Here is a 121,020-nt window from a genome sequence, read left to right as displayed (position 1 = left end):
GTGTGCAGCAGCTTGGTTTGTTCAGAGACTGATGAGTCATTTCATGTTGTATAATAGGTGGGAGAAGACAAACAGATCAGGAAGGGCTGTGCATGCCAAGAAGTGAAATCTACCTGGGGGATGGGAGGATAGAAGCAGCACTGGGGTTGCGGTCACTGAGTAACGGTGAAGTCATTCTTCAGGTTCAGGGTCTGCGTTGGACCAGCCAGCGTTCCGGGTCCTGGGGTTAGAGCAGGGCCCCAGGTAGGGTCCTCTTCTCATGGGGCGTATATCCTAAGGTGGGAGTCAGGTGATTAGCTCTCAGGGAGTGGTGTTGGTGATGAACAGGCGTGCACAGTCCAGGGGCAGGTGGTGGCCGAGGTCGCCAAGCCCACGTTTCGTGCCGGGCACTTGTTGAAGCCTGCATCTGTCAACTTGTTTCCATCAGTGCCAGAAAGACCGAAAAACATCATGTCCTGTTGCTATAGCACAATTTTTCCCTTCGAAATGCCTCTTCTTTGGAGCGCGAGGAGCGAAGGAGCCAAATCTACAAATACTGGTTCGGGGCAATCTCACTAAACTGGAGTTTGGGAGTTCGGCGGGGGTAGGTCTCACGCTCTACCACTTGCCCCCCCCCCCGACTTTTTAAAGATTTCTTTCTTTCTTTCTTTCTTTCTTTCTTTCTTTCTTTCTTTCTTTCTTTCTTTCTTTCTTTCTTTCTTTCCTTTCTTTCTTCTTTCTTTCTTTCTTTCTTTCTTTCTTTCTTTCTTTCTTTCATTCATTCATTCATTCATTCATTCATTCATTCATTCGACAGAGAGACACAGGCAGAGGGAGAAGCAGGCTCCCGGCAGGGAGTCCGGGATCGTGACCTGGGCCCTCAGGTGCGTCCCTACCCCTTGCCGTCAATCCACAGAGGGTGGGCGGACCCGTGGGCGGGCGCCGCGGCGTCTGCCCCGCAGGAGGAAAGGCTCCTTCCCACCCGAGGAGGAGCCCGTCCACCTCTAACCCCGGTTTACTCCAGTGGCCCCGGTTTGGCAGCGCGCCCTTCGGAAGGGCGGCCCAGTCAGTCCCTCGTTTGCCTGTGGTGCTGCCAACAGCTTCCTTGCCTGGGATGGCGACTATTTTTTCGAAATCCCCCCGTTTTTGCTGGTAAAATAGCAGGTAGTCTTACTTTTTTAAGGTTAACAAGACCGGGTGGTGCGGCCCCTGGGGGGCTCAGGTCGTGACCCCGAGGTCCCGGGATCGAGTCCCGCGTCGGGCTCCCTGCATGGAGCCCGCTCCTCCCTCTGCCTGTGTCTCTACCTTTCCCTGTCCCGCATGAATAAACAGATAAAAATCTTGAAAACCACAAGGAACAAGAGCACGTGGCTCCCGGAGCTAGGTCACCGGTTTCTGGGTCACTGGGCCGCACCGCGTAGGCCCGCCCGTCAGCGTCCCCGTGGAGGCGGCCTCGCGGTGGCCCTTCCCTTCCGGGAAGCGAGCCCCATCCCGACCCGGGCGTCTGGCCCGCCAGGACGGGAGGAGCCGGAGGCTCCCCGCGCGGGGAAACCACCCAGGGGAGGGGGCGAAACACGCCCCTGCGCTCCTTAGGCCACGCTCGTCCCCGCTCTGCGCATGCGCACACGCCTCCGCCGCCGCGGCCGGCTCCGCATCCGCAGGGGGCGACGCGACGCAACCCACGTCGCTTGCTTTACACGTCACGCGGCGCTTGCGCGTTGCTTCCGGGTCAGAGGCTAGACGGTCGGGCGCAGCGCGGGCCATGGTGCAGCTCCGACCGCGCGCGTCCCGCACCCCGGCGTCGGCGATGGTGGACGAGGGCCAGCCCGCCTCCGAGGAGGAGGAGGAGGAGGAGGGGGCGGAGCACGGCCTGCTGCTCGGGCAGCCCAGCAGCGGCGCGGCGGCCGAGCCGCTGGAGGAGGACGACGATGAGGACGGGGACGACGAGCTCGACGACGAGGCCCCGGAGGAGCTGACTTTCGCCAGCGCCCAGGCGGAAGCTCGAGAGGAGGAGCGGCGGGTCCGGGAGTCGGTGCGCAGGTGCAGAGCCCGCTGCGGCCGGGAGGACCGCCCCGCCCCGCCCCGCGCGCGCGCGCCGCCCCGCTCACGTGTCGCCCTTTCAGGGATAAGACGCTGCTGAAGGAGAAGAGGAAGCGACGCGAGGAGCTGTTCATCGAACAGAAGGTGGGTGGAGGGCGGGGGGCGTCTCGCTCTCAGAGCCCCGGGCCGGGGCCGAGTCCCGGGGGCCTGGGGCGCTGCCGCCGTGCGCCGGCTGAGGGCGGGGGTGGGTGGGGCCGACTGGCGGAGGCCGGGCGTCCTTCCCGTCCGTGCCCGCCCACCGCGACAGCCCGGCCACCGCGCGTCGCCGAGGCGGCGTCCGTATCCGGCCCGGCTGCCGCGAGGGGTAAGTGAGGTACTTCGGGAGCCGATGGCCGCGCGCGCTGACGCGTGGTGGGCGGGGCCCGGGGGTGGGTGCGCGGAGGGGGCGGGGCCCGGGGGCGGGAGCGCGGAGGGGCGGGCAGGGCGGGCTCCAGGGGCGGGAGCGCGGAGGGGCGGGGCCAGGGTGGAGCGCGGAGGGGCGGGGCCGGGGGCGGGAGGGCTGGGGGGTGAGGGTCTCAGGGGTGGGAGCGCCGAGGGGCGGGGCCCGGCTGGGGAGTCCAGCGGAAGGCTGTCCTGGGAATCGGAATCTTGAGCAGCAGGGCGGGCGTGCTGTCGCGTCCTTCCCTGCTCATTAATTTTTAAATGTTTTTTTAATCAAAGAAAAGAAAACTCCTTCCAGAGGACGTTCTAGAGAAGTTAACTGCAGCCGGACAGACTGAGTGAGTAGCGGGTCTTGCCCCACACACCTGCCTTGAGGTACGCACGTGTATTTGAATCCAGTGTAGTAGGAGCGGGAACACAGTGTTCTTGTGCAGACGACTTTGAGGGCAGCCCGGGTGGCTCAGCGGTTTAGCGCCGCCTTCAGCCCCGGGCGTGGTCCTGGAGACCCGGGATCGAGTCCCACTTCGGGCTCCTGGCTCGGAGCCTGCTTCTCTTACTGCCTGTCTCCGCCTCTCTCTCCCCCCCCTTCCCCTTTGTCTCTCATGAATAGATAAATAAAATCTTTAAAAAAAAAAAAAAAAGACGGGATCCCTTGGTGGCGCAGCGGTTTAGCGCCTGCCTTTGGCTCAGGGCGCGATCCTGGGGACCCCGGAACGAATCCCACGTCGGGCTCCCGGTGCATGGAGCCTGCTTCTCCCTCTGCCTGTGTCTCTGCCTCTCTCTCTCTGTGATGACTATGATAAATAAATAAAAATTAAAAAAAAAAAAAAGATCTCTCTGAAGTCGGTGGGAAAGGTGGAGGGCGTTGGGCCCACTGGCGGCGTGTCCGTTCCCGTGGCTGACTTCGGCTCCTCCGCCGCGGACCCCAGGGTGTTGGGTCAGTGGATGCGTGTGCCCCTGCCCGTGTGCTGAGCACAGGGTGGGTGGTGGGGAATAAAGTAGCGTGTGGACACAGCACTGAGTGGAGCGGCCACGTGCGTCCACCACTCCCGAGGGTCGCCCGGTCCCGCCCTTGCCTGGGCTACGACCGCTTCCTTTCTCGGGTCATTCCGCAGCTTTGCCCTCTGGTGAGTGGTTAAAGGCGAATGCTGCCGTCGTCCTCTTTCTCGTCCGTGAAGTCAAACCTTAATGCATTTAGACTTCCAGATATTTGGTGGTGGTTTTTAATGCTCTTGTTTTTCTTTTTTTTTTAAGATTTTATTTATTCGTAAGAGAGAGAGAGGCAGAGACACAGGCAGGAGGAGAAGCAAGCTTCATGCGGGGAGCCCAACAAGGGACTTGATCCCAGGACCCCGGGATCACTCCCTGGGCTGCTGAAGGCTGCGCTAAACTCTTGAGCCACCCGGGCTGGCTGCCCCTTGCTCTTTCTAAATACTTTAAGTTCAGAAGTTTAATAGTCCTGTATTTTTTACCTAGGCTGCTGTTACCAAATTTTCAGTAGAAGAACGTTTCCAAAGTTACGCAGCTCCAGAACATACTAAACCTACAAATGCACTTGGTGGCATACTGCCCTTTTCTCTTCAGAAACCGAGCTCAAATGTCACCTCTTCCTTCTCTTGCTCCGCCCACCCCATCAGCTCCTCCTCTGTATAGCTTTTCTACTGTGCAAGTGCTTCTGTATGGGACACTCCTGTCTTGTCAGCTTGGTTTCGCCCTTTGACCAGTATCCCTCGAGTCTCATCCTTGTCTCCATTTTGCATTTGTGCAACTGTTGAATCAATCCTTTGATTTCTCCCAGTAGAACGAAGCTGTCCTACCACCTTTCACTTTGTTTGAATATTGTTATATAGCTCATTTTTTCCTTAAGTCTTTACCTGTTAACCACAGCAGTCTGCTTCTGTTGAGTCTGCTAATAAGCTTTCACAGCTTACGCTCTGAGGTGCTCCCATGCTCGTATGTACTAGCCTGGGAATTGGGAGCAGTGCATCAAGAGGGACTTTTGCTTTCCAAAACTGATTAAAGAGCCGAAAAATTGAAGATGCTGGTAATGAAAGGGGGGAGATCTTATTTGTAAAGCCAGATGAAATTGTGTAATCTGTGATCTTTACTATGTGCCACACCAATCAGTATTTTTGTTTTTCCTTAGCATAAAGAAAGCATCAGGAAAGTTGAAAGAAGGTATGAACTATTTTAATTCAAGTAACTTATGTAAGTATCAAGTGCATTTGCACGTATTTGCAGCCAGATGTTCCTGGCCCTGGGAGAGAGTGGCATAGGCCTGGCCCCAAGGATAGCTTGGGTCTGTTCTCAGTTTCTTATAAATAAAAATTGCATCCAAATTGGTAGAGTGGATGTTTAAAGTAAACTCCAGTAAATGTTCCTGCCTTATTTTTACATAAGTACTAACTAGAAATAAAACTCGACTTTTTAGCTAATTTGAAGAAGAAAAGTGATGAAGACTATGAAAAAGGAGGGGATTCCAAGAACACTAAAGAAAAAGTACAAAAAATACAGTCTGTTGGGTAAGGAGAGTCTTTTCACATAGGATGTAAAGGTAGCGGGAGAGGGTGAAAATATGAGCTTAAATGGAGAAAGATTTTAGTTAGGAATAGTTTCCAATTAGGTCTTCTCTGGGAAATCCAGTTCTGATACTTATATAAAAATATTTACCTATGAAAAAAATGGTGGTCTGTTTCTAGTCAAATAGCCCTGTGATTTATTCATTATCTGTGCATATACAAAATTAGGACCTGGAGTTTTTTCAGTTTTTGAAGTAACAAAAATGCCTTTTATTTTCAAAGTAAGCACATTTTCAGACTTGCTCATTCTGACCTTTTGTGTTGGTCACCAGCCAGAATAAAAGCTACTTGGCTGTAAGGCTGAAAGATCAAGATCTGCGAGATTCAAGGCAACAAGCAGCAAAGGCCTTTATACAAAAATCTTTGTATGGTCCGGGAACCAACAGAACTACTGGTAATTTCTTTAACACAGTTTCTTTTATTTTATTGCAAATTAAACAAAGAAATGATAAATAATTCTCTTTTCTTCCAGTAAATAAATTCCTGTCTCTTGATAATAAGAGGTTACCAGTGAAAAAGGCTGCGGTCCAGTTTCTTAATAATGCTTGGGGTAAGATCCCGCTTTATTCTTAGTTTTTTATATATCGAAAAATATTCTTTTTTAAGGAGACCGTAAATAATCTTGACGCATCAGTTTTTTTTCCTTATAATGGCTCCCATATTTATATGCTAAAGTTTCTGAAAAATAGATCGGTGTGGTCTGTACGTATATCTACTATGAAATCTGATTTAGTAGACCTAATTTTAGTATTTATATTCATAGAAACTTGAAAACTTTTAAATTATTTCTTGAGAATTTTGTATTTAATATCCTTATTGCATAACATTTTCTGTTTTAGGAACCCAGAGAAAACAAAATGCCAAGAGGTTTAAAAGACGGTGGATGGTCAGAAAGATGAAAACTCCTAAGTAGTAAAGCTAAATGAAGAGTGAGAACTTGTACGTATAGAACTTAGTTATGTGGTTTAAAGAATTCATTTTTCTGAAAGTCTAATAAATCGTTTGTAAATCACTGCAAAAATCCTCGGTCTTTTGGGGGAAGCCCACCATCACATCACATGTCATCCTTCCAGACTACAGTTGTGTCTTGTCATCTTTGAAGGCTACACTGGAAGAAGAAACCGTTTAAAAGGAATTATATTCCTTTCTATATAACTGAAAGCCCATCTCCCACCCCGCGGTGTTGGGTGCGCGGCAGGAGGTGCAGGGCCAGGGAAGTGGACGGTGACCGTTCTTTCAAGGGCAGCTCTCAGATGCCTTCATCTTGCAGATGCTTGATGACAATCTGTTTCATACAACACAGAGGAGGGAAGAAGCAATTGAAAGTGCAATATTGGAGTATAATAAAGCTTCCTTAAAACTCAAGCCTTATGTACAGTTAATAGTCAACTGCAGGATATGGTTATCTTAAGTGTTGTTTAACCGCTCTGGAGGATTTGCTTTAGGGGAAGGCCACGTGCCAGATTTTAATTTTTACCAAAACAGGAGATAATTTCCTGTTTTCTGTCTGCAGCACCCACAGCATCAGGCTTGACCCTAACGCAGAGAGGCCAACACACTGAAGGGAGTCTTAGGTTGTAGAACTCTGATCTAGAGTAGGAACCGTTCATTGTATTTGCTCTAATCTCATGTTAATCAGAAGTAAGTGGGCACCTTATATATAAACTCAGCTGACACTCTAGTATCTGTAATAGTAAATTTTTAATGGCTGGTTAATTATATCACTACATTTTTATTGCAATATAGTACTCATTTAAGCACTTAAAAATGGAAGGTGTACAAAGATTAAATTAAGACACGGTAAATTGACTAAATATTTGGTTTTTATATAAATAAAGGTCATAACCACACTGTTGACATGTAATACTGTTATAATACAACAGCTGAACTTGTGAGTCTACGACAGAAGTCGTCTGTAGTTAAACAGGAAACAAAGCTGAAAAGGACCATGTTAAAACGAAACTACTGGGACTAACAGGTCGGGATTGTAAGTAGCAACAGACATATTCACTCAGCTCCTGAGTATTTCAAGTTTTACAGTACACATTAAAAATGATTTCTTCCATCAACACTATAAATTCAAACTGTCAGATGTTGATGCGTTTTGCAAGTTACACTGATTGAATGCTGAGATGGGAGCGGGGGTTGGAGCATCTCCCGATTTGAAGTTTACATCACCCACATGCTAACACAAACACAACTTGTTCTGTTTCCTTCCCCCCTCTCCCCCAAACAAAGGCGGCAGGATTTTTTGGTTTCTTTTAGGTCATTGTTTTAAAGGATTTGTGATGATCAATTTGAACGTCTGAAATTCAGTAATATTTAACTCTTAGACAACTAAGAGGTCAAAGATGGAAAATAATTTCTCCTAACACCAAGTTAGAAAATCATTTGCATCATGCTGTAAACTAGGAAGCAATGTAAAGCGACAAAAACCTGTCCCCAGTACATAATTAAAAAAATCTAAATTTCAAATCAGCAGAGCTGGTCTACTTCCATGTTGACTATATGCCACAATAGACGTGTGAGCTCCTTAAATGCATAGCTAATGTAGGTAGTCTTCCACTGTGGCAAATGCACAGGATCCGATTCCCGATCGAGCCATCAGACCTAGACACTGTGTGGCCTGTCCCATTGCGAGGGCAAGTGGAGGTTGCTTTGGCAGATTGTGGGTTTCTGAGGAAAAAGGATTCAAAATGAAACGGCAGTTAGCAAGACATTTTCTAAACACTTAACGGGGAAAATACTGCCTTACCTTAAAGATTACCGATACCTACGCTGTTCTTCATGACCTAACTAGCGATGGTAATTTCTAAGCAAATGAGGATCGTGTTGGACATGCTACTCTGGATGATGCGGGTATTGGGGTATTCAACTGTCAAGAATTCTTGCAGACTTAGACTTAAAGCTTTAGATACTTAAAGATGTGATTTCTTACCTGCTAATTCAGTGAGGAGTAAGGAATATTTAGTGTTCCTCAACTTGACTAAAGTCAGTTGACTTAACCAGAAAAAGACACCAGGTTTTCAGTAAAGTTCACTGTTGGATTCTTCCCCCTTTTGGGGAGAGGACCCAGCTGAGGCTGTCTCCAAGGCACTTTGGTGAGTGTTACTTAGGTTTCTGGGGACAAATGGTGTTGGCGGCCATAAGAGGCAACAAGAGCAAAGCCACCCTCTAATCTCGGAGGGAGTTAAACTTATAATTGGTAGATAAAATATTTTAAAAATTGCCAATAAATTAGTTTTCAGGGTCATACATACCAGAAATTTGTCAGACAACTCTAGTACAAATGTAGTTAATCACCAAAATCTGTTGTTTGCCACAGATGAAAAAATGAATTACTGGTGAAAGTGGCCAACCACTTAGCAGCTGGTGATCCCTTCTTGGGTAGAGATGTCCACATTTTAAGTTTATGCAGATTCCCAATTAATAACGATTACTAATCAGTGTTGTAGACACAGTTGACAACAAAGGGCAAAAGCCATGACACTGGCTGGTAATGCTCCATATGACTAGTTCTACTCTGGATTCCAAGTTTGCAATGTGGTGAGAGAAAGAAAAGTTCCAGAAGGAATGGAGCCCCCACCTCCAAATAAAAAGCAAATTCAGGATTTAAAGGCACAAGAGAAAATAGGATCAAGAATATAAGAATGACTTAAAGAAAAAAAAATAAGAATGAAATAATGCAAAAAAACAAAAAACACAGATTAGTCAGGAAGTATGGTTTGGAAAATGGTCCGTGGGTTAGGATTAAGTCCTGGCTATTCTTTGTCAAGATACTTGTTAAAACTTTGATAGTGGTAAGCATTTTTTGCCAAGTCTAATATAAGCAGGACTGACTTTTACAGTTCTGCCTTGAGTCAGGAACAATTTTTACACAAAACCAACATAACAATAAAAACTGCAAAGGAAACATCTTTTCAAAAATGTTGCTTGATGCTTTATAGGGAAGTAACCTAGCTCGAAGGTAAGCATCTAGAGGTACTTTATTATAATTTTCTTGCGGGGAGGGGGAGGAGCGGCAGCATGTGGTTTAAGCTAAATCTTTATAATTTTTTTTGGATATAGAACTTGTAGGAATTAATGTGACAACTTTAAGCATTAATTAAAGTTGTAAAATATCACGATATCTATAAATGCACATTCACCCACAGCAATTAATCTTGTCATTGATTTTGTAGGAATTATATGATTATAAATTTAAGTACTATTTATAGCTGAACCTACATACTACAAAATACGTAGCACAGTAAGAATACACATATCTTGCATGAGGGTCCTAAAAAATTTAATACCTAATAACTGAATTCCTTTAAAGAACCCAAGATATAAAAAACTGTCCTAAGAAAACTAGTTCCTCCAGAAATTCTTTCCAGAAGATGTGGTATATATACACAATGGAATATTACTTGGCCACAAAGAAGAAGAATGGAATCTTGCCATTTGCAAAAATGTGGATGGAGCTAGATAGGAGGTATGGTGCGAAGCAAAATCAGTCATAGAAAGACAAATACCATATGATCTCACTCTGGAATTTAAGGAAACAGATGAACATATGGGAAGGGGGAAAAGAAAGGGAAGCAAACCATTAAGACTCTTAAAGATCGAGAACTGAGGGTGGATTGAGGGTGGATTGAGGGATGGGCATTAAGGAGGGCACTTTCATGATGAGCCCTGGGTGATAAATCACTGAATTCTACTCCTGAAACCAGTATACACCATATGTTAACTAAAATGTAAATGAAAATTTGGAGGAAAATGAGAATAAAAAAGAAATGAAAATTCTTTCCAAGTCAGAGGGACACCTAAATATGAAGCAATTAAGCCTTCATGATTACCTATCACAGTAATTTCAAAAACACTGTAAGCCAGAATTTGCCCTACAATCCCAGCACTGCTAGTACATTCTATTTTTACCAATCAAGTTAAATGAATTTCATATGACCTAAGAGAATACAACACCTTATCCAAAGAAAATTCATTTTTATTTACAAATTCTAAATTTAAGAAAATACCACAAAAGATGCCTTAAAAAAAAAAAAAAACTGTTCTCATTCCAAAACCTCCGTTATGTATACCTTAATACACAATGAACTAACAGTTGGCCCTTGAGAAGCAGGGGTTTGAACTGCATGGGTCCGCTTCCATGTGGGTTTTTAATATCGTTACAGTATCATAGATGTATTTTCCCTTATGGTCGTCTTCCTATCTTTAGGTTTACTATAAGAATAAGGTGTAAAATGCAGGTGACATACAAGATACGTGTTCATCAAGTGCTCATGTTATTGGCAGGGCTTCCAGCCAAGAGCGGGCTATTAAGTTTTCAGGGAGTCAAAAGTTATATGCAAATTCTTCCAAGGTCAACTGCACTTAACTCTGTAAGAGCAAATAAACGGACTAATAAGGCTCAAATATGAATAGCTGCTTCCTTTACATTCTGGCCCTGAGCCCTGCCCTCTACAGTCTCCCGCTCCCATATCTACAACAGTCTGAAACATGTTCCTAAAAGCCCCCAAACCCGACAGGCTCAAGTCGCAAGAAAAGACTATTTATGTGGAGTCTCATTTTAGAATCAGATTCTAAAGTCAGGTGAAAAAATCATTCTTCTTTATAAATTATCTTTGAAAAGAAATTACAAGATAGTTTTACCTAGACAACCCTGTAGAGTGTGTATGTAAATGCACAGAATGCTGCAGGCTTCATATGTGAAGTGTGTTTGTTTGGTAGGTAAGTACGATCATCACAGTCTGTGGCGATCGAGTTGCTGGCGGGAACGGCAACTTCCCGTTCCTCACGCAGGCTCACCTCTGGCCAAGCCTCACTACTAGAAACCCTTTCCTTTCTCCTCCATCCTTTTTATTTGCTAAGGGCATCTCGTTGAATATGCTGAACTTTATCACAAATACACTGCTCCTCTGGGGGCTGGTGCCGACAGCGTGGCACGCTCACGTCACCTGGAAGTCCTTCTGTCTGCATTTTAAGCACAGTGGGAGCTGCGGGAAGTGTGGTTCAGTCCAGAAATGCTCATATATAACACGCACACAAAAGCCTCTATTCTCCCAACTTCCCAAGGTGGATCCCAAAGTCCTGGGTTTTTTTTTTTTTGTTTTTTTTTTTTTTGTTTTTGTTTTATTCCATGTGAATCCATTTCATCTGGAACTGAGATCATGGAGGGGAAGGTTTCTATATTTCAAAGTAATTTTAACTTTTAAAATGCTGAAAGCATTATCCCTTAAGATTTTACCAAAATACAGCTCCCAGCGCAAATACCATCTCAAGTATTCAGAGAATCTAGCTGAAGCTGTGCTTTACTCACCTAATATTGCACTGTTAAGAGCTGAGCACACAGGTTCTCTCTGAATTGGGTCAAGCTGATTTCCAACTGGGCTGTTCCAAGGATCCGAATAAGCGAGTAAACTGAATGCATCCTGTTGAAAACATAGTTTGGTTTTTAATTCTAACATTTAAACTACTGTGGTGCCCCGCGGTTACCAAGTTGAGAGACAAGTAAAATACACAGCTTGGTGGCGTGAGGCTGCTGTAACATTTAAACCCACTTACCCCCTAGGACTCTGAGGCTACATATTCTTTACCAATTAGATGATGCAACAAGGCCAATGCTGCTTTCATTTGTCTTTACTGTAAACAGCCATTCTCATTAATCATCTCCTACCCCTACAACACATATACATCAGCAGAATGAAAAGGAATTCAGGAATGGGCTAAAGAGGAAGACAGAAATATCCAGATGCTAATTTATTACCACTGATCCAAATTTAACACTAAAAGGACAGGGCCTCCCTGTAGATTTTTTTAAAAACAGATGTGGGAACTCGATACATCTCACTGGACGTCCTTTTCTCACTCAGGTATCAAAAAATTCAACTGGTCCCCTTCACAAACATGCAGTAGTCCCCACCATCCTCAAGCCACCCTTCCTAAAGTGACAGATGATCTTTCCAATCAAGGACTCTTTGTCTTCTTTCCACTGAGGTGCCTGTTACAGTTTCAGACGCTGGTTTCCAGTTGAAGCTGCACTGTCAGCTGCGGTGTGGCCTCTGTGAGCAATGGCCTAAGTGTCCGTTTCCTCACATGTCTACAGAAAAGGCTACACGAGAACGTCATAAGGACGAACAGTTCAATGAAGTTAGCAATGTCAGTTGTCAGTTCACTCTAATCTTTCAACATGTCTTTTTTTTTTTTTTTTTTTTTAAGATTTTATTACAGAGAAAGAGAAAGGGCACGGGGAGGGTCAGAGGAAGAGGGAGGAGGAGGCTCCCCGCTGAGCAGGGTGCCCAACGTGGGGCTCGATCCCAGTACCCTGGGATCAGGACCTGAACCGAAGGCAGACACTTCACCCACTGAGCCACCAAGGCGCACCCCCCCTCCCCCCAGGTGTGTTCTTATTTTGCCAAAAGTCAGAGCCCTAACCTGGAGCAGCAGTCTAGACCCAGAGAGGCAAATCACAGATGCCTTCCCAATTCCAAAGGCACACGTGGAAAAGTGCTGAGGCAGCTGTAGGTCGGTGAGGTCAGTAACACTTTCAAAATGCTGATTAGGGACCCATGAAAGGCTGAAATTCCTAGAGGAAAGTATTCCCAGGTGCAGCTGCGTGGACATTCCTCTAACCTATTTCCTACCGTGTGAAAGCAGAGGTGGGGGTAAGGTCTCCAGGCCCAGGGGACTCTGGCCCTTCTCACCCAACCAGCCTCTGTCTTGGAGAGACGGGGGTGGGGGTTAGAGGCCCCTAAGGCGCCAGCTGTGCAGTCTGAGGCCACCAGAAGGGAATACACGTCCCCTACACACGCGCGCGTGCACACACACAGGCAGTTTCCCCGCGTTGAAGGTCTCCTCCATGTCAGACAGCTTGGCCCCGTTTTTAGAATGAAAGGTCTCCGAAGAGGAAAATTTACTGCCCTATTTTGAGGGCCCTGCAGCTACTTGTACGTGCCGGGAACAGGGAAGAAGCTTCGCACACCTGCTCGTCACAAGATCTGCTTCTTACAGGCACCCTGCGGAGCGACTCGGTTCTGTTTCTGTTTCCGGGTGCCCCCACCCCCGAATTTACTGATGGAGGGAATATTCATGTCCTACCGCCCGGAAGCCGACTCCAATCAGTGGCATGCTTCCTGAGGGACTGATCTCTGCTCAAGACTTAACACCCACAGCCCCGCCCGGGGGCCACTCCCACAGAACAGATCTAGTTCTCAGGCATCCTGACCGGCACATAAAAACCTTTAAGCACAAAACTATCCCCCTGGGTCTGTAGATGCAGGCACGCTACCAAAAGGAGAAATGCTGCAGTCCCAAACCTCAACTCCAGACCATTCTTCTGTTTACACCTTCTAGTATTTTAAAGAAAAGCTCATGGAAAAAGGTGATGAAGGTAGTCATTTACCCGCACGGACACCGGTGACACTAGTAATTTGTTCTCATACTTCAATACAATCGAATGTTCGTTGCACGCAGCCGCAGTCACCAGGACCCAGGTGCTCTCAAGGACGCAGACACACTGGGCCTCCGGAGAGTCCGAGCGGTCACGGCGGGCGAGCGGGGCCACCTGACACCGCAGAGCAAGATCTGGGGCGGCAAGGCCGGGAAGGGAAGGCATGGATGGAGGCAGAGGTAAGGGGGGGGTCCTAACGGGCCCCTACATCACACTAAACAGCTTGGACCTGTTTTCCGACGTGGCAGTGGACCGATGTGGATAAAACCGGACTTCAGGAGGACGGCGGCGGCGCCGCGGAACCACGCCCCGAGTCAGGTGAGGCTGACCGCAAGAACACCGCCACCACCTAAAAAGGAGAAAAGGGGGGGGGCCTGGGGGGCTCAGTTGGTTAAGCGGCTGCTGCCTTCAGCTCAGGTCCTGATCCCAGGGTCCTGGGATCGAGTCCTGCATCGGGCTCTCTGTCCCTCCCCCTGCTTGTGCTCGCGCTCTCTCACAAACAGAGAAAATCTTAAAAAAAAAAGGTTTATACCTCCAGGTTCTTCACAAAGGGAATGAAATCGAGGCAGCGACATTAATGCTTTAAATCCCACAGTAAAACTTAACTGAGGTGGTGACCAAAGAAATGCAAACAAGCAATTTTAAGGTCTGATGTGGAAGCCACTAGTACATCAATGCAGTACAGCCTCTGGCACTTTCCTTTTCTACTGCTGGTGAGCTGCTAGAGTTTCTGGAAAGCAGTGCAGCAGTATACAGCAAAAGCCACAATAATCCTATCCTTTGACTCGATCATTCTCTTTCTAGGACTCTCTCCCAATGCTGTAATTTTTTTTTTTAAAGATTTGATTTATTTATTCATAAGAGACAGAGACAGAGGCGCAGAGACACAGGCAGAGGGAGAAGCAGGCTCCATGTGGGGAGCCCGACGTGGGACTGGATCCCAGGTCTCCAGGACCACGCGCTGGGCTGAAGGCGGCGCTAAAACCGCTGAGCCACCTGGGCTGCCCCCCCAGTGTTGTAATTCTAAGGAAGAAACAGAGATTCATGTATAAAGGCGTTCACTAAAGCATTTCAATAAAAGCAAAAAACCTCATAGAGCAATGCTTAGATGAACTGACCCAGGGGCACAAGAGAGTATCATGTTGCCATCTAAAAACAACTAAATGCACAGAAACTGGAAAGAAGTTTTTCTGACAATAAACAAAAACAATACAAAATAATCTAATTACTAGGTAAGATACACATGGGATGTAAGGCACAAAACTGAACATGTCTGTGAACTATCACGGGATTATGGGTTCCTTTTTGCTTCAGAAAAAAAGGTCTCCGTGGGAATCGTTTCTGAGGCCAACATGACGTCGCTTAGGTAGTAGGGTCCTCCACTGTGCTCAGTTGGCTTAAAACCTGTCACAGTTCTCGACCAGGATGGGCTTCGACTGCCAGCTGGGGCCACCTGTGCCTACCTGAACCTCCACAGGTCCGCGAAAGGCAAGGGACCAATTCAGGTGGCCCTCCTGAGCCATTGGCCGGCACAGGCCGGTAGGAAACAGAGCAGAGAGAGGGGAGCCGAGGACGAGGACTGGGGCCCCCCTGCAGAGCCCCCCTTGTTCCTCAGGCCTCAGGGCAGGTGGAATGCACGGTGCTTCACAGTAATGCCTTTAGGGAACACTTCCCTTTGCATTTAAACAAATCTCTCTATATATGCATGTGTGATTCAGATATTTATGCAGATCCGCACAAAATTAAAGACAAAAAATACCCACTGCAATCACACATGCCCTGAAGTGAAAAATAAAAGGAAAAGGAGCATTTTCTAAACCTTCTCAACTATCGCAAAAAACACCTGTTGTCCCGGAACCTTCCAGCTGTTTGAGCTTATCCCTATGTGCTTGGAAGGTTGTTGCGGGGAAAAGGAAGGAAAGAGTTCAGGATATTAAGAAAGTCTCTTAAAGCAGTTGGCATTTGCTTAGAAGTCAGAAGTGCAAAATCAGAGCCATCCACGTGCTTCAGATAAAGAAGATGAATTACATCTTTGCATAATCGAGTGTATCATCAAGGACTCCCTTTGAGAAGAGGCCACATAATCCCATTTTTGGAGTTTCATGCACATTAGAATCTAAGCCAGTGAGCTGATTAAGTGAAATCTTAACATTTTCAAAGACACTACACACGTCACATTCCTTCATCACATGCCATCGGCATAAAGTTTTAACAAGAAAACAGATGACCTAGTGTAAAAAAGGGTGAAATCTTAAAAATGCTTTTTTTTTTTTTTTAAGATTTATTTATTCATGAGAAACACAGAGAGCGTGAGGCAGAGACACAGGCAGAGGGAGAAGCAGCCTCCCTGGGGGGAGCCCGATATGGGACTTGATCCCAGGACCCCAGGATCCACGACCTGAGCTGAGGGCAGATGCTCAACTGAGTCACCCAGGCACCCCTACAATCTTAAAAATGTTTTGCGTCCCCAAATATTCCCTAAAACAGCAGTTTTCCAAGTACAGTCTAGAGACACCTGAGTCCAACATAAAACCCCTTCAGGAGGAGCTCCAAACTGTTTTTGTAATGAAACTAAGCTACTACTTCCTCTCTGGTCTCACTCCCATGCTCTCACAACCACATAGCGGGGCCCTCCGGAGGCTACAGGGTGTGTGACGACACAACAGACCGAATGCACCAAGAGGTAGGAGAATGCAGCTTATTAAACCCAGCATTTAGAGAGAATTACAAAAGTGTAAAGCAATGCCATTTTTCTAATCTTTTAGAAGTTATTTTTCATAAAAACAGTCAATGGATTTATGATTATTTGTAAATAAACTGATTACAGTTTCTAGTATGATAAATATAACTCATATGAACAAACCTCTTAATAAACATTCATTAAATAGCTGGATGCTATGTATATTAGATATTATTATAGGGGGAGGAGTTAAGACCCAGTCTGATCTCAAGGACTTCCTCACCTTAAGGGGCAAATGTGCACAGCGCTTTTCCTAATACACAAATGTCTGATTTTTATTTTACTTTTTAAAAAAATTCCAGTATAATTACACACAGTTACATTAATTTCCGTTGTATAATAATATAGTGATTCAACAATTCTACGTGTGCATCATAATAAACGTGCTCTTCACCCAGTCACTTGTTTCACCTACCACCACCTCTCCTCGGCTCTCTGTAGTTAACAGCCTGCTTTTCTGTCTTTTCTCTGTTCCTTTGTTTCTTAAATTCCACATATGAGTGAAATCGTGTGGTATTTGTCTTTCTCTGATTTATTTCATTTAGCATAATACCCTTTAAGTCCATTCAGGTTGTCACAGATCGCAAGATTTCATTCTTTTTTATGGCTGTGTAACGTTCCAGTGTGTTTGTGTGTATAAATAAATAAATCTTTATCCAATCGTCTACTGAGGGACACTTGGGCTGCTCCCATAATCTGGCTATTGTACATAATGCTCCAATAAACACAAGGGTGCATATATCTTTTTGAATTACTGTTTTCATCTTCTTTGGGTAAATACCCAGTAGTGGAATTACTGAATCATATGGTGGGTCTATTTTTAATTTTTTGGGATCTCTCCAAACTGTTTTCCACAGTAACTGCCTCAGTTTGCAGTCCCACCAAATGATCTGACATTTTAAATGAAAAATTGTTTAAATTACATATTCCACCGATTTTCTTTTATTTAGCATAAAAATTGTTCGACCTTTTTTTGAGAGTTGAGGGTCACCATTAGAAACAGCAACTGTGCTGTCCTGTAGATGAAGCACTATAAATACAACAAACACACCTCTCCTACCCCAGCTACTGAAACTACAAGACCGCACATGCCTTTAACTGGAGATGTAAGCAAGTGGCTCCTAAACCCGTCCGAGGAGGCTGAGCCGCTATGTTCTGTCTACACCAGTGCCCCGCTGAGGCTACGCTCCCGGAGGCTATTTCATGTTTGCTGTTTTCATGCCCTGTCTGGGGCTATAGGTGGCGCTGGCTGGGGCACTAAGTCTCAGTTTGGGTCAGGAAGGGGAGGCTGAGGCCATGCTTTCTCACCACACCCAGACACTGGGCTCAGGGCAACCACACACATCTCCCCTTTGTTGTCTGGACGTCTTCCAAAACGTTCAGAAGAAAATATATTTATAACGAATCACCTTTGAGCCCAACCTAACACAGGATTACAGAAAAAATTAAAAAAAAATACAATGGCCAGGTTAACATTTCACACACTTATAGGACTACTAGGACCAAAAAAGAAAAAAAAAAAAAGATTTCTAAAGAATCTTAACATCTCTACAACGAATTGCGATGCTGACTTAAGGCAGGGGGAACTCCTCCATCTGCAACTGATATATAAAGCTATGGCTAACACACTACACTGTTGAGATTTTATCTATCCCACCATCTATCATAAACATCGATCCAGAAGAGATCTGAAAATGTATTTTAACTATCCTGGTTTTGAAAGATGACCTAATGCTTCAGCAACCACCATCAAAATGCAAACCATGTAGTATACATTCAACTTGCTGCAGCCTCAAACAATGTCTACTGAAATAAAACTATCTCAAATTTATAGTTTCATCAGCAAGCTGATACCTCTAATAACTCTGCCCATTTTATAGCCAAGAAAACAAAGCTAAAAACCTAAGTTGACCAAGGGTATATAGTGGGGACAGGTGGCAGGACCGGAATTTAATCCCTATTTTTTACTGGAAGTCCAACAAGAATTCCTCACCCTACTCAATGTTTCACAAAATTACAATTTCATTCCTTCGACAAATTTCTAATTTTTCAAGAAAAGACAAATCTACCTTCAACATTTTTTTATTTGCTGTGTTCTTGCCACATTCTCTCCTCAGCTGTTCACTCATGGCTTGTAGCTCTCTTCCAAAGTGAATCATTCTTTCTATGGCGGCTTGACTTCCTCCACACAACTGGCGTCTTAACTGACTCGAATCAACTTCTGTAAGCAAAACAAACGAGTATTTTACTACCTTATTGAATGGAATACAATGGAGAATTCAACATAAATTGCTTATAACATCTTGTACGTTTCATTTAGTCACTACTACCTAATAATTCATCTAAATATGTAGATTTATTTTTAACTCAGGGTCTTTGCTTTAAGTTTAATTCAGGAACTTTGCTGCTATAAGGTATCCTTTCTCTACGTCTCAAGAATCTAGGCTCTGATCTCCAGCATGCAGTTCAAAGTCAGGTGACAACTTTCCAGATTAGGATGGACCTGGGATAGCAGGGAAAGGTTTATAAGCAGTTACACATAAATCTCTAAAACCACAGTAAGCAGCATCAAGAAGAGAACAAAGCCAGTAACTGCCTCTTGGGCTACTCTGACACCAAACAGAGATGGAATAAAAGGACGCGTTTCAGCTCAAAGCTCCAATAAAAACACAGAAAATACCATGTTATCGAAAGAGTTAAACACACGTATACAAAATAACTGTATGGTATATATCTTGGCAGACGACAATCACTGATCAATAATGTAACTGTATGGATCACTAATGACACAAATTACTAATGATGATAATAATCAACATTTACTGAGCACTTTGTGCTTATTAGTTTTTCAAAGATTGGCTCATTTAATCTTTACAAGGACCTATGAAGTGGCTGTTATTTCTGTACCCATTTTACAGATGAAGAAACTGAGGCACTGAGCTCTTCAAGTAACTTGTCCAATGTTACACAGCTAGTAAGTGGCAGATGCAGAATTCGAATGCTGGTAATTTGACTCTAGAACTCATGCTCTTAATCACCATGCTTAAATTACTCTCTGAATGTTGAGGCTGCAGATATCTGAGAGTATAATTAGGCTACCTTTTAAATGAAACCCCCTGCCTGAAAAGGTGAATCTACACTGAACACATAATCCTCAACAATCCTCAATAAAGACTTTAAACCTCAAAACAGAAATCTAATGTTGCCACGGAATTCAGACAAATTTTTAAGCTCCAATAAATTTTCATTCTCCAATTGATGGGAAAGTTTGCTGATGGTTTTAACTTTATGGTACAATCTACTACACAAGTTAACAACCAACCAAAGTTATACGTGCTAATGTACCTTTCAGCCACGTAACTTAGGAGGTGTGGGGGAGAAGGGTGGGTCACACTTAAGCACCTACCATGTGCCAGGCACTGGGCTACACATAGTCACATATATTGACATTAAATCAACATAGGAAACTGTCCTATTAGAATTTATAAAATCATCTCTATCTATCTGGCCTTTACTGGTTATACTAAGTATAAAAACTTTTCACATCTCCAACCCCAAACATCCTAAAGAACATTTAACACTAAGAGTACGGCTGCATTAATGACAGCACTGAAGTCAAGCCCAAGCAATTCTGCACAGAAAGCCAGCCGGCGCTTAACTTCAGAAGGCACTGAGAAGTACCTCTGCTCTCTAGCAACCCGCTCTCACAAGACAGTTTAAGTAACATGTACTATTGTCAAATCCAATGGCACATACATCTTTAAATCTGATTTATGCTCATCAGCTGTGAATCAATACAAGTAAAAACATAACCTTGTAGTCATCATTTTTTATTAAAAATGTAAGAAATATCACTGCAGACCCATTTCGGTGTCACAATCTTCCATTTCGTGGTCATGTTTAGAGCTACCATTTAGGAAACCATTGGATGAAGTCTCTCCAACCCCATTGGAGTAGTGCTCTGTTTCCATGTCTACATCATTACTGGAAATGAAAAAAACAAACCTAATTTTAGAAATTGCATACTTGCAGCTTAGTTTAAAATAAATTACTACTCAACTACACAGCCTACTTATAAACTGACTTTGTAAGGCAATAGCAATCTGCAAAAAAAGGTGTTTAGTTCAATCCTGAAAGTCTTCAAAGCCAGTCTGTAGCTTGCTCTTAACAAATTTGTACTCCTGGACCAGGGAGAAAAAAAAAAGTCTATGTCCTAAACTGTAGTGGTTTTCTGACCTCGTATCAATATGGACAAATTATTTTTTACATTCTTCCCACTTTTTTCCAACTCAGATCTGTACTCTGTTTTTTGTTAATCAGCCTTTGCCCGGGGACCCCTCCACCTCCATCCGGCATGCATTTCCAGCATTCAAGGAAGATGGGGGGAAAGATTCACTCTCAAACCATTCCTGGATCTCACTTCCCCTCTTTCCTGCCCTATTCATCTCTCCTAAGATGATTTTTTTCTTTGTCTCTTGACATTCTGGCTTTTGTCCTCAATCCTTGGAGACATAGCCTCCCACAAAGGTAGGTGATGACCTGGACAACACAACCACTCTGGCTGGTCTTCTTGCACCTTGCTGGCATCCCACACTAGTTTTCTCCAACGGCTTTCTTATTGGCTAAAGAATCTAAAGCACTGCCAAATCTTCATTTTAAAAATACCATTTTGGATAATCAGGATGCTCCTAACTTTCGCTCATATCACATTTACTGAAGAACAGCCCTGTGCCAGTCACCATATCTGGACACACTGAAACTGTCACCACACGTTCCCCATCTCCTCCGCACTCAAAGAACTATAAACACCTACTCTTGAAGACTTCTCCAGTGAAGATCTATGTAAGGATTATACACTCCAGAAGGACATATTTCATGAAAATATAGGAAATACTTAAATTAAAATGTACTTTTCTCATTTAAAAAGCAATATATATTCATTTGTAGAAAAAAACAACACTGAAAAAAAAAAGAAAAGAAAAAAACAACACTGAATGCAGATCAGCATAAAGTGTTCTGTGCATGATGCCACCAGACATAACCACTAGCAGCACCTTGGGTTAAGTGTGCTAGTATAAGTGTATATGCATGGGGGCACCGCTTCTATCAGTAAAACGTGTAAGGCAAAAACGACACAAATCTAGGAAGAAAGAGGTAATCGTCCCAGTACTCCTCCATCAGTCAGAAAAGCTTGTTTACTAGATTTTTTTTTTTTTTAAGTAGGCTCCCCACCCAGCAAGGAGCCTAACACAGGACTGGAACCCACCACCCTCAGATCAGGACCTGAGCTGAGATCAAGAGTCGGATGCTCAAATAACTGAGCCATCCAGGTACCCCTAGTTTTACTATATCTTGACGAACTTTGAGAATTGATAAGAGAAACCAAACTTTAAATGATGTAAGTATACTAAGCTTTTTTCTTTTTTTTGACAATACAATATAGTATTTGGGAGGAATTCTTTCATTCAACACGCCTTTAAGAGCTTTTGAGCCATGTTCTGTGTTAGGTGCTAAGGATACAATGACACAGCCTCTGTCCTCCAGGGGCAAACAGAGGATCCATCAGCACTATGATGAGAGTTAATTACACAGAGTGACACAGCATTCGGTGGGGATGTAATCAAGGATATTCATCTTGGAAGAGTAACAACAGAACTGAGTGTTACAGCCTGCTTGAATGAAAGTTAGGAGTCAAGGGAGGGTAGGGAGTAGCAATTTAGATGGTCAGGGAGGGCGGGGTGCAGTATAATGCAAAAAGCACACCTCTGGAAGTTAGAAATCCTGGGACATAGTCACAAGTCTGCAACTTACTAGCTACAAATTATTGACCTTAACACCCCCCAAAAAACATTTCCTTTTCTGGTATTCAGCTCTACATCTGTAAAATGGTTTTAATAGTTAATACCATCTTTGCCTACTTCACAATACGACTGTAAGGACAGCCTTCTCTAACTATAAAGTAACTGATACTGCTTAACAGTTCAAGGCAGTTTAAAAGCTTACTTCTTCTCCTTCTACACTGCACTCAGGATGCTGCATCACCAAACCCTTCCGGTGAGCTTACTTCCCTGAACTCAGGTAGTAATAGGTCTCTTTAGCAACTTCCTGCCATAAAGAGTATTTAAGAGAAAAACCCACGAATTGCCTACAGCCCTGACCCCAGACAACGGCAGAAGCTTCTACCAACAATAAAGTACTAAAGTGCTATAAAGTACAATAAAGGGTTAACTTTTTAAATGTCTCCACACATTATTTTTTTACCACACAGTCTTCTAATCTTCTGTTTTCTAGCATGTCACTTCTACTGTGAAAGACGACCCTAATCTCCTCTGCTTTAAAAGACAGCCATTTTTTCCTCCTGTTCTCATACCACTTCTTGCGGACTTCCATTACAGCCTGTGCCACACACACCATTACTCAGTAAACTGTCACCCGGGATAGGTAACCTGGATATTCTGATTACGCTACCAATTTGCAAATACAGGTTTTTACACATGTGCCTTTCTCCAGAATCGTATTTCCATTAAGATGCCACGTTAAAAGCTAGGTTCTTTCTCCTTGACAATAAAGTTTTACAGGGAAGAACATTTCCCCCAAATGCAGTGTGACCAATCAATTTATATGAGAAGACCAATCTATCATCAAATTGATAAAATCTACACATTATTTTTTATTTGTATTATTTTTATCGTTCCACTAGCATGAATTCAGATGCTGGATGATTTGAGCAGGCTGACTTCTTAAGAACTTGCTCACATACACTAGTAGTCAAATGACTGATTACATTCCACAAACCTTTAGGTTCATGAATCTTCAACTCCAGTGTATGAAGGATTTTAGTACAGGCATGTAGACATTCCTTCTCTCAAAGCTTCTTGAAGTAAGAAACCATGCCTAGCAGGGATGTCTGACACCCAGCAGGTCCTCAATACCCTGCTCATGCTATATGGTTATTACTAAATGACTTAGGGGTCCATCTGCTGCTATAAGCAAGCTCCCTAAAGTAGGATTTCAAAAAAGATTCTTTGTAAAGTTAGTTATTTGGAATTCAGCAAACACTCTCCACATTTACACCAAAAAAACCCCACAGAGAAAAAAAAAGTTGTAACTGTATCATATGTTGCTTTTAGAGAGTAAATATACTGCTGTGACTTAACTTGGAAGTATAAGAACAGCATCTATGTGACCATCTGTACAGGCCTGTGCCAGCAGGAAAACCAGAAGAAGGCAGAGCCCAGAAAGGATTCTTAGACCCCCACAGAGGGCAGAGGGCTGCAGATTCAGAGAAAGGAACAAAGGAAAGATGCTGCGTGCACATGGGGAGACTGAAAAACTCTGGGAACTTACTCCATGCCCTTTTATTCTCTGGGGCTTAGGAAGTCTCAGACCCCCGATGGACCATGTAATGCAATTTTTCTAAATTGTTAAAAACGAAGACACTTATCCTTAGGTGGTTTATAGTACTGCATAAGCTCGGGAGGTCACATACCTGGTGAAGTTATTAATTTGCTGTGATCGTGACATGTTTATACTGTTTAGTTCTGGTACGTTCAAATTGGATGACTGGTGTTTACTATGGCAATATGATTGATGTGCTTTATTTGATATGACACCATTACTACAACTTTCAAAACCTAGGGGAAAAAAACAGAAAAAGATGTATGAACAGAGAAACACACACCAACTTATTATTACATTGCAAATAACGTACCCAGATTCTGATCCTGCATTTAAAATTCTTCTAATGTAGGTAAGTCAATGCATGACTTAGATAGTAAACAGATAACTTCTTTGAAAGGATATAAGGATGTTCATTGTAGGCTAATAATTAGCATCTCCTCTAACAGTTACTGAGGCTTAATTATGGATCTTATTTATTCCCCACGACCCCCCCCCAGGGGAATAGTGCTCTTATCGCTCTCGTCTCACGTATAAACCCACCGAAGCCAAGAAGCTGGGCGTGCGTGAGTGAATGTATGATATTCTAGACGGGAAGGGGAGAAGGACACAAACCAGAGAATCGTGTGCATGTACAGGATGGCGATGTAAGTAAAACAAGAGGCAGGAATGTAGAAAGGTATATGCCAACTGAGCAAAAGCAAAGGTGTTGGTGTATGAAAGGAAAGGAAACAGCGTCTGACTTGCTTTGAAAGCTGAACGTACGGAGGCCACAGAATGCCTTGGGAAGAATGGAACGAGACAAGCAAAGAAAGAAGGCTGGGAGAAACTAAATCTACAGAAGTGATGCCATAAAAGCCAAGAAAGGAGAGAACTGTAGTTAGGAAGGGCGAGGAGGAACAGTGCCGGGCAGAGCAGATGCTGGCAGGAGGTGAGCTGGGAGGGAGGTAAGCTGGCAGCCCAGCGAGGCCTGCTGACCGGTGGACTAAAGCCGCCACGGCCTTGGCGCCACTGTTCACCGATGCTTCATTCCGACAGAGCTACCTTTTATCTTTACCAAATGTCTACAATTTAATTTCCAGAGACAACCCGAATATTGACCTTTGTTTATGAAGATCTGCTTATACCGTATTCTCAGAAACAGCTCTCCTCCAAGTTACCCTCTTGGTAGTAACAACACACGAATCTGACCCACATTACAATTTTTCTTCCAGAACGTCCTGAGACCAAGTATGCACATGTGTGAAACAGCTACGTGGAAATGTCCAGATTTTTTAAACTATTTTTGGGGGGGTTCAGAAGTATAAACAAGGGTAAAAACTTAAAAGTACTGTCATAAAACTGAGCCTCACCAGAAAAATGTGCAGTACTTCCTTTGCCTGATGCTAAATTGTGGATGTTCATTCCGTGGCTGGGGCTCATACTCGGACTACTGAAAGGTCGAGGACTAACTGGGTAACTGTCTTGAGATTTAGGACTTCGGCCTCCCAGACATCGTACTTCACTATCTGTACCATTCACCATTTCTATAAACTGACGCACTCTAAAAAAAAGAAAAGACAAAATTTACTGAGATAATTTCAAATAGACATTTATTTATTTAGTAAAAACAGATTTCTGAGAGGAAATATTTTAAGAACTGGTATTTATCAATAGGTATGGCCTTTAGACAGTATGCTAAAAATATTAACTATGGTTTCATATTATGTACTACTTAAATTTAAAAGTGTCTGGAAAAATCAGCATATAAAGCAAAAGACACTATCTCCTTTAATCAAGATTTAGTGATAAAATGAAAACCTAGCTGTGGCTATAATTTTTTTTTTAATTTTATTTATTCATGAGAGACACAGAGAGACAGGCAGAGAGACAGGCAGAGACACAGGCAGAGGGAGAAGCAGGCTCCATGCAGGGAGCGACGTGGGACTCAATCCCGGGTCTCCAGGATCAGGCCCTGGGCTGAAGGTGGCACTAAACCGCTGAGCCACCCGGGCTGCCCTATGGCTATAATTTAATCAAAACGGACTTCATTTTCAGAGTTAAAATGATTTAATCAAATAATATTTGCGCTCGATAACAAGTAAAATAGTATGTAAGAACACATGTTTAATGTACACATGATGCAAAGAGCCTCCCATTTAACCAAAATGGGCCACATATTTAAAATTTTACTCTAAAGCAAAACAATTTTGACATTTGGCTTACAAAGGGTTTCTGGTACTTAAGAGAGGTGAAATATTAAGCTTAATAACACGTGAATTTTAAAATAACAAAGGTTCAGAAGGCCAATAAAAAAAGTAAAATTATGATGGCTATTATTAAAAAAAGATGTAGACTTAAAAAAAAAGATGTAGAAAGTATTGGCAAGGATGTAGAAAAACTAGAATCCTTGTACATGGTAAGACTAAAATGGCACAGGGCTATAGCATTCTGAGGATCAAATTTGTCAAAAGATTAAACAGATTTTATATATATATATATTGTGTGTGTGTGTATGAAATATATATATACACCCAACAATTCTATTTCTGGGTATATACCCTAAAGAACTGGAAACAGGGACTCCAGTGGATATTTGTACACTCCTGTTCATGGCAGCATTATTCACAATAACCAAAGTGGAAGCAACCCAAATGTCTATCAGTTATTCAGCCTTTGAAATGAAAGAAATTCTGACATATGCTGTAACATGAATGAATTTTGAGGACATGTTGCTGTTAGGAATAAGCCAGTAACAAATAACAAATATGTTATGACTCCACTTAGAATGAGGTACCCAGGGTAGTCAAATTCAATTTCACAGAGACAGAAAAGTAAAATGGTGGTTGCTAGGAGCTGGGTATAGGGAGAAATGGGGAGTTCGTTTCTCTGGGGATAACGAAAAAAAGTTCTGGAGATGGCTGGTTGGTGACAAATGCAGAACAGTGTGACTATACTTAATACCATAGAACTGTGCATGTAAAAATGACAAATTTTATGTTATGTACATTTTACCAATTTTCAAAATCACACAGACTTACAATAAGGTACTTTCCAGGAAGAAAAATGGATATCCATCTCATAATTAAGATTTTAACATTTCTGAACATAACAGCTAGCATAATAGAAGAGCAAACACAAAGGAAAAGATCCCATCTGCTTATAATCAACACAAGTGTTTTTTTATATATATATAATCTGTTACTTGAATGTGCTATATTACAAAATTGTATGTAAATATCTGAAAAAAGGTGAAACAAAAATTAAAACTATTAAAGCATGACAATAATTCTGATTATACGTAACACACACATAATACAGTAACATTTTATTAAACTCACTTTAATGTGAAAAGGAGATTAGGATTTCTTTCAAGTAAACTTGGGTATAACTGTTGTGTTGTTTCAATGGCTTCTCCCATTCTCCCTGCTAACACCAATTTCTGAATTCCTATTTAGAAAAAGAAAGCAAGAGATTGATTTTTTTGAGTAGAAACAAAATAGTGGGCCCTCAAAAAAAAAGTTAGTAAAAAAAACAACTTTAAATAAATTATTGCAATTAACTTCCATTTTTCTAAAATCTAGTTCCTATTAGGCAATCAAGAAGAAATTTCATACATACTAAAAATTAGAAAAATAAATACTTCATAAAACTATTTTTAAAAATCACAAACTAATATACAGGTAATACAGGAAAAACACCTGTTAAGCAATACTGAAGTATTAACTTCTAAGATAAAAAAGGTAGATGTGTTTATATAAATGCCTAGAATGTGGTGCTGGGTTCACAGAATACTTTTCCCAATCTCATCAAGTCACACACACTAAACAGGTACAGCTATTAATATGTCAATTATACTTCAATAAAGTGTATTTTTTAAAGATCATAGCAAACATTAGAGATAATATTCAGAATGTCTTATCAAATACAATAACCTTTAGCTCCCAGTACTAAGAGAACACTGGCTTTTGAGTAAGACCCGAATTCCCCAGATATAGACTGAGTGTTCCCTGTGTGTTGGATATTTGTTAAATTAGATGACGAGGATGCACAGAGTAAGTGATTGTCTCCTGTTTGCCAGAGCTCAGAGCATAGTGAGAAAGACAGACAAGCCTATGATTAGTTAACAACACAATGTAATTAGTGTTATTATAGCAAATTTGACCTATAAAAAAAATTGTTTCCAAGCATCACGATTTCACCCATCACCTGTATTTTGATGCCTATCCTCTCACCAAGTCATCCCCTCCCCTAATGGACTAACTGCACTGCATTTAGGAAGGCTAACTGTGGAGGAGTGACATGCTGACTTGCCCTTGGTAGAACAGGCCCGACAGCTCTGGCCAGAGTACTGGGACCCAAGAATTAAAATTTAAGATCAATACTATCTTAAGTTTAGATAGCAATTCAAATGCAAAGATTTATATTTCTTTTACATATTATCTTCACCAGTATCTAATCATGGGACCACATTACCTACTAAAAATTTCTTTGTTAAATGTTTACTTCCCAAAATCTAAAGCAAACATTTAAGGGGGGAAAAAAAAGGTAAACATTTCTTATAAAACTATCCCCAAAATATCTTTCTATATCCAGAATGCTAACACAGTCTTAATGTGAGTGTTTTTTAAATTGGTCTTCAAAAATGTCAATGAAGATTAATTTCAGAGGCATCAATTTTAAGTTAATATATTTGAAAAATTTTTAAATTAAAAAATATAATTTCTAAAAATCAACAAAATCAAACCTATAATCTGAAAACAAGTGTTATCCATGCACCACAGGGTCCTTACTTTGTCTATTCTTAATGGAAGCTAATTCTTCTAGAACGGTCTGGTCTGTAGATCTGGCAAAGGCCTCTGCTGTGGCACAGTACCCATGGTGGACTAAATAAGATGAAACCATTCTTAAAATAAAAAGAAGAAACACACATCTTTTAGTCAAGAGAATACAGGCTTCATACTACAACTTACATAAAACAAGATCTACTCTGTTGTTACAAAACCAACCTATTCCCTTAAAATAAGGCTTTAAGGACCTCAACTTTAAAATCAGTTAAAAAAAGAATCATTTTGTTCTAGTCATGTAGTATTTCCAAAAAGAGAACTGCAAATGCCATGTTAAGAGTACTCTCCCTAAGAGTAACTGTCACAAGAGAAGAATCCCTGACAGACTCTTGATTCTTGGTTCCCCATTATCCCCAGGGTCCTTTCCTGTCACTTCCCATCCTTATATTCAATATTCAATCCTCCTAACCATAATTTCAGTTTCACCTTTAATTATACAACTTATCCTAGTGAAATGCTGGCATTTTCTAAAACACAACACTTTTTAAGTAACAGATTAATAACTCTTTGTGTTATGGAGTTCAACTCCTTTCTTTCCTCATCAGTTGCATGGGATAGGATCTCCAAGAGATAAACACAGGTGAACGGGAGAGAGGCTTTTTCAGAACAAAGTCTATGAGGGTGATAATACTAACTCACGAAAAACAGCCCTTCTGATCCAAATCAGTATTACTGTACCATGAAAGATTAGTTACTCAAACGTGATTTACATGGAAGTGCCATGCTTTCAAAGAACAAGTTTGTTGTTTTTCAAAGTCATCAAGTGGTCAAAACACATTTACATCTAACTGCAAAAGGTTGAAGAAAACTTAAAAAAAAAAAAAAGGTTAAAGAAAACTACTGACTCAACAGTATTAACCCAAATATCCAATATATCCAAATATTCAACTCCTAAACCTGCCACCATCTGGCACTACTAACACCCTATCAGAAAATGGTAGGAAGCAGTGAAGAGGGATGGAGGGGGCAGCAGAGAAAATCTCCAAGAAACAGATTTTGCATTTTATTTCATCTAATTGGTCAAAATGATTTACAAAAGTAGGGAAGAACTTTTTAAAATGCACTTCCTAGGAGGTCACGGTGAGTATCAGTTTTATAAAGAATGGGGTGGTGGCCCTCACTGGACTCTGGTTACAGAATTAAGATAAATGAGGTTTCCTCTATTACGATCCTGCTATGATCCTCAGTGGCAACCATTTTTAAAGTGCGAAAGGGAGGTGACCCCAGGAGAGCAACTTATCGTCACTCTAACTCATGGAACTATGAGGTTTTCAGCCAGGCTTTGCTTTGGCTGTTTGCCAGCTGTGCCGGCAAAAAGTACCAGTGCAGAGGCTCTGTGATACCAGATGATAATAGCTCCAGGGAAGAAGCATGTTTTCAGAATCACCATCATGTCTTCCAATCATTATCTCCTCCAAAAAACACACACAAAGATTTATTATATCTTTAAATGTACAACTGTTCAAAGCAATTACACAGACATTTAGGACAAATTGTCAGATTCATGGTATCTGAAAGTCTCTGCTATTTTCTTTGATGAGATGACAGCAGGGAAAATGGCTATTTAAATTTACTTGTACTTATTTGATTTTTAGGTCTGCACTATTTCAAGCTTTAAGAGCTACCATTGAGTACTACTGACACCCAGGCGTCATCTCCAGCCTTATAGCAAAGGTACAATCTAAAGAGTTGACTATCATAGGACTTACATTTTCCTGCTGACTTCCATCCCAATGAAATTCTACTTTGCCATAAAGAACGAGTTGAAATAAAGGTTGTTCATTTTACAATATACTTTTATTGATACCCACTGTTTGCTCTGCTATCACCTACCCATTCTGTACCATCGTTATCATGAAATCCTAAGTATTTATCCTGCTTTTAGGAATCCTCACTCCATGTTCATAACTATTTGGTCTTCACTCCTTTTGCTGTCTCTTAAATGTCTAATAATAATATATAAAAATAATTAGTAAGTTTTAAAAACTTCTTCAACTGGAGGCTTATGGTCAGATTTCCCTATATAGAATGAAGACAACTATAATCTTCTGGAATCTACATGAAAAATAAATAGATTTCACAAAAAAGGGATCCTAATAACCAATAGTAGCTGAAATTATTCTTAGAGTGACCCAATTCACTGGAAAACTTGAGTCAAATCTTGAAATACAAAATATACACACAAGTCTGTATTCCAGTACATTAACTATACCATTATTTTGATGTTTATTCCTACTGAGTAATATTTCTTTTACCCTATACATATTTGAACTACTGCTCAACACAGCCAAGTTCGTGTCCGAAACCCACAGTTCCCGAGTTACACAATCTAAACTATCTTCCTGAATTTATCTTTGCAATTAACACTAATAATAAAAGAATCAAGTAACCTATGGAAAGCATTAAATCCTATTACTAAGGATAGCAAATGAATTAACTAAGCAATCTTGAATCACTTTATTTCCTCCACCAAATTAGTACATCAGACTAAAATACATTTTTGTATGTGTGCCACCAAATAAAAAAATTATTTTTAAGTAGAGTGAATTATCTTTTATAGAGATTAAAATATAATCAACACATTAAAATTATTAGAATATGTAAAAATCATTTTTAATTAAGAGTAAATTATTTTATAGATTTAAATATAATCAATGATACACTAAGACTATTAGGATATAAGTTAGATTAAAATGTTTCAATAAGTATTTTTATGCTAAAAGAATATTTGATAAAAAATATATTTTGAATAATAATGTCCATTCACATTTCTTCACTTACTTTTGTATCATGGTCTGCCATTCACCTTCCCGATCTCCAATAGGAAACCGGTCTATCTGTGCCTGTATTTTGGTTCTCCACTCTCGCATGTAGTCTTCTATATCAAACACAAAAGGATGCTGCCCAAAATTGGCATCAACGACTTCTCCTGGTGTTTGGAGCCCCACGGTAGGATATAAATTTGGCTGTAAGACAACACATTTCACTAGCATCTATCTATCCCTTTTATATTAAAGACTTCTTCATTCTTTCAAATGTTATCTTTAACAGAATTTTACTTCTTGAATAATTTAAAATTGCAATCAAAACTAGTAGAGAAAGAAAAATAATCTAAATACAAAAGCAAATATTCTAAATACAAATAACTTAAAATAATCTAAAATAGATTACATGCTGGATGAAAAATACCATTTCACCATAAAAAATATAAACCAACCTCAGCCACCTATTTTATTTATTCAGAAACTGTGGGGAAAAAAAAGAAAAGAAACTGTGTGGCATTATGCTTCTAATAAACAAAAACACAAGTCTTGCTCTTCAGACTATGTCATTTAATAGATATAAAGATTTAAATTTCAACAGGTAACTCGGACTTCTCTTTCTATATATGATATGTATGATGCATGTCTAGAAACTGCACATGAGGACTAGTGAGTTACCACAGAAGCACAATCCTAACTGGGCTCGCACTACTTTAAGTTCATGGATTTCATTTCTCTGTACATCTGGCATGCCATTAGAAAGAGACTGTAGTAAGAATGTAATTATAAGCAAAGCACAGTGCCATTAAGAGTGGGGGATCTCTTTATAAAAGCAAATGACTCAAATGCACATATTTCTGAAGAGAAAAAGGATTCAAATATTCAAATTCACAGAGAAATGCACTTAGATATACTCCAAGATTTTGAGGCTAAACGATCAAATGTAATAGCTTCAAGTATACAAAAAATACACAAGTTCTTTTGGCTCTATCACTAATTGTTATATCTAAAGGGGGAATGAGTTACTGAATGTCTACTAAATAGCAGGGTTTAAGCATAATAATAATCCTGTGAAATAATTATTGTTTGCATTACAAAGATAAAGAAATTGAGGATTGGGGATAATTAACTTGCTCACAGTCTACATTATGACAGAGGAGGGACTGGAACACAGATTTAATCTGACACCAGAGCTAAGTTTAGGTTTTCTTCCTATAAACTCCAAATCCTACTTTATCATCATTCTCTGTCTTTATGCCTTATTTTTTTGCTTTAATGGTTATCACAAGTATTTTCAGCACAAAATCAGGTAAAGATTGAGAGGGCATAATTTGGATATAAACATAAGAGGCTTAGATTTCACAGCAAAAAGCTAAGAGGATGTATTTAAAAACTGATCAATCAAGCAACCAAAATCAGAAAAAAAAGGAATACTGTGTCAAAATACTACGAAATAGAATTTATTTGGGAAATAAATGGTAATGCAATGTATGCAAATGTTCTGATTCTTAATCAACAAAACTAGCAAGTTCTTACAATTTTAAGCTGGAGACAAGTGAGATACTTGTTATAACCCTCTCGTTTCTGACACAGAGAAAACAGACCTAAAGAGTCTGAGGGATTTATCTAAGAGCACACAACTTAATGACACACATAAAGCAATTATTGCAAGCCTCTCCATTTCTAGCACAGTATTCTTTCCATTAAACTCCATTACAAGATTATGACATACTTTAAAACAAAAGTATATAAAGCCAAAGACTCTTAATAAAGATAACAAGAGTACAAGGCAATCCTGTTTGTTAAGCAGAATTTATAATTCTGATATTTGGCATTGCCCAGAGATGCTTTAAAAATAGTTTGCTACTCTAAATTTTCCTGACAAATTCAGGAAAATAATCACATCCACACTATAAAAGAAAATCAACATTCAGGAGTACTGATAAAATTGTGCCATAAAAAAAGTTTAAAATTTCCCTATGACAAAATATGCCATTAATGTCAAGACAAATGGATTTTATCGAAAAAAAAATCCGCTATACATATAAGGATCAACATTCTCAATGTAAACAATATTCTCACAATACAGGACAAAGATTAACAGACCAATTCAATTTTTTTCTTTTTTTTTCCTTCAAATTTTTTTAAGTAGTGACATATATACAAGCAATTTGAAGAAATATAAAATGACAATGAAAATATGCAGAGACATTAACCTCACTCAATTTCCTAAAATACAAATCAAAACAAGAATTTTATGCACATTAGATTAAGATTTAAAAGACTGAAAATACCCAATGTTGACAGAAGGTTGAGATCATACAAGCCCTCTCATCCAATGTGCACAGAAATGTAAACTGATATAATCTTTTAAGAAAGAAATTTGGCAAAAATCTATTGGAATTGACAGGGCAATTTCACTTGTGAGAATTAAATCCTGCAGAGAAACAAACATGTGCAAAAATATATGCCCTGCAGCACTATTTTAATGGCAAAATATTAAAAAGAATGTCCATTCACAGGTGGTATTACATACCATATTCATTGAAACTCAGACTCTAATAACTGTAAGATATACCATTATTTTTAGGTCTAAGAAAAAACACTGCCCATTAAATCTGACAGGCCATAGATTCTAAGAAGCACTCCCATTTCATAAATGTCAAAATATGAAAAGTGTACATCCTAGAAATTGTGGTAGTACATCGTAAAACAAGCTATTGTAAGAAATGAGTAAAAATGTGTATACTGATACAGACAGAGGTCATATATATTACTAAATGAAGAAAGCAAGCTAGAGACTACATAAACTATGACCCCACTGTAAACACTTAAATAATGGACAGACCTGCTAACAAGTTTAGAAACAGACCTGGAAGGATGAGCACTCATCTCAACACGTTATGATTATAAGAAACTTCTCTTCTGTATAATTCTGTATTTATAAACATTTATTATTTGAATACTATACATTGCTTCTGGAATCAGAACACGATAAAAAACCAGAACTGCTGGAATCAATGAAAAGTAACTGTTTTTTAAGGCTACTCAACTTTAAACCTGAAGAACTGAGGAGAAAGGAATTAGCCATGGAGGGGCTAAATGATACATTTTAACTTTTTAACTTGCTAGACTACAGATATCTAAAAATAGGAACAATTCAATAGTTTTTAGCATAATCACAGAGTTGTGCAACCATCACCACAATTTTACATTTTCATCGTTCCAAAAAAGTTACCTCCAACCTATTAGCCATCACTTCCTGCCCCCCCATCCCATAACCCTCGACAACCATTAATCTACTTTCTGATCCTACAGCTCTACCTATTCTGGACATTTCATACAAATGGAATTATTTACATAATATGTGGTCTTTCGTGACTGTCTTCTTTCATTTAGCATAATAATGCTTACAAGGTTCTTCCATGATGTAGCATGAATCTAGGTTATGGATTTATGTAAAACAATGTTTTCCATGAAAATTTCTAATACATTAAAAAATCACCCCTTCTTTTGTAGAATCAGACAAAAATAACTTACACCTCTATGAAAATAAAACAAAAGATCTCCTATTTTCTATTAGCCTATGAAAAATATAGACCCTATAAAGAACTCATTAAACTCAACAGCAAAGAAACAAACAATCCCCTATAAAGAACTCATTAAACTCAACAGCAAAGAAACAAACAATCCAATCATGAAATGGGCCAAAGACATGAACAGAAATTTCAAGAGGAAGATATAGACATAGCCAACAAGCACATGAGAAAATGCTCCACATCACCTGCCATCAGGGAAATACAGATCAAAACCACAATGAGAGGGGATCCCTGGGTGGCTCAGCGGTTTAGCGCCTGCCTTTGGCCCAGGGCGCAATCCTGGAGTCCCAGGATCAAGTCCCACGTCGGGCTCCTGGCATGGAGCCTGCTTCTCCCTCCTCCTGTGTCTCTGCCTCTCTCTCTATGTCTATCATGAATAAATAAATAAATAAATCTTAAAAAAAAAAAAGAAAAAAGAAACCACAATGAGATACCACCTCACACCAGTGAGAATGGGGAGAATTAACAAGGCAGGAAACAACAAATGTTGGAGAGGATGTGGAGAAAGGGGAACCCTCTTGCACTGTTGGTGGGAATGTGAACTGGTGCAGCCCCTCTGGAAAACTGTGTGGAGGTTCCTCAAAGAGTTAAAAATAGACCTGCCCTATGACCCAGCAATTGCACTGCTGGGGATTTACCCCAAAGATACAAATGCAGTGAAACGCTGGGACACCTGCACCCCAATGTTTATAGCAGCAATGTCCACAATAGCCAAACTGTGGAAGGAGCCTCGGTGTCCATCGAAAGATGAATGGATAAAGAAGCTGTGGTCTATGTATACAATGGAATATTCCTCAGCCATTAGAAACGACAAATACCCACCATTTGCTTCGAGGTGGATGGAACTGGAGGGTATTATGCTGAGTGAAATAAGTCAATCGGAGAGGGACAAACATTATACGGTCTCATTCATTTGGGGAATATAAAAAATAGTGAAAGGGAATAAAGGGGAAAGGAGAAAAAATGAGTGGGAAATATCAGAAAAGGAGACAGAACATGAGAGACTCCTAACTCTGGGAAACAAACAAGGGGTGGTAGAAAGGGAGGTGGGCAGGGGGTGGGGGTGACTGGGTGACGGGCACTGAGGGGGGGCACTTGATGGGATGAGCACTGGGTGTTATTCTATATGTTGGCAAATTGAACACCAATAAAAAATAAATAAAAATATAGATCCTAAAAATATTCAAAAGCTAAATATACGCAAAATCATATTCTCAATAGCATAGTTTTGTTCTATTTTAAAGATGTTTTCTAATGAAAATGAAAGCAAATAATGTATCTATAAAAGGTAGATTTCAAATCAGTCTACAGAACTTGGAAAAGAGCATTTTAAATGAGAACAGCTTCTGTAACAAAAGGAATTCACCTAATCCTGAACTGAATTAGTTTATAAATGGACATTTCCCAAACTGGTAAGATGGGCTGGGGAAGATCATTTTGAAAGAGACATAAGGTTTTCAAAGCCGTGTAAACAGCCTAGGTTTCATGGTAAGTGCAATGGTCTAGATAAACTTTTTTTTTTCCCTGTAAATATACTCTTTACCAGGATTTCTTTACCAGGATTTAATGCTACAGCTGGCTAGTGAGAGATCACACACACAGAATATATAAACACTCCTATGGTGAGGCCCTTAAGGGAAAGACTAACTTTCTCTTTCCTTTTTTAAGTAGCAGAATGCTGTGCTGCCTGTGGAAGTCCCAGAAGATCTGAAGAGTCATAAAAATAAAAGCTCTCAGAACCACTGTATTAAAAAAAGAAAAAAAAAAACCTTGCAACAACCTCCATAACCACCACTTTACCCACTGTTGTTACAAAGCCGAGAATTACTACTAAGTAACTATAGACAAGGCAAACAGTTAACTAGTGATTCTAAAATGGGACAAAAATAGTCAGAAGGCAACACAAAAACCGTCAACATGTCTATGACCTGCTTAGCCTCTTCCAAATCACCACCACTTCTATAAGCGAGGAACAAAAGCTCATAAAACATCTGCTTGCTCCGACAAGTTGGTTTTACTTGCTTCGGGCCACAAAAAGGGGGAAAACCCCCGAACACCCAACCAGCAGAACCCTTCAGCCAAATGGAAAGGAAACTTCACTTGTTAGTTCTGAGCCACTCAGACCTGCACTCACCAGGAGGTAGTCATGCCTAAAGCCTCCCCTCCAATAAGCACATGATCGCATCTCTACTTGTCCACTCACAGGTGTGATGACTAGTTACTTTTCCTCCCGTTAGATTGACTTGTTTGCTTGCTACTGAGTCATTCTCATCAGCAAATAAACATCGTGGTAAATCAAAAAAATCTTTCCTTGCTTCCATTTCTGCCACCAGCTACTGTATCCCACTTGCTTCCTTCCTACTGCAGTGGAAATCCTCCCTGAGGTTGTCCCTACTTTGTCATCTCCCTCCTCCCATTCTCTCTTAAACCCTCTCCGATTAGGATTTCTCCCTCCCTCACTGTGCTGAGACTCTGTCAGAGTCACCAGTGACCTCTCCTCTGCTAAACCTGCTGGTCAGTTCTTGGTCCTTAGCCTACATGTTGTAACAAAGGGGCACCTGATGCAGTTGATTACGCTTTTCTTCTAGAGATGCTTTCATCACTTGGCTTTGAGGACACACTCAGTTGTAAGTCTTGCTCATTCTCAATCTCCCTCTGCTGGTTCCTTCTCTTCTCCCAAACATGCACCACCCCTCTTCTCGGCCTACACACTCCCTTGGGGATGACATCCGATCTCAAGACATTAAACACCGAAATGCCAAGGATTCCCAATTTTTGTCTCCAGCCCAGATAACTGTCTCAAATTCTAGGCTTACACAGTCAACTCTACACTTGGTAACTCCATTTAACTTATCCAAACTGATCTCCAGATCTCTCCCTCAAAACCTGCTCTGCCTATATACAGCATTCTCTATATCAGTAAGTAGCATCGCCATTCCTTCCATTCCTTAGGCCACGAATCTCGAAGTCCTATCCTCTTTCTCGTATTTTCACATCCAATCCATTAGAAAATTCTCTTGGCTCTAAGTTGGGATTTTTTTCACATCATATTTATTTTTATTTTTGAATTTAACTCTTTAATCTACCTGGAACTTACTTTGATATAAATATAAGACAAAATCCTAAGATTACACACTTTTTCAAGGAGATAAACACATGTTCCCCTACTGCGTATTAAATAATGCTTCCTAGTGAGTATGCTGATTTCAGACTCTGAATCTTCCTTAGCTTAGCAAAGTTGTTCTCTACTATAACTTTGATTTTTTTCTAGAATTATTTTCAGGAATATTAATACTCTATAGATTGGATGACTATTCTCTGCCTGTGATTCTCCTGTCACCTCTCTCTCAAAACATCTCTGCAACTTGAAATGTGTCTTATGAATAGTGGCACCCTACATCTGCCTACTCAGGCAGCTGTCCCTGCCTACACAGATGTGAATCTGTTGAAGAATAAGGTCTCTGAAAACTCTAGAACTTGACTTTTTTTTTTCCTGGTGGAACAGCTGGTTAACTGCCACCTCTAAGACACTTTAGTCAACAAGCCATGTATGAACCACCTAAGAAAGAAATACCAGAGTCTTAGCTGTTGCCAGAAAACTTTTGGTTAGTATCCTCTGGTAATATTGAAAACTGCACAATGCAATCAGGAGCTTGGAAGAAAATGCCAGAGATATAATGGAGAGCTCTTAATAAATGTTCTTAATGGCAAAAACAGCATCACGTAGAAAACCAGGGATATCAACTCTAAAAAAGTGGTTTCAAAGATTGGACTCTAAGCATGAAGTATGGGAAATATCTTCATCAATCTATAGTCCTTATTTATTATTTTCAGGTGTGCAACGAGTAATACTGATTTAAAAAAATCTATATTTCGGGCAGCCCTGGTGGCTTAGCAGTTTAGCGCCACCTTCAGCCCAGGGCGTGATCCTAGAGACCTGGGATGGAGTCCCACGTCAGGCTCCCTGCATGGAGCCTGCCTCCCCCTCTGCCTGCCTCTCTCTCTCTCTCTCTCTCTCTCTCTCTCTCTCTCTCTGTGTGTCTAATAAATAAATAAGTAATCTTAAAAAAGATCTGTATTTCGAGACGCCTGGGTGGCTCAGTGGTTAAGCATCTGCCTTTGGCTCAGGTCCTGGGGTCCTGGGATTGGGTCCCACATTGGGCTCCCTGCAAGGAGCCTGCTTCTTCCTCTGCCTATGTCTCTGCCTTTCTATGTCTCTCGTAAATAAATAAAATCTTAAAACAAAACACCATATTTTAATACCCTAGCAGATCATTCAGTGAATACAAAATGAAAATTCTACATGCTAAGAAAACATATCATAGTTAGGTTTCCCTCCCTTCATCTTATACATGGTGCATATTACAATGGCTAGTCTTCACCTTGGTAAACAAGGTATCTAGAATCAACCCAGTTCTCCAATCTGTAATGACACGAGTCACAATCACCTGCTGCCTGAATTTCTGCAATAGCATCCTCACAGGTCAGCCTGCTTCTGCTCTCACTCCCTGCCCCAGTCTACCTTTCAGCCGGCAGTCAGCGATCTTGAAAACTGAGTTACACCGTGAGAACGGAAAACTCTGCAGTGTGGCTGCATTCCACTCACGGTGAATGCCCAAGTACTCATTATGGCTCTCAAGATGTCCATGCTCTAGCCCACCTTCCCCGCCATGACCTCGGACTCACCTAGCACTGTTTTGGGTCTCTGGGCCCCTTCCTTAGTCAGGCTCCTTCTAACTGCTCCCTCTGCCTGGGACATGCTTGCTCTGCTTGCCGTTCAGGTGACTCCCTTCACTTTGTCACAAGTCTCTGCTCAAGTCCTCAGCCCTTGCAAAACTTTGCAAAGGTGAGCAAACTGTACAACCCATGTTTTGTCTCTGGTACTTCCATGTTCTTTTTCTCTTTAAGAAGTACCTAAAACCTTTTAAAATGTTTTAATTTACTTATTTTTAATGTGTCATTTACTCCTATTCTCCAGCTTGAATACATCAAGAGGGCAGAGACCTTCACCTGTTAGATGAATGATGCACCCCACGCACAGAATCTGCCACAGTCATTTCGGTATACTTGGAATAAATAAATGACCACAACTGTTGCACAGCCACTTGCTGAAAAGTTCAGTGATACCAAAGAAACATATTTCAAGTGAATGCAGTGACAGTGACATTACAAGGTGTATTTTAAGTAATTGTTTTTTTGTTGTTGTTTTTTCTCACTATAACAGTAGTTCCCTTGGGCCAGGGCACCAAATGCCATTTGGAGCCTAATTTCTGAAGGTGACAACAATGGTGGCTAGAGAAAAGCTCTCTATTCTATGCATCCCATATAAGCTTGATAAGTATCAGTAAGACGGAATTCCAAACAGGCTTAATAATAGTTTCTTCATATTTCTTTTAATTAAAAATACAAAACAGCTTTTAAAAGAAATTATGTCTTACCGGTAGGTCGGTGAAAGCAATACCTAAAAAACAAACAAAACAAACAAAACAAAAAAAAGTGGCATTAGAAATGGGTTTTCAAAGGCAGATGATAATGACAAGCTGAGTTTATAACTGAAAACAAAGGAAGGAAAAAATTTAAAACCTAAATATAAAATAATGAGACTAGCATTTTTCTCAGAAAGAGCAACAGAGGTCTGAACGAATGCTATCACGAATGCTATCTCCTTTCAAAATCAACATCCTCATTAGTCACACACCAATTTTATTTCTGGAGTACTGCAACTGCCTCCAGGACTTTAAAAATGGTTTCAGATGTATCTTCTAAGCTATGTCAGGAGCCACATAAGAAAACTGGTTGCAAAATAGTATCTAATTTTTGACCAACACCCAAGCTGCTTTAAACCCAGTCTTTTCACTTAATCTTTCTCACCTAGATTTAGCTTTGTAATTTTGAGGGGAAGGGAAAGAAGAGATTTTTGTTGTTGTTACAAAGAAAAAAAAAAAAGTGAATGATGTGAAATACAGTACTGTTGTTTCTTTAAAATTTTTTTTTTCTCATGGAAGTACATTCTTAAATAACTTTTGGACTATTCTGTGAAAAAACTCAATTACTCATTCAAAGGATCAAAATTTATAGGGTGAGAATTTCTCACGAATGTCCTCTGACAGTAATTTCAACACAGTCATGTTCCAGATAGACCTGAATTAACATGAAGTCATAGGAGTAAGTCTCTGGCATCCCAAAGTGATGATTTAATAATCTCTCTTCAAATATTTAAGTATATTACTTGGGTGAAAATAAAATAATAAATAAACCAATTATTTCTGTAGGACCTCATTCACAGGTTTAAGAGGACTGAGCTCTAGAAAAACAGGAGACGGAGTTGGTTTGTTAATTTCAGTTCTTCCCACCTAAACACATGTTAAAACAAAACAAAACCAACACACCAGCACCAGTACCTCTCCAGTGTTGATCATCATCTAAAAATTAGGGGTGTTTCTGTTAAATCATCTTTAAGGTCTCTTCTCACTGGAGATTTCATGGCTTTGTAATTGTACTGACCCATCAGAAAACACAACTATCTGACTCTATTTATTAAAGTAATAATTAATTAAAAGACAAACTATGCATCTCTACCACATGGCTTTTAATAAATGTGTAAAAATAGTGGTTTGTAGTTAAGTTCTGTTTTTAGGACTTTTAAAAACTAGTAAGTTCATGTTGGCTTGTCAGGAGGAAAGCAAAGTGGAGGTCTCCCCATATCCCCCATAAAACATTGGTAACTTTTAGCTTTATTAATAAATAGAAAGCAAAGTGACTTCTGGCCAAATATGAAAATTTATTCTAAAATTTTCAGAAAACTAAAAGGATACAGAAAACAAGAGAGATGTTAATAAAATATTACAAACCATATCTTAACATTTTTCATAAATTAGCAGTCTAAGAAATTATTGTCCTCAAACATATCTATTATAGCAAAGAGGGTCTACTTCTGTAGGTTTAGCAAAAATTCCTTTTTGTTAATAGGTAATAAAATCCTCAGTCCTTACCAAAAACTCTAATGAAAAACCCAAGTCAGTTTCATAGATTAGCTAACAATTTTTGAACACTGCCAAATATAGCTACCACAAACTGTACACATTCAGACCACAAAAATATACCACTTTAGTAAGTTAGTATAATTATTTAAGTTTTACACAGAAGGCAATTAATTTATATTTCTAGTTTTCTGATTTGTCAAGACGCTTTTTAAAAAGTAACCTTCAATGATGATATTCAATAAAACAAAGTGAAAAAATTTCCAATTAAATTAACCTAGATACTGTTTCTTCTTTAACTATTTTCTCAAAAACCTTTCCAGAGCACCTGGGGAGCTCAGTCGGCTGAGTATCTGCTTTCAGCTCCGGTAGTGATCCCAGAGTCCCAGGTCTGAGCCCCACATTGGGCTCCCAGCTCAGCTGGTAGTCTGCTTCTCCCTTAGACCCTCCTCCCTCCCTTCTGGGCTTTCTTTCCCTTTCTCTCTCAAATAAACAAACTCTTTACAAACAAAACAAAACAAAACAAAAAACCCTTTCCATTCCTCTATGATCAGTAAATATATATTTTGGAAACCTTTATGAAACAGAAACTAAAGATGTATCAGCTTTTGGGTAGAAATGATCCACCTCAGGAAATATAAAAAACAGGATGTAAATAATATTTTATCTTCTAGATGCTAGAATTTGGACCAGAGGTTCAGCATACTTCTGTAAAGACCCAGAGAGTAAATCTTTTCTCCTCTCCAAACCATATGGTCTCTGTCATAACTACTAAGTTCTGCCACTGGAATAGGAAAGTGGCTGCATCGTACAAATGAATGGGTGTGGCTTTGTTCCAATGAAACTTGACTTAAAACACAGATAGGAGACCAATCTGGCACATGGGCCTTGGCCTGTTGAACTCTGTTCTAGAAGAGTAGCTCTTTGCCACTGCATCCCCAGCATCTAGCCCAGACTCTAGCACACAACGATAATAAACATTTAATGAGTACTCACTGTGTGCCAATCACCTAAGAACTTTGCATGCATCACTTCAGTCTACTTTAACAACCAAAAAAAGGTAGGTATTACAGTGACCTTATTTTTACAAATTGAGGCACAGAAATATTAACTTGCAAAAGGTCACACAGCCTAAGCAAGGAGACAAACCCAAACAACTAAAGAACCCATATTAATGACTCTCTTTGGGCTTAATAAACATTTATTAAATTTATAAATGAATACTGACAAATGTTTCAAATTTATTTAAATTTAGAATGTGATTTTATCATTAAGTACCTTTTTCTTAAAAAGTACCTCACTTTCAAAAATAGTTTTCTTATTGAAGAGAAAATTTCAATATAAATGTTTGTGAAAATCTACTAAGAAACAAAATCACATCATCATGACCTTTCCATCTTCCAAAATAAAATTTCTTCTCTGGAATAAAGTTTTAAAAACTGTAAAAAGAATAATTTTGGTTTTAAAATTATGCCTTCTTTTGCATTTCTGAATCAAAAGTCATACCTAAAAGCAGATTTCTGCAGTTTAATTTAAATACAAATATCTTAAGCAGCTAAGGCAATTAAAACCATCCCAGTTAACCGCTTTGATACATCAGAGCAAGAAGAGTAACAACAAATAAACTAAAGAGGCTGCATCCTCTGGAAACTAGCTGGCCACAGCAATCAAATCACAAGTATATGTATCTTGCCTGGTGTCCTGAATAAACATTCTTTTACCAGTAACAACCAGTCTACCCATGGACTTGGGACAACCTTTAAGTCAGATAACACAGGACTTCAGAATCAATATTAGTAATGAGAAGGGAAAGATTTAACCCAAATATAAAAGTGAAAATATTAATTTTATATCAGGAATACGGTGAGACAGTAAAAAGGAATGGTTATTACCAATGTAGCCAGAAATTTAGAATTTTCTATTATGAAATGAAAGATACAACAGTTTTTGTACTATATTAAAGAATATCTACTGTATACCTAAGGATACTGTTTATGGTCTAATTTTTAAATACTATTTTTCAGCACATGGAAATTTCTGCCTTCTGAGTAATTTTTGCTTCCTTTAGTTTTACCTCATCAGAAATAATTTGCTTTGAATCAAGGACTTTTCAAAAAACGTGAAACCATTTTATTTTTAAAATATCAGTCTTACTATCCTTTATACTTTCTGTATAAAAACAACAAAAAATTAAGAAAATATAACCACCACACACAGTTCTCAATTTGAAGTGCTACGGGTGCATACACAACTAAAAAGCCTAATTTTATATTAGTCTTACAATGGATAGGCTTCTTCATGTTTTCATTGATATTTATTTATTTAACTCCCATCTGTCTTTTACCCTTAGAAATTTTGCTATTAGTTTTTTGTTTTAATTCTGCTCCTTGGGGTACGTGGGTGGGTCAGTTGGTTGAGCATCTGACTTTGGCTCAGGTCATGATTCCAGGTTCCTGGGATCAACTCCCAGGTCAAGCTTTCTGCTCAGTGGGGAGCCCGCTGCTCCCTCTCCCTCTGCCCCTTCCCTGTTTGTGTTCTCATTCTCGCTCTCCCAAATAAAATACTAAAAAAAACAAACTCTCCTTTCTGCAGAACTTCTAGTCATCATCGTTAGCATGCCTGCCCTTTTAGTAGGTCAAATGCCTTTCATCTGGTTCCAGTATCAAGCCTTTCCTTCATTATTACCCCCAACAGAATACACTAAAAACTAACAGCCTTTTTCTCTTGGCACCTGTTACCTAGAGAATTCAGTCATACTATCAAGTGTTTAGTGTTTTACTCAAAGCAGAAAACATTTAGCATTTCTATTCCTAGAATAGATATGTGAACATGGGGATTATTTTCATAGTTATTCCCATATATGTGATACAACATAGCCTTCCCAGAATATAAATTTTCACTATTTCCTCAACTTCCACCTAGAAAGAACAAAGAAATCATATCCAGAGGCATGTATTTATAATAGAGGACTATATAGTAAATGTGACTACCATGCGTAAGTACAATAATCACAATACTGGATTATTTTACATGCAACACATTTTCTTAGTACCTAAACTATGTCCATTCTTGGTGTAGAAGCAGGTATTGTTGATAAGGTTAACACAACAGCCAATGACATCACCAGTCGTAAACGTTGGTCCATAAGGTTGTCCCGTTCCAGAAGAACAAAACGAATGTCCATCATCCCCATGATAACCATATGAATGTTTATCCCAGCCTAAAGAGAAAGTTCCAGTATATTTACAATGAAAAGTAAGGTTCCCCTGTACTAGTGCTACTTACTAAACATTATGACAAGATAAACAAGAATAGTACAATAGATGACAGCACAAAGATAAAATCCTCAAATATACATTTAAATTCCCAACAATTATACCACATGATTTCTACATTAAAATACTGTTTATAACAATAAGTAACACTAAGGAAAATAAGTTTGCCACAGAGAAGACTAAAACATGTATTAAACAAGACTATGATTTAAAAAAAAAAATAGCAAGACACATTTTCCATGCATATTTCCTTTGCTAACAGACCAAAGGAATTTTGCTTTGATTGAAACACACACAGAGTTTAATATAAAATGGGAGATTTTATTAAAAAATAAAATAAAATAAAATGGGAGATTTTTCTATTTTCAAAAAGTCTCCCCTAGAATTAATTTTCAACATTAGAAAACAGAATACCAGAAAATATAATACAAGAATCACTTTCTTCTGATTAACGGTTTTGGGAAACAGTTCTGGTATCCCAACTGACACCTTCCTTAGTTTACTTTTACTATTAGCCTACATTCCCAGAACATTAAACAAAGGAACATAGGTTAAAAGCCAGAAATATGCTGGGTAGCAAAGAGAACCAATCACATTAAAATATTTCAAGTAGTTGATATGACTATGTAATGGAAGCTAAAACAACAAAACAAAACAAGCAAAAACACAAAACAAAACAAAAATGCATGGTAGATAGAAGTTTTGCTAAATAGCATAAAATTTCAATCTTTTAAAACCACTTGGCTTCCACTTAGAACTCATAACATAGGTGATTAAAGATAGAACATCAATGTATTTAACTATTTCAATTTATTACTTCAAATATTTAGCCAGAAAGAGGTAGCCCTAAGACAGTGCTATAATTCAATTTTAAGTACCTGGTAGTCTATTCATGTTCACACCTTGAGCAGAAAGACCAATTCCCATGTAACTGTTAAAAAAAAGGGAAGGAAGAAAAGCAGGTTATTATAACCACATATGTAAAAATTACCAAATACTCTGAAATATATCAGAACCCAGCCCAAGTTGAAACACTTAGGACAGCTACAAAAAATTTATTACAATTCATTAAATAGCAGGAAGAGCAATATGAAGCAACAATAAAACCCAGATTCACTGTAAATTCCTACAGTACTCATTCATAAATACAGAGTACTAGTAATAATTATTATGCACTCTAGTAACAACTATAAAAATCTTTCAACTTATCTACACATAAATATTTATGATTAAGACTTCCAATAAAAAGTATAGGGGGATTTGTGGAAAAAAAGATAAACAATCATTGGGAGACTTATAATTCTTTTTTATTTGGTTTTTTTTTTTGGAAACTTGTATTTCTAAAAAGACATAGTAAAAAATCTAGACCACAAAAAATAGGGACCTGGATACAGATTCGAAAAAATGTCAAATTCATAGAAAGACATTTAAAATATTTAATAACATTACACTTGAAAATATGTACTGTATGGTATCCATATACTGGTTTTCTCGGAGTTTGGCAAAATGACAAAATCAAATTAAATATGGGACTCTTAATTTTTAATTTATCAAACTAAAAGAACAAAATTATCCCCCCAAAAAAAGAAATGTAAGAGGAAGAGGAAAAGGTAATTATTAAGGTATGTGATTCATTTTTAAAAGCTTATAAAATATTAATAAAAGCTGATAGTTGAAAAGCGGGAAGAGTATAAAGCAGTACACTTGTAAGTACTGATGCAAAAAACCTCCCCAAATACCAACTAAATAAAAGATGAATCCAGTTTGCGAAAAAGCTAATTGACTATGATTGCATCAAGATTTTAAATGGCACTTGACAAATTTCAGCTACCATTCTAAATAAAAACTCAAGCAAAATAAGAGTAAAAGGAAACTAAAATATGATACACTTTCTTTCAAATCTAATACAGCAAGATATTCAACAGTAAACACTGAAACCATTTCCATTAAAATCAGGACAAGCAATTGTCTACAACTGTTAAACATTATTTTGAAGGTTTCAGACAATAATATAATGAAAACAAATAACCAGTATAATATTAAAAGACATACAATGATATTTATTTGTAGTTGCCATGATTATATATATAGAACACTAAAGAATTTACTAACAGCTTTTAGAATTACAGTGGACTCTTAAACAATGCAGGGTGCTGGCTTCCATGAGGTCCATTATCCACGTGTAACTGGATTCCCCCAAAACTTGCTACTAATAGTCTACTATTGAAGCTTATGGGTAACATGAACAGTAAAATGATACATTCTTTTTAGACATTTATTTATTTGAGAGAGAGAGAGAGAGAGAGAGAGAGAGAGAGAGAGTCTGAGCACATGCACATAAGCAGTGGGGAGGGGCAGAGGGAGAAGGAGACTCCCCACTGAACAGGGAGCGGGACACCAAACTCGATCCCAGGACTCTTAAGATCATGACCTAAGCCGAAGGCAGACTCAACAGACTGAGCCACCCAGGTGCCCCTGACACATATTTTGTATATTATGTGTATTATATACTGTATTCTTAAGATAATATGGAAGAAAAAAATGTTTAGAAAATCATAAGGAAAATACATTTATAGCATTGTACTGTATTTACTGGGAAAAAAACCTGCATATAAGTGTGCCTATGCAGATCAAACCTGTGTTCAGAGGTCATGTGTAATTAAGTCTTCTGGAAAAGTGACTGGATATTAAAAAAAAAACATTTAAATTTATCTTCTAGTAGTACTAGAGGAAAAAAATAGTATAAACATACCAATCACAAAACTATAAAAATCACAGAACACGAATCTCAAGCAAGGCATAAAAACAATATATAAAAATCTGTAGGGGCACCCAAGTGGCTCAGTTGGTTAAGCATCTGCCTTCCATCCAGGTCATGATCTCAGGGTCCTGGGATCGAGTCTGGCATGGGGCTCCCTGCTCAGTAGGGAGTCTGCTTCTCCCTCTCCCTCTGCTTCTCTTCCCACGTGTGCTCACTCTCTCTCACTCGCTCACTTTATCTCAAATAAATAAAATATTTTTTAAAAGCTGTAAGTAGATATGTTATGTATCTGGATAACATGACAGCACAAAAAAATATCTCCAAAATTAATGTATACACATAGTAAGACTTAGGATTCCCAATGAATATTCAAAACTAGAAAATGATTTTAAAGTTCCTATGTAAAAATGCAGAATTTTAATCAAGAAAACATTTTTAAAAACAAAAGTAAATTCATGTTTGTCCTACTAAATATTAAAACTCCGAGTGAGCTGAACTCACAAAAGCAATTATTACTAACAAGAGCAGGTGTCAAGTAAGACAAGAGTGACAAAACATCAAGAAACAACATTTAGATATCTAGTCAAAAAGACTCATTAAGTGTGTTTTTTTAGTTAAGTCCCTCTGTTCCAAACAATACAATTTAAGTATTGGGAAAGAAAAAAAAAAAGGCTTATTAAGAAGGTAGAAGACTCCAGTCTTTGAGGAGAAGAAATGCAAAGCTGTGAGCAGGGATACAGCAAGGGACCTACAAAGCTCTGAGTCTATGAGCACTTGTGAATGGCTACCAGTTTCCCCTTCTGAGGACACAAGGATTAAAAATGCTCCCTGCTTAAAGCCAAAGACTGGCTTTAAGAGAGGCTTCCACTCCTGAAGATAAGGAAATGCTAATACCACCTGCTGCCTTGGTTAAGAGAAAGAGAGGTCTCTTGATGAATACCAAACAACACCGTGGAATGATCAGTGGCTGCATCCACAAGGCTGCTAATCCTCCCTGAAGAACCAAGCTGAAAATTCTAACGTATACCTGCTTTTAGTTTAGGGGTCCAGGTGCTAGGGGGATCCCTGGGTGGCGCAGTAGTTTTGCACCTGCTTTTGGCCCAGGGCGCGATCCTGGAGACCTGGGATCAAATCCCACGTCGGGCTCCCGGTGCATGGAGCCTGCTTCTCCCTCTGCCTGTGTCTCTGCCTCTCTCTCTCTCCCTGTGTGACTATCATAAATAAATAAAAATTAAAAATAAAAATAAAAATAAAAATAAAATAAAAATAAAATAAAATAAAAGGGTCCAGGTGCTAGAAAGCACAAACTGTAATCAAGGGAAAATAAGTACAGAAAAAGATGAACAAAATGAAGAAAAACTTTAAATTTCCCAATCAAAATGAGACCACAAAAGCAAAATTCTAAAATATACCAAATACACAGAAGGCCAAGGAAATCTACAACTGCAACAAGAATTCATTCTCGATGACATGAACGAGTGGGCAGGAAGACAAAGCATTTTCAAAAGTACATTCAGGATATGTAAAAGACAAAAGGAATTGTGAGCATGAAAGTTAAAGCCAGATATCAATATTTACTGAGATATTTAGCTATTTTTCCACAACTAAAAAAGAAATTGAATCGAAAATGCATACCACACTGAAAAAGATAAAAATAAACATGTCTCACGTCGGCACATTGTAGAATACCAATAACACATACTCCTGAGAGCTCCCAGAAGATAGGGCACTGGGAGGCTCAGCGGTGCCTTCAGCCCAGGGTGTAATCCTAGAGACTCGGGATCCCGCGTCAGGCTCCCTGCGTGGAGCCTGCTTCTCTCTCTGCCTGTGTGTGTCTCTGCCTCTCTCTCTGTGTCTCTCACGAATAAATAAATAAAATCTTAAAAAAAAAAAAAAAAGCTCCCAGAAGAGAACAGGCAGATTATCTGCTCTCCCCAAAAAACCATTAGACTGATGATGATAAACAACGGCACAAAGAACTAAGGTAAAGAACTCCCAAGCTAGAACTGAATGCCTAAGGTAGCATTGAAAATGAGGGCAAAATAAGGTTGTTCAAGATAGTAAAAAGCTAAGTTTACTACCCACAGAACCGCATGAAAGAACTATTTGAGGATATGCTTTAGTAGCAAGTGAAAAACAAAAAAAAAAAACAGAATACATGAGTCAAAGAAACAATCAGCACAAAAAATTATGAAATATGCAACTAATAACAATTAGATTCTTTAAAAATACTACTTCAGGGCACCTGGGTGGCTCAGGTGGCTCATGCCTTCGCCTCAGGCCATGATCCCAGGGTCCTGGGATGGAGCCCCATGTCAGGGTCCCTGCTTCTCCCACCTCCTCTGCCTGCTGCACCCCGTTTGTGCGCTCACCCTCTCAAATAAATAAATAAAACCTTTAAAAGTAAAAATACCATTGCTTTTAAAATCTATAATCCACATACTAGAATACAGTTAATGGTACTTTACATATAAAGAGACAGGAAAACATGATGCATATTCAAGAGAAAAGAAATAAAAGAGAAAATGACTCTGAGATGATAAAGTGAAATTGAAATACAAAGAATTTTGAAGCAGCTGTTTTTAAAAATGCTCAAGGATGTACAGGGAAATTTGCTTGTACTGAATGAAATGATAGCAATTTAAACAAAGAGAAAGAAACAATAAAAAAAAACAAAAATTCTGGAGCTGAAAAACATCTGAATGTTTTATGTACTTATGTACTTATTGGCACATTGGAAATGGCAAAACAAGTAAGTAAACATCAAGAGAGAGCAATATGAAGAACATAGAGAAAAAATATTGGGGGGGGGGCGGAGTCCCTTGAGGCAGTATCCAAAGGTCTAACATACATGTAACCAGAGTCCCACAAGGTTAAAAAAAAAAAAAAAAAAAAAAGAAGAAGAAGAAAAGGAAAATGGGTTAAAAAAAATTTGGGTAAAATCTCCCAAATGTGGGAAAACAAAAACATTTATATATTCAAAAAGCACGGCAAACCTCATCAGGTTAAATGTAAAGAAAAGCACACACCTAGGCAGAAATCACAGTTAAACTGCTGAAAACTAAAAGCGAAATACTGAAGGCAGCTGGGGGGCGGGGGGGTGGGACAGGACATTTTACTGTCATAGGAACTCGGAGCTGAATACTCACTTGTGCATTTCTCACAAGAATAAATGAAACCCAGAAGACAGTGAAATGAAATATCTATTAGCACAGAAGCTGGGGGGGGGGGGACTCTTGTTGTATTATCACATTTAAGTTCCTTAAATTGATTGCACTTTACAAAATCATGCAGTAAAAACTGCAGGGCTTATGGGGAAGAAATGGACCAAGTTAAGAGCACAGCATTCCAAAATTCCGGTAGTAATACATTTAGAAAAAGAGAAAAACCCAATTGAAAAAACAACAAAATTCAATAAAAACGATTTTACACATGCTGAGTTGTTTAAAATACATAAACACTACAATAAACATAGCACTTCACGCTGAAAAAGACCTGAAGTTTACTTGGGGAAATAGGTAACACAGGACTGTAGTTTGTGGGTTATTGTGAAGTAGTGGAAGGAAAGTTATTCTACGGGGGCAAATCTGTAATGGCAGATGTGGATGGGTGTGGCCTGTAACAGGTAGTGAACAACTATGGCTGACAGATGTCTGAGGTGTTGCATGACATGTAAAAACGAGCTCAAATTCAACAGCAGAGAGGGAGTGGCAACATTTTTTAAAGTACACGAACAAAACATTTATTATTGTGGTGCTGTGTATTTAGGAAAGAAAATGAACATAAAAACTTTTCAGATCCATATAACACTACAGATATTTTCAAATTTTACATTTTTTAGCATTTTTAAAATTTTGGTTATATCAAATACCTAACAACAGAGACTAAGAAGAATAGTTTTATTTTTTTTTCTTTTTTTTAGAAGAATAGTTTTTTTTTTTTTTTTTTTTTTTTATTTACGATAGTCACAGAGAGAGAGGCAGAGACACAGGCAGAGGGAGAAGCAGGCTCCATGCACTGGGAGCCCGATGTGGGATTCGATCCCGGGTCTCCAGGATCGCGCCCTGGGCCAAAGGCAGGCGCCAAACCGCTGCGCCACCCAGGGATCCCAGAAGAATAGTTTTAATTCCTACTACAGATAGGTCTAAGTCTACTAGCTTGTTTTCCATCTGTTCTCTCCATTCATCCTTTCCCATGTCGTTAAAATTTTTCTATATTTTACCTTTTTGTTAGCTTTTTGCTATACATTTTGTTTTTTTGTTTTTTTTTTTTTTACATTTTGGTATTTTTTTTTTAAAGATTTTATTTACTCAAAAAAAAAAAAAGATTTTATTTACTCATGCGAGACACAGGGAGAGGCGGAGACATAGGAAGAAGGAAGAAAAACAGGCTCCATGCAAAGAGCCCAATGTGGAACTCGATCCTGGGACTCCAGGATCACACCCTGAGCCAAAGGCAGATGCTTAACCACTGAGCCACCCAGGCGTCCCTACATTTTGATACTGTATTAATGAACACCATGCAAGTGTTAAAAATTGAATCTTTTTTTTTTAATTTTTTTTGTTTTATTTATTTATGATAGGCACACAGTGAGAGAGAGAGAGGCAGAGACACAGGCAGAGGGAGAAGCAGGCTCCATACACCGGGAACCTGACGTGGGATTCGATCCCGGGTCTCCAGGATCGCGCCCTGGGCCAAAGGCAGGCGCTAAACCGCTGCGCCACCCAGGGATCCCTAAAAATTGAATCTTTAACATAATCTTGATTGGATTCGTATATTCATCACATGACAATAGAACACAAAAATTTTTAAAGCCTGTTTACCTCTTCCCACATTTGTGTACTGTTGTCATGTTTTACTTCTTTGTATGTAACACATCCCACAAGAATATCACCATTATTGCTTTATATAATTAATGCTATTTTGCTCAATTAGATATACAACAGACTTCTCATCAGAAACCACAGAAGCCAGAAGACAGTGGGATGTGTACTGCAGTGCTGAAAGGCCTGTAAAGCAAGAATTGTATATGCAGCAAAACTATACTTCAAAAATGGAAAAACTACAACACTCCCAAATAAACAAAAACTGAAAATTTGTCACTAACAAAACTGCATAATAATAATAAAGCAGAAAAGAAAGGAAACTAGATAGTAACTCAAATCTATAAAAAGGACATCAATAAAGTTAACTACATAAACATAAAAGACAGTACAAATGATTTGTTTCTCTTTTCCCACCTACAAAACATAAAGCAGTAATTATAACATTTTGGGTTTGAATTATATACAGATATAATTTTATGACAATAATAGCAAAAAAGGAGAAGGGAGAAAATAGATATACTATGGAGCAAAATTTAACTACTATTGAAATTAAGTTAGTATTTATATCTTCATATTAAGATATTCTCTAAGTAATCCTCTAGAGCAACCATAAGAAAATAACTCAAGGAGCACCTGGGTGGCTCAGTCGGTTAAGAGTCCAACTCTTCAGCTCAGGTCATGATCTCAGGATCCTGGGATACAGAGCCCTGCATATGGCTCTACACTCAGCAGGGAGTCTCCTCAGGATTCTCTCTTTCCCTCTGCCCTCTCCCTGTTTGCTCACTCTCGCTCAAATAAATAAATCTTAAAGAAAAAAAAAAAAGAACTACAGAAAAGTCACAATGAAATTAAAAGGTACACTGCAAACATTTAATTCACACAAAAGAGAGCAACAAGGGAAGAGCAGAGAAACAAAAAGGTAGAACACAGGAAAGTATCAAATGGCAGGCTTAAGTCTTGTTATCAGTCATGATGAACAATTAGAAGATCAACAGGAAACACATACATGAACACAACTGTAAACCAACCAGAACTAAGAGACATCTGTAGAACTCTGCCAATCATGGAGGAGACATGCTTTTCAAGAGCACACAGAAGAATTTCCAGAATCTACTAGGCCGTAAAACAAGCCTCAACAAATTTAAAATTGAAATCATAAACAATAATATTTTCCAATCACAAGAGAATTAAATGAGAAATTCCAAACACAAGAAAAATTCCAATGTATATAAATATGTGGAAACTAAACAACACACTTAAAAAAGAAAGAAAGAAAGAAAGAAAGAAAGAAAGAAAGAAAGAAAGAAAGAAAGAAAGAAAGAAAACCACAAGGGAAATTAGAAAATACTTAGAAATGAATGAGAATGAAAACAAAACACACCAAAACGTATGGGATGAATCTAAGTAATACTTAGAAGGAAATTTATAGCTGTGATTTACAAAAGAAATATCTCAGGGCATCTGGCTGGCTCAGTTAGCAGAGTGTGTGACTCTTGATCTTGGGTTTGTTGAAGTCAAGCCTCATGTTGGGTGTAGGGATTACTTAAAAATACAATTTTTTTTTTAAGAAATATCTAATAATCTGACTTTCTATTTTGAGAAACTAGGGAAAAAAAAAACCCTAATAAACCCAAAGCAGGCAATGGGAAGCAAATAATAAATATTGGAGCAGAAATAAATGAAATTAGAGGCCAGAAAATTAACAGAATCAATTAATCCAGAGTTGGTTCTAAGAGAAAAGACTCAAGTTAATCAAATCAGGAACAGAAGAATGGTAATTACTACCAAAGTGTAAAAAAAAAAAAAAAAAAAAAAAAAGACTTTAAAAATTTTTAAAAAGATTTATTTATTCATGAGAGACACACAGAGACAGACAGACACACACACAGACACACACACACACACACACACACACACACACACACACACACGTAGAGGGAGAAGCAGGCTCCATGCAGGGAGCCTGACAGGGGACTCGATCCCATCCTGAGTCTCCAGGATCACACCCTGGGCTGAAGGCGGAGCTAAACCACTAAGCTACCCTGGCTGCCCTAAAAAAAAGACTTCAAGGAAATAAAAAGAACTATAAGAAAATACTAAAAGAAAAAACTACATAGCAACATATTACATAACCTACTTAAAATGGACAAATTCCTAAAAGTCATAAACCACCAAAACTGAATAGTAATCTTAAAACTTCCCAGAAAGAAAAGCTATGCTCTGATAGTTTCACTGGTGAGTTCTACCAAACAAAGAAAAATTATTACCAATCCTCAGACTCTTCCCCACAAATGAGGAATACTTTCTAACTAACCCTACAGGGCCAGTGTTACCCTGTTGTCCAAATCAGACAGAGACAACACAAGAAAACATTAAAAACTATCCTTTATGAATATGTATGCTCAAATATTCAACTAGCAAACCAAATCTGGCAACACACAAAAGGATTATACATCATGACCAAGGGGAATTTATCACAGAAATACAGGTTTACAAACATAATCAATGTATTACACCATACTGAGAAAATAAGGAATAAAAGCAACATGATCATTGACACAGGAAAAAATTACGACAAAATCTATAATCCCTTCTTTATAACAACACTCAACAAATTAGCAATAAATGGGAACCTCCTAACCTGGTAAAAAGCAAATATTTTAAAAAAAAAAAAAAACCATAAATGGAGATCCCTGGGTGGCTCAGTGGTCTAGCCCCTGCCTTTGGCCCAGGGCATGATCCTGGAGTTCCAGGTCGAGTCCCACATCAGGCTCCCTGTATGGAGCCTGCTTCTCCCTCTGCCTGTGTCTCTGCCTCTCTCTCTGTCTCTCATGAATAAATAAATAAATAAAATCTTTTAAAAAATAAAATAAATAAATAACCCCATAACTAACATATTTAGTGGTAGAAAACTAAATATTTTCCCCTTAAACAAGAAAAGGATGTCCTCTTTCACCATTTCTATTCAGCACTGGACTGGAGTTTCTAGCTTGGGCAATAAGGCAAGAAAAAGAAAAGGCATTGGTATTATAAAGATAAGAGTAAACATTTTCTATTCACAGACAACACAATTTTGTACATAAAAAAATCCTAAGGAATCCTTATCAAAAAACTAATATACAAGTTTAGCAAGACTGTAATATACCAAGTTCAATATGCAAAAATCAGTTCTGGGACACCTGGGTGGCTCAATTGGTTGGGCATCTGAATCTTGATTTTGGCTCAGGTCATGGTCTCAGGGTCGTGGGACTGAGCCTCACATCAGGCTCCATGCTCAGCAAGGACTCTGCTTGGAATTCTCTATCTCCCACTCTCTGTCCCTCCCCCAGCTCATGCTCTCTCTCAAAATAAATGAAATCTTATAAGTTTTATTTCTACTCTCAATTAACATTTTGAAAATGAAGAAAATCTCATTTACAACAGAATCAAAAAGAACAAAGTATCTAGAAATCAATTTAATAAAAAAGTGTAAGATGTAAATGCTAAAAACTATAAAACATTGCTGAAAGAAATCAAAGAACACCTAAATAAATGGAAAGATAACCATGTTCATGGACAGGAAGAATACTGTTAATACTGTTAAAATGGCAGAGCTGTTCTAATTAATCTAGAGATACAAGGCAATCCCAATCAAAATTCTAACTTGCTTTCCTGCAGAAATTAACAAATCGATCCTAAAATTCACATGGAAATGCAAAGGGGCCCAGGAGAGCCAAAACAATCTTGAAAACAAAAAACAAAACTGTGGACTCACACTTCACAATGTTAAAAGTCACCAGAGTTATAATAATTAAGAGTATATTATTACTGGCTTTAGAATAGATACATATATATATTAATGCAACAAATTAAGAATTTAAAAACTAACCCTTATGTTTACGGGCAATTGATTTGGACAAGGGAAACAAGACAACATAATGGAAGAAAGAATGTTCTCTTCAACAACTAATGCTAGGACTAGGTGAATATATGCAAAAGAATGAAAGCAAAGCAATACCTCAACATCATATATCTAAATTAACTGAAAATGGGTTAGGAAACTAAGAGGGAGAGCTAAAGTATAAACTCTTAGACAAAAACACCAGAATAAATCTTCATAACCTTAGATTAGGCTATAGTTTCTTAGTACACCAAAGTCACAAGGAACAACAACAAAAAGATAAACTAGACTTCATAAAAATATAAAACTTGTGGTTAGAAGAATATTGTCAAGGAATTTGAAACAGGAGAAAATATATGCAAATCATATAGCTGGATTTCTATCTAGAATATATAAACAACTCTTATAACTTAGCAATAAAAAGAAAATTCAACTAAAGGACCTGAATAGACTTTTCTCCAAGAAAATACACAAATAGCCAATAAGTACATGAAAACATGCTCAATATCATCAGTCATTAGGGAAATGCAAATCAAAACTACTGAGAACTCACTGCACACACCCTAGGAGGACGAGAATCAAGAATACATGCGTTGGCAAGAATAAGCATTTAGAATTTTCACAGTTGGTGACAATGAAAAACAGTGCAGTCACTTTGGAAAACTGTCTGGCAGTTCCTTGAAATGGTAATCATAGTTTCTTTATGACCCAGCAATTTAACTCCTGACATCTATCCAGGAGAAATTAAAACATATCCACACAAAATGTTACACAAATGTTCATAACAGCTTCATTTGTAATAGCCCAAAATGTGTTTCTACCTACTGATGAATGGACAAACAAAATGTTATATATCTTTACAATGGAATATTATTTAGAAAGAAAAAGGAATGGAATACTAATATATGCTACAGCAGGAATGACACTGAAAACATTAAGATAAATAAGCTGGAGGGTGCCTAGGTGGCTCAGTTGAGCATCCAACTCTTGGTTTTGCCTCAGGTCATCATCTCTGATCTCAGGGTTGTGGGGCTGTGCTCAGCAGGGAGTGTGCTTCTCACCCTTTCCCTCTGCTCCATCTCCCCTCTTTCTAAAATAAATGGATGGATCTTTGGGATGATAAAGGATAAATAAGCTGGAAACAAGGTCACATGTTGTATGATTCTACTTAAATAAAATGCCCAGTGTAGGCAAATCCATACAAAACAGGTAAATGGTTGCCTAGGTTTGGGAGGAGTGACTGCTTATGGGTATAAGATTTCTTTTCCAGGTGATATATCAATTCTCAGATAAATGGTAAGGATTGCACAAGTCTATGAACATACTAAAAACTACCTAACTGTATGTATTTAAGGGTAAATTTTTATTATTCTGAATTACATCTCAATAAAACTCTTATTAAGATATTAACAAGAGGTCTTTTGTTTTCTGCTACAAAATGTAAAGAACTTGTAATTTGTCACTCCCTTCCCCACAATAAGAAAAAAAAGTTGAGCAAATTAAAAAAATCTACAACTCTCTGTGTGAGTACAGAGGATCCGAACTTACCATGAACAGGAGCCTCTGAAGAGAGTTAACTGGTAAGAATAGTTTATAAAAATAACAATGAATTCCTGAAGGCAGAGCATAAACTAGCTGGAAGCTTTAAAACTCTTGAAGGTCCAGTTTTAAGAGAAGCGTCCACATATTCAAGAGTTTACCTTTAGTAGCTCTGCCAGATTATCATCCAGGAGGAAGAAGATCTCTTCCAGTTTTGGGCATGGGAGGAGGAAAAGTAACCATTCTGATGATATGCCCAGAGCAACATGTCATCCCTTTTGCGGGGGGGGGGGGGGGTGTGCAGGGAGAGGGAAGAGCTGAAGGGGAGACAGAATTCCAAGCAGGCTCCATGCCCAGCCCAAAGCAGGGCTTAGTCTCATGACCCTGAGATCATGACCTGAGCTGGAATCAAGAGCTGGATGCTTAACTGACTGAGCCACCCAGGTGCCCCACAATATCTTTTTTTTTTTTAAGATTTTATTTATGTATTCATGAGAGATGCAGAGAGAGAGGCAGAGACTTGGGCAGAGGGAGAAGGCTCCATGCAGGGAGCTCGATGTGGGGCTTGATCCTGAGACCCTGGGACCACTCCCTGGGCTGAAGGCACAGGCTCAACTGCTGAGCCACTCAGGTGTCCCTCAATGTGTCTTCTTTAACATAGACCTGCCTTCAGGGTAAACTACTTTGTCAGAATCTTATTTGAATTTTAAAAAAAGAAGAAAAACGGCAGCTAGACAACTCTAGTTCCAGGTAGCCTTCATGACAAAGGGGGAGGAGGGTAGAGACTAAAATTTTTCTGAAGTTCACAGGAAAGTCCACTATTAACAACTGAGATTTAATCATAAAATTATAAAACAATTCCTTTCCCTGGTACCTTATCACCACATCAGCAAAGCTCTAGTATATAGTATAATAACAGCAGGCTATAATTCAGAGAGGTTCAAGACACAGACTCTATTCAAGGAGTTTCTAGGGAAACCCCAAATAACAGTGGAAACAAAAACAAGGAAACCAGAGAAAAATGAAGCCTCTGACACCGTCAAACAATACATACACCAAGCAAACATTAAACGCAACTTGACTCAGAGACAGATTACAAAACTTCATACTAACCACCTATTTACCTAAATTCCTATTACCCAAAAAAATCACATAAAAATTTCAACAAAAAATTACACTGAACACTAAAAAGAAAAATACATTCTGAAGAAATAAAGCAAGCATCACAACCAAACTCAGATAAGGCAGAGATTTTGGAGTTATAAAACTAGTAATTTAAGGTAACTGTTGTTAATATGCTATGAAAAATAATTTTTTAAATGTTAGAAGTTAAAAACACTACTACAAAGAATGCTTTTGACGACTTCATCATTCAACTAAGTGAGGAAGTGGAGTAGCAATCCACTGAAGACATGTTAATAAAAACCTTCCACACTAAAATGCCAAGAGAAAAACAGAAATAAAAAAAACCAGAACAGAACATACAAGAACTGCAGGACAACTATAAAAAGTATACCATACACATAATGGGGATACCAAAAGAATAAGAAAGAAACTTGGGTATTTTAAGTAATAATGGCTGGGGATTTTTCCAAAACTAGTAATAGGCATGAAACCAAAACTTCAGAAAGCTTAGAGAATACTAAATAGAATAAATTCCAAAACATCAACACCTAGAGTTATATTCAAGTTTCAGAAAATCAAAAAGAAAATCTTGAAATAAACTAAAGGACAAAATGAAACAAAAACTCACCTTTAAGGAGAGGGTTAAGAATTACATCAGACTTCCTCCCACAAACCATGCAAGCAAGAGGACACTGGAGTGAAATCTCTGAGTGTTGAAAGAAAAAAAAAACTAATCTAGAAACGAGTATCCAGCAAAATTATCCTTTAAAAGTTAAAGACAAATAGACTTTATCAGGCAAACAAAAATGGAAAGAACTGCCCAAGAGACTTGCCTTGCAACAAGCAATTTTAAAAGTTCTTCAGAGAGAAGGAAAAAGCATAGGTGAGAAACTCAGATCTACATAAAGAAAAAGATGAGGAATAAATGAAGATAAAATAAGATTTTATTCTTCTTATTCTGAATTGACCTTAATTGTTAAAAACAGTAACGATGAATTGGGTAATTATAGGTAAGTGAAAATGAGAGCAATATTAACTGAGGAGGGAGGGAGGAATTGATCGTAATCTGTTGTAAATCACCTGCACTACCTATAAAATGGTAAATATTTTTATTTTAAAATATTTTATTTATTCATGAGAGACACACAGAGAGAGAGGCAGAGACACAGGCAGAGAGAAGGAGGCTCCCCTCAGTGAGCCCGATGTTGGACTCGATCCCTGAACCCCAGGATAAGGCCCTGAGCTGAAAGCAGAGCTTAACCACTGAGCCATCCAGGCATCCTGGTAAAGTTTTATTTGAAAACCAACTTGTATTCATTGAAAATGTCTACTGCAAACCCTAGGGCAACTACCAATAAAATTTTTAAAAGACATATAATTGATATATTAAGACAGAAGAGAAAATGCAATCATAAAAAATGTTCAATTAAAACCAGAGAAGGGGGATCCCTGGATGGCGCAGCGGTTTGGCGCCTGCCTTTGGCCCGGGGCGCGATCCTGGGGACCCGGGATCGAATCCCACATCGGGCTCCCGGTGCATGGAGCCTGCTTCTCCCTCTGCCTGTGTCTCTGCCTCTCTCTCTCTCTCTGTGACTATCATAAATAAATAAAAAAAAATTAAAAAAATAATAAAATAAAACCAGAGAAGGGAGAAAACAGATTTTTTAAAAAATAAAGCAAAAAAAACCAAACTTGATTAATAGCAATTACAAATAACACTGACATTAACCCAGTTACAACAATAGCCACTTTCAATGTGAAAGGTCTAATTTACCAACTAAAAGAAACTGACAGATTGGATAAGAAAACAAGGCCCAAATATATGTCACCTAGAAGAAATGTGCTTTAAATATAAAGACACAGATAGATTAAAAGTAAAGGGATAGAGAAAGGTACACCATGCTACTTAATACTAATCAAGAGAAAGCAGGGCTAGCTGTATTAATTTCAAAGCAGATTTAACAAGGAAAATTACCACAGTTAAAGAAAAGCATTTCATAATGATAAAGAACCAATTCTCGAAAAAGACATAATGATCCTTAATATTTATGCACCTTATAACAAAGTGTCAAAAAATGTGAGGCAAAAACTAATGGAACTGCAAGGAAAAAATAGTTAAACCCACTATTATAACTGGAGACATCGACAAATTTGCATTGGTAACTGGAAGATACAGCAAGCAGAAAAGAAGTTAGGATGTAGTGAAAGTCAGCAGCACTCTCAATCAACTAGATTTCACTGACATTTACAGAATCCTTCTATTCTGTTCCAGTAACAGAATACACTTCTTGTCACACTCACAAAACCATTCACCAAGACAGACCACCTTCTGCTCCAGCAATCACACTCCTAGGTATTTACCTAAATAAGCTGAAAATGAACATCCAGGCAAAACTTGCCCATGAATGTATATGACAGTTTTGTTTTTGTCAAAAACTGGAAGTAACCAAGATATCCTTTGATAAGTGAATGGATAAAACCTCTGATACACCTGCACAATGGAGTACTGCTATTCAGCAACACAAAGAAAAATCCATCAAGCCATGAAAAGACCGGGAAGACTCTTAAATGCATATTGTGAAGTGCAAAGAGGTCAGTATGAAAAGGCTACACACTGTACGATTCCAAGTATAACCTTCTGGGAAAGGTAAAATTATAGGGACAGTAAAAAAGATCGGGGTTGCCAGGAGTGTGGAGATGGAGGGATGAACAGATGTTACTAGAGGGGATTTTTAGGGCAGCAAAACTATTCTGTATGACACTGTAATGGTGGGTACAGGATACTATGCATTTGCCAACCTCCACAGAACTTACAATACGAAAAGTGAACTCTAATGTAATCTGAGGATCTTAGCTAATAATACCAATACTGGTTTATCAATTATAGCAAATGTACAATAATGCAAGATATTAATGAGAAACTGGAGGGAAGAAGGGATATATGGAAATTCTCTGTACTATCTGCTTAATTTTTCTGTAAATCTAAAATTGTCCTAAAAATGAAAGTCCACTATTTAGGGGGCAAAAACACCATAAATAAATATAAAGGGCCAACAGGTTAAAGAAATATTCCAACATACATAATGATGAATTATCCTTAATATACAGTATGCTTAAAAATATTGTGGAAAAGATGTTCACACAAAAACCTGTTTGCGAAAACTCGTAACAGCTCTACTAATTCATAACTGACATATCAACAACACAAAGTTCTTCAACTGAATTAACTGAAGTAAGGCCTTACAATGGAATACTACTCAGTAATAAAAAGCAACAAGCTATTGGTACAAGCATTGATGTGGATTAATATCAAATGTATTAAAGTCTCAAAAATCACATATGATACAATTCCATTCATATGCCATCTCTATGGGTGTGGAGAAGGTTAATGGTCATTCTCTCTTAGAGAAGTATGGGAGAATGATGGAATTGTTTTATATTTGATTATGGTAGTGGCTACACGACTCTGTGCATTTGTCAAAACTCATACAGGACTGCACAAACCAAAAAAAGTGAATTTTAGTGTACATTAATTAAAGATAAATTTCAGGGGCATCTGGCTGGCTTAGCAAGTAGAGCATGCAACTCTTAATCTCAGGATCTTGAGTTCAAATCCCATGTTGGGTGCAGAGCCTACTTAAAAAGAAAAAATTTTAGGGGCACCCAGGTGGCTCAGCTGGCTAAGTGCCTTCAGCTCAGGTCATGATCCCAGGGTCCTAGGATCGAGCCCCACATTAGGCTCCCTATCAGTAGGGAGTCTGCTTCTCCCTCTGCCTCTCTCTGTGCTTGTGCTCTTGCTCGCTCTCTCAAATAAAATCTTAAAAAAAAATTTTTTTAAGGGAATACTCTTTTCTTTAAATTTTTAAAAATATTTTATCTATTTATTCATGAGATACACAGAGAGAGAGAGAGAGAGAGGCAGAGACACAGGCAGAGGCAGAAGCAGGCTCCATGCAGGGAGCCCGACCTGGGACTTGATCCTGGGTCTCCAGGATCACACCCTGGGCCGAAGGTGGCACTAAACCGCTGAGCCACCCAGGCTGCCAAAGGGAATACTCTTAACAGAAAATGAGTAATATGGGATCCCTGGGTGGCTCAGCGGTTTGGCGCCTGCCTTTGGCCCAGGGCGCAATTCTGGAGTCCCGGGATCGAGTCCCACGTCAGGCTCCCTGCATGGAGCCTGCTTCTCCCTCTGCCTGTGTCTCTCTCTCTCTCTCTCTCTCTCTGTCTACCATAGATACATAGATAAATAGATTAGATAGATAGATAGATATAGATAGATAGATAAATCTTAAAAAAAAAGAAAAAGAAAATGAGTAATATTTGAAATAGGCGCTTGGGGGGGGGGGGAGAGAAATCTGAAAAATATTTGACCTTATTAGTAATCAAGGAAATCCTCCTCATAATGGCAAACCATTTTTCACTTAACGTATACTAAAATAATCAGTGACATATGCAAAGCTAGATACAAGAACAGCAGGGCTGTTTATATTATTTAAAATCCAGGGCTAGTCTATATGTGTAACAATAAAGGAAAGCATTAAATGACTTTATACGCATATATTTAAATTCTGTAGCACTCATGTCCCAATCTCAAGAAGTCCCCACCCAGGCCCAGTGCACCGCAAATACAATGGGTAGAGGAAGAGATAGCCCTGTAACAGAGAAGCCAGCAAACTCTGGCCAGGCTCTGCTAGAATCCCCAATACCTCAAACAAAACAAATCTATGTGGTTATTATAAGTGCTGCTATAAAAAAATGCAAAGATATTAGACAATAATAGAGGAGGAAAGCATGTCAGGGAACAGTGCGTACATACATTTGCAGAAAGGTAACTGACAAAGTTTTTCAAAAGAGCTAATGCAGCCCTTTTGAGTGAAGTAATTCAACTTTTGGAAGCTCCAAAAGCCTGGTGAACTAGGTATTTGTGTCATATAGGATTAGAATTACCTTTAATTTAATCATAAATTTTAATCTTAATTTAATTATAATTATTCATTTAACCAGTGCCTTATTTGAATCTCAGAAGCAATTTTATCAATGTAACTTAACAAAAGTGTTCATGAATTTCAGAAATAAAGAAAATTTCAAATTATACTAAACATTAGCTGTTCAGTAAGAATTCATCTAGTGGGTAAAACGGTAACCAATCAAATCCCTTGTTTGATGCTTGATGTTAAAATTTCAAATTCTGAGTTTCTTCTTGTTACTCTAGGTACAAGAGGGATCTTTTCATCTTACAAGACATGAAAATTACTTAATACCTTTTGAAGTGAAATGTCTTATTTCTGTCAGATAGCATAATGACTGTGATAAAATAAGATGCTCAAATTAAGAGCACCAAAAGAGTTACTGCTTCAAGATACATTGGTGTATGTATATCTATTTCTATATATAGAAACTTATGACAGTTATCTGTAACTCACGAGCTACCAATCTTAAACTTGTGTAAAAAATATGACCATACATTCACTTCTTTATGTGAAAGAAAAAAACGTAACTACTTTCAACCATTAAAAGTAAGCTTCAGATGTATATCCAATTAATGATTCATACAGTAGTGCTATAAAATTAAACTAAAAACATTTCATCAAAGCTGCAAATGTTCCTGTGAAAATATTTAATCAGGTTTTTAGGAAAATGCATATTTCAGGGTTAAAAAGCAATCACTAATCAAACCAGTTAAGAACTTCTAAAAAGGCAAACAATAGCAACCTGGGTAGCTCAGCGGTTTACCACTGCAGCCTTCACCACTGCAGCCTTCGGCCCTGGGGCCTGATCCTGGGTCTCCAGGACCCAGGATCGAGTTCCACATCAGACTCCCTGCATGGAGCCTGCTCCTCCCTCTGCCTGTGTCTCTGTCTGCCTCTCTCTTTCCTCTCTCTCTGTCTCTCATGAATAAATAAATAAAATCTTTAAAAAATAAAAAAAGCAAACAAAAAGAAAGCAATTGTCTAGAGAGCTAAGGTTCAGAAAGATTATGAACACATCAAAAATTATATGGGAAGAAACACATGAAACTTCACTTGATTGCTAAACTAATCATGCTTTTTATTGTTTATATTTTAAATGATGCCCTGAACACCTAAAAAGTTTCCAGGCCGAGGAGCCCCCGGCAAAGCTCCTTATCTCACTTCCCCACACACTATCATGCCAGTATTTCCCTTGACCTAAATCATCCCAGAGTCAGGGACCAGAAAATCAGAAGCCACCACAATAGCCCAAAGCCCACGCAGATCCTTCCCACTGGCCCCTTCTAAACTGTTTAGTCCTGCCCTACTTTGCCCATCCCTTGAGAGCCCAATAAAGGCTCTGACCTAGGCCTCTCCCTTACTCCTGTCTCCTGCCATCTGACCAAAACCTGGTACTTCCCCTGGGACCCTTCGTGGCATATGGGACCTCCCTCTCTAGGAACTGTTAGTATAATAAACTTCCTTCCCAAGCCTTGTTCTTATTTCCTCCTACAGCTGTTAACTACTTTACCATACCATATCCAACATGTGCATTCTTAAAACAGCCACTATTACTATACAAAAATAATCCAAGAATATGAATATCTAAAATATTACAAATTACTGGGATCCCTGGGTGGCGCAGCGGTTTGGCGCATGCCTTTGGCCCAGGGCGCAATCCTGAAGACCCGGGATCGAATCCCACGTCGGGCTCCCGGTGCATGGAGCCTGCTTCTCCCTCTGCCTGTGTCTCTGCCTCTCTCCCTCTTTCTCTCTCTCTCTCTCTGTGTGTGCGTAACTAGCATAAATAAATAAAAATTTATTAAAAAAAATTACTAATCACTGGATGATATCTGAGCTAACAGAATTAAGGTCAGAAATTTATAAGCAAATTTACAAGCAAAAGAAAATGGAAATAATTAACCACAATGCTACTATTCAAACCTAGAACATTTTGATTTCTTCTCTGTGATGCAAAATTTTGTTCCAGTTCCAATTCTCACAGCAAAGCAGCCACCTCGCTCTATATATATATACTGCACTACCCTTCTTCCTCCATCCCTCCTAAAGCAGAAGGATCATGGAAAACAAAACAGGCTCTACTACTTGCCTATGGAAAGTCCACCATAACATACATCAACCTTTGAGATGCATTTCTCCCATTATTTCTAAAAGGGCTATAAAAATAAACGGTACCCTTTTTTCCCCTAAAGATTTTATTTATTCATGAGAGACACAGAGAGAGAGGCAGAGACATAGGCAGAGGGAGAAGTAGGCTCCCTGCAGGGAACCCGACATGGGACTTGATCCCAGGACCCCAGGATCCTGACCTGAGCCAAGGGCAGATAATCACTGAGCCACCCAGGTGCCTCCAAAATAAACAGTACCTTAAAATAGGGAGTGCCTATGCTTATGAAGACAGCCTTCAAGTACCTATTCACTTATCCTGCCTTTTAAATAATAATTAAGACAATAAAACTCAAAGATCCATGAAAGTAGAACACTAGAGTTTGAGAGGTCCTCTCATAACTCTGTCAAGAAATCTCACTCTGCAGTTAATTACAACAACAAACCAACATAACTTGGTTTTCCTGACTTTATTTAAAGTAGCCTGTTATAGTGTTAACCACAGAGTAAGGAAAATAATTTATAAATAAAGTTAAAATCTTAAATAAAAAAATTGCTTATTTCAATTTTATAAACTTTACAAGTTTATATCCATCATATCAAGTGAGGTGTACATACAAAACTATAAAGATTGTGGTGTATTTTATTGTTTGATTTTTCAGCAATAACCTTTTGCTTCACAAGTGTTAGAACTTAAAGTTGACACTGGATCTTTAAGACTTTTTAATAGGAAGTCTCCAATTTATAATACAAATAAATAAGATAATAGTGTTTTTACTTGCATCCTGTAAGACTTATATAAGAAAAAAATATAGGGGATCCCTGGGTGGCTCAGATAAGCACCTGCCTTGGGCCCGGGACATGATCCTGGAGTCTCGGGATCGAGTCCCACATTGGGCTCCCTGCATGGAGCCTGCTTCTTCCTCTGCCTGTGTCTCTGCCCCCACCCCTGTCTCTCATGCATACATAAAATTAAAAAAAAGAAAAAAGAAAAAAATACATACAAGAAATGAAGACAAACTAAATAGAACATAAGAGTAAATAGTCCCCATAGAAAAAGATGGAACAGAGAAAATTTCCTAAGTAAACAAAGAAGGAAAGAAAAGGTTTTGTGAGCAAATGATAAAGAAGTTAGGCAAAGAAGATCCAGCATACATTCATATTTGGAGCCCCCCCCCCGCCAAAAAAAAGCTATGTAATGGTACAGGATAAATACTGAAAATTATCATATGAGAAAATTTTCTGAAATAAAAGAAGACTTGAAATTATCATTTAAGGCCATATATGAAAAATAATACCAAGATATATTCAATACCTGCTCTTCAAAGAAAAATCTTTTGGCCATCCAAGTGAAAGACCAAATGTTTTAAGTAGGCTCCATACCTACATACATGGGGCCCAACGTGGGGTATGAACTCACAACCCTGAGATGAAAATCTGAGCTGAGAGCAAGTGTCAAATGCTTAACTGACTGAGCCACCCAACGATGCTAAGACCAATTTTCTTAGAAGGAAAAAAAGATGGCATAAGACTTTGACAATGATATTTCACACTCGAGTCAATGAAGCTCAAGAAAATACACACCAGGGATTTTATATCCAATCAAACCTTCAAATAAAATGGGTGTAATGGTCATAGTTATGAACCAGAAAGGACTAAATAATATGTTTCGAAGAGCCCTTGGAATTATCAGTTCTCTACTAAAGAATTATCTTCAATGACAAAAAAAGACCAAAAAATAAAAAAAAATAAAGAATGACAAAAAAAACCCTAAGACAAGTTTTAGTATAAGGTCTGGTACAGAGTTATTAAATATACTGCATTTGTAACTAACATTAAATGATGACATAACAGAGCTGTAAATATATGTGTGTATGTAAATACTATGTGCTTTTTATAACATGTAGATATAATAATATAACAAAATGGGGGAGAGTTTGCCAAAAAAAGGAATGAACTACTGATACGCTGGACTACCCACATGAATCTCAAGTGCATCGTGCTGAGAAGAAAGCCTTACTCAAAGAGTTATATTTATATGGCATTCTGGTTTCAAATAAAAAAAAAATTACAGAAATAGAAAACAGGATCGGTGGTTGCCAGGACTTTGGGGTAGGAGGAGGATTTGGGGTAGGTGATCAGAGGGAATTTGGAGAGGTGAAGCCATAGTTCTGTTTCTTGGGGAACCTGGATCTGCCATTGGCTCAGGTCGTGGTATCAGGGTCCTGGGATTGAGCCCCAGATTATTATCAGGCTTCTTGCTCAGTGGGGAATCTGCTTCTCCCTCTCCTTCTGCCCTTATTCCTGCTTAGGGTCTCTCTCGCATACTTGCTCACTCTCTCTCAAATAAATAAATATTAAAAAAAAAAAGTTTGTTTCTTAACTGCAGTGGTTGTTACATGAATCTAAGCATTTGTCAAAATTCACAAAACTATATAGCCTCCTCCCAAAAAATGGATTTTACTGCACGTATCAATAACAAAATTTTAAATAGCTACCCCTGCCCCCAAAAGATACTAGGGAAGAGAGAGGGGACCTGAAGAAGAGATTACTAGGGGATTTCATTATTGCTCACAAAAGAGATTATCTTAAAAGGAAGGGCCTATAGGTTTTAGTATAAAAGCAACTTTTGAAATGTAAAACTACACTAACCTTTCCCCTACAGAGAGCAATGAAAATAGACATCGTAAAAAAAAAAACCAAAATTCAAGTCACAAAAATGTTTCAAGTTTCCTTTCACTCCTATCTCCAGCTAACCACTTCCCTTATCTAGAAGCAACTACTGTCACCATTTATGTGTGATATCTGTTCAGAATTTTCTAAAGCACATTTGGTTATATAGTGGACCCTGAATAACATGGTTTGAACTGCATGGGTCCAACTTACATGTATTTTTTTATATTACAGTACTGTAAGTGTATTTTTTTCTTCCTTAATCACATTTCCTTTACTCTAGCTTGCTTTATTGTATGAATATATAACAGATATAAAATATGTTTATCAATCATTTATGTTATCAGTAACAAATCTGGTGAACAGTAGGCTGTTAACAGTTAAGTTTCTGAGGAGTCTAAAGTTATACACAGAAAAGCTGGGGTAGCAATACTTCGATCAGACAAAATTGACTTTAATTTTTATTTATTTATTCATGAGACACATGGGGGGGGGGAGGGGAGGCACAGGCAGAGGGAGAAGCAGGCTCCACGTAGGAAGCCCGACGTGGGACTTGATCCCGGGTCTCCAGGATCACACCCTGGGCCAAAGGCGGCGCTAAACCGCTGAGCCACCCAGGGTGCCCCAAAATTGACTTTAAAACAAAGACTGCCAAGAGACAAAAAAGTACTACATAATAAATGTACCAACCCAAAAAGAGGAAATAACAGTTGTAAATATCTATGAACAACACTGGAACACCTAAATACATAAAGAAAATATTAACAGATATAAAGGGAAAAATGGACAGTAATAAAATAGTAGGGGATTTTAACACCTCACTCACACTAATAGATAGATCATCCAGATAGAAAATCAGTGTAAATGATACATTGACCCAATGGACTTAGATATATACAAAACATTCCATCTAAAAACAACAGAATACACATTCTTTTCAGGTGCACATGAAACAAACATTCTCCAGGATAGATCATACAGTAGGCCACAAAACAGTCTCAATAAATTTAAGAACATGAAATCATACCATGCACCTTTTCTGATCACAGCAGTATAAAACTAGAAATAAATTATAAGAAAAACACTGGAAAATACACAAACACATGGAGGCTAAAACAACATGCTACTAAACAACCAATGAGTCAATTAAAAAATTAAAAAATACACGGAGACACATGAAATGAAAACGGAAACACAAAAGACCAAAATCTCTGGGACACAGCATAACCAATTCAAAGAGGGAAATCTGTAGGGAAATTTTGTACCTTAAACCAAAAGAATCTCAAATAAACAACCTAGAGACTCCTGGGTGGCTCAGCGGTTGAGTGTCTGCCTTCCCAGTAAAGAACTTTTTTTTTTTTTTTAAGATTTTACTTATTTAATCATGAGAGAAGGAGGGGGGTGGGGCACAGGCAGAGGGAGAAGCAGGCAAGCAGGCTCCATGCAGGGAGCCCAGTGCGGAACTCGATCCTGGGTCTCCAGGATCATGCCCCGGGCTGAGGGTGGCACTAAACTGCTGAGCCACTGGGGTTGCCCAGTAAATAACATCTTTAAAAAAATACTGCGAAAAAATAAAAAATATATATTTATTTATTTACTTATTTATATGGATAAATATATATATATATATTTATATGGATAAATTCTTAGAAATAATCTTCCAAAATTGAATCAGGAAGAAACAGAAACTCTGAACAGACTTATTATTGGGAACAAAATTGAATCAGTAATCAAAAAACCCTCAACAAAGTCCAAGACCAGACGGATTTACAGTCAATTCTACAAAACATTTAAGAGGGACACCTGGGTGGCTCAGCAATCGGGCAGCTGCCTTCGGCTCAGGTCATGGTCCTGGGATCTGGGATCAAGTCCCACATCAGGCTCCTGCAAAGAGCTTGCTTCTCCTTTGCCCATGTCTCTGTCCCTCTCTCTTTCTCTCTGAGAGTCTCTCATGAATAAATAAATAAATAAATAAATCTTAAAAAAAAATTTAAAGAGCTAATGCCTATTTTCTTCCAACTATTCCAAAAAATAGAAAAGGAAAGCTTCCAAACACATTCTACAAGGCCAGCAGTAACATGACCAAAACTAGACAAAGACTACAAAGAAAGAGAACTACAGGCCAGTACCCTTGATGAACACAGAATGCGAATGTCCTCAACAAAATAATAGCAAATCACATTCAACAATACATTAAAGGATCATTCACCATGAGATCAAGTGGAAGTTACTCCAAGGATGCAACAAAGATGGTTCAATATATACAAATCAATCAACACGATACACCACATTAGCAAGAGAAAGGATACAAATCATATGACCGTCTGTCTCAATAGAAGCAGAAAAGGCACCTGATATAACTCAACAACCATTTTTTAAAAAAGGTTTTACTTATATATTCGTGAAAGACATAGAGAATGAGAGGCAGAGACACAGGCAGAGGGAGAAGCAGGCTCTATGCAGGGAGCCTGATGCGGGAGTCGATCCTGGGACTCCGGGATCATGTCCTGAGCCAAAGGTAGATGCTCAACCCCTGAGCCACCCAAGCAACCCCACTCAACATCCACTAATGATCAAAACTCTCAACAAAGTGAGTTTAGACGGGACATACCTCAACATATAAAGACCATATATGAAAAAACTCACAACTCACATCATATTCAGTAGGTGAAAACTGAGAACTTTTCCTCTAAGATCAGGATAAGATGAGACCTGGCTACATTTAGTTAACATAGTCTCAGAAGTCTCAAAGCATTGAGACAAGAAAAAAAAAAAATAAAAGGCATCCATATGGGTAAGAAAGAAGTTATACTGTCACTATTTGCAGATGATGTAACACTACACACAGAAAACCCTACAAATTCCACCAAGAACTATTAGAAGTAATAAATGAGTTCAGTAAATTTGTAGGATACAAAATTAACACACAAAAACTGGTTGTGTTTCTATATACTAATAACCAAGTAACAGAGAAGAAAACAATTCCACTTGCAATTGCATCAAAAAATAAAATATCTAGGAATAAACTTAACCAAGGAAGTGAAACTATAAAACTATAAAACACTGATGAAAGAAATTAAAGATGGCACAAACGAAAAGCTATCTCATGCTCATGGATTGGAACAATTAATATTGTTAAAATGTCCATATTACCCAAAGCAATCTATAGATCCAATGTAATCCATATCAAAACACCAACAGCATTTTTCACATAAGTAGAACTATACTAACATTTGTATGGAACCACAAAAGACCCTGAATAGTTCTCAAAGCAATCTTGAGAAAGAAGAACAAAACTAGAGGCATCATAATCCCAGGTTACAAGATATACTACAAAAAAAGCTATTCAAAACAATATGGTGGCACAAAGATACACACACAGACCAAAGAAACAGAATAAAAGGTTCAGAAATAAACCCACACTTTTTCTTTTAAAAGAACTTATTTATTTATTTGAGACAGAGAGAGAGCATGAGCAGGGGGAGGGGCAGAGGGAGTAGCAGACTCCCAGATGAGTTGGGAGCCTGATATGGGGCTTGATCCCAGGACCCTGAGATCATTATCTGAGCCGAAGACAGATGCTTAACCAACTGAGCCACCCAGGAGCCCCTAAACCTACATTTCTAAGGATAATTACTCTATGACAAAGGAGGCAAGAATATGCAACGGGGAAAAGATCATGTGTTCAATAAATGGTGCTGGGGAAACTGGTCAGCTATGTGCAAAACACTGAAAGTGGACCACTCCTTCACACCATACACAAAAATAACCTCCAAATAGATTGAAGACCTAAATGCAAGACCTGAAACCATAAAACTCCTAGAGAAAATATAGGCAGGAATCTGTGACATTATCCTTAGTAACATTTTTCTAGACAGGTCTCCTCAGACAAGGCAAATAAAAGCAAAATTACTGGGACACTAAAGAAAAAGTTTTTGCATAGTATTAAAAAAAAAAAACCACCAACAAAAGGGCAACCTACTGAATGGTAGAAATTATCTGCAAATGATGTATCCAATAAGGGGTTAATATTCAAAATAAATATATAAGGAACTTACACAACTCAGTGGGGGGGGCAAAATAATAACCCAATCAAAATTGAGCAGAGGAGATGAATAGACATTTTTCCAAATAGGGCATATATAGACAGCCAATGGAAACATGAAAAGATGCTCAACATTACTAATCCCCAGGGAAATGAAAGCCCAAACCACAATGAGATTATCATTTTACACCTATCCAAATGGCTGAAATGAAAGAGACAAGAAATAACAGGTACTGGAGAGGATGCAGAGGAAAGGGAACCCTCTGCACTGTCGGTGAGAATGCAAACTGATGCAGTCACTATGGAAAACAGTATGGAGGTTCCTCAAAAAAACCCCGAAAAGATAAATACCAGATGATCCAATAATCCCATTACAGATATTTACCAAAGAAAACAAAAACACTAATTTGAAAAGATGCATCATCTATATGTTAACTGCAGCATTATTTACAAAGACCAAGATATGGGAGCAACTAAATGTCCATTAACAGATGAATGGATAAAGAAAATGTGATACAAACACAAAATGGATACACACAATGAATATTACTCCGCCATAATTATAAAAAAAATAAAAAAAAAAAACACCACCACCAAAACAAGAAGGCAACCTACTGAGTGGTAGAAATTATCTGTGACCATGGATGAATCTAGAAGGCATTACACAAAGTGAAATAAGCCAAAGACAGATATCATTTATATGCAAAATCAAAAAAAAAAAAACCACACAAATAGAAATCATATAGCAATCAATATTCTTTTTAATAGTAATATTGGTATTTTAATTTAGAAATATATAGTTATGTTCCAGTACAAAACAAATAAAAAATCATGTCAATAACATTAGAAACAAAGATTTCCAGATTAAGAGATACTAGTGTAAAATTAGAGAATTTAAGTAAAACTGATTTGAAAACTGCACTCTACTTTGAAATGCATTTAAAAATAACATGGATTGACAGATGGACATGTTTGTGGTAAAGCAAATAAAGCAAAATTTTAACTCTAAAATCTAAGCGGTGGGGATCCCTGGGTGGCTCAGCGGTTTAGCACCTGCCTTCGGCCCAGGGCCTGATCCTGGAGACAGGGGATCAAGTCCCACATCAGGCTCCCTGCATGGAGCCTGCTTCTCCCTCTGCCTGTGTTCTCTGCCTCTCTCTCTCATGAATAAATAAATAAAACCTTTAAAAAAAAAATCTAAGTGGTGAGTGTATGAGTGATCACTGCATTAACTCTTCTGTATGTCTGGGAAGTTGGGGAGGAAAACTGCTTAAAACCTGTACTGTTGGTGGCTCAGCTGGTTGAGCTGCCAACTGGATTTCAGCTCAGATCATGATCTCAGAGTCCTGGGATTCAGCCCTGCATGGGGTTCCGCACTCAGCAGGAGTCCACTTGAGGATCCGTATCTCTCTCCCTCTCTCTCCCCCCACCCCTCTACCCTACCCTCTATCTCTCAATAAATCTCAAAAAAAAAAAAAAAGGCGATCTGTACTGTTAAATTACAAACAGAGAAACAGTTAAATTACAAACAGCTCAACTTTTAACCAGCCTGTGTTCCATCCAAGAACAATTACAACTCTGTAATCATTTTAAACATGTTTTCAACCGCTCCTCCTGAGAAACCTATCCAAACTGCCAGATCATCGACAAAGTCAAAAGGTCTAGGACCAACTGACCATTTCTCCATATTCTGAAATGCTTGCTTTGCTTTCACCTAAATGATTCCAGCAGTCAGGAAGTAACAAGCACTCCACATATCTGAGATAAACACAAATAGACTGGTTGCAAACTGGTTTTCTGGTTCTGAAAAAGTAAAACTCGACTTCAAGTAATATATTCATTATGACAAAGCTATATGGCCTTTTAGTTATATTGAGAGATGATGGGTATTTTCAAGACATTATTAAAATGAGATTTTTCCCTCTGATTTTTCATTAAATTCATCCTAAGGTAAAACTATAGGTAGTGGCACACGTGAGAATAATATATTTTATTATTCAAATATATCTTAAGTTGATTTTTTTTTCCTCAGAGTAAAGCTAAAATTTGTTTGAATAGAGAAAAAAAAAGTGGAGAATACACCACAAAATGTCAATTGTGTTTAGTATATATGGGTGTAGGACTGCAGATTCTTCTTAAAATAGTTATGCTTTTTTCTGCTTCACAGGATTTGACTTCTCCTTTTGCATTAAAAATGCATTACCTCATAACTACAAAAAGAGTTCTTGAAAAAATCCATATGCACTTGCTGGGTATAAAAAAACCGATGGGAGTGAGGGGTGGGATTAGGATGATTTGAAATTAGTGCACTGAAAAAAGATAACCGACTCAAGAATAATTTGAGAAACATGATGATGGTACTGTCCCTAGGTCACTCTTCCCACACTTACCGGGCACCTGGTTAACTAACACTTTCCTCAGCACTACAAATAGCTCCCATCACCTTCGGTCAGCTCTAAAGGCAGGTAAAAGAAGTAACACCTAACACGTGCTCTGTATAAGGCACGGAGCTGGGGGTATGCCTCCACTCAGTCCACATATTCCTCCAGCACCGATTTTTGCCCAGTATCATTCTACGTACACACTGGGACTACCACGCTAGGGAACGAAACAGACCAAAAATGCCTTCTGCTTCTCTTCGTGTAAGTTGTCTTTCACTGCTACATCCAAACCGGCATCTCCAGCAATTCCAGCTCAAGAATCTTACCACATCTCCTCTTCAACCTCACTTATTAACACAGCAATATATACATCTCTCCATTTTGTCTGAGTTTACCAGCTCCTTACGGATTTCTTCATTATCCAGCCTAAACTAAAACTGGCCATTTCAATATCCTGCCAGTAACCTCAATGTACAACTGTTCTTCCGATTTACCTATCATTTCCCATCCTGTGTCAATCATACAATTCAACCTTCCTCCCTAATCAGCCAAGTACGTTGAGAAAAATGATGCTATATATTTAAACTGCTGTTACAACAAATTCCTCGTTCTAAATCTCATGGTTCCTCAATACTTTTACTTTTCTTTTTTTTTAATTTTTTTTATTTTTTTATTTTTTATTTATTTATGATAGTCACAGAGAGAGAGAGAGGCAGAGACATAGGCAGAGGGAGAAGCAGGCTCCATGCACCGGGAGCCCGACGTGGGATTCGATCCCAGGTCTCCAGGATCGCGCCCTGGGCCAAAGGCAGGCGCTAAACCGCTGCGCCACCCAGGGATCCCTACTTTTACTTTTCTGATCAATATTTTTATCTATATGGAGGGACAACATAGAAAAAGCTGTGAAAAAGACAGAAATCTGTGCTCTCGTGGAGCTAACACTCTCACTCTCACAGGGAAGACAGATCTTAATTTAAATAAACAATTATGAACCTGCCGAAGGCTTGAAGAAGCAGTACAAGGGGCCATAAGAAGAGGTGACAGGAGCCTAACCTAGCTGGGAGGAAGAAAGGTTGTTATGAAAGGCTTCCTGAAGCAGAGATACTTATGTTCCATTCAATTCCATACTCCATCCTATATTCCTAAATTATTTAAAATCCACCCCACCCCCAAGCAAAGGAATTCACCTCCTCAATCCTTCTTTGGACTCACAGTGACTCCTCATCAACTGATTCATAAAACCAAGTTTCTCCCACCCAAAAGGAGGTTGGAGTCATCTTTCTGGAGAGTCATTTGGCCACTGCATCACAAGTCTTAAAAATATGCATATCTTTTCCTTTGATCGGATAATTCTACTTCAAGAAATATTTCCCAAGGAAACAGAAATAGATTTCGTGCATAAAAATTATAATAGTGAAAGGAGTTTACTTAAATAACAACAGAATAGTTATGGATGTGCCTTAATATAGGTAAAACAAATTATGTTGTGGCCAAAAAGTAAAGGAAAAAGAAAAAAGATGTTCGGGGCTTTTAATCCTACAGGAAAATGCTTATAAGAAATGTAAGAAATATGCAATGATACATATAGTAAATAAAAAATAGAACAATGTAAATATCTGTAAAATACAGATTATGTTTAAATATAAAAAAGCATATCTACAAAACCTGGAAGGAAACAAGTTGAATTTTTAATAGCAATTATACAAGATTATAATTTTCTTCCTCATATTTTTCTGTACCCTTTGAATTTTTCAATTAGCAGTGTATTATTTTGCTGAATGGATAGAGAACTGTTTCCCACAATAGCAACACAAGTTATGCAGCCCACTGGCTCCACTGTTTCCATTCTTCACCTCTGTATCTGACATACTACTACACCTGCTCACCTGCTTCCATCCCAACTTTAAGGCAATTACTGTAACAAGGATTAACAGTACATAGTGAGAAACTGGTGGGCACTTCAGTCCTGTTTATTGACTTTCGTGGCTTCTTGCACAATAAGTCTTCCCCTTTTCTCTGATCATTTCTTCTCAGAATCTTTAGCTAGTTCCTATATACCCAATAAATACAGCATTTCAAGTGTCTAGGTCTTTTTTACACTACACATACTTGGGTGACTGATCACATCGATCCCTATGGCTTTAACAACTTACATTCTGATGACTCCAAAATCCACCTATAGCTCTGCTCTCTATCCAAAAACCCATAGCTTTATTCTTAATTATCTGGATGTCCCACAGCAATTCAAACATTGATCCCATCGTCTGCAACTTCAAAGTTCCATTTCCCTCCAGTATTTTTTTTTTTTATTTTGTTTAGTCTCCAGAGACCTGGAAGTTATCCTTAACTCCTTCTTTCTCAACAGCCACCCTCACCACTCCCACCTCCCAACTAAGGTGGGTTTATTTTTTTCCTGTCCCAGACAGCTACCGCAGCTGTCAACTTCCTCACTAACTCTACCACACAGATTAAGCCCTCAATTTAAAATCATAATAGCCCAACTGGTCCTCTTGATGTCAGTCTCAGACCTCTTATTTTCTGTATCACCATCAGACTAACCTCTGTAAAATGTAAATCCAAGCACTATCACATTCCCTTGCTTAAAAACAGTACCTAAGAGACAAAAGACAATGCCCATCAGTATGAGAAGCCCCTTCGTGATCATGTCTACACAAAATCTTCCCACAAAACTTTGTGCTGGTTTTTCTGCATCAGCAACAGCAGCATCAAGTATGTGCATGCACCTACTCATCCTATGAGGTTGGCACTATTATTTCCATTTTACAGATAAGGAAACAGAGTTTGACCAAAAGTACAAAGCCATAGAATTATTAAGTGGCAGACCCAACATCTTAACCTCCATCTGTCCAATCCCAAAGTCCTTCACCATATTACTTGGCAAAAGTAACTAATCAGCTTCTAAAATAGATATTCAACTTTAAAACCTGTTCAGCCCGGGTGGCTCAGCGGTTTAGCATCACCTTCAGCCCAGGGCCTGATCATGGAGACCTGGGATCGAGTCCCACATCAGGCTTCCTGCATGAAGCCTGCTTCTCCCTCTGCCTGTGTCTCTCATGAATAAATAAAATCTTAAAAATATAAATAAATAAAAATTAAAAAAAAACTGTTCATAGATGATCTCTGGGTGATCTCTAGAAAATAAGTCTAAGTAAGGTCAATGAGGGCTAAAAGACAGGAAGAAACAAGAGACTCAACTTTAACTTTCTTCATAACTATCAACAAGCTTTCTCTGGAGGCTTCCTGCACAATCTTCCAGTACACTTGGTCACTTCCTCCATCATACTTCTCCTCTAGTTTGTTCATATGTCTATTACTATAAGTATTTTAAACTACACTTAATAAATTGTAATTTATTGACATGCTTAAGTCCCTTCTTACCTGAGAACTTCTGGAGGGCAGGGACCTTGTCTTAGGCCAATCCATCCTTATAAATCTTAGGTTCCTAGCACATATAATAGGTATCCAACAAATTAAACCACCACGTCCTCCTCTGCTGTTTAAAATCTCTCACAATCCATCCATCCCTAGGCATCAGCCTCATGACCCAACCCCTCTATCTCTAGCCATCTTTCATGCTACCATCGCACACCATGTCCAACGCCCTGCACCCCCCTGCCCTGCTCAGTACTGCCTTTTTATTTAAGATTGATTGATTGATGATAGAAAGAGAGAGAGAAAGAGAGAGAGAGAGAGAGAGAGAGAGAGAGAGAGAGAGAGAGGCGCAAAGACACATGAGGAGGGAGAAGCAGGCTCCATGCCGGGAGCCCGACACAGGACTCGATCCTGGGACTCCAGGATCGCGCCCTGGGCCAAAGATAGGTGTTAAACTGCTGAGCCACCCAGGGATCCCAGTACTGCCTTTTTAAAACAGGTATCATATCATTGACCTACTAAAAAGACTGAAGGCTCCTATTACCTATAGAGTATTCCCATCTCAGAACTATCATGAATACTCTCTAGAATCTATTTCCAATCTTGCCTCTGGAAACTCTTCACCATAATCCCTCAAGTCTCCAACAATCCTGGGCCACAGACCTCAGCCAAAGATAACATATAGTTCCAGTGCTCTCCTGAGACTAGTTCCACCACTATCACAGTCTGGAATATTTTTCCCCAGAAGAGCTTCTCAAATTCTTAATCATTTTGTTAGGCCTACCACTATTACCTTTCTTTATAAATATGCTTCCTTAAGCTAGAATTAATGACCATCCCTGCAGTTGTCCCATCTACTCTCTTGCTCCTTTTTTTAAAAAAAATAAGAATTAATCGCCTTTTTTAAAAGATTTTATTTATTCATGAGAGAGAGAGAAGCAGATACACAGGCAGAGGGAGAAGCAGGCTCCAAGCAGGGAGCCTGATGTGGGACTCGATCCCGGGTCTCCAGGATCACACTCTGGGCTGCAGGCGGCGCTAAACCACTGCACCACTGGGGCTGCCCTACTCTCTTGCTCCTAAATGGATTAGTATGTCTTATTTTTTAAAAAACATTTTATTTATCTATTCATAACAGACACAGAGAGAGGCAGAGACATACACAGAGGGAGAAGCAGGGGAGCCTGATGCGGAACTCCATCCCAGTACCCCAGGATCAGACTGGAGCCAAAGGCAGACGCTCAACCATTGAGCCACCCAGATGCCCCTGGTTAGTATGTCTTAATTTAGAGTACTTGTTTAAGTCTGCTCCTTGCCCTGTCCCACTGTACCCGCCAATGACTCTGACATTCCTTGTGGGCAAGGACCCACACATAGTTCAGTTAATGCCATTTATTGTGTTTCTACTAAGTGTCAGGTCCTCTACTAGGAGCTATGGATAAGATGGAGATGAACAAGATAATTTAAAAATAAAAAGATAATTTCATATTTATATTCAGCTGCCAACAATGCCTAACACATCATATGTGTTCAGTATATATTTGCTAAGTCATTAAATACATTGCTTACTTGATACCTTTGTTCACTTTTTCCATTCTCTTGTTCACTGAGTTTCCATTTGCTGCTTATCACCCATCGAAACCAGAAGGGAAGACCTTTTAAAGCCTTTTAAAACTGAACGTGAAGACAGGCCTTTATTTCTCTTCCATTCCCCCAGAAATAATCCAGAAAGTCAGCAAGCATAGAAGAACACTCTAAGGACTGCACTTTATCATCAGAAGAATTCAGGGACAGAACACAGAGACTGGATTACTTGCTAGTTTCTCCTGAATCACTGGCACAGTGGCACCAATATTTTGCTCAAAAAGCTAAAAGTACCATACTCATAATAAATTATAATTCTAAAAATATTCAAATAAAAAATTTATCACCTCTCACATTTAAAATTAACTGTATCTTCACTGTGTTAGTATGTATAATTTAAAACTTGAACAAAAAGCCTGCACTGGAAGTAGATTCATGAGACACAGGCTACTTTTAGAAATCCATCTCAGTGGTCAACAATCATTAACAAGAACACAAAAATAAATAGCCTTTAAATATGTCTCCTAAAAAAAAGTTATACAGACAAGGTGATAGGTGATTTAACTTTTTGTTATGAAATGCATTAGAAAATTATTTTTTTAATTAATTATAAAACTTAGGCTATTGTGTCCCAATAAATAAGCTTATTTTCTTGAACATATACAAAATTATGTTTAGTTTAAATGAAAATCTAAGGGGCACCTGGGTGGCTCAGCTGGCTAAGCATCTGCCTTCGGCTCAGGTCATGATGCCAGGGTCCTGGGATGGAGCCCTGCATCCTGACTCCTTGCTCAGTGAGGAGCCTGCTTCTCCCTCTCCTCTCAGCTCCTGCTGTCACTATCTCTGTCTCTTTCTCTCACACACACATAAATTAATATATAAATAAAACCATTAAAAATAAATAAGTGAAAATCCAAGCCAAAACTCAAAAAATATTTCTTTCACTCACTAAAAGGAACTTCCTTCCAGCCTTATTTCTTAGGCATAAGGTATAAGTAACAATTATCATAATCACATTCCTAATATCCCAAGGCAGACCCAGAAATAATGCATATCACAGATAAATTAAAAGGTAATTCATACTCAACTCCTGCTATGTCATAAGGAAACTTGCTGCACTGACCAACTTACCATAAAACATGATCTTGGACCTAAACATTTATTTACGTGCTCTAATCCTGGATAAATACACTGTTTAAAAGAAACTTAAATTTCAAACTGAGCATAATAAAATATCAGATGAGCACGTATCACTGCAAATGAAAAGTGACTAACAGCTGCTCTTTCTGGTCCATTCTTTACAGAGATGTTGGGATTTTAGTAAGGAATTTTTAGTTTTCTTAACACACTTAAATACATATCCAGAAAGACATTACTTCCTCAAAATTAGCAATATGACTTGCTCTTCTTTCATAAATGAATTGTGCCTCCCTTCCAAAAGCTGGAGGTTAGACCCAGAACTCTGTTCAAAAAATGTTCAAGATAAGATCTGCCCAGATATACAACAGTTTTCTCCAAGAATACACAGGACCTAAGTCTTGTTCAACCATTCGTTCATATGGATGCTAGCTATCAATTACGTACCAGAACTACAGAACATTAAATAGTCCCTTACCCTCGATCCTGGAGTTTATTCCACCAGTAGGCAATTTAAACATATAGATAATACAATTACAGTCTGGCCAAAATGTAAAGGAAGCATATTAAAGGCATGATCCTATTTGGGGGAGGAGAAAGGCCATCAAAAAAGGACCTTTAAACTGGAGCTGAAGAGTAATTAGTTAAGCTGGGCAAACGAGAGAGACAAGAGAATGTGAATATAAGAGAGAAGGCAAGAGCCTGCAGAAAGAACTAGAAATACAAGCCAGCATGTACAGTCGGAAAAGTACAAACAGTACTTATGGGGCTACACTGCTATCTACCCAATGCATTTTTTTTTTTTTTTTTTTTTTTTTTACAGAGAGCCAATTCTGATTAAAAGCAGATCCTTGGGAGTACGTTCTAACCTAAAAAGTCTGTCCCACCTCTCTCTTTGGGGTCATTTTATGTTGATTCAACTCTGTTTAGCATCCTACTTTCTATTTTCTGGGGATTATTTCTTCAAGCCTAAGCATGCATCCAGGTGGAAATGGAGATTAACTGGATGCCCCAGTTAGAGCTTCCACTGCTCAGGAAGGAGAGGATGTGTAACGATCTTGAATTTAACTGGAGTAAATGACAAAACAAAAACTGCCCTATGAAACACTCCATCCAATCTAGCTGTCAATTCAGTATTTTTAAGCATATCTGTAAGTCATTTCTCAACCACTTCCACATCTGTTGACATATGATTAATTTAAAATCAAAACAAAGGGGCGCCTGGGTGGCTCTGTTGGTGAAGCATCTGCCTTCAGCTCAGGTCATGATCTCAAGGTCCTAAAATTGAGCCCCTCCGTCGGGCTCCCCTGCTCAGTGGGGAGTCTGCTTCGCCCTAGCCCTCACCCATGCTGTCACCACCTCTTGCAGTTGTGAACTCTCTCTCTCAAAGAAATAATCTTTTTCAGAGTCTGCTTTGCCCTAGCCCTCACCCATGCTGTCACCACCTCTTGCACTTGTGAACTCTCTCTCTCAAAGAAATAAATCTTTTTCAAAAAATCAAAATAAAGGAATTGTTGAGTTTTGTTGAGTTTGTTAAAAAGGGGAGGGTAGATAAGAATTAAAGACTCTTTAATACCATTTATCATTAGAGAAATGCAAATTAAAACCATAACAAGAAACCACTAAGATACCTATTATGACAGCTAAAAATTTTAAACCAAAAAACCTGATAATACCAAGCACTTCTAAAAGGAGGCAAAGCAACAGGAACTTTCATACACTGCTGGTGGGAATGCAAACTAGTACAGTCGCTCTGCAAAACAATTTGGCAGTTTCTTAAAAGTTAAAAATGCACTTAACACACGATCCAGCAATCCCACTCCTAGATATTTACCCAACTGAAATGAAAACTCAAGTTTACACAAAAACCTGTACATAAATGTTTATAGTGGCTATATTCCTAATTGCCAAAAACTGGAAACAACCCAGATGTCCTTCAATTGAGCAGTGTGGATAAGCACACTGTGGTTGGCTCAACTATACAATCAGCAATGAAAAGAACTGATCTACCAATATATCCGACAACAGGAATGAATCTCAAATGTATTACACTAAGTGAAAGATGCCAAAATTAGAAGACTGCACACACTGATTCCATTTATATGCCATTTGCCATTCTAGAAACAGCAAAACTAGAGAGAGAAGACCAATCAATGGTTGCCACCAAGAGACGGGAAAGAATCATCCACCAAGGGGCATAAAGGAATTTGGGGGGGGGGGGGGAGTGATGGAACTGTGTTATCACTGATCTTTGAACAACGGGTGGTGCGGGGACACAGATCACCCACCTCCCACCCCTGCCACCACACAAGCTGAAGATCCCATATGACTTTCGCTGTCTCCAAAACTTAACTATTAATAGCCTAATATTGACTGGAAGCCCCACCAGTACCATAAACAGTTAATACATATTTTGTATGTTATATGTATTATATGCCGTGTTCTTACAATAAACCTAGAGAAAAGGAGATGTTATTAAGAAAATCATAAGGAGGAGAAAATGTATTTCTAGTGCTGTACTGTAGTTATAAAACATGTCCACATAGACCCGTGCAGATTAAACTTGTATCATTCAGAGGCCAACTGTATATCAACTGTGGTGGTTACAGGACTATACATATCTGTCAAAACTTGCAGACCTGCACACCAAAAATTATAAACCTACGGTATGTAAAAATCACCTAATTTTAAAACTGAAAGAAAGAAAAAAAAAAAAAAAACGAATGAGGGATGCTGGCAACAAAAACATGAGACTGGGGGGGATCCGTGGGTGGCTCAGCAATTTAGAGCCTGCCTTCGGCCCAGGGTGTGATCCTGAAGTCCTGGAATCCAGTTTTGCATCAGGCTCCCTGCTTGGAGCCTGCTTCTCCCTCTGCCTGTGTCTCTGCGCCTCTCTCTCTCTCTCTCCCTGTGTCTCTCATGAATAAATAAAATCTTTAAATAAAAACAACAATAAAATGAGACTGAGAAGTCACAATGGAGTAGGACTGTAGGTTTTAGACTGTAGCCTCAAAGCAAGAGGGGTACCAAATGATCTCAAGAAGGGAACAGACACATTTCAGTTGTGTTAAGAACACTGACAACTGTTGCAGACTGAAGCTTAAGAGTGAAACAGGGAGCAACTGGGAGACCTCTGAACCTACCACCTAGATAATTTAGGGATAAATCACCAAACCCAAGGCAGAGGCCATGGAGATCGAGAGGGGAAGTTCAAGACAGGAAGTTCTCAAGGTTCTAGCAACAGTGAAACCGTTAACCAAACTGATGCTGAGAAAAAGACCTTAAACAAGCTACACTGAAATACCCCGTGGGGCACTCAAATGGAAACATCGGGTTAGTTTTATAGGTCTAGAGCTCAAGGGAATAACTAGAGATGTAGCTTTAGAGTTGACATTCAGAGTGTTTGCAGCCATGAAAATATAAGGTCAAGATCACGCAAGGACAGAACACGTAGAGTAGAAAAGTAGAGAATCCCACAATCATCATGAGCAACACCAGCACGAATGAGGTTGATGGTATAATTTCTAGTATAAAAAGAACTGGCTTACAGAGTATGCAGTGGTAAGAGTTAAAAACAGTTACAATCATGTGCCCATGATCAATTTGGGGGGTCTCTCAACCACTCTATCTTTGGCTTCTCTGATTTTATCTTTGGCTTGGTTGCCTAGGGAAAACTGAGGCAGTTCAATAAAAAGTTATCAGTGAATTTCTAAGGCTATGCGTACTTTCTACTTTCCACACTGTTGCCAAGGAAAAGTTCAGAATAATTATTAAATATGGTTGTTTGATTTTTTTTTTTTTTTTTTGGTTAAACATAGAAGCACCACTAACAGAGGTTAAATGATTCACTTCAATGCAGGTCAACTTAATAACTAACTCAACTGGGCCAACTCACCCAGTAAGTTTATCTTGGGAGTTGGACTAATGACTCTATGGATGTTTTGAAGGACCTCTGATACCACAATGAAGTTATCAGGAAATACCATAGGACAGACCCAGTGATTCTAGGTAATTAGCTCTTCATCAGAGATATGCACCAAAATTCCATGTAAAACCTACTCAGAACAGGTATCCTGCCCAAGCTCTGCTTCTGAAAACAATGATTTTGGAACTTTTAGGGTAAGGCCCAAACTACTACATTTGTAATAACTCCAGAAGTGATTCTGATGTACACACACATACTACACACTAATCCCAAGATGAAAGGCAATGCTATAAAACTTGGTTCCTGGATCTACACAGAGCTCTCATTTGGAGGCTTTCATAACACATCCTAATCCCTGGTTCCTACCTCCTACCTCCCAAAATTCTAAGTCTCAACCCCTATGAAATACCTATGAATCACCTTTTGGCCTGGTTAACTGGCTCTGAGAAGATGTAAATTCTCAGCAGAATTCAGAAAAAGGCAGTGTAAGACAAGGCATGGGAAATGAGTCACTGTCTTCTGTTGTTTACTTCCATTTCTCCAATTTAATGACAAACCAACCAGAAAAACTTGCTTATTTCACCAACTCAAGTATTAGCTTCAACTAGTATTTAAGCAGAACTATGTCCAACAGCAGAATAGTCGGATCCTACTTTACCAGTTACCAAAATATCCAAGATTCTCATTTTCCAATTACATCATAAATATTATAAATCAAGACAAAAAAATTATCCAAGAGCAGCAAATTGTCCCACCAAAAGTTACACTTACCCATCTCTTCCTTTACTGACAATTTTTACTTCAAAATAATAAATCCCACAGGCTGCTGGTATCGGATGCGTGGCGCGAACTGACGCTGCATCTTTTGGGGTTTTGCCATGACCTGTACATGAAATAGGAAGGGGGGAAAAATCGGATGAGATATTCAATGAAAATCCTAAACAATTTAGGAACAAATATGGTTTTTAGAATGATCCATAAACACTTATGCTCTCACCAGTACATATAAAGACTTAATAAAACATTTGTCACCACAATCCAATACGCAAAGTCGCCCAGGTTATTAGTCATGGGACTCTTCACACCATTCCTAGATTTAACATACTTTCAGAGTCTGAACACACTGAACCTACCAAACTAAATATTTTAGGGTAGACTATATATTTAAGAGAAAAAAGGATGCATTTAAAGAACATGATGAGGGCAGCCCTGGTGGCGTAGCAGTTTAGCGCCACCTGCAGCCCAGGGCATGATCCTGGAGACCCTGGATCGAGTCCCACATCAGGCTCTCTGCGTGGAGCCTGCTTCTCCCTCTGCCTGTGTCTCTGCCTCTCTCTCTGTATGTGTCTCTCCCATGAATAAATAAATAAAATCTTTTAAAAAAAAACATGATGAAAATATGATCTTAACTTTATTAGATCCAAATATGCATCTAATTTATACTATTGCAAAGTAACACTATTTTGTCAAATGGTCTGTTTAAACTAGAAGCATCTATATCATAAGACATACATAGATATTTAAAGATTTTATTTATTTATTCTTGAGAGACAGAGAGAGAAGAAGAAACAGGCAAAGGAGAAGCAGTTTCCTGCAGGGAGCCTGATGTGGGACTTGATTCCAGGACTCCGGGATCACAACCTGAGCCACCCAGGTGCCACATAGGTGTATTTTTAAGTGAAATTCTATATAATTAGATTGAATTGACAAAGCAGCTTTCTTGCTTTAAGAATTTTCAAGTTTGGGGGCGCCTGGGTGGCTCAGTCAGGTAAACAACTGCCTTCCGGCTTAGGTCATGATCCTGGGCTCCCTGCTCAGCAGGGAGTCTGCTTCTCCCTTTCACTTTGTCCCACCCACCCTCCTCCTCTCAAATCGATTTTTAAAAAAAATCTTAAAAAAAAAAAAAAAGAATTTTCAAGTTTGTTCTTGGACATACTCTCATCAATTCTATACAAAAGCTGATCTATAATCTTTGGTCAATTATAACCTACTAAGAAATATCTCTAATCTCTAGCTGTATTTTTCTTTTTTCACGAAAGGGATATGTCATCACACCACTGCTGAAATATTTAGGGAATCTGTTAAACAATGGCTTTTAAAGTTTTTAAAATAGCAATTCCTCAGTTCGAATCCTGGAGGATTTCCCTCACAATCACCTCCCCTGTCCCTCACCCAAGACACTAAATTAGCCTAAAAGCTAGCATGTGAACAAAAATCAAGTGACAGAAAATATGCCCATAAAACCACAGAAGAAGAAAAACAGAAGCTGAAGTAGCCTACCAGAAAGTACTCAGAGTAAGACAAGTCTCCACAATCCCCAAAGGACTATATGAGAAAAATACTCTAAATTATTATTCAGTATTCTATTTAAATACACTTTACCCAACGTATTGGGTAAATTAATGACTTAGGTCATTAATCCTTTAGTCATACTATAACAATACCTTCATAGGTAGAAAAATTCCCCTTCTCAAATTTATCCTAATTGTTTTAAAATGAAATACCTTCTTTTAAATCAAAAATTTTATCTCAGCTATACAATAACCATCACATACCAATGAGATACCTTCTCTTACCATACACTTTATCAAATTGCATTATTAAACAGTTTACGTTTGCAATGCAAATTGGTACATGTTCACATGGCCCAAAAGAAACTGAATGAACTTAGCCACTCCCTTCTATTACCATGAAAACCTGCGTCCACAGATGTCTTAAGTATATACAGTTATAGGCAAAAGTTCTCAGAGCCTGGTGAGGTGATAAAATTGAACAGGCAGATAAAACCAGAAGCAGCAATATACAGATGCCCCTAAAACTGCTTTAACATACATAGGTAATAGATCTACAATGAGCTAAGCAGAAGGAAAAAAACAGCATAAACCTGCAGAATGACATCAATCACTTTTTAAAAACAGCATAAACCTGCAGAATGACATCAATCACTTTTTAAAAACCGTAATAAATTACGGTTTCAGTAAAACTCAATTTTCAGTAAAAACGTGTTCAAATAATTGAGTTGCCTGGGAAATGGCTAGGTAAACTAAATGCATTTTAAAAACTTAGTTAAAACAATCTAAAGAAAACCCTGATTAACCCCTGGAGCCCTAAATCAACTAGCTTTTGTTTTTGTTTTTTTCTAGAAGGGAAGTGACCAAAACTTTTAGGGATAAAGTAGTCTCAAGGTAGTCCTAGTAATAATGATGATAATAAAAAATGACAATAATTAATATACATTTAATGCTATGTGAAAGGCACTGCTTAAAGAGTACTATGTTCACTTGTTTAGCACTCAAAACAATTTCTTTTTTTTTATTTATTCGTGAGAGACACAGAGAGAAAGAGGGGGGGGGGGAGCAGAGACACAGGCAGAGGGAGAAACAGGCTCCCTGCTGGGAGCCTGACTGGGACTTGATCCCAGGTCTCCAGGATCACACCCTGGGCTGAAGGCGGCGCTAAACCACGGAGCCAACGGGGCTGCCCTCAAAACAACTTCTGAAGTAGGTACTGTTTATTATCATTTCACAGTTGAGGAAATTAAGGGAAGAGGAAGAAACTCGCCCAAGGTCATGCTGCTGTGTGAGAATTCCAAACCAGGGTTTGTGCTGGGACTTAAATTCAAGAAGTCAGAAGCAGTGCAAGCTCTGAACCCACAGGAAGGGTCCACTTACAATGAGCATTGTGGGATCACTCCACTTGTATTCCTATCTCCTATTCTTGCTAATTCTATGGGAAAAAAGAAAGAAAATATTTGAAGGTAAACAATTTCTCAAAGAATTAAGTGCTTTTGTATAGATTTTTCTCATTCAACATCTGTGAAATAGGTTTTAACCTCAATTTTAAAGACAGAAAACTCTTACAGATGTTTTTAACTTGCCCCTAATTAGTAGAATCATGCATTAAATCTGTATGAATTAAAATGCCCTACATTTTCCCTATGCAAAAATAACTATCAACTACACGATTATTAATCTTCAAGGTTCTATTACATTTATTATATTTATTATTATTATTCCATGAAGATTAAAAGGATTTGTTTCATTTTTAAATTAAACTTAAATGTAAAGACCCAGGAAAAAGTTGAGATGCCAGATTAAAAGCATTCATACCATCTCTTAGGTGAGACTAATAATGTCAGAGAGAAGGGCCTATTTCTAATAATGCTCATCAGCAGGAAGCTTATCACCTTAAATTCTGTGACGTCCAGAAAACAACCTCACACTACCGAAGTATAAACTGTTAAAACCACAGTCTTCAGGTTAAGTGTTTTCTATACGGCTCAAAAAGAAAATACATATTGCTTCAAAACTCTAAGGCTGGGATCCCTGGGTGGCGCAGCGGTTTGGCGCCTGCCTTTGGCCCGGGGCGCGATCCTGGAGACATGGGATCGAATCCCACATCGGGCTCCCGGTGCATGGAGCCTGCTTCTCCCTCTGCCTATGTCTCTGCATCTCTCTCTCTCTCTCTCTCTCTCTCTAACTATCATAAATAAAAAAACAAAAAAAACAAAAAAAAACCTCTAAGGCTAACAAGGTTTAGCTCCTTCATTTCACAACCTGTTGATTCCTTTTAAATGAAAGATCCCCCTCTACTCTCCAACGTGCCATCAATTGCCTTTCTGGAAATACAAGCCAGTCTTCCCTGTACCACTATTCTCCCATACAACTAAAATTCCTTAACAACCTCCTACTCAGCCAAGGAAAAAGATAAACTTCCTGAAAACCTTGTTGGTCTGGCACTACCCACCCCCACCCCACCCCCCACCAATGCCCAGCACTTTCCACGGCCTTCCTGTACCAGCCACACTGGCCTGACCCAGATCTTTGCCCAAACTATTGCCCCCGAACTGAAAAGTGCTACCCTTCTTCCTCACCTGGTTATATCTTGCTCATCCCTTAGCTCTTAGCTCAAGTTTTCCTTCCTCAATTACTCTTTCTCTAACCTCTCTGACTCGGTCTAACCTCCTTTTTCTATGCCCTCGTGGCAACACGGCTCTGTCCCATACGACATTAACACACTTACCAATTACTCGTGATTCTCTTGTTCTTCTCACATTTGAATTCCTGGACCTCTTTCCTCCCACTGACCTCCCAATCTAACCTTAATCATTCCCTTCCGGGGGCCACGCTCTGGGTTCCGACATCAACTGAAACCGTTCCACCTCAGACACAGTAAATTCTAGCGAAATCTGTTCTGCTACAAAACACATTGCTTGAATACAAATTAGCTCACAGGCACTTGATAGATACAGGAATGATGTCAGCATAATAAAGAAGTCATTTAGTTCATAACACAGCTTTCCCCATACATTAATGAATTAAAGAGAAAAATCTAGGAATACACAAAAAGCCCTCAAAAACCCTGAGGCGCCTCCACAAGTGCATTCCTGTAGTGTGCAGTGTTTAGGGGCTTCAGGGACCAATACACCTGCCATGGTCACTGTATTAAGCCATCTGGGGAAAATTCAAGCCCAATACTGATCACAAAGTACCAAGGTATTTCCTCTTTGTTACTGGTATGGACCCATGCATCTCCTGCATATTTACTTTATACTTTGTGTTATACCTCACTACTACTTTATTTTGCTGCTCAAACTGACCCACCCCATTAGCCACTGGGAACTTTATCATTTGGCTCCTCTGACACACCTGCATTATGGTTTTTCTGTTTGTTATTTTCTGGCCCCAGAAGACACTAGAGGCTCATCTTGCATGTTTCCTATCCCAGTCCTAGAATCAGCCATTTCTCCAAGGAGCCCTGAGGCTCCTTAAACTGGCAAACAGCATTAGAACCCAACATCTAGCTACTGGGTATGTTCCTTGTTACTGAGGTGCCATTGCTTTTAGGCTTCCTCATTGATAAGAGCAAGGAAACGTATGTATGCATACTAAGTCCCTGTGTGTGTCTATATTTCTGTATGTAATCATCCGTGTTTGTATTAATAAACCAAACACGAGTTCACACTGAAGTCTCCAACTTTATTACCACACTGATCATTCTAACTACCTCTCTCTGCTTATCCGTAAAATTCCAGCCCAATGATAAGAAACTTAGCTCCCACCATCTGCCATTCATTTAATTATTCAATTCCAATATATATGTATAACAGCATCTGAACTGGTAACCCATATTCCCATGGGATACAACTTTATTAGTAAGAGTTAAGTTTCTTTGATCTTTAGTTTTACAGATTACTGATTCCCAAATTACCTGTGTCAGCACCTTTCCCCCCCTTCTCAGAGGCCGTTTTATATATCTGTAATACAGTTGGGTTGTTTTGTTACATTATGTATTTTATCCTGGGATTTGCTCCTCCATCCTAAATGATTTTTTTTAATTTGCATACATTTAAATTCACTCTCCATGGCTGCAAAGTTCTGTGGGTTTGATAAATCCATGGTATGATATATCCACTAGTATAGTACCATATGGAATACTTTCACTGCCCTAAGAATCCCCTGTGCTTTGTATGCCACCCTTCATCCCTCCCCTCCAGCCCCTGAACCACTCATCTTTTTATCATCTCTACAGCTTGGCCTTTTCCAAATCACCAGGTAATTGAAATCACAGTATGTAATCTTCTCAGACTGGCTTCCTTCACTTAGCAATATGCACTGGAGATCCCTCTGTGTCTCTGCATGGATGGACAGCTCATTTCTTTTTATCACCGGATAATACTCCACTGTATGGATATACCACAGTTTATCCATTCACCGATCGAAAGACATCTCGGCTGCTTCTTGTTTGGGGCAATTATGAGAGAAGTCACTACAAACAGTCACATGCAGGTTTCTGTGGGTACCTAAGTTTTTAAATCGGCTGGGTAGGAGCACAACTGCTGGTAAAACTATGTTTAGCTTTGTCAGAAACTGCCAAACCATGTTCCAAAGCGGCTTCATCAATCTGCATTCCCACCAGCAGTACGCCAGTTCCTGTTGCCCTGCATCCTCACCAGCAACTGGCACTGTCAGGTTTTCTTTGGACTTTAGCCATTCTAATAACTGAAGTTTGTACACTTTTCCTCTGTTTGAAAAGGGGGGTTGGGGGAGGGGTGAAAAGGGCTAAACCCTGAATCAGACTTTTATTTTTGATCAAACAGCTGTCAAGCACTTCCATCTCTAAGAAGGAAGCCCAAACCCCAGGGCTTAAGGCTGTGAAGGATCAGCCGCCTGTGATGCTGGGCACCAATGCTAGTGGAAATTTAACGGGGCTTGTATTTTACTAGGACTATTACTTTTGTGGTGCTCTGGTCACAAAGTTCCACAGGTTTCAAGTGGTCTGCCCCAGCCCGCTTTTTCCCATAAGCCGCGTTACTTTTAGTGTCCAATTCTGTGGAAAACATAAGGTTTTTCCTGGGAACACATTTTTGGCATTAGAGCTGAAATGCCTGTGTCTTCCTCTAGGATACAATTCCCTGCCCTCTCCCTCTCTCCTTTCTAAACATTTTGCTTCCACGCCTCCTCTTCCACATCAAGGGAACTCCCATTCCTTGAACCCTTTCCACCCCACACCCCCCATCCCCATTTTCCCTCTTCCAGGACAGGCTGCGTGGTAATCACTTAAGAGCTCTCCAATATCCTTGATTTCTCTCACATGCCTGTCCTTCCACCACAGGCCACCAGCAACAACACAGCCTTAGCTCAGTACTGTAATCCACCTTCCCTCCTCCTGCCCTGGGCAGCTGGCCTCTACCAAATAAGGTCCAGCAGTCTCGCAAACAGCCACCGCTAGGGATTGCCACCTAGCCACCGCTAGGGACAGGTGGCAGCTGCACTCTCCCACTGCTATCAACAGCACACCGAGATGCCCTTAGTTAGCTAGCTCCCCATTCCCCTCCACAGCTGGCTCACTGGCCCACGTGTTCATCACTCACTCACTCGAAGCTCTCACTCATGTCCTCAAGTAAGTGAGCAAACCACCTCGCCTACTTTACGGTATAATGGGACTCCGCTACAGTATGTGGCCACATTCCACTCTCGCTCTCCTGTTACACACATAGTGCCCAGAGTCCACTCTCATCCTCACCTTTCCCCCTATTACCAGAGGGGTCACATGTCCTCCTCTCTCCAGGACTGTCCTGTGCTCCCGCACCGCTCTCCTCCCTCCAAGCCAGCACTGTCAGCCTCCCAAGCTTTTCTTCACCCTTCCCCTCAATCTCTCGATCTATAAGGGCAATGTACCAAAATGTACACTTCCCACAAAATCATACGTGCTATAGATCAGTGTCGATAAAACACTAGGGTTGGTGGTAAGCATAATGAACTTTTTTTTCTTTTGAACTTTAATAAAAGCAAGTACAATTACTATTATTTTGTCAAAAGCTATATTAAATTTTGTACATTCTTACCGGGACTCTGTACATCAGACTAACATTACCCTCTCATCTAACTTAACGTCACTTCAGTTTCACCCACACTGCCAAGCTAAAACAAGACTTACTTAGAAATGGTACAATCATCTCTAACACAGTACTTTCCGAAGGGGTTTTTATGGATAATTTTGTTTCTGTGGATTCTCATTGTCTTTGCTGACACTAGAAGCCAATCACCAGACACAACATAACTCCTCCACTATCAACCATTTAAAACAAACACACACACACACCAATCCTGCCTTCACCTCCATCCTGCTCCAAGTACTGCTTAACCTCTTTCTTCGTCTGTATTTCTCAAGAGTAATCCACATTCACTATCCCTCCTATTGGTCCCTACTATTTACTCTGATCTTTGCCCCTATCACTAAATTCAAACTGCTCTCCTAAGGTCACAATGATCTAATTTCCAAATCCAGTGGAAAACTTTCTCTGCCCAGCTCACTAAACCTATTTGTTGCATTTGATACTAAAAGTCTCTTCCTCATTTCTGACACTCCTCTCTGCTCAGCTTCTGGGACACCACACTCTTTCTTCCCATGTCCAGATACCTCCTAACTATTCCTTCTTGGACTCTACGTGATCTTTCAGTGTCGGTGTTGCTCAGGGTTCCACTCTGGCCCACTGCTCTCCTCACTTTACCTACTCTCTCTTACCCTCTCCTTGAGTTTCGGCCACCATCTAGAGGTGACTCCCAAATCAGTCATGACCTAGACCCCTCTCCCACGCTCAGGTCAATTATGGTATGTGCCCACCCTTCTGCGGCCTCACACACTGACCCGACTGTAAGCAGAGGGGCCCGGACTCTCCTTTTGCCAGGAAGGTATTTTGTATCTCACAAGTACTCTTGTACACCTACAGCAGATTCAACACAGGTTAACATCTGACATGAAGGCCACCAATTCAACACCATAGCATATAATGAATGAAAAGCTCTGCCCAATTAAGAATGATGGCAATTAGTTTATCCAATCTGTTAAGTCCCTCAGGAATCTGGAATAGGAAGCAAAGGATAAACCGGTCAGGAGGGAAAAGAGAAGAAAACAACCAGAAACTACAGCTGAGTCACTTCAGCACTAGAATAAAGTGAAAAGTCATGAACTCCAGCTGCTGCAATACTTGGAGCCACTTTAACTCCTAAAGATCCGTTCCTGCTCTTTCTGGAAGGCTTCTCTGGGTTCTTCTGGTTTCCACAAAGTCTGATCATATGGCCAAGATTCCCATTCCTACTCACCTCCAAATGTAATACTTCCTTGAAATTATTATTTGATTCACAGTTCACTGCAAGAACCTCACAGAGCTATAAATAAACCCTAGTGTCTTCCTTGATTTCTCTCTCCATCGTCCCATTGATTCCCATCAGTGGCACTTTAAAAATGTATCACAAAGACAGTCTGCTTTGCTCCACCCTACCACCAACCGAGTTCAGGTCCTTATTTCTTACACAGACTTCTAAATGAGTTTGCTATTTTCAGTCTTGTACTCTTTAAATCCATCTTCCAATTAGTTGTATAATATGACAAAAGTGAAAATATGAGCCAGCCACTTCCTATTTAAAATCCTTTGATGATTCCTCGTGTCCTACAGAGTAAGAAGATCTAAGCTCGGTAAAACAGTCCAAAGGCCTCTCATGATCTTTTCCCAGCTGCTACTTGTCACACACTCTCAAATTCCAACAAACCGAAATTGCTTGAAGATCCAAACCTATACAATGGTTCTCACCTCTAAGCTTTCAGTTAGGCATTTTCACGCATAAGGCCTAGCACCCCTCCTCCTTCCCCTACATCCTCATCTCTCAAGACTGACCACTGGCCTCAACGCTCCCAAAAGCAGTCCCTGACTCCCCAACTTCATCTCTTCCAGGATCAGCCAGCGGTAGATGCTCCTCTGGTCTTCCACCGTACTTTTTTTTTTTTTAATTTTTATTTATTTCTTATGATAGTCACACAGAGAGAGAGAAAGAGGCAGAGACACAGGCAGAGGGAGAAGCAGGCTCCATGCACCGGGAGCCCAACGTGGGATTCGATCCGGGGTCTCCAGAATCGCGCCCTGGGCCAAAGGCAGGCGCCAAACCGCTGCGCCACCCAGGGATCCCCACCGTACTCTTTATGACACTTTCCATGCTACACTTAATGTGTTTTACCTGTTTTGAGCTCTCTGAACTCAAAGATAGTATCTTATCACCCTGCAGTGCCCAGAACCTGGCACAAAGTATACATTCACTAAAAGCTTGTTGAATAAATAAATGGAGAGCAAGGCATATACACCAATTGTGTAGCAGAGTATCTGTCCTATGCCAACAGCTCAATGAATTATTCCTACTACTCTCCTACAAGTGTGATTATTACATTCACTTAATTCTTGCAGTTATCAACCACCATCTTTTAAGCTAAATTTCCCATAATACTGGCAAAGAGATTCCGGGGGGGGGGAAAGCTCAGTTTGGTTTTTACATTCCTTGACTTTAAGGAACCCTTTTTTTTTTTTTTTTTGTATTTACTTATGATAGTCATACAGAGAGAGAGAGAGAGAGAGAGAGAGGCAGAGACATAGGCAGAGGGAGAAGCAGGCTCCATGCACCGGGAGCCTGACGTGGGATTCGATCCCGGGTCTCCAGGATCGCGCTCTGGGTCAAAGGCAGGCGCCAAACCGCTGCGCCACCCAGAGATCTTAAGGAACACTTTTATATCATCCCCATAATTCCTAAGAGACATTTGCATTGGTGGGCAAGCAAATATTGTTATTTGTTCAACCTTAGGAAGTGCAAAAAAATTCAATAAGTAATTTAACAAGGGTCAAAGGCCTAAATGGCTGGTGATGATACTGAGAGGGATGGAAGCTAGAAGCACATGAGAAAGTCAGCTATTTGGCTAGATGCTACTAGTAACGCTTCAATTAAAACAGAAATTCACTAGTTCATAGCCACTTAACATTTCCAACGTTTACTTATCCCGTGTTTCTTACAAGCTGCCCTAAATCTGTATCATCAGGGCACCTGGACTTTTCCGTGGCATTGGAGTGTTCTAAGCAACATTTTCTTTTTCCCATAGGAAGTACTTTTAACGTCAACTATTTTTCAAAAAGTTCTAAACGTGATCACTGGATTTTTACCTATTAGAGATGATTAAAACTCATACCAATTGAAATAGGCAATACTGTATTGTTGAAAAGAGCACTAAATTTAGGGTTGGTGAAAATTAGTTTCCAACCCTGGCTTACGTGTGACTGGGAAAATCTACTAGCCTCCAGGTGCTCCCACTTCCTCACATCTAAAAATGAGAACTCCACCATCTTGTCCAAATCCACTAACATGCTTGTGTATTAAAAAGCTTTGTAAAGTATCCAAATGTGATAACTGCACAAATATAAAAATGCAATCTGTAACTGAAACATTTAGGACTAATTGATTCCATTGTCATACGCATTAAAATGCTTTAAGTTGGAATAAAGTCCTCATTATAACTAAGTCTAAACTTGTCACATTGTGTACTTATTCAAAGCTGACAATCTTAAAAATAAAAGGGGCTATGCCTGAGTGTTTCAACAGTTGGTGTGTGACTGCTAAGCAAAAGGTCTTTTTTAAAATTTTAACATACAGTATACACACCCTGCTCTTCCTCTGCAATCCAATCAACTTTGTCTGCATGTCTGGCATTGTTTAACATTAATCCCTCCGAATCATTTAAGGAACCATACGGCTTCCAAAAACGGTAATTCCAACTTAGAAGAATAACATCTTACAAACCGAGAGTGTTCAGAGCAAAAGAAACCAGGATGTTTCTATTTCAAAGGTAAGAAAAATCCTTACCATTCTGAAAAGATTATCATCAATCTTTGCAAATTCTGTGACATGCAAAAATATTTTATGAACAGTAGTTTTAATGTTAAAAGTGCCTGAAAACGCTTAGGTAAAAACTCAAAAGTGGCACAATGATATGTGAAATAAAATTCACTCTTATTTTGTGACTTAAAAGTTTTATTCTCTACTACTTATGACACTTCCCCTTTGCTCCCTTCCCCTCTTAGTGGGACAGAGCTGCCCAGTACTTTGGTGTGGTCCACTCAGAAGGCACACAGAAAAACAACAGGAAAAAAGAAAAAAAAAAAACAAAACAAAGCAAAAACCCACACGCACATTAAAATAACAAGAGGAAGAGGCAGTTGAAGGGGGGGAAAGAGTGTATTTGTGACAAGGGGGAAGGGAGAGACAAAGAAGAGGGAGAGAAAACAAAACAGATGATAACAAAATCTGCTCTTCCAGAAGTAATGCTTTACGCTTATAAAGGAGTGAAGTTTCCAGAGTGTGTATCTTAGTATTACACAACAAAAAGTAATAAAGAGGCCAAAAGGAAAAATCATGGAGACGGCAGGGTCATAAATATCCCTAACTCTAACCAATTGCTCGTAAGCATGCACTTTCCCTCTGACCCAAATCATAATTCTATGTAAAAGGAGTTAATAAAACCAATTCAAGGCATGCTCTACAGTGCTAAAGAAACTCTAATCACAAATGCTACATCTCACGGAAATTCACAGCTGGAAATTTCCTTGCCATCCAGGGTCGTCCTCCTCACCTCTCAGAGGAAGAAACTGAGGCCCTGTCCTGTAACATGCCTGAAATCACAGATGATCGCAGGGCTCGGCAAAGCTAGAATTCTTTGTTCAATAATTTTCCGTCATCCTTTGCCTCTGATTTTATAAGCTAATTATTAACCATCGACCACAAATTTAAGATAAAGTTTCGTCAAGTCTAACAAAAAGCTTTCCGGTAGCCACACGAGAAGTAAACACTTCACGGCACAGCACTGTTCACGCAAATTAGAACCCAAAAAATCAAATAATAGCCTTCACGGGGTATTAACAAAATGTCCTAACTTAAGGAGAAAACAAAGGTCATTTTCGGCCACTGAGATTAAGGAACATAATATCTAAAACTGAAAGTGCTTCGCTGGACCTATGGATAAAAAGAAGGACTATTCAACAAGGCCCATTTTTGTGCGTGATTCTTTCCAACCAAATCATTTGGTAGATTTCTGTCGCCATTCTCCCTTCTGCTTCAACAGTAACTTACCTATCGAGGTTCTTCTCACATTTTAGTCCCGTGTGCCTCCCGAATCTAAGCACAAGAACTGTTTATGCCCCCCTCTAGCCCTGTCAACTAGGATCTGATTAAGACCCTTCCTTTGTAGCCAATCAAAAGGGAGCCTGCTTTGAATGTAAAAGCTCCTGGCTTTCAGGTTTGGGGCCTAAAAACTGCATTTGTTTCCAGACGGACGGATGCATTAGACTGATCTCGTTTTCTCCCAGACAAGTAAACTTGACTGCATGCTATGAATCTGGGCTACATTTCAAAAAAAAAAACAAAAACAAAAACAAAAACAAAAAAACCCTCGGAGCAAATGTATGATTTAATTTAATATGAAAACTCATCTGCTTCGAGCTTTGTTTTAAGATAAGCAGAGGAGGTAGGTGAGGGAGGAGGGGGCCAAGCACAAGCCTGGGGCTGTTTCATCATCACCGTCACCGTCATCATTTCTTTAACTGCAGGTGTAAAACCTAAGCCAGTTTTCTTCAAAACGCCCTCTAAGAACGCTTCAAAATAGCCGTTTTCCACGGGACTTCACCGCACAGCAGCACGTAGAGAGGGGGCACTTCCCATCCGTGGCGGCAGGCCTCCCCCCCCCCCCCCAGCAAACACCTACTTGTGAGGCTCGGCTCTTACCCTCCTGGCTGCTGCGAGTGAGAGACCCCGACGGCAAACTTGGGGCCGCAGCCCCCTTTGTCCCCCGCACAGTCTCTGGCCTAATCGTGGACGCGATCCTCCTCCACCCACTGCCCTCCCCCCGCGCCCCCACCCCCACGCCACCCCCCGCTCCCCCTCGAAGAGAAGAAACCCCACCTCAGGGTCGCGCCTCTCCCCCCCGCACGTCAGGGGAGACCGCCTGACCCACCGGCACCTGGAGAACAATGTAACCCAACTCCAGGCCCCCGGATTCCTGCACCCGAGCCCTAAGATTCATCTTCCGGGGACATCGCAAAGCGAGTTGCGTCCTGTCATGCTGGATTCCCTCGAGGTGTCCCCCTCCCGGCCCGGGATTAGCAGCTCCTTCCACCAGCGCGAGGCCCCGGCCGCCCCCGGCCGCCCCCGGCCGCCCCCCGCGCCCCCGGCCGCCCCCGGCCGCCCCCGCACCTTTGTAGTGCACCCGCAGGTTGTTCTGAGACAGGCCGATGTAGCTGAACTTGTCCTTCGGGCTCCAGGAGCGCGGCAGCGGCGTCTCCTGCTCGTCCACCGCCGGGTAGAGGCGCCGCAGCCGCCGCTGCAGCTCCTTCTCCTGCTCGTTCAGGGCCGAGTCCCCGTGCGGGAAGGGGGCCGCGGCGCTGCTGCCCGCCGCCAGCGCCGAGGCCGGGCCGGGGCCCGCGGCGAGGCCCGGGGGCGCGGGGGGCGCGCCGGTGGGGGCGGCGGCCGCGGCGGGCGGCGGGGGCGGCGGCGGCGGCGGCGGCGGGGCGGCGGCGGCGGGGGGCGGCGGCGGCGGCGGCGGCGGCGGCGGCGGGTGCAGGAGCAGGGCGGCCGCCGCGGCCCCCAAGCCGCCGCCCCCCGCGCCGCCGCCGGGCGAGCCGGCCGGAGAGGAGCCGGCGCTGACGGCCGGGGGCGCCGGCAGGACGACTCCGGGGACGGGGGCCGCGGCGGCCGGCGGCGGCGGCGGCGGCGGCAGCTGCTGCTGCTGCTGCTGCTGCTGCTGTTGTTGTGGCGGCGGCGGGCGGCGGCGGCTGCCCGGACATCCCGGCCGCGACTCAGCCTGCGGCCACCTCCACCTCTGGCTCCTTCCTCCTCTGCTTCCCGGGGGCGCTGTCGCTGCGGCCGCCGGCACCAGGCGCCCAGTCCGCCCGCCCCGGAAGCAGGCGGCGGGCCGCGCGCCGACGGAGAGCGCGGCGGTTGGGGGGCCCGGGGCCGGGGGGCGGGGGGCCCGAGGGAGCGTCGGCCGGGCTGCGGGCGCGGGGGCCGGCGGCGCGGGGCGGGGGCGCGGCGGGGCGCGGGAGGCGCGGGAGGCGCGGGAGGCGCGGTGGCGGCCGCGGCGGCCGCTGCTCTCGCGGCTGCTTCCCGGCGGGCGGGCCGGGCCGGCGCGAGACGCTGCGCGCGGGCGGCGCTGGGCGAGGGGGCGGGGACGGAGGCGCGCGGGGCGGGGGGGGGGGGAGGAGCGCGGGGGGCGGGGCCGGGGAGCGCGGGGGGCGGGGCCGGGGAGCGCGGGGGGCGGGGCCGGGGGGGTCCAGGCGGGGCGGGGGGGAGCGCGAGGGGCGGGAGCCGAGCCCGCGGGGGGGCGGGGCGGAGCGGTGGGGGGGAGCGCGGGCGGCCGGGAGCGGGGCGGGGCGGGGCGGGGGGGAGCCCGCGGGGGGGGGGGGGGGCGAGGCGCGCGGCCCGAGCGGCGGAGCGCTCCTCCCGGGCGGGGTCGGTCCGCCCGAGCCGCGGCCCCCGGAGAATCTCCTCCTACTTTACTTCTTTTTGTTGTCGTCGCCCCACCTCCCCCGCCTCCCCCGCCTCCCCCGCCTCCCCCATCCCCCCATCCCCCCATCCCCCCATCCCCCGCGCCGCCGCCGCCGGAGGGCTCCCGCTGCAGCGGCGGGGCTGCTGGTCGCCCAGGCGAAAGTAATCGAGCCCGGCTGGGGCAGCGGCGAGCCCGGCCCGCGGGCGCCCGGGGCGAGCGGAGCGGCTCGGGGCTCCGGGGGCCACGTCCGCCCCGAGGGCAGCGGCCCCGAGAGCAGCGGCCCCGAGAGCAGCGGCCCCGCTCGGCCGCGCGAGCCCGGGCGCAGGTCCCCGCCCGCCGCGTCCCTCTCGGAACCCACTGCGCTGGCGTTGCGCGCGGAGCCCCGTCCCCAGGACCCTCCTCGCGTGGGGCCCGGACACCATTTCCGAAGGCAAAGCCTCCCACTTACAACACGGGTCACTTTATTGATCGCTCCCACGGGGCCGCTGGTCGAGGCCGGCGTGGCCTTGCAGGAGCGGGGACGCGACCTCCGGGGGCCCAGGGCCGGGGCGCGCCTTTGGCAGGGGCTTCCAGGGGCGTCACGACATTTTATGGACTCGCTGATGTTTCATAACGGGCCTCTCTGTGAGGTGGCAACGAATCGTGCACATTTAAAAAAAAAAAACAAAAAACAGAAAACGAGGAAATAAATACTCGCTGAGGTCAGCGGAGTCAGAAATAGGGCTTCCTACTTTGCGATTCCCACTAGGGTGCCTTTGCTTGGCCGACTGATTTGGCACGACTTGCCAAGTGTTGCTCCCTTACCCATCCTCGCATTACTATTTTGTTTTCACCACTTGGCTTTGTTTGGACCATCCTTCCCTTAAGCTGGCAAAAGTCGATCTCGACGCCTGTAAACTACGTGCTATAAATTCTGGCGTTTTGTTTGCTCCCAAAGTCACTGTGATGGTGAATTGTGTGGCCAAATAAGCAAGGAAAGAATGGTTTGCTGAACAGAGAACTATTTATTTTGTCTTGAAGAGGGTAGGTAAATGATTATTTAATTGAAGGCCCCTAATGTCTGGCCAGAACTAACAAAGTCATTCAGTCTAATTTCTCCCTCAATTGCCCAGACAACTTGATGCCCTGTTGTTCTTTAATAAAAATATCCAATAATTCTAACCTATTGTTTGATGGCTTTTTCCAAGCCACTGCATTTTAAATTACATGATGTCATTGTATTTAAATTGTTCTAAAACTTTCATTTACATTACAGTAACAATGAGTTAAGTGTAAGCCAAACTCCTTTTAAATGTTGGCTAATCAAGGTTGGGTAAATGGGCTCCAAGCCTCATCAAACTTTCTTGAAATAGTCATCAAGTTTTTATTTAGGAAGATGTGCTTTTCTCTGTCAGCGCCCGTAGAGAACGTTTAGAACCTTACTTACGAGCCGTCGAGAGAATAAAAGTGTCTGATATTTTGTTAGAAGCTTTTTAAAGGGGTAACTGGTTGCTCTCCGAACAAATGACCTTAAGAAATTAATGACCTCACTTTTGGGGGAGGATGCTGTGAAATAGCCACTTTTTCATAAGAAAGGTGGAAGGAAACAATAGCAATGTCATTTTAGAAAGCCACGTATTTGGTGAAATTTATAAAGAGACATAAAGATATTCGTGCCTTTTGACTTCTGCCAAAAAAAAGTCAAGGACAAGTAACAAATCTAAAATGTGGAAGAGGGGGATCCCTGGGTGGCGCAGCGGTTTGGCGCCTGCCTTTGGCCCAGGGCGCGATCCTGGAGACCCGGGATCGAATCCCACATCGGGCTCCCAGTGCATGGAGCCTGCTTCTCCCTCTGCCTGTGTCTCTGCCTCTCTCTCTCTCTCTCTCTCTCTCTCTCTCTCTCTCTGTGACTATCATAAATAAATAAATTTAAAAAAAAATTTAAAAAAAAAATAAAATGTGGAAGAGGGATGCCTGGGTGACTCAGGGGTTGAGCACCTGTCTTTGGCCCAGGGCCTGACCCTAGAGACCCAGGACCAAGTCCCGCATCGGGCTCCCTGCATGGAGCCTGCTTCTCCCTCTGCCTGTGTCTCTCATGAATAAATAAATAAAATCTTTAAAAAAAAAATAAAATGTGGAAGAATCTTAGGTCTAAAAATGTTCAACGAGAACTAGATAAAATATGCAAGTAAATGAAATGCCCAACATGAAAAGCCTAGTTGAAGAAATTGTCATATATACCGCTCAAAAGGATTAGGACTGCAGGAGCACATTTAGCACATTGGTTTGAATTTTATCTTAAATGCAACCCTCTGGGCAGTGAAATTGCCAAAAGAAGGAGGCCAACCAATTAGAAAAAGGCACTCCTTTCTTCTGATGTGGTCAATGGATATTGGGCCCAATTTCAGACCTCCTCCCTCTGGGCCCCTTGCACAGGCCCAGTCTGAAATAAATAGTATACATTTCCTTAAAAATATGGTTTTGAAGACATGGAAGAGATCTGATGATGTGCTACGTGGGAAATGCCTATACAATAATCACGCATTGCCAAAATTGTTACCAAAAAGATGGGAATGAAAAAAAATCACAAGATGTTTCTATAATGGGCAATTATAATATGTCATTAAAAGTAAACCTCTTTGAAATACTGTGAAAATAATATTAAAAAATTTAATGAAAATATTAGACTCGTACATAGAAATACAGGTGTTAAAAATCCATTAGCCTTGGACTTGTCCACAGTCTTTTTGTACCTATTTCCAGTCTTTGTCCTGTATCGCTATAATATTGATATATATCTACCTGCTGAGGTTCTTGGTAGCAAACAATAGCTCTCTTAAGCGGAAGGAACTTACTGGAAAGATACTGCATGGTTCTCAGAATTGACAACCAGCCCTGAAAACAAAGGCCAGAGGGGGTCAAGCAGCATAAATATACCGGCCGGGGCCCCACCACTGGTCACAGCAGCCACCATCAGATGCCACCTCCACCACCTAGACTCCCCTCTCTGTGACCCCCAATCTTTTCACCTTCATTCAAGTTTGAAAGTTGACAAAGCCTCGGTTGCGTAACCACGCCGGGGGCTGCCCGGAGCGGAGATTCCCAGCCTCCCCTATGGATGTCTATAGAGGTGCTGAGATAGATGCCATCAGCTCACGGTAGGCCTGGAGTGCCTAGAGCCTGCAGAGCTGGTCGTTTCTGGAAGGGAGCAACCTCATGCATTCATAGAGTACTTTACACATCATATTCATTTTCTATACACGGCATGACATGAAAAAGTTTAGAACGCATTGCCCTAGTGGACAAAGGGCCACCAATGCCCATAGTTGAAGATTTCCCAGTACTAGGAAAGAGGATCAGACGCTGGCCAGACAGTTTCAGTCAATATTCATGACGGCATCCTTCTGGGTACTGGAAAATGTGATGGCAAAGTATCCAAGATCCAGAGTATGGCTTTAGGGTAAGTATTAGTTATCTTTTGCTGCTTGGAGAATCATCCCCAAACTTAGCGGCTTAAAACAATAACATATTACACGGTTTCTGTGGGTCAGGAATCTGGCCCAACTTAACAGAACCCTCTGCATTAGGGTCTCTTGTGAGCAGTCAAGGTGTCAGCTGTGCTGCCCTCATCCCGAAACCTGAAAGGATCTACTTCTAAGCTTACTCACCTGGTTATTGGTGGGATTTGATTCCTTGAGGCCATAGGACTGACTAAAAGCCTCAGTTTCTTGCTGGCTATTGGCCAGAAGTGGCCCTCAGTTCCTTGGCATGGGGGCCTCCCCAACAAAAACAGTTTGTGTCATCAAAGGGTGCCAGCCAAGACAGCAGTAGCAGCAGGGTGGAAGTCACTCCTTTGTAACCTCATCACAGAAGTGCCATCCCATCACTTTTGCCTTGATCTGTTTGTTCAAAGCAAGTCACTAAGTGAGTCAGTCACTCTGGGTTCACTAGGTCCAGCCTACATTCAAGGGGAGGGAGTGATACGAGGGGACGAACAGAGATTTCAGAGTCCAAGCCTAGGTAGACAAAATCTAATGAGGACGATTTGCATCCTATCTCAGCCAGGCCAGGGAGGTGGTGCTGCCTATGACCACAAACCCAGAGACAGGATCCCTGGGACTTTGGGTTCAGGATGAAAAGGATCTGTAGACTCACACGGAAGGACACAAATGTATTATTTCCTATTCATGTGTGAATAAAACAGTTACAATTCAGTGTACATTAATAAAATAAATGGGAAAGCCCAGAAGTTATTAAATTTAGAGGAAACTGTATGTTTTATTAATTGGATCTAGAAGAATTTGAACAAAAACTGTAATCCTGACTTTAAGAGCCAGGCTAACAAGTTAATCTACCATTAATCTGTTTTTTTCTCTTACTTTTTCCTTCTGCTTTTTCTAGTCTACTGTAACTCCTCTTTCATCTGTCAAAACACATATTTTTTTTTCTTCCATATGGATTTTTAGGTTCCCTCTTAGTTTCCTCACAGTGCCATGAAAAGTACATGCAAAATGTAATAACAGGCAGGAGCAGAGCTTCCTAGGAAGCTCAGAAACTCACTTCCTCTGCACTGTCTCCCTTTGTGCTATTGGATAAGTGTGATCAGGTTCTTGATGGATTCATAAAATGGGAAGCCTGGCCCAGAATTTCCCTGGGTTCCAGGCAGTGCCTCCTATTAGCCTAGGAAACGCCCTTTAGTTGGGTGGATTCTATGCCATGCAGGCAGCCAAAGGCATGCTGTTTCACTCCATTGGGCTGATATCATAAAATACCATAGACCGGACAACTCATAAACAACTGATGTCTATTCGTCATAGTTCTGGAGACTGGGAAGTCCGAGATCAAAGCACCTGCAGATTCAGTGTCCGGTGAGGGCCCTTTTCCTGGTTCCTATATGGCTATCTTCTCACTGTGTCCTTAAACAGCAGAATGAGGCGAGGGAGAGCTCTGCGTTCTGATTTCTAAGGGCACTAATCCTATCTGGGATCCACCTTCGTGCCCTAACTATCCCCCCACTGCCCCACATCCAAATACCATCACATTGGGGATTAGACTTCAACATAAGAATTTCGGGGAGGGGAACACAGACAATCTATGGCAATAAAAGACAAAAGTAGAAAAAATAGAAGAGAAAAAAAGTAGATGGGTCCTTAAAGGATAATGATGATTAATTCCCCAAAGTGCTAGACATCACTGAGGGCTATTGCTCACCTACACACTATGGGTTAGCCCCCTACTTCCCTAAGAGATGGGCTGCATATCAGCCATCATTTATTGGGTATCTATTATGTGCAATACACAGTGCTGGGCAGCATGTGGACATTTCTAGAAAAGAATCTTAAGGTCCTTGCCTTCAAGGAGTTTATAGTTTTGTGGGAAAGAACATTGCTTCTTTAAAAAAGATTTTATTTATATATTCATGAGAGACACACAGAGAGAGGCAGAGACATAGACAGAGGGAGAAGCAGGCTCCCTATGGGGAGCCCGATGCAGGACTGGATGCCAGGACTCTGGGATCATGACCTGAGCTGAAGGCAAGATGCTCAACCACTGAGCCACCCAGGCTTCCCCCAAGAACATTGCTTTTACCCATCATTGCTTTTCAGATCGAGTTTGGAAAGTGCTATACTAGTGACATGGCTATGTTTCTAATATCCCAGGAAAAGCAATTCTCCAGCTCACTCCATTGTTCTAAGTAAGATGAGTTAATTTTTCAATCTGAGTTTTTTTGGTTACCTGAGTTACTGCATGGACATAATTAATGCACATATATACATTTTTTTTTATCATGATGGTCCTCCAAGAAGGTGCAAGGTGTAATTTGCAATCTAAGTAAGTATAGGAAGAAAGTAATTTAGTGAAGCAATTTATTTTGCAATTCACTGTTTCCTTCATCATTGCTATATATCATTTTATGCTCAGTAATTAATTTTTTAAACATTTTTGTTTGTTTTCCTTAAGTGCTTTTAATGCTATGCAAGGAAAAAATATGCCAAGCACTATGCGAGGCTTTCTAAATCATAATGTTTCAAAGATGTCAGAACATCTGTATTTGGAAAGCAACATAAACTATTTCAAAGACTTATTTAGTAGTTTTCTGCTTCAGCTGTGATCAGTCTATCTTACAAATATTTGACTTATAAATGGATATCAATTATTTAAAGGAGTGGCATTTGCTAGGAATTACTGGCCTGTCTCCTACGATCTCGGTCACTCATATGTGCTTTGTGTCCGAAAATTTCCCCATGGCTAATTGATCATCAGCATTCTTTTTTTTTCTAAGATTTTATTCATTTATTCATGAGACACACACACACACAGAGAGAGAGAGAGAGAGAGAGAGAGGCAGAGGGAGAAGCAGGCTCCATGCAGGGAGCCCAACGCAGGACTCGATCCTGGGATTCGATTCCAGGGTTCCAGGATCACGCCCTGGGCCGAAGGCAGGTGCCAAACCGCTAAGCCACCCAGGGATCCCCAATCATCAGCATTCTTAAGAGACCAAAGACCTTTCTAAACCCTTAAACTCCAAATCCCACCATCGCAGAGTATGCTACCCTATAAAATTCGGTAAGTATGATAATAATCTACATGGTTAGGGAACAACAAAGCTGCACTAACATGTAGATGTTGGATGGCTATTCAGTGATCAAGTGCTTATTTCCGAATAGTGCACTAACCTCATCCCATGTGTGATGCAATTTGTGCTTGGCAAAATTGCAAACCTGAATTATGTCAAGATTCTGGGCTGCCTTTTTTTTTTCTCACTTTTTTAAAAGTATTTTATTTAAATCCAATGTGCCAACACATAGTGTAACACCCAGTGCTCATCTCATCATGTTCCCTCCTTAATGCCTGTCACCCAGTTACCTTATCCCCCCACCCTCTGGGCTGCTTCTAAAGAGTCAAGATTGTGGGTATTCAATGTTGAGCATAGTGTGTAAGTACTGTCCTGGTTAAATTCTTCAGTGGTGCGCATCCCTCTTCATCTCAGCGTGGTGGTTTATACACACATGCACACCTGTAGTTGACCCAAAAATAGCACCCAAAAACGTATCCACCTGTGAACATGAATGTGACCTTATTTGGAAAGAGGGTCCTTGCAGATATGACTAAAGATCTTGTAATGAGATGATCCTGGATTGTCATGGAGGGCCCTAAATCCCATGGCAAATGTCCTCCTAAGAGAGGCAGAAAAGGCGATGTGAAGTTGGAGCAGGGGGAGATGCAACCACAAGTCCAGGAATGCCAAGATCCACCGGAAGCCAGAAGAGAGCCATTTCTCTTCCAGAAATGGAAGGCGTGCAGCCTGCCAATACCTCTATCTCTGACTTCTGGCCTTCAGGCTGTGAGAGAATAAACTGTTGTTTTAAGTCATCAAATTTTCCAGCATTCGTCACGCAGCCTAGGAAACGAATGCACACATATACTTCAAACTTATTAGGTTCTGGAGAAAAAAAGTTGCACAAAGTTGTTAAGAAGATTAAGTATACTATGTGTTGTGGAAGCCAGAGTGATCCATTAACACATTTCCCTCATCAAAATTGCAGTGCTTTTTACTTGAATGTACTCTGCTGTAAGATTCAGAGCTCGTGTGTCATGTTAATTATATACCTCAATAAGGCAAATCTAGGCTCACTACTTTCCATAATTTTATAGCTTAGCATCATTTCTCTCTCTCTCTCTCTCTCTCTCTGGGTTCTGATTGCATTTCAGTAAAGGAAGGAGTTATAAGCACTCTGGTTTGATGGGAAAGTAATTTTATGACTGGGGTATGAATTGAAATTGTCTCTTTTACTGGGTAGAAGCATAAATGCCACAAAAGAGCCTTAAGGACACTATTAGAAGGGCACCTGGGTGACTCAAGTTGTTAAGCATCTGCCTTCAGCTCAGGTCATGATCTTGGGGTCCTGGGATGGAGCCCTGAGTCAGGCTCCTGGCTTGGCAGGGTCTGCTTCTCACTCTCCCTCTGGCTCTCCCCACCCTTTGTGCTCTCTCTTGCACTCTCTCTCTCTCTCAAATAAATAATAAAATCTTTAAAATTAAAAAAAAAAGGACACTATTGGAGGGTCACCTTGGCCACCACAGCTCCGAGCTGTTACCTTTTAACCATTACATGCCTAATGTGATGTGTATCATGCTTTAACGACTATGTAGAAGTCTGACCCCATAAGGATAACTTTGTAGGATAGGACAGTTGTCTTATATCAGGTTTCCTAGAAGCAAAACCTGAGATGGAGTTTCTTTCTTTTTTTTTTAATTTAAAAAATTGTTTAATTCCAATATAATTAATGTACAGTGTGATATTAGTTTAGCTGTACCATATAATGATACAACACTTCTTTGACAATTTTATTCATTTATTTGACAGACTGAGAGTGTGGGCACAATCAGGGGGACCAGCAGGCAGAGGGAGAAGCCGGCTCCTCATGGAGCAAGGAACCCGATGAAGGGCTTAATCCCAGGACCCTGAGATCATGACCTGAGCTGATGGCAGATGCTTAACTGACTGAGCCACCCAGGCACCCTTGACTCAACACTTCTCTATGCATTACCCAGTGCTCATCATAAGTGCACTCTTAATTCCCTTCATCCACTCATCCTCCCACCCACCTTCCCTCTGGTAACCATCAGTTTGTTCTTTATATCTAAGAGTCTGTTTTTATGTTTGTCTTTTTTCTTTGTTTATTGAGTTGGGGTTTCTGATGCAAGTGATTTTTTGAGACAGTACTGTCAAGTGCCACGTGTAAGGGAGTAAGGGAAGCAGGGTAGTGCAGGGGAAGGAGCCAGGCAAAGATGAGTGTCCAGTGAAGTCTGGCTTCCGCCTGACCCCACAGGGAGCTCTGAAGTATGTCTAGCACTGCAGCATTGCCCCACCTTGGGCAAGAGTCCAGGACTTTTACAACATGTATTAATCACTCATTAGCTGCAGACCAACTCCCTCCCGGGGTGAGAGCATAACATCCCAGCATCTCTGGGCAAAGAGACTCCCTACAGGCAAGGGCAATCCTCTGGAGAAGGGCACAGGGTGAACCCCTGGCAACTAACCCTCCCAGCAGCCTGGGATGGCTGAACTGGCAGGTAATGGAAACTGATCAGGGTACTAATACTAATAGCATGTGTGGGCTCTGCTTCAGATTGCATTTCTAATCACACAGCTGATCACTTCAATGATGATCATACATTTGCCATAAGAGAATTCTCTGAAAGAAAAAAAAATGTTTGCATTACTGGAGAGTTGGAAATTCACGAGTCTTGCAAATCATATTGGGGAGATATCATCAGCAAATACTTTCAGGTTCTAATAGGAATAATCTGGGAAGAGTGCCTTTGTAAAGAAGTCTGTTTTTAGGGAGCATCTGGGAGCCCAGTACAGTTATAAGCTCAGCGCTGACCTCATATCGTGTTTATTTTCACGGTCTGTAGGTCTTTTTCCATTCTCTGTTGGCCACATGAATGTCTGTCTGTGTCAGTGTGGTTTATTTTAGTCTGTAAGATCCTCGTAGGCACAGTTCACATCTATTTATTATTCTCTGTGTGGCATGTTGCACAATTATCCACTTAATAATTGCTTCTTGGGATCCCCGGGTGGCGCAGCGGTTTGGTGCCTGCCTTTGGCCCGGGGCGCGATCCTGGAGACCCGGGATCGAGTCCCATATCGGGCTCCCGGTGCATGAAGCATGGAGCCTGTATGTCCCTGCCTCTCTCTCTCTCTCTCTCTCTCTCTCTGTGACTATCATAAATAAATAAATTTAAAAAAAAAAAATAATTGCTTCTTGTTGATGATGCAGTGTAGATACGTGACTATTTGCTTTCTGATGACGACAATGATATTTTACTCAATGACTGGCCAGGGTTTTAACCATATGACTAAGGCATCATCCTAAGCAGGATGTGCACATTCAGATACCTCCAGGAACCTGATAGATCCTGTAATAGAGTGACCCAGGTGAGGTATATAACAACAGAGAACAGTGGGAACCGTAAGGGGAAGAGTGCATACAGGGATTAAAATCATAACGTTTGAAACCCTACACGGGAGAAACAAACCCCTTCTGGGGAAGGGGTGAGACCTGGTTAATGGGTCACCAGTTAGGCCTAACAGCAGCACTGAGGTCAGAGCTGGAAATTCAGGCCGATTACAGATGTCTTGGATGCGCTCTGCTGTCTCACATCCACCTGGTTCACTGGGGAGCCAAAAACTGTTATGATTTGCCTCTGCCCACCATTGACAATTGGAAGCACCCGACATTTCAGTCACGCTGCCCTGCTTGTAGAACCAGATCTAGAGATCTTGATCTACTTACCGGCTTGCCAGGTAAAGGTGAGTCATAGGTGCCCCATTTACTTAACCCAACCAGGAGAAACACCTGAGAAGAGTCTACTTCCTTTAGAGTGTCCCACCTCCGGTAGGCAATCCTTAAACCCTTCCCCTTAGCCTAAGCTAGTTTGCTAATCTTTGATTCTGGGTCTTTATAAGCACCTCATTGATTCTGATTCTCAGAATAAAGTTTCTCATCATTTGATCATGCTGCAAAGATTACATACTCATCGCAAGTGTTGACAAGAAATGTGGAGAAATTGGAACCCTCATACACAGCTAGTGAGAACGTAAAACAGGGCAGCCAGCCACTGTGACAACCAGTATGGCAGTTTCTCAGAAGGTTACACATAGAGGTACCCTGTGACCTGGCAATTCTACTCCTACGTACATACACAAGATGAATGAAAACACATGTCCACATAAAAGCTTGTGCATGGATATTCATAGGAGATAGCCAAAAGGTAGAAACCAAGTAACTGTCCATCAATGGATGACCAGATAAATAAAATGTGGAACCTCACTCAGCAATAAAAAGGAATGAGGTTCAGGGCACAGGCTGTAACAGAGAGGGACCTTGAAATGTTATGCTAATTGTAGGCAGCCAGCCGGTCACAAAGGAATGTATTTTACGATTCTGTTTATATCTTTTTTCAAACAGTTTTATTTTTTTATATATTTTTTTTAATTTTTATTTATTTATGAGAGAGAGAGAGAGAGAGAGAGGCAGAGACACAGGCAGAGGGAGAAGCAGGCTCCATGCACCGGGAGCCCGACGTGGGATTCGATCCCGGGTCTCCAGGATCGCGCCCTGGGCCAAAGGCAGACGCCAAACCGCTGCGCCACCCAGGGATCCCTCAAACAGTTTTAAAATCTATTCTTCCCTTTTCTTTTTCTCGTTTCCACTTTGTCATCTTTGTAATGGGTCACCAATGGAAACTGGGGCTGGAATTCAAAAAGATCACTCTTTTTGTGTTCGGTAGTGGAAATTCCACTCAAGACTCCACTGTCTGGAATAAATGGACAGGTGCAGTGGTTCTCGAAGTTTAGAGTGCATCAGAATGACCCAAGACGTAGATCTATGGATCCATAGATCCAAGATTTGTTACATTTCCAACAAATTCCCAGGTGGGGCTCTTGCTACTCATCTGGGGACCATTCCCAGTAGCTTGAGAATTCCTAGACTAGAATTTCTTCTTTTTTTAATTTTGAAATAGTCTCAGGGTTATAGGAAAGTTGGAGATGCAGCACAAAGAACTTTTTTTTAATGGAGCCACTTGATGATAAGCTGCCAACATAATGCCCTATTACGTCTTAATACTTTAGTGTAAAATTCCCACAAAGATATTCTTCTACATAACCAAAGGAGGACCATCGTGATAAGGAAAGAAACCCTAATGCATTACTACCACCTACTCTTCACACTCTATTCAAGTTTGGACAATTGTCCCAATACTGTTGTTTACAGCCAAAGGGTCCAGATGTTGGACCACATGTTGCAGTTAATTGTCGTGTGCCCATAGCCATGGACTCAGTCTCTTCAATGTGCTTGATCCTGACACCTGTTTTTTTATTGACAGTTTTTTATATATATATATATAGTGTCTCCCAATTTGGGTCTGTCTGGAGTATCCTCCTGGGAAGATTCAGGTTCTGCATCTTGGGCACGAATATCATACAAATGTCTCTGTGTTCTCGGTGCATTTTAGGCACCACATGATTTCAGTGTCTCCCACTAATGATGATGTTGACTTTGACTGTTTAATAAAGGTGGCATCTGCCAGGTTTCTCCGCTATAAAGTTACTCATTTCCTCTTTATTGTTGATTAGTATTTTATGAGGAAGTATTTTGAAATGAGCTAAATAACTCATTCCTTATCAAACTTTTAATTCGTAAATTCATTATTTATGTATCTATCAATGCATGGCCTCCCATTTTATTCAATAGGTTCATAAACCACCACTTTTATCATTTATTTTGATGCTCAACGTACTCCTGATTTGGCCAGTGGGAGCCCCATGTCCTTTTGACATGCCCCCATTCTTCTTTGAGCATTTTCTTACTCTCTTGTACAAGAGGATGTTTCAGATTCTTGTACTTTCCATGTTGCCACCTTGGAATTAATCATTTCTCTGAGAAGCCATAGTTGCTTTCAGTTGGAAATGACATTTGAAGCCCAGATTTGGAGGAGTTTTGTTGCTCTTAGGCCTTCTCAGTGACAGCTAAGGTAGCTATACTACATGTACTAGTTATCCACTGCTGCATAACGGATACCACAAACTTAGCGACTTAGGCCAATATACACTTATTATCTCATAGTTTCCGAGGTCCAGAATCCTGGCATGGCTTAGCTGTCTCCTTTGCTCGAGGATCTCACAAAGTAGGTCTGGGGTTGTGATCTTCTCTCCAGGCTTAGCTGGGGGAGGGACCCACTTCCAAGCTCCTGTGGTGGCAGAGAGCCTTGGTTTCTCTGTGGCTGTTGGCTGGAGGCCACCCTCAGTTCTTTGCCCTGTGGGCTCCTCCACAGAACCATTGACAACGCTGCAGCTTGCTTCATCAAAGCCAGCAAGGGAGAGAGTCTCCAAGCAAGGCAGACTTGACAATCTTGTGTAGCATAATCACAGTAATGACATCCTATGATATCTTTGCTGTACTGTATTGGTTAGAAGCAGGTCATGGGGTTTGCCACAATCGAGTGGAGGGACTTAGCCAAACTCGTGAGTGCCAGGAAGTATGTATGATTGGGGACCATCCTAGGGGCTTCATACTATAATCACCTTACCAAGTGATAGAGTCAAGGGGCCATCCTGTAGTCTGTCTGCCATGATACACACATGCATATGTACATCTAGGTTTATATTTTTGTCTATCTGTCCATCTATCTATCCCTTCCATCTACCCATCCAATCTCTCAAACCATGCGTCATTACTACTACATCCACTTCCAATATAATACCACACTGTTCATTTGTGGTTTTTTTCTCTCCCATGTTTGTGACTCCCTTCCCCCAGTGGTGAGAAACCTTTATATATTTATTCACGTATTATATCAATTCCTTGTCTCTACTGCCACCCCTTCTCCACTATAGATCTTTCCCCTCTGCTCAGGCTCTCCTCTCCCTTGTCTGGCTGCCCTCCAGTGAAGATGCCTCGGTCACCATCCTCAGACCCTGACACACACATGAAGCCACTCTGCATAGGGATGCCCCCTCACCCTTAGGGGCTCTGACTCCTGTTTTGGTCGTGCCTCTCCTTGCATGGTGGCCCTCTTCGCCTTGCTGGAGATCTGCCCCAACCCAGCTAACCCTCTCTCCCTGCACCAGGATGTCCAGCCCCATCTCATGCCTCCAGTCTGAATTGTTTGGAAAGAAAGGGAAGGGAAAAGAAGGAAAACAGCACATTTCTCTTTAATGATGCCATTTTTTCCTTGTTAACTAGAATTCGTCTTCCTCTCCCTCCAAAGTTGGGAGAGGAGGTACATACAATACATTCCCTGAACATATGGTGTAATGTGCAAGTGGCTATTCTATAAATTTATAGTCTATTAGCTGGAGTGGGAGGAGCTTTCTAAGCAGCAGAAAAAAATATATACAAAGGAAGGACAAAAAGAAGTGAGCATGCACAGCTCTTTCATTCTGCCCCTGTGCTCTGTTGGAGCACATCTGTTCTCCAGGCTGAAATGCCCACTTCTCTGTCCTTTGCATTAGTGCAATCCTTTACTCAAGGGCCAGGTCCTGAGGTTCCTTCTTCCACAGGAGACCCTCACTCACTGGAGCCCAGCCATTTGATCTCCTTTTAAGATTCCAATCCATACTCACGTCTTTGTGTCACCACATTTTAGCACTTGATTCTATATGCCCTTGTACTGATCTCTAGTTCTTTTATGTATACACATCTTTCCTCCTTTTTTTAAAAGATTTATTTATTTATTTATTTATTTATTTATTTATTTATTTATTTATTTATTTATGATAGACATAGAGAGGAGAGAGAGAGGCAGAGACACAGGAGGAGGGAGAAGCAGGCTCCATGCAGGGAGCCCGACGTGGAACTCGATCCTGGGACTCCAGATCGCGCCCTGGGCCAAAGGCAGGCACTAAACCACTGAGCCACCCAGGGATCCCCCACATCTTTCCTCCTGAACTAGATAGTGAGTTCCTTAAAGATAATACTTCATTGTGTCTATCACATGCTTGATGAGGATTGAAAGCAGCCGCTCTGCGTAGGCGCATGAGATTGGGCTAGAAAGAGACAGGTGGGAACCTAGCCAGAAGAGTGGCCGGTAGGTATTTCATCTCTTATTCTCTTATTTAGTTAGGTCTCTGAGTTGAAGGCAAGCTCAGCGCTGAAATGTTCAATAAATATGTGCTGAATTATAATTTAGCATATATAGTGACCACCATCTCTCTGGAATATATGGATCCCAGAAGCCACCTGCACTGTAGTTCCCCTACCACCAAATTGGTGCATGTAAATGTGCATGTAAAACTGGAGACGTGGCTTCATTTATACCCATTTTTCTGGACTCTATACATAATATGAGCCTCATAATTTAGAGGAGTCTCACTGAATGTGGATGCACAATTATATTTATGAATCAGTTGAAAAGAGGGAGCAAAGATTAAGATACTCTTCTGATACAGAGTCTGAGTTAAGACAGGTAGCATCTGGGCACCTGGTTGGCTCAGTGGTTGAGTGTCTGCCTTTGGCTCAGGTTGTGATCCCGGGTCTTGGGATCGAGTCCTGCATCAGGCTCCCCACAGGGAGCCTGCTTCTCCCTCTGCCTCTGTCTCTGCCTCTTTCTCTGTGTCTCTCATGAATAAATAAAATCTTTTAAGAAAAAGAAAAAACAAAGGCAGCATCCTCAGCTGCAATGAGAAAACAGAACTCACTAGAGTGACATGTGTCCTCACTCAGTCTAATTGTGTCACAACCCTGTTAAGGGGGTTGCTTCTTGAACACCCTTCAGAACTACTCAGTGCAAGGAGCTACAGATGATTTGAATTTCAGACTTATTGGTAATAACAAATCAGAAGTTTGTCTTCTAATAAAATCCCTACTGGGGACGCCTGGGTGGCTCAGTCGGTTTAGCATCCGACTCGTGGTTTCAGCTCAGGTCCTGATTTCTAGGTTGTAGGGGCTCCATCCTCAGTATGGAGTCTGCTTGAGATTCTCTCTCTTTCTCTCCCTCTTCTCATGCTCCCTCTCTCTCTCAAATAAATAAAATCTTAAAAAAAAAAATCCCTAGTAACTGCATAGAGAGTGGATATTAGTCATCACCCAAGAATGTTAACTAGTTTGATCCAAGTCACTAAGAAACATCAAATCTGGAGTATCTTGACCTTTTTTTTTTTTTAAGATTTTATTTATTTGAGAGAGAGAGGGAGAGAGAATGAGTGGGGGGAGGAACAAAGGGAAAGGGAGAAGCAGACTCCCTCCTGAGCAGGAAGCCCAATGTTGGGGCTCGAGTGGGGCTCAATCACAGGACCCTGGGATCCTGACCTGAGGCAAAGGCAGACGCCTAACCCACTGAGCCACCCAGGTGCCCCAAATCTTGACCTTCTGATCAGTGCACCTTCCAAGGGTCCTTGTGCAGATTACTGTTCTCTTTTTTTTTCTTGCTGGTGTTCACAATGAATGATAACAGTGGCTGGCTTTGGGTTGTGCCTCCTATTCCGGTGATATGCTCAAGCCTCCCCTAATCAGGCCGATCTAAGCCCCGGCTGGCCAAAACAGACTCCAAGCTGAACATCAGGCAGTCACGACATGCAGTACACTCATGCCGCCACTGCTGGGATGCCAGTCCCAGTTCTGCTGCTGCTCAGGGCTCCTTTAAGGGGTGGAAGCCGGGAGGAATGCACGCGGGCTGCCAAAACAACATGTGAGCCTGGTGAAGAGGATCCCCAACTGGAAGCACGTGAAGGGGGGCGAGGCAAAACGTAAACAGCGCTCTTTCTTCTTGGCAAAAACAAGAGACAAAAGACACCTCGGAGGAGAAAGCAATGCTATTTTTAGATGTGATAGTTACAGCCATTTTTAGAGGATTTTCCCATCAAACTTAAAATTATGTTGGTTTTTGTTTTTTTTTTTAAAGTAGAACATTGGAGCCTGGTTCTGTAAAGTAATTGGATGCACATGTACGCATATATACCACTCGCCCATTTAGTTGGCCAGCGGATAGCATGTTGGCTGTGTTATGTGTGTCAGGGATCACAGTGGTTGCCTCTGAGCATTCTTGTTCCTCCTGAAACACTGCTGGGAAAGGCTGCAGGCTTTTAGGACAGGGTGAGCCCTGTAAGGATCTGCTCCTCGAGGTTCTCCTTGGCCTTTGTTTACCTGAGTGCCATTCGAAATCAACCTTCTCTCTCGTGTCTAGGAAGAGACCCCATGGAAAGGAGGCCAGGCAACCCCATCAGGTCGAAATCAACTCTCAAAGACACAAGAGGTTGGAAATGCTCCCTATCTGGAAAACTGAACAGCTTACGTTCAAGAGAAGCTTTGTGATGAATTCTTTTGGCTAGCAAATACCCCAATGATCTTGGCTCTGCATCCGAATCTTCAGTTATCAGGTTTGCTTGATTTAAGTTCCACCTGTATTGCATCAGATTGTTGTTGAAAAACACTGCCAATAATTGCTTTTTCATTTGCCAGGCTAGTTGGGAGTGGAAAGGGGGCTGGAACTATGGACTCAGACCTAACTATGATCTACTTCGGCCCCTAAATCCCTGAGTAACAACAGCAGGCAGGGCAGTGAACCTCTCTGATCTACAGTTTCTGCCTCTGCAAAATGGGGGTCATTCTTCCCACCTCATGGAACACCCTGTGGTCTTCAGCCTATTTCTAGCCCAGGGTAGATACTCAGAGAAGACAGGTGATGATGGGTTTTGTTAGTTATAGATTCAGAAGCCTACAGAGATTGCACATCCTAGGTCAGCAGCTCTGACCTAATGGCTGCCTGGGCCATGGAAGGGGACAACCAGCAGCAACTCAGAGATTTCAAGATTCAATGTATATACTGCAGCATGTTGTCCTTCGAAAGCCACAGGGAAAAAAAAAATCCACGGGAGACACAAAAGGGCAACTGTTGTATGATTCTACTTATGTGAGGAACTAGAACAGGTGATTGCATAGAGACAGAAAAGAGAATAGAGATTGTCAGGGTCCAGAGATCTTGGGAGTTCTTGCTTAGTGGGTATACGATTACAGGATAGGGTGATGGAAATGTTCTTGAGATGGATGATGGTGATGGTTGCACGACCATGGACTGCACCTAATGCCCCTGAAATGTACATTTAAAAATGGTTAAAATGGTCAATTTTGTTATGTCTATTTCACCGCAATTTTAAAAATAGGGAAAAAACCTACTGGAATGATGCAAATCAAGATACAGCCAGGGGCACCTGGCTGGCTCAGTCATTGGAGCATGATCCCAGGATCATGAGTTCAAGTCCCACGTTGGATGTAGAGATCACTAAATAAATAAAACTTAAAAAAAATACATCCAATCGCAGAACACCATATCGCTGTTAGAATGAGGTAGATTTTATTCTACTAACATAAAAAGATGCCCAGTAAAAAAAAAGTTGTAATTATATATATATATATATATAGCATAACGCCAGTTGTTTTTTCTGCTTCACACTGATTAGCTCATCTTATCTTTGCAACACCACTATGATGTACGTGTGAACGTCATTACCCCACTTTGCAGATGAGGAAACTAAGTCGCAGCGAGGTGAGGTGGCTTGCCCAAGGACACAGATATTATAAGTGGCAGAGCTAGAGTTTTGACCCAGCTCCAACTATCTGGCTCCCAACATCTGAGTTCTAGACTCTTCTGTATCATCTTCATCTGGGAGCTTTTTAAATACAGGGTCTCTGGCCCCACCCCAGAGCTACTGATCAGATCTGTAAGATACTGCAATCCAGAAAGGATTCTTGCACACCTCGGAGCCCAGAGGACCGCAGCCCAAACCACCAGGCAACACTTAGTGACTGTTTCATAAGAATAATAAATGTTTACATATGCGTAAACATTTCAAACTTCACTTGGAATTCTGTGGACTTTTGTTTTTTTTTTTTTAACTGAGCAGTTTATTCTACAAACTAGACCAAAACAAGAAAAATCTGTATTAAATTGGCCATAAACTAGGTTTCATCCTATCTTATCATTAGCTTAAGAGTAGTTTTGTCAATTTAGAAATGTTTTTCTCCCAAGACTCCTGCCTACGAACTTCCAAACTCAGTCTTTAACAACAGAGTAAAACCTTATCAAGTTGAGCTCAATTCTGAATTGCAATATATTCATTTGGAATTTGGTGAAGTCTTTGAGAAATTGAAGAAATTGTTTAGTAAGTAAATTGTCAAGCTGGTCACTAGACTTATAAGGGGGCATACTTAACCAACTCAATAAAGCCAGGCCATGTTCTTTTTTTTAATTTTAAGGATTTTAGTACATTAATGGTTCCTGATTGCAAATGAGACATCGACTTTCGTTAGGGGTCAAGACTGCTTCTGGATAGACATTCTGGTAGTACTTTAGTTGGTTTGATGTGACTTAATGTGCTGGAATTCGTTTCTCAGAAATGCTTCTATAACTCACACGTTTTCCAAGTCATGTAAACTCTACTCCCTTTCCATACCCATCCTTGCAGCTGGTCTGATTCATGCAATTTTTATCTTAATTGGGTTTTGAATATAGTATTTTGCAGTTAGTGTTTCATAAAACCCAGCACTAAGAAAGTTTCAACGAACGAACATCTCCATGCCTCAGTTTCTTTACCTGTAAAAAGGGCATATTAAGGGTTATAGGAGGGGTCACCGCATGTGGTTGTGCAGACGGAGGGCTTCACAGGGTTAGGGGCACCCATCACAGCCTGCATGGCTGTAGGCCGCTGCTCTGCGGGGAGGGCTCACGAGAGCATATCGTGAGCTACCAGACACGGATCAAGTGAAATTGTGCCCCACTCAGGACACACGCTGTTGATGTGTTCGATGATTTTAACAGAAGACTTTAAGTCTTGACTCCAGGGATTGTTGCCCTCCAATAAATATTGCCATGAATGACAAGAGACATGAACTTGGAGAGTAAGATGTGCTTTCCTCAATCAAAATCACTGATTTGGTACACAGCTCATAATTCTTCCTTTAAAGAAACTTCAGAAAACAGGGGAACCTGGGTGGTTTAGTCAGTTAAGCCTCTGCCTTCAGTTCAGGTCATGATCCCGGGGTCCTGGGATCGAGCCCAGCAGGGAGCCTGCTTCACCATCTCCCTCTGCCCCACCCCCGCTTGTGCTCTCTCTCTCAAGTAAATAAATAAAATCTTTAAAAAATTTTTTCAGAAAACCTACCTATCATACCTATCAAGATGGAAGTAAAATTTCTGCCTTCCAGGGGCACACAGCATAGTGACAGACACAGGAGTACAACTTGCTGGGTCTGGGGGAGTCGTTGGGAA

General features: G+C 40.6%; 2 protein-coding genes across 2 annotated transcripts; one reads left to right on the top strand and one right to left on the bottom strand.

Moving 5' to 3' along the window:
* The first annotated feature begins 1,607 nt into the window (after window positions 1-1,607).
* NOL7 (nucleolar protein 7) lies at window positions 1,608-6,052 on the top strand. The gene is made up of 8 exons (XM_055322842.1): window positions 1,608-2,019; window positions 2,103-2,163; window positions 2,740-2,798; window positions 4,607-4,638; window positions 4,892-4,982; window positions 5,312-5,433; window positions 5,512-5,589; window positions 5,879-6,052. Exons 1-8 carry the CDS (start codon window positions 1,742-1,744, stop codon window positions 5,950-5,952), a joined length of 795 nt encoding a protein of 264 aa, XP_055178817.1. The 5' UTR covers window positions 1,608-1,741; the 3' UTR covers window positions 5,953-6,052.
* A 792-nt stretch (window positions 6,053-6,844) lies between these two features.
* Window positions 6,845-100,678, bottom strand: RANBP9 (RAN binding protein 9). Its single transcript, XM_055322837.1, is given in 15 exon segments — window positions 6,845-7,715; window positions 11,356-11,467; window positions 18,295-18,446; window positions 20,088-20,209; window positions 23,715-23,859; window positions 24,976-25,166; window positions 26,944-27,052; window positions 28,396-28,508; window positions 31,231-31,415; window positions 40,249-40,271; window positions 44,843-45,010; window positions 45,944-45,996; window positions 86,185-86,296; window positions 99,975-100,545; window positions 100,547-100,678. Coding segments are annotated over 15 exon segments (2,205 nt in total). The 5' UTR covers window positions 100,565-100,678; the 3' UTR covers window positions 6,845-7,584.
* Between the last annotated feature and the right edge of the window lie 20,342 nt (window positions 100,679-121,020).

This window comes from Nyctereutes procyonoides, unplaced genomic scaffold (genome assembly GCF_905146905.1).
Source record: "Nyctereutes procyonoides isolate TBG_1078 unplaced genomic scaffold, NYPRO_anot_genome, whole genome shotgun sequence".
NCBI lineage: Eukaryota > Metazoa > Chordata > Mammalia > Carnivora > Canidae > Nyctereutes > Nyctereutes procyonoides.
Note: the sequence above shows the minus strand (reverse complement) of the source record. Positions and strands in the feature narration are given on the sequence as shown.

Coding starts and splice junctions, on each gene's coding strand:
- NOL7 (XM_055322842.1), top strand. CDS start 1,742: ATGGTGCAGCTCCGACCGCGCGCGTCCCGCACCCCGGCGTCGGCGATG. Junction 2,020..2,102: donor GTCCGGGAGTCGGTGCGCAG/GTGCAGAGCCCG, acceptor TCGCCCTTTCAG/GGATAAGACGCTGCTGAAGG. Junction 5,590..5,878: donor GTTTCTTAATAATGCTTGGG/GTAAGATCCCGC, acceptor TTTCTGTTTTAG/GAACCCAGAGAAAACAAAAT.